This window comes from Monodon monoceros, unplaced genomic scaffold (genome assembly GCF_005190385.1).
Source record: "Monodon monoceros isolate NGI ecotype Baffin Bay Population unplaced genomic scaffold, NGI_Narwhal_1 Super_Scaffold_12, whole genome shotgun sequence".
In the NCBI taxonomy this organism is placed as follows: Eukaryota; Metazoa; Chordata; class Mammalia; order Artiodactyla; family Monodontidae; genus Monodon; species Monodon monoceros.
Genome location: NW_021703768.1, coordinates 116,633,199 through 116,777,071, shown reverse-complemented (window position 1 = coordinate 116,777,071; position 143,873 = coordinate 116,633,199). Strand labels below are relative to the sequence as shown.

The window sequence follows — 143,873 nt, the reverse complement described above, 5'->3', positions numbered from 1 at the left end:
CCAAACCGAGTTCCCACCAAGCGTGCTTAATGCAGCGGCGGTGACATTTCTGCCGTCAGAGGCAAAAACAGGAACTCGGCCATTTTGTTGAAGGGCGCCCAGAGTGCGGGGCGGGAGACGAAGGAGGGGGAGTTTCAACTCCTGCACCCACCGCCCTAACCACCCACTCCTGCCTCTGCCTGGTGCTCCAGCCAAAAGGTCACAAAACTAGGGTCACCAGCCAGACAAGGAAGCTGCTGCAGAACTCTCACCCTCTTGTACAGGTGGGGAAACTGAGGCCATAACGCTGACACTAGCCAGATCTGGAGATGGTAAAAGGAGGAATGGAGAGAAGCCCCGAGGAGGGTGCCTTAAGGAATGCTCAGGTGGGAGCGCCAGTCTGAGGAGCCAGAGAGCTGAACCCAGCGGGCCGCAATGACCAGTCTCAAAAGAGCCTACACACCTGGCCCCCCAACACTGGCGCGCCCTCAGGAGGGCGCTCGCGGCATCTCTAATCGTCCAAGCAGTGAGAGGGTTAAGCTTCCTCGCGGTACTTGCCGCAGTAAGTGGAAAGGAAAGAAGTGTCAACTCTGTTCTCACCACAGCGGGGCTGTCGGATGGCACCTCCCCCCCGCCCCGCGCACCCCGCCCCGCCGGCTCCCCCGCCCTCCCCTCGGAGCGCGCGCGCACACACACCTCCCACCGCTTTGCCCAAATTATTTTCGATCCCGGGAGACTCCGGATGCCAGACGCGCTCCGCAGCGGCGGCGGCGGCGGCCGCGCCTGATTCATTGCGCCAAAGCTGCAGATGCGACCTCCCGCCTGCGCCCTGTGCCCCGGCCCGCGCCGGGCTGCGTGCGCGCCTGGAGAGATGGGGGGGAGCGGCAATTTGTAGGCGCTCCCCCCTCAAGAGGCGGGCCCCGGTCCCCCGGGGCCGGGTCCCCAGTCCCCAGCTCCCCGGGCTGCGCTAATTAGCTTCTTCCGGGGGCGCCACGCGGCGTGAGGGGCGGCAATTTCCCGGCTGGGCTGCGGGGGAAGCACTCCCACCGCCTGGGAAGGTGAAATGGGAAACTCGATTCAAAGAGAGCTTTCCCCCCCCCCCCCCCGCCCGCTCCCGCCTAGCGCGGTAGAAAACGGGTTTGAAATTCCTCCTCTCTCTTTTTTTTTTTTTTATTTATAGTGCACCGTCTCCATGGAAACCGCGGAGGAGGTCACGGTAGCTGGGCCCCCGCGCGTCACCCCGCGCCTCGCCGGCTGCAGGCGCCAGGATTGCTGCCTCCCAGGCGCCGCGGCCCGCGTGGACTCTACTCCGAGTTCCCCGCCCCCGCTCCACTCCGCCCGCGGCTCAAGCCATATGACTCTGCCGGGTCCCAACCGGGAAGGGTGAACCTGGGCACCAGTGCGCTAGGCTATACCTCTGTCCCCGGGCTCTGGCACGCGGGAATGCTCCAAGACACACGTGCCCAGCTCCAAGACGGGAACACGTGCGGCGAGACGCCGCCAAAGGGCTCCCTGCACTAGTGAATGCCCCGCAGGATCGACCTATATAGGCGCACAACTCCAGAGCTCTCTGCTAAAGCAAGACCACCTATAGTTAAGAACCCTGAAGTCCGCCTGGGTTATCTTACTAGCTATGTGACTTCGGGCAAGTCACAACCTCTCTGCGTCTCGGCTTGCTCATCAGCAAAATGTAATTGTCGTGTGGCTTGAGACAAAGTACGTGAAACGTTTAACACTATGTTTGGCACGTGGTTCTGAAAAATGGTAGCTGTCATTGGGGTTATTTTTTTACGGACTGGGAAAGCCAAGGCCCAAAAGGCATTGCTCAGGGGCGCGGTCAGCCTGAAGGCTGAGAGTTGTACCTTGAGAGCTTCCCAGCACCTCAGCCTAGACTCTGGCAGGAGGTTGAGGGGACACGTGCCGGCTTTGCTGGGCCTGGGCCTGCCTGGGGCGCGACGGGCGGGACCTCCTGAGCTAGCCACATCCGCACCCGGAACCCTGGAAACGGGACTCCCCGCGGTGTGCGCCCCACCCCCCTCCTGCCCCAGCACCATTAGCAACGGGCCTGCCTGCCCTCCCTCCCAGGGCTGAGGCCGCACCTGCCCCACCGGATGGCCGCCCCGGGGCCAGGCCGTGCCCCCCACCGCGCACACTTCCTCCCGGACCTCTAGCGCCCCATCGAGCGCGCAGGGGGAGGGGACCCGGCCGCCCCGGCCCCGCCAGCTTCCCACAGCCTGAGCAGCCCGGAGCCGGGGAGGCAGGAAGTCTCAGAGCCGGGGCGTGGAGGCGGAGTAGGGGCAGGAAGTTGGGGGTGACTCTCCCAGAGACCCCAGACAGGGCCCCGGCGTGGGAGCGGGGTGGGCGGGCGCGTAGGGATTAAGGGCTCCCCACACACACACCCCTTTTAGCCTTAGGCCACGTGACCCGGCCGGAGCGCCCTGCTGGGTGAGGGCGAAGGCCGCTACCTCTGCCGACCCCCAGCAGCGCGCACTAGGAGGGAGGGGCAGCCTTTGTCTACTTTGCCGCAGAGGCAGCCCCCCACAACCCCTCCCCCACGCGCCCCGCCGGGCCCTGCACAGCCCGGGTTTTCCATCCGGCCCGGCTCGGCTCGGCAGCTGTCAGGGGACCGAGCTGACCTTCGCGAGCAGGGAGTTTCAATTAGCCGCAGATCAGATAAGCGGGCGGGCCAGCCTCTCCGGGCACCGCGGGGGCGCAGCCCCGCCCCCGCCACGCCGCGCCAAACGCGCTCCAGATGGGAACAAAGATGAGGACGCAGCTCCACCTGCCTCCCCGGGGAGGGGGGAACTGGAGGCCCCGCCGGGAGGAGCTTGCCACCGGAGGAAGGGGTTGCGCACCCTCCCCTGCCCGTCTAGGATCTCATTCCGGGGCAGTGGTCTAGTCAAAACGAGCTTTGCAACTCGCCTTGCCTCCTGCACAGCGGAGAGGTGCCTGCCACGCTGACCTCATCTCCAGGCGGGCATCGTGCCCTCCCTCCCCTGGAGGGAGTCTTTTGCCATCGCTGATCTCATCCAGAGCACTCCCTGGGAGGCTGAGAGAAGGAGACAGAGCCCAACAGAGAAAGGAAACTGAGGTAGAGACGGACTGGACTGCTTGATTCAGGTCACACCTACCACAACATTCTTTCAGATGTTTATCGAGTGCCTACTAAGTACCAGGCGCTGTTTAGACTATGGGGACATCAGCCTCATAGAGCTTACATTCTAGTTCAGGGAGACAGACCATAATCAACTAAACAAATAGGTGAACAAGATCATTTCAGAGAGTCTGAAGAGCCATGAAGATATTAAAATAGGTCATGTGAGCCCGATTTCAGGGAGGGGACCATGTTAGCTATGGTAGTCAGGGAGGGCCTCTCTGAGGAGGTAACATCTGAACTGAAGCCTGAAAGACCAGGAGGAACCAGTCAAGCAAAGGAGAGGGTGTGGAGCATGCCACTGTGGACATGACCTTAGGCCCAAAGAGGAAGCAGATAGAACAGGGCTTTGCAGACCAGGTGAGGGGTCAGGGTTTATGAAAAGTACAATGGGAGCCTTTGGTAGGTTCTAAACTGGGAGTGACATGGTCTGACTTAAATTTTTAAAGATCCCTCTGGCTATTATATAGATCAGAGGAAGGCAAAGGTACAAGACAAAGACCAGGGAGGAGGGGAGAGGATGGGGGTGGAGGGGGGGCTTTCTGCAGTAGTCATATATTTGGGCTGATGAAGTGGATGTGGAGGTGAGGTGAAGCAACAGAAGCTTGGTGAGAGAGGCAGGACTTGAACCTAGGTCAGCCTTTGGGAGCATGGAGGGGCTGCTTAGAGGTGAAGAGTAAAGTTGTGGAGCAGGAATGCCAGGGTTCAAATGCTGGTACAGATATTTTCCAGCTGAGTGACCTTGGACAGGCATCTCTATCAATATTGTCAAGCATTGTAAAAGGAAAAGGAGATTGCCATTGTAAGGTTTGAATATGACATCTGAAAAGTGTTAATCACAGAGCCTGGTAAAGAGTAGGTGCTCAATAAATTTGGGCTATTATTGTGGGCACTGTGGTTACTACCCCATCCCCCCGCCCCCACCCCCATCACCACCACCTGCCTCTTTGTATCAGGACTATCCCCTGGCCTTCCTAGCCCACCTCTGGCCTTGTTTTCATTTGCTGAGGGTAGAAACTCTTCCTCTTCTCCCCCCTGCCCCACACCTTTGTCTGGAGGGGAGTTGGGTGGGGATCATAGGGAAGGGACTAACCCAGTCCTTGTTCACTAAACTGACTGCTGGGATCACTCCTCATCCAGGACCCCAGCTCACCATCCTGGGGTAACCCTCTGAGCCCCTCAGTGGTCTCCATAGGGGCCTGCCCTCCCTGCCTGCCAGAGGAGTTGAGAGCATTCAGTTATCATTCATTCAATCGGTTGAGTGACCCTCCAGGCTAGGCTGAGGTGGGGACAGAGAAAAGCACACCCAGGCCCTGCCCACAGGCAGATACTTGGAAGAGTCCATTGTGGTTAGTTAGGGAATGTTGTGCTGTAGGAGCTTAGAGCAGGGCCAGAGAGGGTGGAGGGGCCCCTTTGGGGCAGCAGTTACTACAGTCACAACCCCCATCTATGGAGCCTTTACCCAGGGCCAGTCACCATGCCCTGGTACATACATGTCATTGAGTCCTTACAACCACTCAATGAGGTCCATACTATTACAATCCTTAATTTATGAGCAAATAAACAGAAACTTCCAGAGGTGAAGTGCCTTGCCCAAGATCACATGGCAATTAAGTGGTGGAACTGAGAATAAAACCCAGGTCTGGCTGAGGCCAGAACAGGAGAATTTAAACATTCTACTGTCTGGTCTCATATTCTATTAAATGCAAGGATGTCTCTGAAAGGCCTTCAGCCAAATCCCTGTGGTGATGGATCTTGCCCTTACATCACTCAACTTCCCTATGCCTGAGTCTTTATCTAAACTCTCAGGAGCCCAGCCTGGTGCCAGGTATACAATAGATACTCAAGTACTGCTTGAATGTAGCTTCCTCTTGACAAAGTAGTGTTGGTGCCTACCCTCATCTCCACACTTCTCCTTGGGTTCTCAGGCCCCTATATCCCATTTCAGAGCCTGTCAGTGCTGATGACTAGAAAAAGAAAAGTTCTAGTTTGCATAATATTTGCATCTGCTTTGCATGCTGTTCACATAACATCAAAATACACAAAGGTCTGGTCCTGGTACCCTATTCCTCCTCTTGGCATTCCCCCCCAACCCCCTGCAACCTGCTGACCCAGAACAGGGGGTGAGGGTTTTGGGTAGTACTCATTTAGGGTCCACCTAACCTTATCTATTTCCAACATTATAGGAACAGAGATGGGAAGATTCCTGTCTACCCTCACCCCCTACCCTCCCCTCCATCCCTTCCTGGGGGAATTCTGGGTCAGGGCAGGGGCTGGTCTTCAAAGGTTGGGTAGAGAAAATGATAAGACATGTGACTGAAGGCACTGTGGGCAGGGACCACTTCAGGGTGTCAGGTACAGCAAGGGGAGAGGAGAAGGGGGAGGCAGACGAGGGCTGAATAATGTCAGGCCTAAAATGCCAGGCTGGGTAGCCAGCACCTTGACAGGCAGGAGAGGACATGAAAGGTGGATGCACACTGGAGGAGGAGGTTGCCACCCTGGCTTATAGCTCACATCTTAGCCCTGCCCTGGGGTATGCAAAGTGCCAGGCCTGTGTGAAGGCCCCCAGTGCAGCATCAATTCCATGCACCCACCTCCCTGCACAGTATGTTAGGTTCTGCCTCTGTGATAGACTGAATGTTTGTGTCCCCCCAAAATTCATATGTTGAAATCCTAATCCCCAATATGATAGTATAAGGAGGTGGGGGCTTTGGGAGGTGATTAAGTCCTGAGGGTGGAGCCTTCATCAATGGGATTTGGGCCTTTATGAAAGGGAGCCTAGAGAGATCCCTTGCCCTGTCCACCATGTGATGACACAGTGAGAAGATGGTGTCTATGAACTAGGAAGCAGGTCTTCACTGGACACTGAATTTGCCAGTGCCTCGATCTTGGACTTCCCAGTCTCCAGAACTATGAGAAATAGATGTTTGTTGTTTAAGCCACCCAGTCTATGGGATTTTTGTTACAGCAGCCCAAATGGAGTCAGCCCCCATACCCAGGAGAGGCTGCATAGGGTGCTCTCAGCTGAGCTCCCAGAGGAAGCTTCCACCTGGTGTGGCCTCTCCCAACCCCTGGCCTCTTCTTGTGTGTGCCCCTGTCACTGGCCTATGCTCTGCTGAGACCTTCACGTTCATCCCCACATCCCTTACACTTCTGTTGTCACACAGTCCTGGGCATAATTCCAGCTACTGTAACTTACAGTCACACAATCTCCTTGAGCCTCAGTTTCCTCATCTCAAATGGAGATAATACCAACTTTCAAAGCTTCTTGTAAGAATTAAGTTGGGTGAAGTCCCTAACAGAATACCTGAATTTCATTTATTTAATCATTCTCTATTTGAGTGCCTTCCATGTGCCAGGCATTGTTTTAGATACTGGGGTTTCAGCAGTAAATCACAGAGATGAGGTCCCCAGTTCTCAGGGGTTTCCATTCTAGAGAGGGAGAATGAATATAAACCACAAATATGTATTTCACATTGTGACAAATGCTGTGAAAGTATAAATAGGATAATGTAATAGGGTGACATAACAGCACCGCTGGAGGTAGCAGTGGGTGGGTGGTTTTCGATAAGGTGGTCAAGGACTTTATCTCTGAGGTATCATTTGAGCTGAGACCTGAATAACGAGGAGTCAGTCATGCTAAAAGGCAGAGGAAGGGTGTTCCAAGGAGCAGAAACAGCAAGTGCAAAGGCCCTGAGGCAGGAAGAGCTTGCCCTGTGGGGAGGCTGGTGTGGTGAGAGCAACGGGAGCAGGTAGGGCAGAGGTGTGGGTACTGGGGGCCCTCGAGGACCTTGGAAGGAGTCTGGCTTGAATTCCAAGGGCCTTAGAGAATCACTGGAGGTTTTCAGCAGGCATGTGCTAGGAAGTGATTTACACAGTAATTGCTCAATAAAGGCTGGCTGTTGCCATTATGAATAATAATAATAATATAAAGCCCAGAGAGGAATAGCAATATGCCCAAGGTCACAGAGTCCCCATCCCACAGCCCCTTCCTCCTTTGATTGGCCTTCCCCCTCCCCTAAGGAGCCCTGTGGATCAGCCCCAAGCCTGGTGGGAAAGAGGTGAGGGCAGCCTCCCTCCCCTCATTCCCGCTCCTTCCCTCCGGCCATTTCCCGTGCTCCCGGCGCCTGCGCCCCAATTAGCCAGCGAGGCTGACGGCCTCGGCTCCGAATGACAGACACCTCCTGTCACCCCCTGACGGGCGAGGAGATTAACTCTGAGCGGCACCGGCTCTAAGGGACGACGACGACAGGGAGGGGAGAGGAAGGGGGAGGGGATGACAAGCCTCCCCCCACCAAGAGTCCCCAGTGCCTTGGAAGGAAGGGGGGCTAGAGGGGGCCCCTGATCGCAGAGAAGAGCGCTAGGAGGCTGGGGAGGACAACCCCACTCTGCTGATTGGCTGCTCCAGCTGGGGCCACTGCCCCAACCGCCAGCCTCAGCTGCTCTGAGGGCAGGGACCTTACCATGCCTGTGGGGCTTCACAACTGAACCCTCAGTTCTGGGCACAGAGTGGGTGCCCAGTAAACATTTATGGACTGACTGTACATTTTTTTCACGCAGACTCATTCAATCCTCACAACATCCCCATTTTAAAGAACAGGAAACTAAGGCTCAGAGGTGGAGGGACTGGATCACACAGGTGGCCTAAAATTTGAACTGAGGCTGCCTGATGCCAAAGCTAGTGTCTAACCACTGGAGAATATCACTTCTCTCCCTAGGAGAAGACAGCTCTTGCCACTTAGGAATTTACAATCCGCTATGGGGCAATGAGACACAAGCCCTGGAAAAGGGAATTAACACAGCAGTTCTGGGCATAGATGCTGAGTGCCAGGCTGGGGGTCAGAAGTTCCAGGTAACATTCCCAGGGGAGTGGAGCCAGGAGACATGGGTACAGAATGGAAGTGAATCTCCTAGAGGAGAAAAGGTGAGCTGGACCTCTTAACACAGGTATGACTAGTCAGAAAAGGACAAGAGGAAGGTATTCCAGGCAGAGCATTGCACAGGCAAAGGCCTGAAGGCAGAACTGGGCAAGGCATGCATTAACTGGTCAGGACTTCAGGTTGCAAGTGACAGAAACCCAACACACACTGGCTTAAGCAAAATTAGAACCTATTGGTTCATTCTGAGGCTCTTGATCCTTCAAGAGCAAGGATCAGTTTCCCTTTCTGAGCTTCATTCATGGATAGCTGTCCCCAAGTGGTAGCAGCCTCAAATTCCCACAACATATTAGACAACTGCCACCCCATAATTCCAACCAAAGCCCTGGGGTTCAACCTGATTGGCCAGGCTCATCCCTGAACTAATCACTGTGGTCAGGGAAGAGGAGTCTGCTGATTGGCCAGGTCCTCCAGCACCAGGGGTGGGTGGAGTCCCTCTAGAGCCCTAAGGGTGGTGGGGGGAGGATAAAGGTGGTCCCTGGAGTGGGGAGACACCTGGGGCCAGTCAGCACCAGGGCTCCCCATTTCCAGGGCTAGATTCTGGGTCCTGGATGACTCCTCCATGGGCAGCCTGAGGACCTCCACTCTCCCCAGTTCCGAGAGTTCCTACCTGTATAGATGACATCTACCAGCCCAGCTCTGGCCAGGTGAGAGGGGGCTCCAGGAAGCCTCTTGATGTAGGACTGGAGGAGCCTGAGGGTTCCCCCTGCCCAAGCTTGCTCCGATGGCTTGGATGTCTCCATGGGCCTGCCTGATCTCTCCACTCATCCTTCACACTTAGTCCAGCTGTTTCCCCTAGAGTTTGTTTCATTATCAGGGTCTTCAGTTGCCTTTTACAAAGTCACCAGCTCTGACTGCCAAGAAGAGCAGCCTTGCAACAGGAAAGGCTATGGCCAAGTTCCAGGAAGGACTTCTAGGGAGAGAGTGTTCCACCCTGTAGCAAGGGATGGGCATGACTGTCAGAGTTAGGAAGGAAGAGAACAGGCAACAGCTGGGCCAGCCCCCCAGGTTAGAGTGATAGCTGTAATAGCTCATCCTAGAGCTAATGACTCTGGAGGTAATGAGCTCCTTTCACCAGGAGGAGTGGGGGAGGCACTGTACTTTTGGCAGTCATGCTCAGTGTTTGGAGCATGGACTTGGAAGTCATTCTGACAGAGATTTGAATTCTGGGTCAGCTGAGTGACTTTGGGCTTGCGCTCTCCAGTCTTGGTTTTCTCATCTGTAAAATGGGGATAACGCAAGGCCTACCCTCAAGAGGTAGCTAAGTTCAAATGAGATATTGCGTCCAGGTGCTGCCACCACTCCTCGCACAGAGACTCTTCCATAAAGGGGCAGCTGTTACTACTAATATTCTAGCTCTGTCCAAGACTGGCCCTTAGCCTAGAGCCACCGGCAACTCTTTCTGGACCTCAGTTTCTCCATTTGTACTTCCAGCCCTCTCACTCCTTGGGTGGGTGACTTGGATGATCTCACTGAGGAGAGGACCCCTCCCACATCAGTCAATCCCTGTGTGTTAGGGTGGGGGGGTGGAGGAGGGAAGGCGGCAGGCAATGCCCAACCAACGATTTCACCAGGCTGGGCAGGCAGCGCCAGGCAGGCGGGAGCTGGTCAGGTTTTTAATTGAACGCGATGCAAATGAAATGTAAATACCATGCAAATAAGCTCTTGCCAGGAGGCGCTGGGCTGGGAGCGGAGGGAGCAGGGAGGGGACTGCTGAGCAGGGGCCCTCCCCTGTCCCCCTTTCTCTCTCTCTCTGTGGCTACCCACGCCCCTGCCCACCCCCTGGTGCCGCCCACCCAACCAGGCCATTACATTCTGGGAACAGTGGGCACTGCATTCCCCCAAGAGCCCCCTTCCAGATCTACTTCCCTAACCCTGTGGCTCCTGGTGGTGGTGAAAGGGTGCTCAAGGAGGAGCCAGGGAACCTGTGGATGGGGCTAGGCTGACACAGACACTCACAGTCACACAGAAAGATCCATGAAGACATAGATGGGACACACAGATATAGACATGCAGGAACCCACCTTTCCCTCCCAAGCTCCCCGCAACACTGAGACCCACACAGACAACCAATCACACATAAATATACACAATTGCACATTCAGTCACAAATACACACAGTGACACAAACAGCCCCGGTCATAGGGGCACACGTGCGTGCGTGCACACGCACACACACACACACACACACACACACACAGTAGCCTGCCTTGCCATGAATACTGCAGACTGAAGTCCCTGTGCTGGCCTGAGGTCAGGGCTGGGAGTGGGGGGACAGGCACCCTGTGTGGTCAGAGCCTGGTGGTCTGAATGAGACCAGATGGGCTGTACGGAGTGAGGGAATCCTTCCCGGTGGCCTGGGCCCTTTGCCCACCCCCTATCCCAAAACACATCACCATACCCCAGGACTCATAACCACTAGACAACCCCAGGTGTTGGTCTATCCCCAAGTCCTGAGGACCTGAGCCCCATCCTGGGATTTGGAATCCTCCTGTGATTCCATAGCCCCCCTCCCCTTGAGGCAGCCAGCCATTTGGGGGAGGTTGGCCCAGGTGACAGGGCCTGATCTGCTAGGGCAGAAATCCATCCCCACCTTGCCAAGGGGTAGGGGATGAAGCACAGAGGACTGGGGGAAAGGCTGAGCCGTCTGTACAAACCTCCATTCCACCCAGGATCCACATCTGGAGGTGGTTCCAGCCCCCCCCTCTGAAGTGACTCACGCCCCACATTTAACTCTCATTAGCGCCTCTGAGCCCAGCTGGGAGGGACAACCGCCAGCTTCCCCCAGCAGACAGGGAGATCCGGGTGGGCCGCCCTCGCAGCCTCAGTTTCCCCCCAGGGCTCTGGCCCAGCGACAGGGGCTGCGTGGGAGAGCAGTGGCTCATAGTCCCCTTAGTCTGAGCTGGGCCTATCCTCCACCCCACGGAATGGGGGATTGGGTGTGGCCTCTTCCAGGAACCCCAGCCCCAGTCCCCTGCCCAAGCCCCACCCCAACCAGGGCCCGAGGGTCCGGAAGGAGCAGGAAGGAGGGGAGGGGGCAGATGGCTCTGGATCTGAGGCCACAGAAGTTGCGATGATCCTGCCGCCAATCCGGCCCAGGCGCTCCAAAAAACAAAAACAAAAACAAAAAACAAAAAAAACAAAGCTCCCCCTCCGCCAGTTCCTTACACAGGGCGGGGGTGGATGAATGGGGCCAGAGAAGCCGAGGGACGCGGCCAAGGACCCATGGCCCTTTAGGGCCTCCTTCCTTCCTTCCTCCGCTTCACAGGCTGGACCTTGCTCTTTAACACTGCTGCGTTACTCCGTCAAGGTGCACTGAGCGCCGTGGGCGCGGGCCTCCGGGAAGCCATGCCTAAGACCCCCACCCCGCCCCGGGAGGGGCCGTTCCGCGTGCCTCCACCACACTCCCTCCCTCTCTTCCCCTCTCCGTGGGAAGGAGGCAGCTGGGGCGGGGGTGGCCGCTGGAGCGTCTTGCCCGTGTGATCGTGCCGAGCCGGGAATTCGGGGCCATGTGGGAAAGACATTAGTGCCGGCCGCCCTGCCAGCCAGGAATGCGCCCCCCGCTCCGCAGCCGCCGCCTGCCTGGCCCAGAAATGGTGACTCACCCGCTCCGTGTTCGTGTTCCCACCCCCTCATCGCGCACCCTCCACAGCCCTCCACAGCCCACCGCAGGCCTGGCCGCGGGCTTTCCAGCCTCCCTGCCTTTGCTCCAACTGGTCCCGCTACCTGCCTAGCGTGTGGCTCCAGCCTCTACCAATCTCATAATACTGAACCAGATCGCACCTCCTGGGGAAACCTAAGACCCCCTCCCCAGGCCTGTCTATTCTCTAGAGTCTTGCTCTGGTTAAACACTTTTTTGAGACTTAGCCCCTCAGGCTGTCTCCCTCGCTCCAGAATGACTCACCTCTGGGCCCCCACACCCATCACAGAGCCTGAAGCACACAGCAGGTGCAGAAAAAAGAAGGGAGTCAATGTAACCTGTTAAGTTTGGGAAGCAGAGCACTGAGAGGGGAGTGGTATTCCTCCAGCTTCCCCTCTGTGACCTTGGAATAGTAAACAGTACCACCTACCTCATAGGATATGTGACCCTGGATCCCTTATTCCTCTTGTCTGAGCCTTGCTTTCCTCCATCTAATACAATAAGGATAATAATACCCATCCTGCTTGCTAGCAGGGGTGGCCTGTGCGGAAGCTTTTGTCTGTAATGTCCTCAGCTCAGGATCTGCTGCTGGGAGGGACCCAATCACGATGATGGTAGTGACGACATTACTAGTAATCACAGTTATTTAATGAACACCTACTATGTGCCAGCCCTAGGCTAGGTACTTTCTAGAAATTATCTCACATCACCCCTGCCTCAGTCCTGTGAGGGTAGGTCCTGTTATTCTTCTTTTACAAATAAGGAAACATTGAGGTTTGGTGAGGGGAAGGCACTGACTCAGGAATCCCACACCCAGGGCTCTGGTTCCAGCACCCTCAGAGCTCTTGAGAGCCCATGCAGGAGCAACCCCTCGGTCCGACTCTTCCGAACACCAAACTGGGCTCCAGTAGGTAATCCCTTGCAGCACCCACCCCCGTTGGAACCCGATAACCAGCCTCCCACCTCCCCCAGGTCCACCTCTCATAACTTTTTTTTTTTTTTGCGGTACGCGGGCCTCTCACTGTTGTGGCCTCTCCCGTTGCGGAGCACAGGCTCCGGACGCGCAGGCTTAGCGGCCATGGCTCACGGGCCCAGCCGCTCGGCGGCATATGGGATCTTCCAGGACCGGGGCACGAACCCGTGTCCCCTGCGTCAGCAGGCAGACTCTCAACCACTGCACCACCAGGGAAGCCCTCTCATAATTTTTAATAAGAAGTAATAGCACCAAGCAGCAGGCATCAGCTTCATTTCTTTTTAATTAATTTTTTTTTTAAGTTTTTTTTTGGCTGCGTTGGGTCTTCGTTGCTGCACACGGGCTTTCTCTAGTTGCAGCAAGCAGTCACTTCTCTTGTTGCAGAGCACAGGCTCTAGGTGCACTGGCTTCAGTAGTTGTGGTGCATGGGCTCAGTAGTTGTGGCACACGGGCTCTAGAGCATAGGCTTAGTAGTTGTGGCTCTTGGCCTTAGTTGCTCCACAGCATGTGGGATCTTCCCGGACCAGGGCTCAAACCCGTGTCCCCTGCATTGGCAGGCGGATTCTTAACCACGGCGCCACCAGGGAAGTCCCATCAGCTTCATTTTTAATTATCTAATTTACATTTAATTTTCCCCACCAACGTGATGCAGTTTATGATGTTTTACCTAAGAGCATCTATTTATGGGCTAAAAAATATGTTCACAAAACTAATGGGCAACGCTTCCCTTTTGGAGGCCCCTAGTTCAGAGTCAGGGACCCCAGCTAGGGCCTTAGGTCCTATGACCCAGCAACCAACATAGTTCTTGACACTGGAATAATTAATAAACGGATGTCCCAGAAGCCTTTCAGAGCGTGCCCCTTCCCTTCCAGCCTCCAGAAAAAATGATTATTGAGTGCTTACTCTGCCAGGCACTTTATGGGAATCTTGCACCAACCATTGCAGGCTGGTGCTATTAGACACCTGTTCTACAGATGGACAAACCCAGGAAGATGAAGTATCCTACCCCAGGTCACACAGGAAGAGCCAGCATTGCAAACTTAGGGTCTATGACTTGAAGCCTACTCTCTGCACTGCAGGATCGGGTGGCCCACTCAGAAAATCCATGCCCTGGTCCTACAGACACCAGCTCCAACCTTTGAGACCTTAGGTCCATGGTGAAGTGTGCCCTGTGGTTCTCAGGATGTCAATGGAATTGGGTGACAGGATGAGTGGGGAGGAGTGGGACTCAATGACATAGGTCTCACAGCAGTGGACCCCCAGGGATCCCTGAGATCTGGGGATGGTTTTCCAGGCCTCTCGGTGCCCAATGGCTGTGACTTCCACAGAGGGTCCTGGAAATAGCAGGGGCACCCATGTTTCTTTTCCCCTTTGCTCTATATGAAACTGGGCCTCCTCTAAAGCATAGTGGATGAGCAAAAATTTTGGTTTCCAGGAGAGAAGAGAGAGTATGAAACCCAAAATGAAGCCTGAGTCCAAGGCTGGTGGAAAAAAGACATAGGCCCAGGGCAAAAGGGCAGGGTGGATACTCACTTTTTAAAAATTAATTTATTTTATTTATTTATTTATTTATTTAGGCTGTGTTGGGTCTTCGTCGCCGCGCGCAGGCTTTCTCTGGTTGCGGCAAGTGGGGGCTACCCTTAATTGTGGTGCTCGGGCTTCTCATTGTGGTGGCTTCTCTTGTTGCGGAGCGGGCTTCAGTAGTTGTGGCTTGAGGGTTCTAGAGCACATGCTCAGTAGTTGTGGCACACAGGCTTAGTTGCTCTGCAGCATGTGGGCTCTTCCCAGACCAGGGCTCAAACCCATGGTCCCTTGCATTGGCAGGCAGATTCTTAACCACTGCACCACAAGGGAAGTCCCATGGATACTCACTTTGACTTCAGCTCGTTGTGGGCAGTGTGGACCCTCGACTTGGCTCAGCCAGGACTGCAGACAGGCAGCGTGGACGCTCACTCCATCCTTGGACTGGCCTAAGTGGGTGAGCAGGGGGGACAGTGAGCCCATGTCTTGGCCAGGCCTTGGGCAAACGGGTAGCATGGACCCTCACCTGAACTTCAGCCACACCTTGGGTGGGGAGTAAGGACCTTCACCTCAAGCCTTAGCCAGACCCTGGGTGGAGAGCAGTGTGGACTCCTCCTCAGTCCCAGTCATGCTCACAGAACCAGGAATTCCTCTGAGATTTGAGGGAGCTAACCGCTCCCCTACTATTACAGGTGCAGACCTATTTTTCAACAAATGCCTGGGGTCCCAGAAGCTCCACTTACCACTGCAGGACAAGAGGGGGCCACCCTGGGACCCAAAGCCCTGATTAGCACCCTTGAGCCACACTTACCTTCCAGCCTCAGTGTGCTTATCCAGAAAATGGACCCAGCGTAAGATCACACAGCAAGTTGGGAAGTGGAACCCAGATTTGAGTCTCACACAGAGGTGGGACTTTAGGAACCTCCAAGGATCATAGTGAGTTAAGCTGCACCTTGGTGCCTGGTCCAGGCTGGGTGTGTGTGTGTGTGTGTGTGTGTGTGTGTTGCTGGTGGGGGAGTGCGGCGGACAGGGTGTCAGGGGAGCTGCCGCTGCCGCCTCCCTGGTATTTTTAGCCTCGAGAATGAGCTGAGCTCAGGGCTCTGAGCAACCATCGGCAGTGAGGGAAACGGGAAGGTCCTGGCCACCCCTCCCTACCACCGCCAGAGTGGAGCTGGGTTTGGGTAGGGGGGCCAGCCTGGGAAAGGGCACAGACCCCAGGGACTGGGAGCAGTCAGGTCCTGAAACCCTGCACCCCAGACCACCCCCATCTGGGTCATTTTTCCAATGCCCCCTTCCTGTGGGGTGCATCAGCACTCAGCCAAGCTGGCAGAGATAGGCACCCCCATCTCACCCCCTGCTACCCTCGGCTTCCCCTGCTAGGAGCTCTGGGCAAGCTCTTGCCTGTGCGGCCAGGTCAGAACTGTGAGGTTCCCATGACAACGGATGACAGCAGCAGAGGCTGCTGGCCACAGGGTCAGGGGTGAGGGGGCTGTGGGTGTCAGAGCAGGAGAAGGGAGGAAGCCCAGCACAGAGGTGGGGGAGGGGGCTGGAGTGAAGGACCCCCAAATTACAGCTCCTTCTTGAGGTCTGAACCCCTAGGGAAGGCCTAGAACTTTGGCTGACTGGTGCTGGAAGGGACTCCTTTGCAGTCTAGATTGGGAAGGCTTGACAGGAAGGGCTGGCTATACCTTTGGTCATGTGATCACAAAGCCAGCTACCAGGTTACAGCTTGGATGGAAATCCTAGTCTCTTGCCTCTTAGTCCAGGACTCTGCTGCCTCTAGGCTAAGGTCTTAGGGGATAAGAGGTGGGACCCAGATGTCCCCTTATCCCCATCTCCAGGAGGTGAACAGGTCCTGAAGCTCTCCAGCCTGGCCATTCTGTAACTTGGGTTCCCCATCCTGTAATGAGTGGTCAAGGCCCCAGAACTGATAGGTCACTTCTGGCCAAGGCTAGCCACCTCCTTCCTAATAAAGGGTATGTTTTGTTTCCCTTGGAAGGGGACATCGAAGGGAGCATGATCATGGTCTCCTGCTGACTCCCCAGCTCAGCCCCAGGGGCCCAGAGTGGAGTTAGGAATTTGCCCCACAAACCCCAGTTGACTGAAGGCTTCACTCCAGACTTAAGTCCCTCCAAAGGCTGCCCAGGTTCCAGAACCATCATTGGCTCCCACTGTGCCCAAGACAAAATACATTCACTCATCCTGGAGCTTGAGGTTGACACCACAGTCTCCTGGGCTCCCTCCAGTATGGTGTCCTCACTGCTCCAATCTCTAAGTCTCTTAGGTAAGCAGCACGGTCCTTCGAGGCTCTGCTCTACTCACACCTCCTCCAAGAAGGCTTCTTGGCTCTTCCCATCCACATAGATCTCTTGTTCACCAAGGGGTACGAGGTTTGAGAGTTGACAAGGACGTTGCACACAGGACTTCTCATTCCACGCTCATAGTACCTCTGAGAAGAAAAGCCCAGAGAGGAAAGCTTCTAGTAGAAGGTCATGCAGCCTGTGAGTGTCAACCTGGCACCCAGCTGCAAGTCCCCTTTTCTCTTGGGGCCCCCTCTTGGCAGTCACCAGTCTGTGACCCTGCAGTTGGGATCCTCGAGCTCAGATCCAAGTTTCTTTCTCCAGCTCCTTATATAAAGAGGGCCACCCCATGCCCTCCACCTCCAATTCATCCATTTATCCAACATTACTGAGTACCTAACATGTGCCAGTAGACAACCCCCTCCCCCTTGGAGCTCACTTTCTAGCTGGGGAGACCAGCAAGTGAATGGAGAGTTCACCCCGTCTGATGCCAGCAGGGCTGTGATGGGTGCACCGGGGGCAGTGCAGAGAAGAGAGTTCTCCAGCCAGACTTAACAGAGTCAAGGTAGACTCCAACCACAGCTCAGCCTCCCTTAGGTCCTGCCTGCCTAGGGAACTTTACTCCCATATCTAACCTCAGTCCCACTAACTGCAACCCCTAAAGAACAACTGGCTGAGAAAGGCCAAAACCCAGGTCCCTGACCCCAGTGCTTTATCAATCAGCAATCCAACTGTTTCTGCCAGGGATCCTCTCCCTCCGCTGTCTCCACAGACCCACCGAGATGGTTAGAGGGGCTGGCTGGACAGCAGGAGCATCCGGCCTCAAGCTCATAAATCCACTGCACCCCTCTTCCAGCCCCCATCGCCCCAGCTCTGCTTTGGGGGACTAGCAGGCCAGTGGGGTCTGTGGGGCTGGCAGGTGGTAGGTAGACAGGCAAGGGTCAGAGCCTATCCCTCCCTGGGTGGCTGAGCCACACTGGGAACAGGGGAGGGAAAGAGGCCCCAGGATTGCTGCTTGGTCCTCAGGCTCCCCGAAGGCCACCCGGAAGGGAAGAGAAAATGAGAAAGGAACTCAGCCTTGGCTTCCAAAATCCTCCCACTCATCCGAGCCATGGGGGCTGCAGGAGGCAGGGCAGGCTCCTGACACAGGACCCAATGCCCCTCCTGGGGGTGGGGGTTAGAGCACCGGGCACCCTCGTGATGAGGCCGGCTGCAGGGCGATTAATCTTGTGAGGCCTGTGCGTCAGCCCCCCGCTCCTCAGCCGCCCATGGTCAACCCCGCCCGCGCTGCCCTGGGAGTTAATCTCCGCCGCTCGGGGGACTTCTCAGCCGCTGTCACGGCTGCATTAATTCTGAAGCAGAGGGAGGCAGGCAAGGACTGGGGGGCAGTGCATAGACTCCTTGGGAAGGTTCTGTGGTCAGCAGCTGGTGAGGAGGGGCTCCAAATGATGGGGCCTGGGTCCCCTTCAAGGCCCAGGCCTAGTTGAGAGGTGGGGGGCGTCTATATTATCCCCCCTCAGACCATCAGAGCCCTTGCACCCCCCAGCCTCTAGCCCTCAGCCACCAGCTGCACCCCAAATGCAGTTTGCAGTTTTGACAGCAGATGTCTCTCCTATTATGATTTATCAAAATGCTTAAGGTAAATAATGCACACATATTTATAGGAAAGGAGGGGGGCGGTAGAAGGTAGGAGGGACTGAAGGGGTCAGGGGGGTTTGAAGCACCCTTGCCCCTGTCCCCAGCCCTCCCCACTCAGGCCCAAGGCTTGACCCCAGCCAGGCCCTGGGGAAAGTGGGCTGGGGTGACATCAAACCTACCCAGCTGCCCACCCAAGCCTGGCCCCCAGGTCAGGGAGTGGGTGGACCTGCCTTGCTGGGCCCCCGCCAGGCCTGGGAGGCGGCCACCTGGGGGAAGTGGCTGAGCCAGCCTCACACCTCGGACTTGTTTCCATGGCTTCGCTGCTGTCTTGACTCCTGAGGGCTCTGTCGCCTTATCAACGGCAGCGGGCACTGCCCTTGCCCTCACCCTCGCAGCCACTCCCCCCGGACCCCAGCAGCTGCCTGTGGATCCCCCTGGGGCAGAGCCAACTCAGCCACAGGCGGTGCCCCTTCCTGGGCCGGCCTCAGAGCTGGGTGAGCAGCTGGGAGGGTGGTGGGTGGGAAGATGCCAGTGAGGTGCCAGGGAGGTGGAGGGGTGGAGGCCTTTGTAGATTCAGGCTGCACCCACTTTGGGCCCCCCAAATACCCAAATCCTGTCATTTTAGGGGAGGGGGCAGTGATCCTGGGCTACCTTCTCATCCCCCACCCTCACTCCACACTATGCTCTTTGTTTCCAAACCTTCTTGGGCTTAAGAACATTTGGTTAAAGAACTTTCCTGGGTTTTCTGATTTGAAAAGCAATATGTATTTACTGCAAAAATAAAAGTAAAGAAAAACAATAGTCAAAAAGTGCAGAAAAGTTTAAGTAAGTAATGCTTGACCCTAATCCTGCATCCGGGCGGGATCACAGGCAGCATGTAGGGTGGGGGGTTTGGTTTCTTCCAGCCAAAGCCTGAAGCATGACCAGGTGTTTAAGGGCCAGCTTCTGAAACCAGAGGAACTTGGCTTTGTGACCTTATGTAAGTTTCTCTACCTCTACCTCTCTGAACCTCAACTTTCTGATCTAGAAAATGGGATAACTGATCATCGCCCTCCTCACGGGGTTGTGGTGAGGATTAAGTGAGCTAGTAAGCGCAATGGACTAGCCCCATGCCTGGCATACAGGTAACAAGCTCTACCTCTTGTGAGGCGGTGATATCATCAACACCTCTAACCAAGGGCAGAGACGCAGAAAATGCAGCTTCCAGGGGGCTGGGGAAAGGGGGCTCTTTCTGGTAAGTTTACCCTTACCTGTGGACAGCACTCCAATTAGAGTTGGAAACACACGAGAGGAAAAAAATTGCCCAGAAGGAGATAATGTGTTTATTCAGCCCACAGAGGTTTTCTGGTGCCAGTGCTGTCCTCACTGAGCTGCAGACCGCAGCCCTGAAGTCGGGCGATGTCAGCCAGGGTGATCAGCAGTGATGGAGGTGGCACGGGGACACTAGACCTGTCCTGCAGGGGTTAAGAAAGCTCCTGAGGAGGTAGCACCTGAAAGGGGAGGAAGGCATCAGTCAAGAGGGAGAAGGCTGCAGGAAACAGACCTGCATCTGGACGGCGGCTGGGGTAGCTGGCCACCAGAGCCCCCAGCCCAAGCTCCACCCCCAGCCCAGGGCTGAAGCCCTGGAGGACCTGGCTCTCCTCCCCTGGGCCCACCCCACCTTCACGCCCTGCTGCCTGGAATCTGAGGCAGCCCTTGTTCTCTGGCAGGAGGGGAATTTAATGCCGCTGAGGGATGGCAGGTCGACAGGCGAAGAGAGATGAAAGTGTCCACTCTGGCAGCCGGGTCGGTGGCCTCGGGGGACCCTCCCATACCCCCTCTATCTTCCCCAGCCATTCTCCACTCAGTGTGGCAGGAACAGCCCTCAAGGGGCCCTCAGGAGAGATGTGGACCTCTCGGGACAGGACTCCCTGCGGGGCTGTGTGAGCTTGGGGGGCAGCTGGGCCTCTCTGTGCTAATTACCTGCCTGCAGGGCGCCTAGGCCGAGGTCTGTATTGTTAACATGCTGGTGGCTGCCTGTCCTTCCCCCACCTTGGCTGTCGTCAGCAGCGCCTGTCAGCACAGGGTCGCGGGTGGGCAGTGGGGAGCCAGGGCTGGGTGCACAGTGACCTCCATCCATCCATCTCCAGTACCTGGGAGGGAGTGGGAGCTGGCGCTGCAATCAGGTCAGGCCTAAGCGGCCTTGGATGCAGCAGAGCCATGTGGCCATCACCACCTCCTGCTTTGTGACAGCACAGAGCTGGGCTGAGTCTGGGAATAGAGGCTGGGGCCCCAAGCCAGAATCTGCCCCCTGGGCCAGCAGCCCCATGTCCTTATTGGAGGTGCCGTGGGTTTTGGCACTGTGAGGTGACTTTGTTGCTCTGCAAAGCACCATGCCAAGTGCCCCACCCTACGGTCCCTGGTTATGTTGCCCTTTTTTCCTGGGAACAGAGGCAAGGGCATTTGGCCAAGGTCATCCACAAGGGCACACACACACACACACACACACACACACACACACAAACACACATGCAGAACGTGGCTTTGACACATGGTGACCAAGAAGAGGGGAGGACTAATGTGTCTAGACTCAGACTCCCAGGCTCTGCCCTCTTTCCTGTCCATGGAGGCAACTGGTCCTCCCAAAGCAGCCTGGTGCAGGGGTCTGACAGCCAGGAGCCCGAGTTCTAATCAGTTCCCCTTACCATCTTGCTCTGTGACTTGGGCATGTCCCCTACTCTCTCTGGGCTTCAGTTTCTCATCTGTAAAATAGATAATAATCCCTAAACTGATGACTTCCTGGAATCAAAGAAGCAAATTTATTTAACAAATTGAAACCATGCCAGACTGAAGACAGCCTCCAACTAGCCTTGGGCCAAGGAGAAGTACCCAAACAGAGAGCCTAGTTCCTGGCCCACAATCACCCAGTACACTACAGGAGCTGTCCTTCTTCCTTCTTCCTGCACAACACGATGACAGTAATCTCATAGCATAGGGCCAGAGGCCCAGTCTGGTGTGCTGAGTCAGGTTCAGGGCATGAAACAGGGGCCCCAGTTCGAGTGGGGGATAAGGGCAGCAAGGGACTAGGTCAGGCCAAACCCTGCTGCTTTCGGGGGGAGGGGGCGCCTGGCAGGCGCTGGGCAGGCCGGGGTGGGGAGAGGCCTTTGGCGGCCACAGAGAACAAAGAAGCTGGGGTTGCCAGGATATTCTGCGGAGCTGAAGCCGGCGGTGGTGGGGCTGAGAGAGGGGCCGTGGTGGCCGTGGGAACCGTGCCTGCTGCCCCCATGCCAGCTCCCCCACCCAGACTGGGCCTCAGGGCCAGGCTGGGGGTAAGAGGGGCTGCCAGGGCCCTCATTCTGTCCCCAGAGTTGCATGGCTGTCAGGGCAGAGACCCAGGAAATGCTGTAGACAAAGACCACGGTGCATAATGTCAGCATCACTGAGGGGATCACAGGTGCACATTGACACACAATGTCATAAGCACACACCCAGGCAGTGTCACAAGGTCACAGCATGATCACAAGCCGGCATCACACACTCACATAGAACCCCTGATATCAGTCCCAGGGCCACACCCACGATGGTCACACAGACACAACATCATAAACCACAGAGGACCACCAGTGTCTTGTCACGGGGTCATGCATGCCATACAGCACCAGTGTTACACATCCAGTGTCACACATTCAGCTGTACAACCTGGTATCATACTGGGTCTGTTACAGGATTGAACAATGTCACAGGATTATACATGCAATGTCACAGAACACCCCAAAGTGTGGGGCTGCTGACATCACATACTAACCCATGGCCGCACGAGGTCTCACATCAGTCTACCACACACTGTCACCGACCCATTTTCAAAATGTCCGTCAGTGTCACGCATAGACACGCTGCCGCACAAGGCCTCACGTGGCTGTCAGGGCCTTGAAGCATCTCCCCCCCGCCCCCTACACAGAGGCACACGAAGCTACATGGAGGCCGGGCTTGTCTCCAGCTCCACAGCCCCAGGTGCACTCACTCCCAGCCTCTCCAGCCGCCCAAGCCGGGTGATGGGGAGCTTGAGGCGAAGACGCCCCGGCCACCAACTGTAGCGCAGGGGCTGTGCTACAGCTCCCCAGGGAGGGGAACTGGACATTCAGCTCCACGGGGGAGCCCGCCTCCAAGTACTTCTCTGTCAGACGGGAGAGCAGCAGGGGTGAGCCCGACACAGAAAGACACAGAGGTGAGAGATACAGGGAGATAGTGAGGTACACAGAGACTGAGATACATGGAAAGGTGACGAAACACAGAAGAGAGAGTCGGCGAGGACCAGCAGCGACGGTCAAGACAGAGCGCCAGATAGAAACAGGCAGAGACAGGGAATTCCCTGGCGCTCCAGTGGTTAGGACTCAGCGCTTTCACTGCTGAGGCCTGGGATTGATCCCTGGTCAGGGAACTAAGATCCCCACAAGCTGCGCAGTGCAGCCAAAAATAAATTAATTAATTAAAAAGAAGAAGAAAGAAACAGTAAGAGACAGACATGCCAGAGCAGGGCCCGGCCCAGGGCTAGGGCAGCAGCTAGGCCACTCTGTGGAGAGATGGGGTGGCTGGGGCTTCAGGGAGGATGCACACCCTGGGCGGAAGGTGGGAGACATCTTGGTGAGACTTTGGTGAATAATAGTTTTAAAATAGCAGCGCCAGCTGCCATTGACCGAGTGCTTCCAGTGAACCAGGCCCTTCCGTAGAGTGATCTCATTTCATCATCAGGCAACTTTATAGGGGAGAGAATATCACTGTCCCCATTTCCCAGATGAGGTAACTGAGGTCTCATCATGTGTTCAACCTCAGTTATCACCACCCCTACCTGGGCCTCCTCCAGACAGAGGGGCTGGCCTACCCTTTCCACAAAGCACAGCACAAGAGGCCAAAGCTGGAAGAGGTGAGGGGCCTCAAGCTCAGGGCTTCTCTGTGTTGGGGGGGTGAGCCCAGGAGCCATGGCCGGGCTGTGGGTTGGCACACCAAAGGGTACAGGCTGACTTGAGTCACAGCATCCCCCCCTCGGGGCTGGCACCGGAGCCGTCCACCCCACACCTGTAGGCATGCCAATGAGGGCTGGCCCAGGCCATCTGCGGCCTGTGTGCTGCCAGCAGCCAGGTGGGGGCAGGCAGGGGCCTCCTGCCCAGGTGCCCCCTGCTGGCCAGGCTTCCCACCCCAACTCCTCCAAGGAGGACCCTCCCTGCCCCTAAGAGGTTCTGGAGTTTGCCTTGTGCTGGCGGGGGTGAGGGTGCCCCAGGCTGCAACACCTCCCCCTACTCCCCGCTGGACACCCCCCCCGCCCCCCGCTTTGGCAGAGCTGCCCAGAGAGATCACAGGCAGCCACATGAAAGGGAATTTTTCCCAGGCAGAGATGAAGTTGAAAGCTGCCTCCCACCACCCCCGCCTGCCCCTGCTGTGCCAGGCCGGGCTGCTGAGCTCCTGGTGCTCAAAGGGAGCTTGTGACACCTGGGAAGGGGTTGCGGGTCAGAACCCTCACCCAACATGGCTGCTTTCTTTCCTCCCAGGAACAATGGCAGAGACATTTCCCCCACCTGACCGCCCACTCAGCTTTAGAAGTTGCCCCTTCGTCATCGTGAAAGCCCTCACCCACCTGAAGCCAGGCCCCGACATGGTCACGAAGTCCTTCCTCAAGTCTAGCTTCATCTCAGCCAGGCTCAGAGAAGCTGGGTGGGGAGAACGCCTCCTGCTCAAGTGGATGAGAGGCCGCATCCTGCATACATCCAGCCTCTGTGATGTCCAGGGCTGGGGCGTGCAGCTACCACCCCTTCCTGTTCAGGTTGCCCTGGCCTAGACCACGCGGCTGTGTGGTGACTTCCCCAGACATGTTGTCTTGGAGGTCCCAGACGACCTTGTGCCAACAATCTTTCGGCGGGGGTGGGGTGTGTGTGTGGATGCCAAGAGCCAAAGCCAGGGACACGTCCAGGCCTGAAGGGAGGGTACGTGGGGATGACTGTGTGTGTGTGTGTGTGCCAGGCATAGCCAGGTCCCCATGAACTTGGGCTAAAACTGATCCCTGGGGATTCACCTTACTAGATCCCTGCAAGGAAGAACAAATAAGAACCTGAACAGGCAGCTCGGTGCCCACCCCCAGCCAGTACTGCTGGCTACTTTGCACTGATCGCACCTGATGCATTGAGGTGAACAGAGAAGGTGGCCCCAGGTAAGTGAAGGTCCCTGGAGGTCCAGATCCTGAGGTAGGGGGTACAATCAGGCAGGTGAGGTGCTCCAGTACCGGGCACTTCCAGATGAAGAGCATTTCCATCCCGTCAGCCAGGGCTGCCCCCCTTCTGGATCCAGACGGCCTCACTTCCCAAGAGATCCCCACTCTAAATGTCCCTGGGCCATCCTTCCTCCTTCCTAAGGTAGTCCCAGACAACCCCTGCCCAGCAACAGCCCCCAAGCCAGGCCCCAAAACCAGAGAGCAAGAAGCCAGTGGTGCTTCGTGACACAAACATGCATTCGTTTTATTCACAAAACAGCCTGGTTTCCTAAAACAATACAAACAGCATGTTCATCAGCAGGAAGCTGGCCATGGGCAAGGGGGCCCCTGGGCACCACCCCCACCGGCAGGGGGCCACGCAGAGAAGCCCTTTCTTCTGTTGCCATCCGTGAGGCCAGAAAAAAAGGGCTCATTTTCTCTAAGGGAAGTAGCCAGGATCAGAAATATCGAGACATGAGCTTCCCAGATCTCAATGGATAAACGAACAGAACTTTTGTTTTTGCAAAATCATCACTGTTAGGGTTGGGGGGGGGGGGTCCCATTCTGGGGACCGTGGGTACAGCGAGGCTGGCCTGGGCCCGGGGGGGTGGGTGGGCTGCTCCCTCCCGCTCTGTGAGCTCCTTGCGGCAGCTCCGCGCGCGTGGATGGATACAGAGGGCCTTCGACACGGCGCCATCAACATTCTCTTTATAAACGTGAGTGGATTCTCCAGGCAAACTATGCACTATTTCATGGTCGGAAAGAATCAAAGGAAGTTTAAATGAGGGTGGAGTTAAACTGTGCTAAATTACAGTAGTGCTTATTAGTAACTAGATTTCAAAAGGTTACAGAAAATTTACATTCTCTACACAAAAACTGCATCTCCTGCACAGACAACATCGACATCGACACAGGAAGGAAACTGATTGTCCATTCTTTGCCCAGGAAGTCTCGGTACTTTACAGATTCGTCTTTACCTCTTTTTGCTGTTGTTGTTGTTCTTCCGAAAAAGCAGTTAATTTTTTTTCTTTTCTTTTTCTTTTTATACTAGGGACATGGAGATGTTAAAACGACAACAAAAAATATATATATAAAAACAGGAATGAAATTTGTGAGAGAATATTTTTGGTTCTAAAGACGGGTGCATCCGTTTGTCTTCGCCCGAATCCCTTGCCGGAGACCACACGAGCAGTGACATTGCACGGAGAGGGCAGCTTTGGGTTCCCGCCGCCGTCACTGAAACCACCGGAAGGCGGCTCCCGTCGGAAGCATCACCTTCTGGCGGGGGCGGGAGACAAAAACAAGGAGAGAGTTCAGTCAGGGTCCGGCTGGGCCTGGTGCAAAGACGTTCCCCTGTGGATGGCCTCATGGCGGAGGAATGGGCATGGAGTAAAAGCAGCCACCCCTTGGAGTTCCTGCCATCCTGGCCAGGCCAGAGAAGCCTGACCCGCTGGACCACCGGAGAGCCTGGAGCACCGTGAGGCCTCCTGAGCCACTGTGCCCAGGAACCCTCCTTCCAGACAGCAAGCCCCCTTTCCCTGGTCCAAAGGCTACAAGCGGCAGGTGGCCATGATGCATCTGGGAGCTGTGTTCACGTTTCTGTCGAATGAGTGTGTATGCGTGTGCACTGGACGCATACAAGGATGTGTGCCTTGAGCTATGCTACAGTGTGTAGTGTGTTTGGAGCTGTGCTGAGAAGGAAGGATGCTTGCTGTGTTTATTAAAAGGCTGCATCTATAATAAGACTGTGTACAGGGCAGGGTGTGTGTGTGTGTGTGTGTGTGTGTGTGTGTGTGTGTGTGTATCTGTCTGTCTCTACATGAGAGGAGAGCGGGTGCTTTTGTGTGCCTACAGGTGTGTTTTCTGGGCAGGAGAACAGATATGAGGTTTGGGGCTAGGGTGAGTTGGGGGGGATAGCCATGGCTGGGATGCCATTATTGTTTTCCAACCATTCTGGACATTTGCGTCAAACCCACTCGTGGAGGGGCGGGGACAGGGCAGGGACAGCAGGCTGAAAAGATGCTTTTGTACCCAGGCCTGGCACCACAGCTAGGCTCTCACGGCTGGGGGCATGGGGACAGGCCCTGCCATGAGGGTGGAGAGAAAGCAGCATGGGAACCCTTCTGCTTTCTCAAAGCCAATCCCATAGTGGACAGGCTTTACCCACATCCCAGGCTCAAGCGACCCTGTAACCCCAAGCCCATAGGAACCCTGGCCATCAACTATGCAGCCAGACTGAACTTGGGGCCTCCGGGCACCCCAAATAGGTCAGCTAGGTACCTAGCGCTAGGGTCTTCCAGGCCTCAGAGCGCAGCAGTCAGCACTGGAGCTGCTCTATCCTTGGGTGGCCTCGGGGGAAAGGCTGGGCTCTCTGAAGGGGCAAATGAAGGACTTATCCCTCAAAGCCAGAGGGTCTACAGGACAGAACCCCTCACATGGAGCAGGGGAGAGTCCCAGAATCTTAGGTCACAGACTGGAAGCTTTACGACACGTCTGAAAGTCAGAGACTTAAGACCTGTGTGGGAATCTCAATACCTGACCCAGAACTCCAGGAGGGGTTCAGAATCCCGGGGCCTGGCGGGATTCTGCTAGGTCCCTGACTGGAATTACATGCTTGCCTAGGTTGCAGACTACAACCTAAGGGCATCTCGGGATGTGGCTCTGACTCTTGGGGCAGTGAACTGCCGTCTCGGAGCCTGGCCTAGGACCCCAGAGCCCAAGGACAGGCCGGGCATCCCCCAGACACTTGCCCAGGCAGGAAAGGTGGGGATGGGGGGCGGGGGTGGGTTTGGACTGCCAGACAGACCCAAGAGCCCACACACCTCCCTCTAAGGCGCCGTTACCTCCAGAGCAGCGGAAGGCTTCTTTTTGAGTTCCTCACATTTTCTGAATTTGCAAATCTGATGGCCAGTCTTTCGGTTCCTACAACTGCTGCACTGCTCACAGTTGATGCGCCGCCGGCAGGGCGCACACATGCCGCAGCGTTTCCGCTTCTTCTTGCCCGAGCTGATGGCGGAGGCCAGCTCTCCCTGCATGGGGTACTCGGCCAGGCCGGCCATGTGCAGCGCGCTCTCAGCCAGGAACACGCCCGCCGGGGTCATGATGAAGAGGCCCGGGTTGATGGGAAAGGCGCCCAGGTAGGGGAAGTCGGACTGGCCATTGAGGGCTTCGGCGCCCGCCACGGCCTCCATGTCGGGCAGGCCAGCGCCCGCCTCGCTCATCAGCGGTAGGTGCTCCTGCACCACGCGCTTCAGCATCTCCGTGGACTGCGCGAACTGCTGCAGCGTCAGCTGTCCCTCGGCTGCCAGCTCCGTGGCCCGCTCTGCCTTGCTCAGCAGGCTGGCCACAGCACCACTTTTGTGCTTTGAGGTAGGGTTGCTTTTGTCCACAGCCATGGCCGCCGCCAGGTCGTGCCCATTGGCCAACAGGGAGGCAGCGGCTGTGGCCGCGGCAGCCTTTTCGGCAGACTCCCCGCCCATCATGCTGCCACCGCCACTGCCACCGCTGCCCCCAAAGGAAGAGTAGTGGGAGAGAGGGCGGGAGCGGCGCAGGCTCTTGTTGAGGGGTTCACTGATGATGCCGCTCTTGTTCCGGCGCTCAGGGGGTGGTGCGTCATCCGCCACCGAGGCTGGCGCCGCCGCCGCCGCCGCACTCTTGTCTGCCACTCCCGCCTTTGGGCCGCTGCCACTGCTGCCATTGGCGTTGCTGCCGCTGCTGCTACCGCCGCTGTCCTGGGGGCCGCTGCCGAGGCTCGACATGGTGGGGCCGAGGCCCAGACCCCGCTGGTGGGGGAACCTGCCAACTGCGGGGAGTCCACAGATGAGCACCGGAGTCCTGCTGCCCACGACAGAGATGCCTGGTGGGCTCTGCTGCTCAGCGCAGGCACATGGTCAGGCGTCCACGTGCAAGTGTCTTCACTCTGTCGGCACAAGAGGACACAGGGTCAGGGCCTCCTCCACCACCAGCTGTATCGCCACTGTAACCACCACAGCCGGGCTAGGCGCTCATTAAGTTCCAGCCACAGTTAGGAATTTCTAATTTGTACTACCTCAGTTAAGACTCACGAGAAACCCACAAGTAGTGGCTAGTGATATCCTGTTTCATAGGTGAGGAAGACAAGGTTTGGGAGAAGAACTGACTAGCCCACGGATACACAGCCACCAAGTAGCACGGTGGAGGCTCAGCTGGGTCTCCCTCTGCCCTGCCAGGGTCTGGGAAGACCCGATGGAGGCAGGCAGTCCTTCCTGTCCTGGGGGTAGGAGGGAGCGGGAGAACTTTATTAACCTCAGAGGTTACCCTCTGCTTCCTCATCTTTCACTGACCCAACTATGGAGAAGAGGGGTGGGCACAGTCTCTGAACAGCTTGGAGATGTAGACCAAAAGGTATGGGAAGCTGCCCATGGATGCTCATTAGAGATTCCTAATACACATTAATTATCTCAAGGCCCTGGCAAGTTCTGCAGGTAAAGAAAACTGACTTTGTTTAACAGAGTTTGCCAAATAGAGAGCAGAACCCTTATTTCAAGGAGCATGTATCCTCCTGCTAGAGGGCAGGCAGCAGTGTACCAGAGGACAAGCCTTCTCCCGCAAGGGCAGGGGGGTGGAGGGTGGGGGGCTTGTGCACACATCAACACACGCTTCCCCCCCTCTCTCTAACCTCAGGACCCTTGTCTCTACTCAGGCCTCACTGCTATGTGCCAGCCTGGCTCCCAGATGGGTCTGGATGGAGGTCCCAGTGAGAGCAGAGAGGACTGTGGGCCCGAGGGGCCTCTGGCTGCTGCCAAGCTGGGACAGAGAGTAGGTGTGACCCTCTAGGGAATGGAGCCTGTTCTTCAGCCACGTCCACGTGTCTGAGGTGCCCCTTCCCAGGACAGAGCCTGTTCTGCTCAGGCCCCAAGACTAAGGCATGTGAGCAGCCAGGCTCCTTGGCCAGGAGCTCTAGAAGGAACTGTTCCAGATGGAGCCGAGTGGTAGTTTCCTCATCAGCCCTGGCTCTCTAGCGTCTGCCTGCCACGGCCCAGCAACCCCCAGGAGAGGGGTGGGAGGACAGGGCCCAGCCCCGAGCAGCTGGCTACTCAAGGGGGAGGCGCACATCTGGCTGGGCCTGTCCGGCCCTGGGCTTAGGGGCGGCACACACTGCATCTTTGTCCCCAGGCAACCCCACCATCCCCCAGTCACAGGACTCAGCCTGGCCCGGGAGGTCATCTAGTCCAACCCTGTACACTTACAGAAGGGGAAATCGAGGCCCCGAGCAGGCAGGGCCCCTGGTCCAGGACTGCTAAGAGTGGCCACGAGGAGGAGTGAGTGCAGGCGAGGGAAAAGCTCTGTCTCCAGGGTGAGGTGAACAGCAGACCTCAGCAGCCAGCCGGCCACTCCCTGCCTCTCCCCAGCAGGCACGGGCCCACCTAAGCTCCTTCCTAGTGAAGGCGGGTGGGTGGTGAGGAAGAGCTGGGCCAGCTGGCAGGACAAACCCAGGAGGGTCAGGCAGGGTGTCCAGACTGGGCTGGGGGTGTCACAGAGGTCAGATCGTAGTAAGAGGAAGGGGGTCACACATGCCCCAGGATTGCTGTGCTCCCTTCTACCTCCTAAGGCCCAAGCCCAGGTTGGCTGTTGGGCCCCTGTCCTCAGAGATCAGTACTCCTCCAGGCATCAGTGACCCTGGCTAGGTGTTGGGGACAAGGGCCAGTGAGATCAGGGCCAGAGACTGTCATGCCAAGTCACCTAGCCCTTGCCCATCGAGCTCAGCTGCTCTGCCCTGGACCATAGCCCCAGGAGCCCCAGACACAGGCTGAGGGGAGAAAACAGAAGAAGGCTGATGCCCGTGGGCTGGAGATGTGGGGAGGGAAGCAGTCTGCGCCCTAGCCCCTCTGTGTGTCCCCCGCCTCTGCGGCCTGCTGGCTGGTGGCAGAAATCGATAGCTGCATTAACGCTGCTCTTGCTCTACTCCCTCCCTCCTCCCAGCTCCAGGATCTGGCTTTGCGTATGGGGCGGGCAGGTCAATTAGAAGTCAGCTCCCTCTGACACAGACTGCTTTCAGGGCTGGCACTCTGGCTAAGTCTCTCTGCTTCTGTGTCCATCCCGAGTCTCTCTTGGTGGGGACCTAATCTCATGTTCTGTTCATCTCTGGCCTCCTCTTTGAATCTCTCTAATCTTTCATTTTTCTGTCCCTCCTCAGGGACAATTCCCCCCAGCCCCCCCCCCCCCCCCCCCCCCACCCAGGTCCTGGGACATGCTGACTTCGGGCCCAGAGGATGTGATATGTCATTGAACAGGTGCTGCAGGCAGAACACTGGTTTGTCAGCCTCAGAAAGTGAAGGTGGAGGGTACACGAGGGGGCTGGCACACAGGGCAACTCAAACCCCAGAGTGGACAGATACCAACGTCTAGTCCCCAAAGCCTGGTCCCCAACCAAGCCTGTTCCAGATCTGTCCCTGTACCCGGCTCATCTCCTTCAGACCCTGGGAAAAGCTGATGCCCTGGTCCCAGTGGACCACTGACCACAGGGCTCACGTGCCCTACTCATGGAAGGGGAGGACATAAGAGAAGACCTTCTCCCAGGCCCCGGCCTCTACTGCAGGGCACACAGCAGCCCCCTCCCAGGCCGGGAAGGGCCTGGCAGTGCCCAGGCGGCAGGGGAGGAGCTGGGGCTGCGTTGAAGCGGAGCGGGAATGAGCGGGAGGGAAAGCTGGCGGGCAGGCGGGCGGCGGCGGGCGCATCCATCATCGGCCCTGCCAGGAACGCATCCAGCCCCCAAAAAGAAATACTGCGCCTGAGGAGGGACAACAAAGGGCTCCGTTTCATCAGTAATGCGGAGCCAGCGCCCCGCCGCCCCGCCAGCCGCGGTCAGCCCACAAAGGACCCCTTTGTCCATGCAGGAGCCGGGCCGGCCGGGAGCTGGGACCAGGGGCTGACGGGCGGGGACAGAGCCCAGGGGGCGGGGGTGAGGGGGGGAACCCAGGCATAGAGCGCTGGGGGGCAGAGGGGGACATGGGGCCAGAAGAATAGAGACAGGTGGTGGGGACAGAGGATCATGAGACAAGAGAACTCGAGGGGTGGGTCAGACAAAGGGACTGAGAGAGGACGGGGCAAAGGGTCAAGGTTAGAGGACAGAGCATCATAGGGAACACAGACTGAGGCAACTGGGCTTAGAGACGCAGGGTGCCTGGCCCAGCTCAGAGACTAGAGGATGTAAGAGACATGGAAACAGAGCCCTGAGGAGACAGTCCCAGATGCAAGGACCTGGGGACCAAGAGAAGGCAGGTGGACATGCCTACAGGAGAGGCAGGCAGAGGCAGAGGTCAGGGGAGGCCAGATGAGACCCAGCTTGTCTTGAGCCCCAGCCCACTCTGGCCCAAAACCTGGGAGGAGAAAGGAAGGAGGGCTGGGGGCCAGTGGGTTCCTGGTCTCAAGGCCAGGCTGTGGGCCCCACCTCCTATGGGCTGGAGCTCACTTGGCTGAGCTGGGAAGTGAGGGACAGTCAAAGCTGGGCCCCCTCTCCTGACAGTGGAGCCACCTCTGCCTCTACCCCCAGGCCCTGGCCAGCCCCAAAAGACACGGGACACCGTCCCTCCCTAACCAGCTCTCACCAAGCGACTCTCAGGCTCCCTTAACTAACCGACCCTATCCGTTAGCATTTATTGAGCACCTACTGTGTCCCAGACCCCGTACTCTCATGCTTTACATGTCTTCTCTCTCTCCTTGACTCCTCCCCAGTACTCAGGGAAAAAGGAACTATTAACCAATTTCAGAGATGAGGAAACTGAGGCTCAGGGAGGTTCAAGCTGTCAGGCCAAGGTCAAACAGCCAGTACCCAGTAGGGCTACAACTTGAACCCAAAGCCCAAGTGTTAGTCACCCTGCTCTGTGACTGCCTTTGTTCTGCCAGGGAAAGGTGACCCAGCTACCCCGAGGCTGCCCCCACCCCCCCAGGGTTGTTACCATGCCCGTCGCCTTTACATGGTCGGATGGATAAGCTGTTACAGACCCCAGGGGAGTGTCCCCACCTGGGGGGCTTGGAGATACTCAAGCAGGAACCCGGAAGGCTGGGCCAGTGACATCATAATGCAAGCTGGCAATGAGGTCACCAGAGGTGGTGGCAGAGCTCTCACTCCACCCTCAGTGCCAGGGGAGCCAGGATTCATCCCCAGCAGGGCTCTGTCCTGAGCCCTTCAGGCCACACAGCAATGGGGGAGGGGGGCAGGACAGGCGGGCACTATGGGGTGGGATGGTGCTGTCTGCACGGAGACATGTACACAGGTGGCCACAGTGAGATGTTCTAGATGTTCAGTTGCACACAGCCTGCACTACCTACCCGATAGCGGCCCCATGCCCTGTGGTCCTGGGGAGACAGTGCAGGATACAGACCGGCACTGCTCTGGAGGGGTACACAGGAGCTGGGCTGGTGGTCACATGAACTGATGTGAAAAGAGAGAGCAGGAAGGGGACTGAGTGGGGCAAGGGGACCTTTCTGGAGGAAGGGGCTGCTTAGCCTGTGAGTTAAGGATAAGGAGAGGTTACCAAAGTAGACACGAACCTGAAAGGGTTCCTAAGAAATGGGGAAGTGGGTGCGAGGTGTGGCTATGAGGTTGGCAGGGTCCCAACGGGGTGGGGCTTGAGGTCAAGGACAGGATTTTTTTTTTTCTTTCTTTTGCGGTACGCGGGCCTCTCACTGTTGTGGCCTCTCCCGTTGCGGAGCACAGGCTCCGGACATGCAGGCTCAGCGTCCATGGCTCACGGGCCCAGCTGCCCCACGGCATGTGGGATCTTCCAGGACCGGGGCACGAACCCGTGTCCCCTGCATCGGCAGGCGGACTCTCAACCACTGTGCCATCAGGGAAGCCCAAGGGCAGGATTTTTTTTAACAGATTTGCTGAGGTACAGTTTTTACTTACTATAAAATGCACCCATTTCTAAGTGTACAATTCAATGATTTTTAGTAAATTTACAGAGTTGTGCAACTATCACCAATACCAAGGGCAGAGTCTGCACAAGGCACCATCCCTCCCCTACTCCTCTGCTGGCTGGAATAGCCTCCCAGCCGTCCTGCCTGCTGAAGGAAGGCTTCCTGGAAGAGGTGGCATTTCATCAGGGCCTTCAGGACCCCAGGCACTGGCCCAGCAGAGCCTTCCATCATCTAGGTAGGCCCGGGTTGCAGACTCACACACCCTGGCTCATCGCACCCTTCCCCACACTTCCATGCCCACTCCTGACATCCCTGCTACAACCCCTTCACGCCCCTCCAGCCACCTTGATGGGCTGGTGTCCTTGGTCTCCAACGGAGGCAAGATGGACAGACTGACTGATGGTGGGCAGGCCAGTGGTGGCAGGGAGGGCAGACCACAGGCTACGGTGGTTGAACTGAGCTGAGCAACTGGGTGTGTGTGTGTGGGGTTTCCATCTCTGATTTCCATGATTCAGCCTGGGGAGTTTCCAGAGGGAAAAAAAAGCCCTACTCAGGCCCAGGGAGACACACATGGGGACACTGGTCTTGGAGGCCAGGAGAAATGCAGGCCCCGCTGGAGAGCACAGGGCACGTATCCAGCTATGGATGGACACACACATACAAGGACACATTGACCACTGTTAGCACCCAGCAGATGGCCTGGGGTGGGACACGCCCTCAATACCACTAGGCCCTCCCTAAGACTAACACCCCAAGACCAACTGCCAAGGACAGAATGGGGGTGAGGGCTGCAATCCTATTTCCCTGACTCCATACCCCCTGGCCTTTTATGCCCCTATTCTCAAGGCAGGCTCAACCCCCTTGCCTGAGAACTGAAACATGCTGCTGAGAAAACCCAGGAGTATAGGGGGCTCTGTTTGCCCTTACAGAGCTCCCAAAAGGAGCTGGAGGAGGGGATCAACCCATTTCATGGACAAAAAAACACTGAGGTCCCGGGCAGGAGGTATTCCCTGATGTGGGGCTCTGGGGAACGAGACAAGGGTCCTGGGACACCACTGATAAAGACAAGGCCCGCCTCAACAGGTACCTCCTTTGGGCCAGGTTCCTTCTCTGGAAGAGTCAAAGGACCTGGAGGGCCCTCCTTGCTGTGTGACCGTGGCATATGGCCTCTGAGCCAGTTTCCCCATCTGTAACATGGCATCATGAGGATAAGAGCTTATGTGTATGGAGACCTTCCTATGTGCCAGACAATGGACATGGCTTGTCTCATCGAATCCTCATACCCACCTGCTGAAGGAAGTACTATGATTGCCCCATTTAGAACAGGCAGTTTGATAAGCAATTATGATCTGGAGAAAATGATGGCCTCCCTGTTTGGGAGCTCCTGGATCTTAGACTAAGGTTTCCTAAAGTGGAGATGTCTGAGCTGACACCAGCCTGGGATCAGGGCCCACACACTTACTTAGGACCTCCCTCCCAGTGGGCCTCACCACAGGACAAGCCAGGGAAAGCCAGCTCAGAGACATGTGGGCCAAGGAATTGGTGGGGACAGGGCACATATCCATAGGACTGGCCAGGGGACTGAGTCTGCAGGCCCAGGTTTGTGGCTCCATCCTGTCCCTTCCTGTTGACTTTGACACGCTGCCCCACACTGAGCCTCAGTTTCCATCTGTAAAATGGAGAAGAATGGTTCTTGCTCCTCACCCCAAACTGCAGGAGCCATGAGCCCAGAAGGGCCCATGTGGAAGGAGGTGGAGAGATACAGAAAAGTCTCCAGAGAGTGAACACCCCCCTGCCCCCATCCCAGAGGCCAGAACTGGCTCTTGATGTGATTTTCAGATGGGGAAACTGAGGCCTGGAGAGAAGGGTTTTGAGCAGGCCAGAGGGTTGGGACCAAGCCGCAGATGGTGTGAGGGTTACTGGGGTGAGCATTCAGACCCCTCCCTCTCCGATCTTCCCAGAGTGCCCTAATAATGAGCACTCACCCTCTGCCAGGTATTGTGCTAAGCATTTCACATGCATTTTCTCACTGAATTCTCTCTGTAACTTGCTAACTAGTATTAGCCCCATTTACAGATGAGGCTCACCTGCCTAAGGTCACAACAAGGTCAATAAACGGCAGAGCCAGGATTTGAAACCAAGACTCCAGGCCTGGCTCTCCAACACCGGCCAAGGGCTCTGAGGCACGTTTGGCTGGAGGGTGAGGTCCAGTTCAGCTCTCAGCCTAGGGGAACCCTCTAGGTTTCTCAAGGGTCCTGGGGGGGTGGTTCTCAGGCTCCAGGCAAAACACGTCGGGATGCTGTTGCAGAGAAGTCTGCAGCTGTACCCTAGGGCCCAGGAAGACAGGGGAAGGGGCTGCGGGTGGGCCGGACGGGCCAGGCTGGGCCAGAGCTCCGGGCATTCCGGCGGCCTCCGCAGGAAGCAGAATGGGACGGAAACCGGCTCCTGCTCCTCCCCCAGAATCCTGCGGGCAGCCCAGCCGGCCTGCACAGAGGCCCTCTTTGTGCCGGCCCCAACCCGCCACCCGCGGCTGGCCCAGGGTTTTGAGTTTCCTGGGGGGTGGGGGCCCCCACCACTGCTAAACCTCCAGCTACCTCCCCCTCTCAGGGGCGGTCACAGCAGTCTGCAGCTGGAGGAGGAAGTGAGTGACGGCCAGGGCTACCCCAGAGACCCCGGGGGGCCTTTAGTCTGTCCACATCTCATTCCCCCAACACTTACACACCCTAATTGGGGGCTGGAGATGGGCAGAGGGACCCAGAGACAGAGCCTGGGAGACTCCCCTGAGCCCGCTCTCCCAGCCAGTGCCACCAAGCCCACCCTGACCCACCCAGAACCCTCCCATTCCACTCCATCTCAGTGCTCTTGTGCCCAAGATGGTGGACATCCATGGAGGCCGGCCAGGTGGGTAGGGTGGCCCATCTGTCAACCACCATTTCCTACTTTCCAGGGGCTCCCTGGACACAAAGGGTGCATCAGAGGGGAAGCCTCAAGCTCACTTCAGCATCTCAGGGGACAAAAGCTCCTTGGGTGTTGTAACTGCTCAAGGAACACCGGGCCCCAAGGAGCACACTTGGATTGGAGTGTGTATGGTGAAAGCAGCCCTAGGGACAAGTATATCTGTGTGTGTCCAACTGGGAGGTGTGTCAGAAACCTGTGCACGCTACATGCACAAGAGTGTGTGCGTGTGTGTACAGTCTCAGCTGTCACTCTGTGGGTTTCAGCACTGATGTACACATCGGGCTTAGATACCAGCGGAGGTGGAGGTCTTTGTGTGACTCCCCTGTGTGTACGAGTGGAATGTGGCTATCTGCATCTGTGGATGTACGCGTATGACCGAGTGTGCTTATGTCCAAGTAGAGTGGTTTACGTGGTGGCTGGATGTTTGTGGGTTCTTCTGGCCTGTGAGCGTGTTCGCGTGCGTGCAGGCGTGCATGTGCTCACTGTGAGTTGTCTCAGGGCCTCTGAAGGGTTCTGGGATGTGAGTCTGGGGCCCACCTGGCGTGGCGATGGTGCAGACAGGAACTGACGCCAGGTGCTGGGGCCCCTGTGGAAACAGGAAGTTGCCCACAGGTACGCCTGGGCTGTGGTGGAGGCTGGGCTCTGCCCAGGTTCAGTTTGTCCCCCTGAAAAACCAACCCAGGGTTCCACTGGCCAAGAACCTGTCCCAGCCCCGAGGGAGGCACCTGCCTTGTCTGCCGTTCAAGACCTGACAGCTCTGCCCAGCATCTGCCTGGCCTGAGCGTGGAAAAAACTGGAAAACAAAAGCCCCCAGACCGCAGGCCCTCCCTGCAGAGGCATGGGGGAGGCAGGCAAGAGGCAGGAGGATGAGGAGGAGGGAGGGAGGTGGCGCTGCAGCCCCGGAACACAAAAATAATGAGGCGAGAGGGGCCATGGGGCCGAGCCGGCTGGTTCCGGAGTCGCTATCTGACCTTGACAGATGCCACAGCTGGGCGCCTGGAGAGGAGCCGCCGCCACAGTGCTGCCGAACAGCCCCCCCAACCCGCCACCTCCCCCAGGCTGGGCCGACGGAGGTTCAGGCAGGCCCCAGCCACAGGCAGCCGCCCCACCAGGTGGGAGCAGGGAGACCTCAGGGTGCAACCCAGTCAGGCAGGGGGGTGGAGTGGGGGTATGGAGGCAAGAGAGTGGGGGCGGGGCCGCTGCAGGGCACGGGAGGCTGCAACTGGGGTCTCCTGGGGGCACCCCGGCCCTCAGGTGCGGCTATGTGTGTGAGAGACACACAGAGCATGCTACTGTGCTTGTATAGCTACGAGGCTGAGGGTGTGTGTGCAAGAGAAGCCAAGTGTGAGTGTGGGTGTGACGGAGACGAAGCTCGTACTTGGGTGCACGTGTCCTTGGGGTCACTGATCACTCCCCTGTGCCCTTCCAGAGCCACAGCTGTGCTGGTGGGAGCGAGCCACGCTGGGGCCAGGGGTGGCAGGGTGTGAAGAAAGCCACAGGCGCCCCGCACCAGCAAGTTCTGTCACTTGCAGATGGAGGAGAGGTGGCCCTGTGGCCTGCCCGGGCCTCCCCTTTCTCACACCATGGTGGTGCTCCCGGGCACAGTGATGGGCTCGGGCTTGGACACCACCACTCTGGGGACACCAGTGAGGGGCTTTGGGTATGAGCTGCTAGAGGGGATACTGGGCTGGAGGCGGATTAGCAATTCTGAGCACTGGCTGCATAATTAAAAAATCATTACGGCAGGCGGGCGGGCAGAGCCGAGTGTGAGCTCGCGCTCAGAGAGGGTGGGGACACTGCCATGGCGCTCCCCCTCCCACCGCTTCCCTGAGGAAAAATCCCACCTGCTAATATAATTATGGAAAAACACAAGCACAGAAATTCAGTTTCAGCAAACGACGTGCGTTGAGTGCCCAGGGCCTACCTGGCCCTCAGCACAGTGAGTAGGTTGGTCACCAGTGCCCAAGGCTCCTGGCAGGCCCTTCCAGGTCCATAATCCAGACCCCCACCTCCACCCCGTCAGCAGCCCCCAAGAGGGCGGGCGGGGGACATGTAAAGCCCAGCTCCTCAAATTACAAATTCAAGAGAAAACTGGCCTGTCCTGATAGTGGACAGATGGGGAAACTGAGGCTAAGGAATCTGTATAAGCTTATTGTATTTGTGGCAACGCTGAGAAGAAGAGTCGGGTCCCGCTTCACCAATGCAACAGCTCAGGAACTCAACCCCATTCCCATCCCCATCCCTTCCCCGGTATCCCTCCAGCTTCCCTATCTCATCAGTCATCCCCCAGCCCCTTCCACTCCCGCTGGGACGCACAGATCTCTCCGGAGACTGAACGGGACTGTTCAAGCCAGGTGACCCAGCACCTCCCAGCGCCTACCCATGCCGGGACCCCAGGACGGGGGCGCGGGGAGCCCCAGCCTCCTAGTTCAGGGACAGGGTGCCCTGGGCTCGTCTGGGTTAAGCTAGGCCAGCAGGGCTGGCTCCCGCCACGGGAAAGGCAGCCAGGTCTGGGGCACAGGCCCCAGGATGGCAGGAACAGCAGCCATAACCTCCGGCCTGGAGCGGGCGGCGTGGGGAGGGGAGCCGGCCCTAATTAGTCGGCCAGGGACCCGGGCGGGCGCCGGGGCGGCAGACGCAGAAGCAGAAGCTGGAGCCGCGCAGGCACGTCCGCGGCCGGGAGGCGGCGGGGAGCCGGGAGGCCGCGGCGCCCTGGGACGCAGTGGGACAGGCGGCCTGGGAAGGCCCGGGCGGAGGAGATTCCGCACCGAACAGGCCTGGCTTCCCTCATTCCTCAGTGCCACCAGGCGCAGCAATTAGAGGCTTTCAAAGTTTGTTCTTAATTGGTTTCATTTTTGCCTCATAAATGATTCATGGCCCTGGAGGTCTGGGAGGCAGAGAGAGTGGCAGGGGAAATTTGGGGAGGCTTTCGCTGGGAGCCAGGCCCCCTACCTGAGGCTGGAGAGGGGGCTGCAGCCTTAGCCCAGTTGATGATAGGGCCTGGGGAAGCCTTGGGCAGGTGGGATCCTCCAGCAAAAATAAAAACCCAGGCCCTCTCCTTGGGGCACTGACTAATTAGGAACTGCAACTTCATTGTAGATCAGAGCTCTGCATCCAGGCCCAGAGCCACCGCAGCTGCTGGGGCCCTGGGAGGGTGAATAATAATGTAATGATAACAAAATAACAGTGTCAATAGTCATAATAAAGATGGCGAACACTTAAGAAGGAGTTCTCACAAAGTTTTGGACATGAAGCTAAGAACATCTCTTTTAACCACCCATCCTACACCCGCCAAGCACTACCAGGAAGAGGTACCAGGATCCCCATTTTACAGATAAAGAAACTGAGGCTTGGAGAGATTAAGGTCTCTCCTCTGACCCTCTGATGCCAGAACTCCTCACTCCCCAAGGTCTCAGGAGCCTGGGCCTCAAGGCTGGACACTGGGAACACTGCCTGCCAGGTGAGTTAGGAGCTGCAGGTCCCAAGGAAGCCTGCAGAAGATCCCACACCCATCTGGGCCAGGTTAGCTCTGCCCCTCACAAGGCTGAGCAATGTCCTCACAGGGCGTCAATTGGCCCAGCTGTCAAATAGGAAAGCAGGAGCCCTATGACCCCCACCCAGTGCTAACTCTGTGCTGGGCATGCGATCAGAGAGATGTCATGGATCCCACCCTCAGGAAGCTCACAGTCTATGGACACACAGAGAAGGGTTTAATAAGAGTCTGTGCAGAGAACTCCGAGCGCTTAGCCAGTCGCCTGCTGGGAGCTTCTTGGAGGTAAGGTGGGCAGAGGAAGTTTCTCCCCTTTAAGCCCATACCCAGCCCACACAAGGATGCTCAGGGAATGGGTGTGGTCCATTTAAACCCTAGGCTAGAGGTCAGACCTTGAAGAAACCCAGAACTACAGACTACATCAGAGGGCTGTGGGATGCAAAATGCCCAGCTCAGCCTGCCCACGACAGTCACTTTTATTCTGAACAACTATGAGAGGTGAGGCCTACACAATTAACTGCAGGGCCCACTTGGTCCCTGGGGACATCCTGGAGGTAAGGAAATGCACTAAACAAATGCAAGAGTAGATGCTGTATGGACTCCCCCTAGAGGCCCCTGAGCTCTGGGCCGCTAGCTGCTGGCTCTTGGGTGCTTCACAAATATCACCTCCTCGTGTGTCCTCCAGCTCCAGTCCCAACCACATGCACCAGATTCCCCTCCAAAATCTTGGCCTTCTCAGGCTCTGGCACCTGCACAGTTCCATTGGCTCCCTGCTCTCCCACCCATCCGGCCTCACCAGGCAGTGAAATAGTCTGGTGCCAAAGTCAGATGCTTCAAGTGGTTATACCTCCCCGTGCCTCACCACAGCCCTCTGCGTGGCATATATGATCACACCTGTTTCCCAGATGAAGAAAATGAGGCTCTGAGCAGCTAAGGCACTTACTCAAGGCCACACAGCTTAGGGGAACCCAGACCCAAACATCTTGAAAGCCCATGTGCCTCACCTTGCTGGCCTCCTACAGGTCATATCCCTGACCTGTCCCAGGCCTGGCCACCTCCTGCCCCAGCCCCAGCCTATCCTCAGTCTAGACAAAGACTGTTAACAGAGTCCACACTCCTCCGGACACTAGAACCTGGTCAGGCTGTTGTGGTCCAGGGCCCTGCAGGGGGTCCAGGAGGCAGTAGGGTTCCCTACATAACCCAGGGAGCCCTAGGGTATGGGGCCTCCTGCCTCAGCCCAGCTGGGTCATCCTAAGGATTGGGTGGGGTGGTGGGAGAAGTCCCCATATGCACATACAGGGTACCACAAATGTCTGAGGAAGGGGAAGGAGGCGGCACAATGATGCCAGGGAGGAAGGGGTTGGCCATGTTCTCTGGCCCTCTCTTTGGGGTACAGTCAACTTTAAGGCTCCTATCACACACATTTGGGAGGGGGCTGCCTGTGGAAGTGTTCATCCCTTGGGAAGAAGCCTAACTTTTATACACCCACTACATCCTGCTGGAGAATATAGCTGAATGCCTTGTCACACCCTCTGAGCCTCAGTTGCTTCATCTGTACAATGGGCCCAATAATGTCCCTTGAGCTCTATGGAAAAGACTTTGGGAATAGGTTTAGAGGTTTCCCTTGAGAAAAGGGATTCGGAAGAACTGGACAAAACACTCAGCAGTCTATGTTGGCTGGGGGCACTTGAGACACTGTGGCCAGTGTATAGTAGAAGCTTGACAATGGCCTGGTGAACACACAAACAAGTGGCTGAGTTCAGAGTTCAGAGTTCAGCTTAGCAGGTCCAGGTGACACACCCTTCCCAGGTGTCCCCTCTGGGCCAGGACACTGGTCTGCCCAGCCAGGTCACCGGGATCTCCCTCCCCAGCCTGCCCAGGAAGCTGCACGTCCCAGGCGGGTCAGCACTGACGTCAGTAGGACCAGCTGGGCGTGGAGCCTGCCACCTCTGGAACCACCAATTAATTAACTTTTTCAAATTAATTTCCCAAGGAAAATTCCATAATTACATCTGTCTCCATCAGCCTGAGCTGGGCAGGCAAGAAGACCCCGCAATGAGATAGAACATGACCATACTAGGGGGTGACCATGCTAGCCCCAGGAAGAGGTCAGAGAGGCACTGGGGGTTGGGTTTCATCCTGGCAGGGTGATTGTCTGGCCTCCTTATGGATGCTGAATGAGGGGAGGGGGCCGAGAAGCCAGAGCCCCCCAGCCAGGAGGTGGAGGGCTCAGGGACACCCATGCCTTCCCAGCTCATCCTGCTGCCCCCACCCCCCACCCTGTGCCCCCAAACCACAGTGGGTCTTGGCAGGGCCCAGTAGCAGCACCGGCACCACAAGGCTGAGGAGGCCGCGACTGCAGCGTTCTAATTTCCCAAAGGGGTTGAGATTAATTAGCTCACACACAGGCGCAGAGAGGAGAGGAGAGTGGGAACAGGGGCGGGTAGCGTCAGGCGAGGAGCTGGCTGGCGCTCCCCCCACCCGCCCAACAGGCAGTCAGGTGGCCTTGACAGCCTGGGTGCTCTGAAGGTCAGTGGCCAAGCCGGCTGAGCCAGCAGACTGGCACTGTCTCCTTCCCAGAAGCCCTGAGACCAAGACGGGGCGGTGGTGGTGCAGCAACCAAGAGGACAGCTGGTGGGTGTGGTAGGTCACCATGGATCGAGTCTGTGCCAGGTGCTCTGTCCACACCATCTTGTTTTATTCTCCCAGCAGCCAAAAGAGGTAGGCCCCATGGCCTTCCCATTTCACAGATAAGAACACTGAGGCTCAGAGCTGAGTTAAAGTAAAGTCACCCAAGTTGTTAATGGTGAGACTAAAATCCAAGTTGGCCCATCTCTAGAGCCCACCTTGCTCCCCCTGGATCCCGTGCTGACATGAGGTCTGCAGGAGCCCTGAGCCTAAGGGACCTGGTGACCAGTTGCGGGTGCAGGGCCTGTGAGTGCGTCTGTCTGACTGTGACTTACCTCCACCTCAGAGAATGTGCAGGGCAGACTCTCAAGTCATTTTACAGATGCAGAAACTGAGACCAGAAAGGGGAAGTAACTTGCCAAACAGCACAGGGCCCCAAACCCAGACTTTCTGCCCCTGTTTAAGGCCAGCAACAACTTCCAGAAATATAAACCCGACTCAGTGACCTTTAGTGAGCCCTGACCCAGGGCCACGCCGTGCCTGGTGCTCTCTTCAGCTAACCAGCACACTGACCGGGGTGGTGGGGGCGTCACTGTGGCCCCTGCGTACAGAAGAGGAAGATAGCTCCAGCTCAAGGGCACTTTCTTAACTACTCCCTGCAGGGCTCCCCAGAGAGAGGAAAAGAGTCCCCAGGAAGGTGGGGGGTGGGGATGGGAGAGATGTGTGACGCTGACCAGGCCCCTAAGCAGCTCTCACAAGACTAGCAACTGACCTTCCCAGAACTTGTCTGCAAGGAGATCCCTGCAACCCTAAGGAGCATCAATCTGCCCCCTGGGGAATGCCCTGACTCCTACCCCACTCCCAGTGAATCATGTCTGCAGAAGACAAGGGCAACAGGGCTCACCCTCCCCAGGCTTAAGGGGTCAGCAGTCCCAAGGTTCTTGGGTCCGAGATAACAGAGGGTCCTAGGAGAGTCATGGGGCTGGGCATAGGTGGTGAAGGGGATGGCCCAACTACGAACATTACTCATCATGTGGATTATGGGAGATGGGTAGGGAGTCCCCCAGAGGCACAGGTTCAGGCCATGAAAGGGTCCAAGTGGGGGGTTTGGAGTCAGGGTTCCTCTCCCACTCTGCAGCCTCCAGCTAGGTGACCTCAGACAAGTGGCTTGATCTTGCTGAGCCCATTCCCTGATCTGTGAAATGCCCACCATGACAGCCCCACCCCCACCAGGGTCCTAGAGAGGATATATGTGAGGTTCTCAGTGCGGGGCCAGCATGCACAGGCGCTCAATAAGTGAGAGCTGTGTTGTTACTTTTACTGTCAGCATCAGCCAACACGAGAATGAGTGTCAAGGACAGCTCAAGCCAGGAGTGCTGGGTAATCCAGGTTGCAGCCCCAGTTCTGCCACTGTTTGCCTTTGAGCCAATCCCTCATGCCTCAGTTTCCCCGGCCTGAAACAGAACATTCCCTGCCCTGTCCTCGTACCTGCAGGAACACGGGGAGGTGAGCACACGGTAGGGTTCTGAAGGCTACAAAGAGGGCAGCACTCAGCTGTCCTTTTCTGGCCACAGGAATAACCTACCACTACTTCCTGCCAACCTTTCCTCCTACCTCCCTGGCCCCCCAGACCTGCCTGCTCTATATCAGCACTTCTTCAAACTCCCACAGTCCCAACAGCCCTTCCACAGGTGTATACTAAGCCCCTCACCACCTTGCAAAGGCCACGTTTGCCACCTCGAAGTCCCTGCTTGAGTCTAACTTGTGGCCTTGCTACCTGTTGGGGGTTAGGGGATAGAAAAAGTCTTGGAACCATGGCTGGCTCTCTGTTTCCACCCATACTGTGAAGCCCCCAGGAATGTCCACCCAAGGACCCCGGGTTCCTCTGCCCCGGGTCCAATCTATTCCCAACCCTCCCCCTCTCTGTGGCCCCAAGCCCAGCCTCTCCACTCCCACACCCCAGCATTGTCATCTAAGAACAGTCCTAGAGAAGGGTAAATCCAAGACATTCTAATCAAGGAGTCCTTGTTGTGGGGTACTACTCCCAGAAAAATGCCAGCTTTGGTGGAGCAGACAGGTAGAGGGGAGGGCTGGACTCACCTGGAGATCCAACTGTTACGTGGTGAGAACCACAGCCCACCACCTACTTCAGCTCTTGCAGTTTTAAGACACAGAGATAAGGGTCATACCCATTTTACAGGTGGCAAAAGTGAGGTCAGAGAGGTTGACACACTGGGCCATGATTTACACAGCAGGCAGTAATCAAGCTCCAAGTAACCAAGCCAGATGTGGAGCCCAGGCCTGTCCAACTCCAGAGTCAATGGCTCAGGAGACATCCAGTCCTCCTGGCTGGCCACTGCTGTTTGTTTTCTTCAGGATGCCTAGGCCCCTCTCTTCTCCCCGATCACTGTCCAGGCCTTCATGGGGGAGACCTATGTGGCCAGGAGACGGGAGCCAACATGGGCCCGAGTTCACCTGCCCCTTGACCTCTGCTAGGCTGTCTCAATCCTGTGGGCCCAGAATGATCTGCAGTCTGAGTGTTAGGTGACTGTGTCCAAAGCTCAATGACCATGAAGCCACCCCCATCAGACTCAATTCTCTCATCTGAAAAATGATATACTTTTCAGCGTATGAAAAATGGGTATACCCCCAGTTCTGCTCACTCCAGGGAAGGCAGGCACCGGCCCCAACAGGCAGCAGAAACATAGAGGCTCCCTGAGGGCATCCCTCTAACGCAGCAGCCCAGCCCTTCCTTGTACTCAGGCCAGCTCTGTATCCATTTTGCAGGCCAGGGACTAAGAACCAGGGGCTAACTCCGAATTCTAAGTCTCAGGGTGCTGGCTGCAGGGCAGGAGGGGATGACGAGGGGCTTGGGAACCAAGAGGACAGAGGAAAACAGGTGCCAGGGTAAGCAAGGAGTGTGAGCTGACAGACTCCTGAGGCACAGCCCCCTAGATCAAGGGAGTCTCATTCCTCCCCAGTATCTGGCACCCCCAATCTCCCAAGGACCCAGCTCCCTGAGTGGGGGGAGCAGCCGGCCACTTGGCGCTCCCAGGAAAATCGATTCTCCATGGCTTTCCTTCTCCAGCCTTTCCTCTTCCTAGCTCCTCTGCATCCCTCCCCCATCGACCCCCAACAGGCTCTGCCTGGACCAGAGATCCCCATACTGGAGGGCAAGTGGGTTTAACACTTCCACACCTGAGACTTGGGCCTCCTCCCCCAGAGAGCCAGCCTGAGGGGTGGGAAAACGCCTCCCTTCCCGTGCCCACCTTGTAGAATTCAGCTGACTCTACATGGCCGAGGGCTGGGCCTCTTTTGTGTGAGCCTATACAGGGGCCTTTGAGTGAATGGAGCCTCAACTACACTGAGAGCGCACATGTGCGTGCCAGGCTTGGTGCGGTCAGCGCCCCTGGCCCAACTCTCCGCACCATCTGGGTGAGCTGTGGCCGGAGGACGATGGCCTGAGGCCGTGACAGGATGGAGCAGACATACAACTGCCTTATTGGAGCCGTGTCCCAGGGGCCCAGCACGCCCACGTGTGACTCTGTTTACCCATTCACCTCTGCGTGTGCCAGTGTGCGTGTGCGCCAGAGGCTGGGGCCATGAGTGTGACAGAGAGCGTGCTTCTGGAGTGTGCACAGTGAATGTGACTGGGCCGTGCCCGTGGGGGTCAGCCGTGTGTGCTGGGTCGTGTGGAACGACGTGTGCTGAGTGACCGTCTGTCCCAAGCGCGTGCCCCCGGGGGTGCCGCGTGGGGCGTGCATGAGTACGCGCTGCCTGCCAGGCCGCAGGGCCTCGTGGGGCTGCTGGGGACCGGGTGACTCACGTCTCCTGAGCTCATCCTGCCGCCAGCCCGCCTAGCTCACCCTGCTCTGCTGGGCTCATGGCCGCCAGCGCAAGGGAGGGGGTTGGGGGAGGCTCGGGCAGACGCGGCAGGGAGGCCAGCTTGATAAATAACCTGCTGCTTCCCCAGGCCTCTGAGAAGGGGAGGCTGCATCATGGGGAGAAGGGGAGAAGCGGGGGGGAGGCAGCCCTGGCCCCCACAGCCCAGGCTACGGCTCCGGTTCCTGTTTCATCGAAACCTGAGCTGGGAAAAGCCTATCGGGTCATCTTGCTGTCCTGCCGGCCGCCAGGCCCAGGCAAGCTGCCCCTCAGGGGACAAGCCCGCAGCCTGGCCGCCCAGCCGGTGGGTGGGTGGGTGGGGGGAGGATATTTCTGTCCAGACTAAATGCAGCTCTAGGCCTCTGTCTGCCCCCCCACCAACAGCTGCTCCCAGGGGCCCCCTGGCTCTGCAGGACTGACTAAATATAGCCCCCCACCCTAGCAACCCCCAATGTTCACCTCTTCCCATTGACCCCACCCTCACGAGGGTAGGGAGAAAGCCAGGGAGCCCACTGTGTGACCCTGGGCCAGTGTATGCCCCTCTCTGGGCTCTCAGCTAGGAAACATCAAGTATTACTCAGCTCTAGGCCCTGACCTGCCTAAAAGGAACTATCGGAGAGAAGACAAAGGTGACTAAATTGGGGTCTTTGTCCAGGGAGGTAGGGGCTGAGGTCCCCTCCTTCAAAATGACTCCAGCCTGCTTCAGCAAAAGAACACCTGGGGGAGCCCTCCCCAGCACCCCAAGTACCTTTAGGCTTATAAACATGGCCCCCTTCACCCTGCCTATTCCTTGCCCAGGCTGGGCAATACCAGGCTCCTCCGACCTGCCTCAGCCGGACCCTGGCCAGGAAACAAGTCGTGCCAGGCTTGGGGTGGGGGGAGACGCAGGAGCATGACAGCTGCTATTTCCTGCAGGCCACAGTTGGGCACAACCCGGATTCCTGCCTGGCTCCACACTCCACCAGACAGCCTCTCCCAGGCTCCGGCCCTCAACAGGGCACCCCTTCCCCAGTGAGAGCACTATCAGCCAGGGTCCCGGTCCCGCTCCTCCCACTCCACTGATACAGGCAGGAAGAAGGTGCCGGATGCACCTTCTGGCCTGGGCTGGGGAGAATGGTGGTCTGTCCAGGGTTCAACAGGCGGGGGAAGCAGCCCCAGCTTCCCTCCTCCTGCCTGCCTGCCCACCCGGCTGCTTCCCCCAGCCCCACACGCACCAAATTCCCCACATGCCTGTCTGTCTCTGACAGCTCGCGCAAATACTTGGCTGCGCGGGCACCCGCTGTTCTGAGCCCGCTGCGCCTCCTCCCCTGCCTTCCCCCGGGGGCTCTGCAGACGCAGCCAGGGATGGGAGGGGGGCCAGAGCCAAGAAGCTCGGTGGGCAGTAGGGGGAGTGAAGGCGGGAGGAACCAGTCTCAGTTCCGAAGCACCAGCCCTGGCCCCCAGGCCTGGGGGAACTGAGGGACTTGGGAGGCCACCATGAGCCAGCCCTGGTTGGGCGGCAGCTGCTGACGCCCCCGCTGCCCCCCGGAACCTCCCAGGAGGACCTTCCGGAGGCCTCCCACTCGCCTCAGCCGATGAAACAGCATCTGCCGCTCGCGGTGGCGGCTCAGGACAGGGCGAGGGCACCGTGAGGCCCCTGCGGAAGGCTCTGAAATCTGGACCATGGCCCGGCCCCTCCCGGCAGCCCGGCCCGCCGCCACAGGCCCAGCCCCAGAGCGTGCGGAGCTGTGTTCCAGCCCTCCTGCAGTGTGAGGGGCACACCTGCCCAGCTGCCAGGCCTGGGACGTCTCCATCCGACTGGCTGGGGGCCTTGTTTGCCCCAACTATCCTCCTTCCTGCTTGCCTCACCTCCCTCCCAGGGGACCAGTGGAGGAAACACTTCCTGAGAACAGCTGGGATTTTCCGCTGGACATTGCGCCTCGCTGGCCAGCCCCTTATCTGCCCCCACCAGCACCACCCTCATTCCTTCTCCCAGAGTCACCCCTTTAGCCAAATCATACTCCCACCCCGCAACCAAGGACACCCCTCCTCTCCCCACTACTTGCCTCAGGATCCCCAGTACCCAGCACATATCCAGGCACAGAGCAGACAATGAATGAATGACCTCATGGAATGACACGCTCCATTTTGCAGATGGGTATATCGAGGCCAGGAGAGAGCCCAGTGAGCTAGGTCTCCCATCCAGGGTTCTTCCTGAAGGAGACTCTGTCTGCAGGGCCCTTCTCTATCATTTCCCACCCGCCACACTTTCTGCCCCAGGAACCCATTCAGCCTCCCAGGCTACTGGAGGCATCAGGGCGACTCCAAGCAGAACTTCTCAGTGCTCTGGGTCCAAACGCCCAGCTGGCTATTCAGTACTACTCGCCCAACTCTCCCACAGCGTAAGGGTGGTCTTAAAAAGAATCCCAACTGTACTGTCCTTGTGACGCTAGACTGTGGGGTAAAGCCTCCTCTCCCCATTGCACAGATGGGGCTGCTGAGGCCCCCAGGGGAGGGGGGAGCTGCAGGCGGCCGTGAATCAGAGGGGGAGCTGGGAAGCCGCCCGGCCCTGCCGGCTGTCGCTGGAAGCAACAGCCTGCATTTCCTCCTCACACTGGTGCCTCGGGGAAGCGTGGGCAGCGGGCAGGCAGGCACTGCCGTGAGGACCCCTCCTGTGCCTGCAGGCCAGCCGCATCCCCTTGCTGCCTGACTGGGCCCACACAGCCCACTCCCCGAGCCGGCTTCATCTACAAAGAGGGGTAGACCAGAGGCAGAACTGGGTTTCTGTCTAAGGTATGTACTCATGTCACTTGAGGGCACCACAGGGAAGCCCCTCCCCTCAGATCCTCAATGTTCCTAGCATCAAACAAGATTGAAACATGACCATTCACGCATCCTTCCAGCAGTAAAGCCCATGGCTCTGTGATTCTAGAATCCCAACACGACAAGAATCCTGACAAGAATCCCTCAGCTCCAAGCATTCTATGATTCTAGACTCCTGTGACTTAAAATTCTAGGCCACCAAGAATGGACGCTGCCTGGAAGAAAGGGGGCCAAGCCCACTCCTACCTGCTGCTATGTGCCCAGCTAACCAATTTCCTATCTAGCTTTGGGGGAGGCGGGTCAGGCAGGAGAGGGGCTGGGCTCTTCCATCAGGGTCAACAGGACCCGGACGCGAGGCTGTGGGGCGGGCGTGGGGGGTTATAAGCCTGGGGATACAGCTGGTCTAGTCCTGGAGGACAGGCCACCACCTCGTGGCACACACAGCCACTGACGCTGCAGCTGTCAGGAAGCCCAGCCCGCGCCAGAGCAAAAGTGGGTGGATAGGAGTTTGTGAGCCTGCACCCTTACCCTGTAGCTCAGAGGGAGGACGGGCGTCAGGTCAGGGCTGGTCTCCCTGCTTCTCAGGTTCCAAGCCAAGCTCCACGCTTCATCTTCCTGTCTTCACCACCCACTGCTTCCTCCTTCCCACCACAGTCCCCTCACCTCTCAGGCTCCCAGACCAGCTGGCAGCCAGCCAGGGCAAGGTTCCCAAGCCCATTTGATAGATGGAATAACTGAGGTCCAGGGAGAAGACATGACCTGCCCCAAGGGCTCAGCCTCAGCAGCCTACTGGTCTCTGGCTGCACCTCTCAGCCCTGCCCCCCAAGCTCACTTTCCAGAATCCTCTACAGGGCCAGTGGGTCTCCACAGCCAATCTGTGGATCTCTCTGATCACCAGCATAAGCACATCCCCCATTCTGGTGTCCCTTGAGAACACTCAATTCCACCAGCCAATCACCTGGTCATTCATCAATTCATTCTTTCATTCACCCAACTAGCCAATCAGCCCATGTTCCCACCAGATGCCAGGCCCCTTGCCAGGAGTCTGGGGGCCTCGAGAAGGAAAGAGAGCACGGCCTGTATTCAGTAGGCATTTACGGAGTGCCTGCTGTGACCAGGCAGTGTGGACCACCACACAGAGACCAACCCTGGCTGTCCTCTTGGTGTTTATAGCCAGTCAAAGGCTCAGCCAGGACCCAATCCCACTCGTCAGTGGCAAGTCCTGAGGCAAGTCACAAACTCTCCAGCCTCAGTTTCCTCATTTGTATATGGGAATGCTAACAGCACCCAAATCACTGGCCTACTGTGAGCATTAAAGGAAGTGAAGGCTAGAAAGCTGCTCGCACAGTGCCTGCCCACAGGAAGGGCTTAGGATGGGTTAGCCACTGTCATCACCATTGTTACGACCTATTATGATCATTACAGTAATAATTGGGGGACAGCAGTTGATTAGAGCAGCAGCTAAAGCTCTTCAAACACTTAGCTGGTGCCAGGCACTGGGGGTACAGGAAGCAATCACTGCCGCATCCCATTGCAAGGCTGGCAAGGAGCGGGCTCAGTAAATCCCATAAGCATGTGATGAATGAGGGACTCAATGACAAGAGGCATGGCCCTGCCTCCAAGGAAGGTACACACTCCATCATGTGTTCATGTGTGCTGCACATGCATGTGCAAGAACTTAGTTATGCATATGAATGCGTCTACGTGGGAAACCTGGGAGGTCCAGCAGGTTATGTGGGAAGCGGGGTAGCAGTGAGCAGAACGCAGTTGCTGACGCCGGCTCAGGCCCCCCACCCTACCCTACCCAACCCCTGCCAGTGATCATAGCAGAGCCGAGGGGATCATGGCAAAAGCAAGGACCAGGCCCGGTAGGGAGAGGCCCGGAAAGATGCTTTGCATAGTTCTGACCACCAGATTACAGGCCTAGGCTAGGCCCCTAGGTGGAGGTGTGGAGGCTGCCAGGTGCTGTCCCACACGAATCAGGCCCCAGCGCCCGCACTCCATGCCTGTCCTGGCACGGCACATGAGGGTTCCTGCTGGCAGACGGGGCAAGTCCGAGGAGGTCAACGGAGGTCATGGGGAAGAGAGGGAACAGTGGGCCCAAGGGCCATGTGGGGTCTGCTGGACAGGGGAGGGTGGGTACAGGGCTCCCCCGGGGCCACTGGGCAGGCCTGGCTCTGCCCTGCTGGGGCCAGCAGCTGGAGGGAAGTAAATATAGCGCGGGGCGTCCCAGCCACATTCCTGGGAGGCCAGTACGGCCCGCCTGCCCGCTGCTCTAGGCAGAGCGCAGCAGCCAGGGCCCAGAACTGCCACTGCCCTCTTCCCAAACAAACAGAAAAATAAATAAAACCAGCTCTCATGGCCAGCACAGCTGGGGGGAGGGGGCAGGAAGGGGTGGACCCAGGAGGGGGGGCAGACAGGCGCACCAGTTGCTGCGGTTTCTGTTCTGCTGGGAAGGAGGAGGCCAACAAAAGAGGAAAATGGAGGGAAAGGGCAGGGAGATAGTCAGAGACGGGAGAGGAGGGGAGAGAATGCGCAGGAGAGATGGAGGGTGTGACAGGCAGAGGTGCCAGGGAGGCAGGTCAGGAGGGACAGGGATGATGTCAGGGCTGGTTGGGGGAAGGCAGAGGCAGCCTTGGGGTCAGTAATTCAGCAATTCAGCGACACGGATGTCCCTGGGTGGGGGGCAGCAGGCAGACAAAGGGGGCCTGTGCGCTGGGGCAGGGGGCCGGCTCCAAAGGCCATGAAATATTAAAGACCCTAGGCCAATGAGTGACAGAGGTCATAGAAATAAGGAGACTAGCAGGGAGATACAGGGACCCTGAAGCAGACCCCCTCCCAAACCCGTGTCTGTCGCCCTCCATCACCTCCTGAGCAGAGCAAGTCTCCCCCAACTCTCCTCCTGCTGTGGCTGCTTTCTGTCTTTCCATCCAGACGGAGGACAGGCAGAGGGTGGGAGGGGCCGTAGGGATTAGTGATGGCAGGGGACCTTTGCGGTTCCCTCTTCCCTCTGGCTGATCTGCACGCAGCCGGCCTTCCAGAGCTGCCAGCCACCCTAGCAAGAGGGCCAGGAGGCCTGTCAGCACAGCCGCTGCCACAGGCGCCTCCTGGGGAAGGGGGTAGACATCCAGCTTCCCCTTTACAGAAAAAAAATCAGCCAAGCCACCACTTTCCACAGAGACAAGCAGGAGGGAAGGCCATGCCTCACAGCTCAGCTGAGCCAGCGAGTAAATGGGCAAGCAAGCCAGCAGGTAGCCCTCCTACCCACCCAGGTCCTATTATCAGCCTCATGACCTTGGCCAGTCCCCTTGTCCCTGAGCCTGTGTCTTCACCAGCCCCACCCCACCCAGGCTTGGTGTGAGGAAAGAAATAAGAGGACAAGTAATACTTTGAAAACCTGCAGGGGCAGCTGGGGCCAAGCAACTGCATGCAGATAATCCTGTGAGGTCAGACCCATTATCGGTCCCATTTTACAGATGGGGAAGAGAAATCCAGAGAGGCAAAGTGATGTACCCAAGGTCATACACCTGGTAAGTAGCAGAATGGAGGCAGAAATGCTAACCATGAGCCACGTGTTCTGTCTTCCTTTTCACTGGGGGATATGAAGTCCTCATCACCATAAAAGCCAACTTTTATTGAATGCTGACTGTGGGTTAGCCACTGGTGCTGGGCACTGCACAGCCATCCCTGTGTTAATCTGAAAAAAGCCTTGTGAGGCAGGCACTCTTATTATCCCATTTCAGGGATAAGGAAACTGAGGATCATAGAAAGAACACATACGGACCAAAGGTCATATATCCAGCTAGGCAGTGACATGGCCAGGATTTGGAGCCAGGTCTGACTCCTGAGTCAGTGGTCAAATACACTTGCCCAGGCAAGGTCAAGGCAGGAGGTTAGGAGGACCCAGTAGAGGGGAGCTCAGTGATCCTATTGGTGCCTGGAACAGCCAACAGGAAAAGGTCAAAAACAAGGTCACAACTGCTATGCCAGGGGTCGTCAGCAACTGCTCTGGGAACAGGAGATGGGCAGAGCCTGTGGGGACCCACAGTGAGGGCACTGCCTAGGGGCCTGGCCAGAGTGATCTGCCTGGTCTACCCAGAGCTCATGTACCAGATTACACAAGCCCCTTCCCCTAGCATGGGGATACTGAGGCTGGTCCAAAAAGCCCTGTCCTGTTGGCCCCCAGGGCTGCAACAAGCACCCCAGGGCCAGTGTGCCAGGAACTAATCACCCCCACCTCCAGAGCCCTCAGTGCTGGCAGAAGAGGGGGCAACATCCCCTCCCTCCCTCCCTGGCCCTGTGAGCCCAGAGGGAGGCCAGCATCAGAGGCAGGAAATGAAGAAGAATTTGCGATCTAATTGAGCTGGCGGGGGATTAGGCGGCAGAATGCAATTACAGGGGCTGGAGCAGGGCCAGGGGCACTGACACCCCGAGATGTGGCCTGGCCCAGGTGACTGGGCCTAGCCAGTCTCTGGCCAGAGACACCCTATGGGGGGTGGGTGGGCAGGGAGGGGGAGACAGGTGGGCAAAGATTGGGGCCAGACCGCTCTTCAGCACACACAGGACTACAGGGTTCCAGTTCCATGAAACACCCAGAAACAAGAAGTTTTCCTGAGAATTCTCCCCCAGGGAACAGTCCCGCGGACTCTCCCATGGGGAGCAGGAAGATAGGAACACACGCTCTCACAGGCTCCACTCATGCATGTACACACACGTGTTCATGCTCCCAGGAAAGCCCTGCAGATCCATGTTCACTTGCAGGGGGACAGACTCCCAACCTGCAGACACACAGCAATGGTCCTTTGCTGCCAATGGCTCCACCAAAGGGGGGAAAAACACAAAACAAAACAGAAAAATAAACCCATGACCTTAAAATCCTTTTATTCCCATAATCACAGGCTGCCATCGCCGTGGATACGTGCTGTCACCCCGGCCCCAGCCTGTCTCCCTCCATGGCTTCCAAAACTCCCAGCAGGCAGGCAGATGGGGAGGCTGCCCAGTTACTGCCAGGGAGGGCAGGGGAGGGGAAAGACTGGGTGGGAGAGGTTCAACATTACATACACTCACACACTCAGGGCCTCAATAAGGGAGGGAGAGACAGAAAGAGAAAGGAACATAGACACCAGCCACCAAAGACAGACATAGACCATTGTCAGCACAGCTCAGATATGCCACTCCCAGAGTCACACACACTTTCTCAATTCAGATACACCACTCAGGGGGTGAGACACTCTGATATTTACAAGCATATATAAAACACACAGATATACACAAATTATGAACACACCCTCTCCAAAATTCTAAGCACACAGAACTCAGAATATACACATTCCTAGATTTACAGGGACAAATCCAACTTTCAGATATAGGCTCTCAGGTTCACAAACACACAGGTATATGCGATGCATACACAAACAACTACTAGATCCATAGACACATGTCCTGATTCACAAATATACACATGCTCAGACTCCTACACCCCAAGATAGACAGACACACATTCAACACACAGAGTCACAGATAAACACATCTTGAGTCATTAGCACACACACCACCCAGATTCCCACATCTCATACCAACAGACTAGACCCACACAGCCTCATCCAGCAGCTGACACTGCCTTTGACTTTAGGGGGCAGGTGGAATGGTTGGAGATTCCTGAGTCTTTGAGGGGGCAGTCCTTTCTTATTGCCCGCAGCCTGGGAGGTGGGCTCAGAGTTGGGGGGAATAAAGGGGGAAGTAAGAGAAAGCAAAAAAAACTTGAGTGGGATATTCTTGTTGGGCAGTAGTGCGTGAGTAACTGGGGAGGCTTTTTGTGGTCTGGTGAGTTCCAGCTATGAGCGAGAGTTTAACTATTAATACACTTAATCAAGGGCACTTCACACACACGCACACCCATACAACCACACACACAGGCTACGATGGGACCAGGTGGTGGGGGGTAAGAGAGGTAGAGCCCCAGGAAAAAAATGGGAAAGCCCCATTCAGGGCCCCAGGGGGTAGGGAAAGAGGGTGGAGTTTCTACCCTGGGCCTGCCTCCAGAGCAGGGGCAGAGTCAGTGATTCATTTCTGCACTCCCAGAAGGGTGGGGCTTGACACACAGTAGGTGCTCAATAAATACACACTAGACCAATGAATGAATAAGTAAATTATATATAAAGAGTGGGCAATAATAATAACAACAGTAATAAGTGAGCCCCACCCCATCCTTGGTCAATTAAGGCATGCTTCAGAACACCGTGCTTGGGGAGCTAGTTCTGACTTCATGGTCACCCGACCAGAGGCTCTAAGAAAGTAGGCCTGGGTCTGGCTCATCAGTATCCCACCATTCCTCCACCCTATCAGGCATCCTGGAAAGTCAGCTGACCTCAGCCCAGCCTACACCCCTCCCTCCCAGAGAGACCCCCATCTCCATTCCACTCTCCCATGAATAACTAGATGAGGTCCTAAAGAAGGTGGGGTATTTAATTCCCAGAGACTTGATCCTTTATCCAGATGCAACCCTGCCCCCCACACTCCCATAAGCCTCAGCTTCACATCTGCCAAATGGGTAGAAGGTAGGCAAGAAGCTGGAAAGAGGCAGCAAGAGTTGGGGGCCGCAGTAGGAACCCATAGAACACAGGTTTGAGCTGGCCTGGGCCCTGGATGCAGAATCCTCCCCTCCCCTTCCCTTCCCCCACCCAGCCCAGCCCTGCCGGGTGGACATTCCAGGCCTCACGTGATAAAGACGAGGCCGCTGGCCCACGGGTAAGTCAACAGGCTCTGTCGGGGGAGAGATAGGAGGCCCTGGCCAGGGTCACCTGCTGAGCCGGGAAAACAGCCGGGCCCAAATACACACATAAATAAGGCGCCAACGGACAGCCAGTCAGCCAAGGGTCTGTCTTCTGCAGAGGAACCTCTGCCCCCACCTTGGAAAGGGAGGTGGCATGGGAGAGGGAGGTGCAAGGCTAGCTCTTGCTTCCCTGGGAGAGCCCCCAGGTCCTGCCAGGATTGGAGGTGGGCATGTGGGAGCGGTGGGCTTCTACCGAGACCCCCAGGGCTGACTGAAAACTCAGAGGCCAACCTCCCTCAGCTGTTCCCACCCCTTCCCAGGGCAAAAATCACCCCCTCTCCCTCCTCCCCAAGGAGAGAGGACAATTTCCGTTCTGGGAAGGGGGTGACAGCTGCAGAGCGGGCCACTACCCGCTCACCCCGCCCCAAGCTCTTGCTTGAGTCTCATCCAGAGAAACTGCTAAATCAACACTACGCAGTAGTAGGTAGCGCTGGCCTCAGTCTCCCCGCATCGCTCTCAAAAAGGGGTTTGGGAGGAGGCTTCGGGTTCCTGGGTTTCCTATGACGGTTGGCACCTAGGGTACGAGGGTCTTTCGGGAGGGGGATCTGGGCAAGCTTAGGCCAGCACGCCCCCTAAAAACATCTAATTTAAATGCTCTCAGTTACATGGACAGCCATCCCCCGGCCCCCCCGCCTCCCGCCCCCGCGGGCCGGGGCAGCTGAGGTGGCGCCGGGCGTTCAAATAGCGCTCCAAACAAGTCCGCAGCGACCGCGCACGCAGCCCCCGCCAGGCGGCCCCAGCGGAAAACTTGAAAGGGACTCTGTTTGCCGGCCGCCCTGGGGCGGCTCCGGCGGGGGCGAGGGCCGAACCAACGTACACGCCCCCTCCTCAGCGCTTCCTGCGCAAACGCGGAGAGGCGGGGGGGCCGGGCCCACCACAAAACCTAGGACTCCGAACAGCGCCCGCGGCGCAGGCTAAGGCGGAGGTCAAGAGGCTGGCTCGCCAGAACCCCCCCTTCAGCCCCTTCTATCCGAAGACGCGACTCTCAGACCACCCAGGGTCCAGGGGGCAAAGTAGGGCGCGGCTGCCAACCCTTCAGACCCCCGTCGCAGGAGACAAGAGGAGGGAGCAAGTCTTCCCGGATGAGTGCCTACAGAACCCCCCAAATCTGCAAGGTTCCTCCTTGCAGCCCGTGTCACCAGCCCAACTCCGCGTACCCCTTCCGATTCCTGAAGGGGGGGGAGACCAAAAAGCGATCTTGCTCCCTCATTGGGTGCTTCAGCTCTTCTGACAGGTCCCGGAGGCGGCCCCCCATTTAAAAACTGGGGTCACTCACTTTCTGTTGATCCTACAAATAAACAAAGCCGGGCGCACCCCGCGCTCCCCGCCGGAAAGCAGCCCATTACGGGCGAGGACAACTTCCCCCAGCAAGAAAATTAACACATTCTTCTCGCGGCGGTTCGGCCCCCCGCTCTGGGGAAGAAGAGAGGAGGGGGCTCGGGGCCAAACTTCACGGGTAAATTTGGGGCCAGAGCAACGAAGCAGGCGCCTGGGACACCCGCCTCCCACAGCTCCTTAGCTAGAGGAACACCCCCATTCTCCCTCCCTGGCTTTGCATGCTGCTTGGCCACGCGGGGCTCAGGAGACAGCCTGAAAGACTCCCTAAGGCTAGGGAGGAAGGGAGAAAGAGGCCGCGGAGAGCAGTGGTGGTCGGGGGTGATACTTTGACGGAAAAAAAAAAAAAAGGTCAAACTTGGTCAGCCCGCCAGGCACCCCGCGGGCAGCGGGGGCGAGGAGCCTCAAGGGAAATGTAGAAGTGGCCACCGCCCCCTCCAAGTGGAGGGGGAGACTCAGCCACGCGTCGTCCTGGGCGTTAGAGCAGTAATGCCCCCAAAACACAGGGCTGCGAATGGGGTCTGTTGGGGGGAGTGCGCGCCGGAGATCTCCAATCAGCCGCCCCCGCAGGCGGAGCGCCCGCCCAACACCGAGAGGTGAGGACACGGGCTCCCGCCGCCCCTGTGCCCTCAAGCGCGAGTACTTGGGGAGGGGACCGTATCCCTCAGGGAGAGCCCCGACCCCAATCCATGGCGCCCAAGCCGCCGTCCCCGACCCTAAAACCCCTCTTTTTGTCTGAACTCAGTGATCTGCGACCGAGCTGACTGCGGCTTGGGGAGGCTTGAGTATAGAAGAGGCCATCGAGCGATCACCGCAGCTAGGGATCCCAGCCTCCGGGGCTCCGAGGCTCAGACTACGGGCGCCCCCCGCCACACCCAAACACGGACCCCTCTTTTCCCGTCCCTGGCTCTCCGCACCTGAACTTCGGGGGAGCCCGCGCCGCCAAACTTTCAGCAGACTTGCAGCGAACTCCGGCCCCGGCCGCGCACCGGGCCCCGGGGGAGGAGAGGGAGGTAGGCGGGGAAGGGGAGGGGGCCGGCCTCCGGGGGGGGGTCGGGGGAGGGCCGTGGCCCGACACCTACCGGCTCTCAGAGTCGTCCAAGCCGCCACTGCCGCCGCCGCCGCGAGGCCGAGGGGGAGGGGAGGGGCGGGGAGCTGCGCTCCGCTCTGGGCACCGCCGCCGCGGTGCGCTCCGCTCCAACCGCGCCGCCCGCCGTGCCCGGGTCCGGAGCCGGAGTCACGCCGCCGCGGCTGGTCGGAGGCGGGGAGGGGGGGGAGCCTGCAGCACCTGCCCCTCCTCCCCCTCCCCGCGGCCCAAATTAAAAAACAACAAAAAGCAACTAATCACCCCCAAGCGTAGCGCTGAGCGGCTGGCGGAGGGCGCAGCGTGAGGCGCCCGGACTCAGCAGGCAGCGCGCATGGCTGGGCGCTGGGCTGGGCAGGGCAGGGACGCGGGGCCCGGCTTCGGGGAACAAGGTTCGGCCGCTCTTCTCTCTCGGCTCGGGCGCCTGCTCTCGCCGCCGCCACCGCCTCTGCTGCCGCCTCTACATCCCCGCTCAGGCTCCGCCGCCTCTGCCACCGCCGCCGCCGCGCGCCCGCCCGGGCAGGAGCTCTGAACGCTGCCCGGGGGCTGCCGGCAAAACCCGGACCGGACTAAACGCTCCCTCCTCCTTCCCCCCCCCCCCCCCAACCTCGGCTCCCCTCCCTCCTCCCTCCGCCTCCCTCCCGACGCAGCTCTGGCCACTTGGACGCCGCAGGCTCTGAGGCCGGAGCCGCAGCCACTGCGCCTCAAGCTCCCCGCGCTCTGACGAGGTCGGCCCAGGCTGAGCTCCCCAGCGCGCCCCGTCTTCACCTCTTTTTCTGCAACTTTACAAAAAATAAGAGGACCTCTCCCGTTCTGTGAGGAGTGCATGGGCTTGGAGACGCACCTTATGGGGAAATCCGCCATCTCTCTGCCCCCTCTCTCCAGCCGGCCGCGAAGCTACAAAGACCAGTAGGAAGGGTTTGGCCGCGCCCCTCAGCTCAGGTGCGCGTAGGGCCGAGAACTCATAGCCGAGCACTCTTGGAGCTAGACTCGTGTTCAAAGATTGCACCCTTCTCAGAGTGCATTCCCGTACCCGGTGGGCTCTAGTTACCCGGGAGAAAGGGGGTGGAGGTTCCTGTCCCCATTACACAGATGAGGAAACTGATCCGAGAAAGGACATTTTGTTACCTACGCTGGCCCCAAAGGAAACCCTGAGTCCTGGAGCTAAAGCGACTACATTGTGGTGCCCTGAGACCGTGGCCTGTGAACTCTGAGCCCGAAACAGTGCCTAGCACAGAGAAACGCTCAATAGACACTGGTTGAAAGAGAGAACAAAAGCCCAGCGGGTACAGATTTGGGCCCGCATATCCTCGCCGTCATTCAGTGCCCCCTCCATCTGCCCAGCTCGGGCTAATCCTAAAGCTGCAGATGTCGTCTTCTCACCACTTCAGGGACCCACAGAGCGAGCCCCAGGCTCACTCGTATAATCCCAAAGTGGAAAGTTTCTTCAATTCTGTGGAATTCATGGGGGTGGATTTGTGCTGCCTCCACGAGACAGAGAAAACACAGCCCCCAGACCAGAGACCCTAACAGGAAAGGGGCAGGACGGTTTGCGAAGTCTGCCTAGGGTTAAACATTACAGCCTGAGAACGATTGGGACCCAGATAACAGGGAGTTAACTGCGGCGACCTGGTGCCTCCAGCCACTGGAGCAGTCTCAGTGGAAGAAGCAAAACTAGCTCCCACCTCGCTGTTTCCTCCTCTGTGCCACCTGCCTCGGTGTTGGAGGGCCTGGGGCCTGGGTCTCATGGGAGCAGCCGCTGGTGCCCACCCTCCAAGCCTTCTAAATTTGGCTTTGGGACTTTGACCCTGCCAGGGGATAGGGGTGTGAGGGAGGTGTCAGAGGGCAGAGTTCATCTGGAATGTGTTGTCTCTCTACCTGTCCTGACCTCCCAGGCCACAGGGAATGACCCTCTCTTGGACACCCCCTCCCTTCCACAAAAGCTGAGAAGTGTCCTCCTTTAACTGTGTGTCAACGAATGGCTCCCTAGCCTGTCCAGCAAGCTTCCTCAAAGCCACACCAAACGTACCATGTGAGTAAAGCAAGGTACTTGCTCTGAGAACACGGTTTTAAGACAAACGAACACCTCCAGATTATCACCCCTAAACTGCTTAAATTAAAGATAGACATTCTGGGCCCCACCCTGACTGTCAGGTACAGTATGGTGTTAGGCACTGACCATACAAGGCAAAAAGAAGCAGGGTCCCAGGCCTAGATGCTCAAGGATCTGCAAACACTTAGCCCACCACTGTCTACCTTTTCTGGGGAAGCTGAGGCCCAAACTGTGAGGTGGGACCTGTTGCCCAGGAGTCAGCAGCAGGCCTCAGAGGATTAGGACCCAAGAAATGAAACTCAGTCCTCAGGGCTTCTGAAGCCTAGGGTGAGTGCAGAATCAGGCCCTGCATACCTGAAAAAAGCTTCATGCTGAAATCCATGGGGGGTGGGGCTGATAGTAGCTCCACCTTAGGGAATTACTATTAATTACCCACTTTTTTCCCCAAGACCTCTGTCCCCTCCCCATCTCAGGAGGGCAAAGCCCAGGGGGCTGCAGGCTGCAATGGAGATGAGTCAGGTGATACCAATGGTGACTTTCTCAGGGAACGGGTGTTGGCATATGCCTGGCCTAGTTTAGAGAGTGGATCTTGGAGTCTTCCCCTTTTCCTGGAAATTAAGAAGTGGAGGGAGACCCAGATCCTCACTTATCCACCTCGGGTAGGAACCAGAGAGGAGAGTGGCAGAACTGTCCACGTGGAAAATGCAACATGAACAGGAAATACCACGTGCAAACCATCCACATAGAACTCTCTACCATAACAAGTAAGACAAGGGGGAGACACCCAGGAAGGATTGGGCGGGAGGTCTCTGGCCTTGGGAGAGACTATCCCCACCCCAGGCCCCTTCCACAAGAAGAAGTAAAGGGATCCTGGTTCACAATCCCTCCAAAAAGGAGTATTGGAGTTTCATACTGCTATTCAATCAATCAGCTTAGAGTCAGGAAGCAAATTCCATAAGTCTCCAGTACCTGTCGGGGAGAGAAGGGCCCTGCACCCACCTGCCCTGTCTTCCGGGTAGGAATGTGTCAGTCCAGTACCCTGGATCCTGCTCTCCTGGTCCTGGTTATAATATCCATAGCTGGCATTTACAAAGCCCTTACCCTGAGCAGGGCATTAAGCTAAATAGTTAAGGTAACTTATCTCATTTAATCTTTACATCAGCCCCAGTAGTAGTATTGTCCCCATTTTTCAGATGAGGAAACTGACATGAGACTGGCACCAAAGTTGTTTTCCTAACCTCAGAGATTTGCTATCCTAGTGAGGCTTCTCACACACAGATCTGCCTGGGGTTCACCTGTTCCTCATCCTGTAGTGACTAATCAGAGCCCATAGGGCTCAGCTCAAGCCCCTTCCCCAACTTGGCCTGGCTTCCCTAACTGGTCTGTTCTTCCCTGCAATCCCTGAGCCCTGCTGACCAACATCACTCAACACTGGTGGTTCCCTCAGACACCCCAAAACTTCCCTTCAAGTATCTGTGGCTTTGCATGCACTGTTCCCTCTGCCCAGAAGTGCCTTAATCACGCTCACCTCCTGAAGTCCTCACTGAAGCCCAAGAGCATGTATCACTCCACTGGGAACCTTCTTTGACTTCTACTCCCCACCTCAGTTTGGCTTATATCTACAGAGCCAGCACTAACCTTTGTGCAAATTAGAAAAAGCTACCACTTTTTGGCAGATATAGGTACCCCCATGTGGCAGCAGGTCATAAACTGTCTTCCAGTCTTCCTAGACCCCTTGGCCAGGTGTCTTTTTTGCAGTGCATGCACTGAACAGTTGTACTCTGCGGCCTGGCTTTGGGGGCCCTCATCTGTCCCCTCCTATGGCCACAGTGACCACACTGCACAGAAATAGCTTTTATTTGCTCATTGTCTCCCTGTCCCCTCACTACTACCACCCACGAAAATTTGTTGAGGGTAAGGGAGAGTCTCCTACCTGCTTTGGGCTTGAAGCCTGGCACTAAGTACGTACCAGTAGTAAGGATTGTAGCCAAGTTTTCTGAGCACTTACTATGTGTCTGGCACCACACTAATTGCTTTCTGTGAATATGCTTATTTAATCCTGGTATTCAAGACAACTGCTTAATGTTACAAAGTAGCAAAACCAAGATTTAAACCCATGCCTTGTGTGGGGGATCTACCTTTTCCATGACTACCATCTATCAGCTAATGTCAGTCATTGATTAAACATCCAGTGACTGGGAATGGCTGCATGGAGAGGAGTGTGGAAGTTAGTCTCCAATAAAGATGGCCAACCCAGAGCTTGGCCTATGCCTCTCCTGAGGCCCCAGTTCCCGCATCTGTATCACAGAAAATGAGAGCCAGGGCATTTGGAGCCCTGCCTCAGGGCAGGGTGCAGGATAATGCTCAGTGGGGTCACACTGGACTGTGACCTTGGCCAAAATTCCAGAGCAGGGCTGGGGGTGCAAACATGGGCAGGAGAAGAGGGAAGCTTGACTGCCTAGACATGGGCCCACGCCTCTGGGGTCTAAGCCCTCACATACTGACCACTGGCCCTTCGGCCCCACCCCTGCCCCCATGACCTCCGAAGGGACAAGAGAACCGTGAAACTAGAAGGAAATTTCAGAAAAGCTAGATCTGTTTCTTAGGAGGCCAAGGTCCAGCCATCCCTAAGAAGTCAGTTTGGTGGCCCAGCCTGGCCCTGAGCTGTGTAAACAGTGGGGAAGGGAGGTGGGCAGAAGGGGGACTCCAGTCCCAGAATAAAATGACTCTGGGGTGAGGCTGGGAGGGAGCAGAGACCAGGCCAACACATACACTCACACTTTGTATTTCCGCTTGCACCCCAGCACACAGCTACACATGTGCCAGACAACCAGAAGTAGCCCCATGCTCTGCCAGGCCCAGGGAACTCAGCCCTTATGTGGTAAGGGAAGGGGAGTGGGGACAGTTGGGGGCGTCTGTCATGCCCCTGACAGTAACTCTTTTTTTCTTAAGATCTTCCTTCTTTCCTCCCTCTCCCTCCCTCCCTCCCTCCCTCTCTCCCTGGTTGTGTTGGGTCTTCATTGCTGCACTCAGGCTTTGGGCTTTCTGTTGCAGGGAGCGGGGGCTACTCTTCCGTTGTGGCACGCGGGCTTCTCATTGCAGTGGCTTCTCTTGTTGCAGAGCGCGGGCTCTAGGCACGCAGGCTCAGTAGTTGTGATGCACGGACTTAGTTGTTCCGTGGCACGTGGGATCTTCCAGGACCAGGTATCAAGCCCACGTCCCCTGCGTTGGCAGGCGGATTCTTAACCACTGCGCCACCAGGAAGTCCCCTGACAGTAACTCTTGACTTCACTAGGCACAATCATGGTTCAACTGTCTCTCCAACAGGAAGAGGGACTGTGTGCTCCCAGAGGCCAAAGCTGTGGCTCCATGGCCTCAGGGTCAAGAAGAGGGAGGGGCCGCAAGGTAACAGAAAGGGGCCTTGGGGGAGGGGAGGACACAGCGTCCCAAACCTGGAGGACACAGACCAGGCCCAAAGAGGGGGGGCCGGTGGTGGTGTGCCCTGGGCATCCAGAAGCCTGGCCAGAAAGTGCTCTACCCAAGACATGCAGGCTAGGGTGGGGTGATATGGAGAAAAGTTGCTGGAGGTGGAGAGGTGGGGCTAGGCCTCCCCTCACAGATGTGACTCCAGAAGGCAAAGCAGGGTCTTAAAGGTCCCTCACACTGAGACTTTGGAAAACAGGACCCAGCCTCCCTCCTCAGACCACACCCTACCTACCAACCCCTACTTTGCCTTCCTCTTCCAGAGAATGGGGTACTCAGGCAGTTGCCTGGGGGTAGGCCCAGGATGAACTGCTCTTTGAACTGGCGGGACTGGTTCTGTGTCTAGCCACCTGGGCAGTCACGGGTTGCTTGCCTTGCTGGGCCTGTGAGGAGGGAGGCCTCAGGAAGGGGCCCCTCGTAAATCGTTAACTCCCAGAGCAGCCTCTGCTGCTGGGTCCCCTCAGCCCCACCCCCAGTTGTGACTCTGACACTTAAGAGAGCCCACCAGCCCCCCGGAGGCCAGAGTCAGAGGTTAGAGGTCAGAGTCAGAGGTCGCAGCACCTGGACAAATCCCTCCCCCGACTATCTGGAGGTAGGTGGGTGGGGGGGAGATGGGGACGGTGTCTTTGGGGAAGGCCCTTCTCTCTTAAGTTCAGAGCTTCTCACCCTAGTTTGCCCTCCAGCCTTCCTACTGTAGCCCTGACCTTTGCCTCTTAGGAGAGAGTCAGGAGCTCTTGGTGGGCCTCCTGGGGCAGCCCCTGGGCAAGTCCCAACCCCACCAGACCCTTATCCTCAGAGAGATAACTATGCCAGTCCCACCCACTTCACCCTCAAGGGGTATCACCAGGACTAGATAATGAATGGGTTGAGGAAAAGAATTAAGATACGTTCAGAATTGGGATAGGACCCTCAGCATTGTTCCAACCCTGCTTCCTGGTGCTGGGGTCCCCCAAGGGAAATAATCAAGGCTGCCTTTCTGAAGATATTGTGCTAAACCCTTTACCTCCTTGGTAATCTGTTTAGCAATCACATTCTCATTTTGCAAATAAGGAAACTGAGGCTCTGAGAGGAGAGGTGACTTACCTAGGCTGTGGCAGCTGTACAGGAGCAGGGCCAGGATTTGAACCCGTTGTGTGCTCTCAAGCTGAACCCTTGAAGGGTTCTCTGTCTCCTTCTTAAATTCCTAAACTACAGATGAGGAGACACCCTAAAGCCAGAATGGGCGGAACAATCCCCCCAGTGTAACACTGGTTGTAGCGGGGCTGATATGAGGCAGGTAGGGGAGGGTATGTGGGCAGGAGACTGCCAATGCCCCCAACCTCTCTGTAAGCCCCTCCTCCAGGGCAGCTCCCCCTCAGGTCACGTAGCCCCAGGTGCTACCACAGAGGAGGCTTGGCTGCTGCTCCCCCCACACCTCAGGAAGAACTCTCCTGACCCAGACAGGCTAAGGAGGGAGGACTGATGGTGCTACCACCCTTTTCGCTAGGGAGGCATCTCAGAAGCTGAGGAGACAAAGAACAAAAAAAAAAAAAAAAAAAAAAAAAATCAACTTTTAATCGAGATTGCAGATTCAGAAAAGATTCATAAATGAAATGATTCCCCGAGGAAATATAAAAAGTTACTTACGGCACAGCTAAATTGAGCATGCTTCAATCAGGGGCTGTTGAGAAATCATTAAGATATACAAGACGCTTTTTTAGATATATGTGGGCTCCGTCAGGAGAGATGGCCATTGCTCCAGTTAGAGAGAGATCTGGCCCTGAGCTGGCTTGGCCTGCTGGGTCACCTCCTTGGACTCATGGCTGGGGAAGGAGGGCAAAGTGGGGAGAAACCCTACCTGCCAGGCCTCAAGGGCCACTGCCCAGAGGTTGTTACTGCCCCTAGGGGCCCAGAGACTCTCTGGCAAGGGAGAGTGGAGCAGAAGGGATTATGGTTAGAACTTTTTATTGATTGAAGTAGCTTTTTCCCACTTTCTAACAGCAAAATGGGACGTGGCAGAGCTAGAGCTACTTCCCTCAAAAAACTAAAGAGGGGACCCCCCCACCCCCATATCCCCTCACCCCTTGCCCTATTGCTTGGGTCAGCCTGAGGAAGTGATCACTGCTTAGACAGAGAAGGACCAGAATGTGCTCTCAGATCTATGTCTGAGGGCTTTGCCTTGGGGGAGGGGCAGGCCAGGGAACACTGGGGGAGTGGACCACCCTGGGGAATTTTCAAGGATGATCACTAGCTTTTGAGAAGACATTCTCCCTTCTCCATTGTAGCCATAATCCATTTCTTCACTGGAAGGCTTATTTGAGGTCTAACCCTCCTCTCTTGCAGCCTGTGGGGGTCTTTCTGCCTCTTCCTTTCCCAATGCCTAGGACTTTCAGGATTGAGGCTAGGACATCAGTGGAGGGTCTCTGCTGAATACTTATCACCTTCCCCCTTCTGTGCACTCCTGGGGACCAAAACTCCTGGGCTTTAGACAAGATCAAGGCCTTACTCATCTCCATGCTCTGTCAAGTACCTGGTCCTCAGTTGGTGTCAAATATTTACTGAAGAGGAGGGAGGGCATCAGGATGCAGCTGGGGCAATCTGTCCCGTGGGGGTGGGTGTGGAGGAGAAAGGAAACAGGCAAGAGCCTGCTCAGGGGACTGTAGTGGCAGTGCCTGGACCCCCTTTCTTAGGCCCATCTACCTGGGTAGCCCCCTCCTCCATTAAATCATCAAGGGTGGCAAGAAACCCGAGCCGGATGGTCGTGGCCACATTGCCTTGTGGGTGACCCGAACCCGATCCTGGCCAGGCCGAGGCGCTATTTTAAACTCCAGCTCCAAGCTGCTGCCTCATACCGCTTGGCCCATCTCTGGTTACGAAGCCACTGCCCACCTCCAGGCCACTTCCTCCTCCCCACCCTAGGACCCCCTAGGCTGGTGCTGGGTTCAGTGTGTCTTGGGGAAACCCTGCTCTCTGTAGGCCCTGGTCTGTCAACTGGCACCAGTGCTCTTCTCCATCCCCTAGCTGAGCCCAGTTAGGCACCCTCATCCCTCTACCCACACAAGGACCTGTTGACCTTTATTTTGACTGAAAATTCCCCCATGGGGTTCTCTTCCCCAGGAATAAGGGCACACCCTGGCCAGAGAACCACACAGCCCAGGAGAGGGCAGATGCTACAGGAAGAAAGGAAGTAGGTTAGACATAAGTAGGGACTTCCCAGCAGTGACACTATGCTCTAGAAAACTTTCCCTTACCTCAGTGCCTGCCTGCCTGCTTGAGCAGGAAGAGGGAGATGACTCCAGAGGGAGCTCCCTCCCCAGTCCTCAGGCTCAAGGGCTTCTGGGTTGGGGGGGACTCAGGTAGCACTTAGCCACCCACAGTGTCTTCTTTCCTCCCCTTCCTCAAGGGGAGAGCTCGGCATTCAGGTGGCCCAGCTGTCAGCTGGCTGGGTCCGCCGGACTTGTGTCCACAATCCTGCTCCAGGCAGTAGCCCCCACTGGCTCTCAGTCCTGCCAGACCTACTCCCAACCCAACACTGGCCTAGAGGGAGGCAGCAGAGACATTGCCAGGGCACCAAGGGAAGGCAGGAGGCTGATCATCCATGTTGGCTCCCCTCATCTCAAGCTGGCTGGGCAGAAGGTCGCACAGGCAGCCTGAGTACCCCCATGAACGCCCCCGCTCCCCCGCCCCCATGCTATGTAGTCTCAGCAGTAAGGTGTTGGCACCAAGCCTGGTGCAGCTGAGCAGTGACGCCAAATGCTCTGCCATCTCAGGCAAGCATGGTTCCCTCCAACCTAGCAGGGGCCATGGGGAGGGGGGAGAGTGTCTCCCACCCTCCTGGGCCTGAGACAGCTGGGGACAGAGCCTTTTTGGAAACCTCCCTTTCCACTACTGAAGAGGATATATGGCATCCCCATGGGGTCCTAGCCACCCCTTCCAACCCAGGGGGCTGGTCCTGAGGTTAGACCAGTGATTCTCAACTAGAGCTGATTTTGCCTCCCAGGGGGCATTGGGCAATATCTGGAGATGTTTTTGGTTGTCACAACTGCTGCTAAGCATCTTACAATGCACAGAACAAAGAATTAAATGGCCCAAAATGTCAATAGTGCTGAGGTTGAGAAACCCTTGGAAGAAGTCCCTGACTAATCTGGGAGCCTGGTAGGAGATAGGAGGTATTCTCCACACAACACTCACAGGGGCCGAGGCTCATCATTTCCCACCCCCAACAGGCAGAGAAGGTCCTCCTGCCATTCTGGCTTCAAAGGCCCCTTATAGCCTGAGGAATGTGGTAAGCCGCCTGCCTGCCCACCCACCCACCAGCCTCTGGGCTTGTTAGAAAAAGTGCCCATGGGGGGATGGGGACGGCAACACTTCACCTGCCCATGATGGGAATTCAGACATATCCTACCTACCCAGCGAGCCCTACAGAGCCCTCCCCTCAAGAGGATCTGTGGAAAAGTATAGGGGTTGCCCTGCCCCACCAGACCCATCCCCAGAGGGTTGGCCCAGCATGGGGCTGGCTGGAAGCTCTGGCCTCCTCCTCATCTCTCTGCCTCCTCCCATTTCTATTTAGGAGGCAGCCATGGTGGCTCGGCTCTTGTCTCTGGTTTCCTAGGGAGCTCTGCTGAAGCAGCCCAGCCTCCATGGGTCCATCTGTCAGGGAGGCTGTTCCGCCCCATCGATTGCTGTTCCCAGGGGGCTGTGCTGCTCGAGGGACCCAATGTGGTGGCCAGATAGGAGGGAACTACACCGATAAGGGGGGGTGGGGGCAGCTTGGCAGCAGGCAGAGCTGAGGGGAGCTGACACTTTAGGGAGAAGAAACAAAGCTAGACAGGCATGAGAAATGCAGAGGGCCAGGGGCACCAAGGCAGGAGGCTGGCTGGAATGACCTCTGAAGCCAGCTGGCACTCTCAGGACTCAGTTTTGCTCCTGGACACACCAAATTCCCACTTGCAAAGACAATAATAATAATTGCTAATACATGTTGAGCAGGAACAGTATGTCCGGCACTGGACTGGGGGCTTTGCACACCTCTGCTTTCATCTGAGGCTCACACTCATCCAAAGCAGGTGCTGTTATATTCCTCCACACGGGAGGAAGAGAACCAGAGAGGTTACAGCAGGCACACAGAGGAGCTGGGACTAGAATTGGAGGCGGGTCAGCCTGGGCAGCAGCTATGCCCCAGTCCCAGACAATGCCAGGCCTAGGGGGAGGAGGCGTGTCTCGCCAGGCAAGAGGCCCTGCCCGCCCTCCCCATGGAGGCGCCTCCTCCCCTGGGCTCTGTGACATCTGCCCCGCTTCCCGGCCCCAGACAGCTGCCTGAAGCCACGTCAGCACTTCCACCGGGGAGCCTGGAAACTGGCTCTGGCCCCTGGGCAAAGGGGGACCAGGAAGGCTGAGTCCCCGACACGGTGGCCTTGAGAGGCTGTGATCCACTCAGCCCAGCAGGTGGTGGGTCAGCATGACCTTGGGTTGGGCTTTTCTGAGCCTCAGTTTCCCCTGTTCAGATGGGGGGGTGCTTTGGGAAGGGTTCAGAGGAGAATGCAGCTGCATCTTGGGTGGACAGGAGCAAACATTCCCTTGCAGCCAGAGTTCTGGGGGCACCCCAGGGAGCCTGCGACCCCCACTGTCCACTCGGGGCCAGGTGGTCATTTGGCGAGGCTCATATGGGTGAGAGGGAGGGTGGGGAGGTGTCTATGCCCGGCTCAGGCCCGAGCACTGGCTGGCTGGGGCCAGAGATAACCGGCGCCTCCCGGAAAATCATTAGCATCTGTTTGGGCCACGGCAAAGCTGGCCCGCAGGCGCCTCCGCCCGCCGGAAACAGCCCCCCACGCCCCCACCCGAGCGCACAGGCGCACCGACCATGCCCCCACCCTCCCCGGGGCCAGCTCAAACTAGTGGAGCGACAAGCATCCACCCACCCAGGGAGGAAGGTCTGGGTGCAGGGCCGCAGGCCGGGCAGGCGGGGATCTGGCCTCTCCGTCGGGCGTCCTGGCGTGGGCGGTCCGGTCCGCGCTCTGGGCAATCCAGGCCGGCTCTTAGTGGCGCCCGCGCTGGCGGCAGCCCAGGGAGTGTGTGGAAATGACACCGCCAGGGCGGCGGAGATCCCCCCTCCTGACATTGGCTGGAAAGTGGAGCAGCTCGTCAGGGACAATCAATGGCGATCGATCGCTGCACGGCGCGGGCGGGCGGCGCGGGGGAGGGGCAGTGGTGCTGGCATACGCGGCTGAGGTCAGACAACACACAGACCCGAAAAGGGGCACAGAGGCACATGGGGTGACATGGACACACAATCTGTACAGGGATGGGCCACTATGGGCCACTGCCCCCACCAAGGAAGCACACTCACCTCAAGGAGTTACAGCACACTACAACAGTCTCTGACACAAGTTAGGACAGGAGGGTCAAGGGGTCAAACAAATGGTTCCCCCGGACACACACAATAGGGTCACAGACACATAACAATACAGCCAGTCACGCTGTCACACAACCAGTTCACACCACCACAACCGATGACCCTACACTAGACACCCACATCACCAAAATACAAAGTCATACATTCTACTAGCTGGTCTCAACTACAGGACAGAAGGGAGTTACATACTCTGGCTGCACAACAAAGCAAAAAAGTCACACAGCCAAATTATACACCATCACCATCACCTCAAAAAACATTGTCAAATTGGGTCTTAAACTATGGAACAACACAGTGGAGCCCCATATTGGCAACACAAAACAGGACAGAGAGCCCAAGTATACAACAGGACCCCACACTGCCACAAGTTGCACTTCAGCAAGTAAGACAGAGATGCAGCTGTATCACATCCGCCAACGAGAAAATAACATGGCACAATAAACATTGTGGCACAGGCAAACCAGCATTAACTCTCAGGGTTCTGATGGAACCAAATGAGTTACTGCAGGTTAGACACTTAGCACAGGGCCAAGCACATGGTAAGCACTCAAAACACAGAGGGTAGTGGGATCATTTTTAATGTCTGTATACTAGTTAAGTCATATCAATATGATTGTAACTACTTAATAGCATCACTCTCTCCAGATAGGTCCATTCCTGTCCAGGAACCTGATTCATCCCAACAACAAAATTAGTTCAGCCATTACACACACCTGGGAAACACAATTCAAGTGTCACAAACCACTCACACTGCTGCACTCACTCACACAGTGGCCATACATATCAATTCCCCTAGTACACTGCCACACTGGCCACACACACTTTGGGACTTCCGTGGGGAAACCACCCCCAATCTCTCATCAGGTGCAACTCAACTAGTACATAGCTACTGGCCCCATTTCTTGCCACTCTCACAAGGCTGTAGAACACAAAGCACCGCCCACCCAGCAGTGATCTGCTCTCTCAGTTAAAACAAGGTCCAGAACCTCCCACGCAAGCTCCTTAAGGACCATCCCTAATCAGTCTCTCTCTCCATTCCGCCATTTTTTGTACAGAAACCGAGGCATCAGTTCCAGAGCGCTCCCTTTTCCAAATCTAAAGCAGGAAAGAGGGCTGGCCCCTGATCTCAGAAATCCACCCCACCCCTCACCACCACCATTTCCCAGTGGTACATGTGTGTAGGAACAAGGCCAAGATCCCTCATTCCTTCAACACACCCTTACAGGCCACTCCTGTGCTTCCAGTTGTAGGGCCAGCTGGGCTGTAGCCCTTATTTCCTCCAGTTAAGGCCTGGGACCTCCCAGGGGCTTCCAGGAATCCCTTGCAGCCAGGGAGCTCCCCCTAAAGGTGCCACCCGGAAAGGCTTCAAACATTCCCTAGTTTTGCCTGGCTGTGTAACACTGCCTAATTCCCCAGCCTCTCTGTGCCTGGATCCCAAATCCTGCCTGTTGATCCAAGATTCCAACGGCTGCCCCCCTTCGAGACCTCATGCACGCACACACAGGCACTCTTTAAGAGAGCGTAGAACCACTAGGTGGCCTGTGCTCTAGAATGGGGGAAAGCAAGGATTCTGGGCTGTGGGCTAGTGCTACAATCACCCATGTCTCATCCCTTACTCTCACCCTTCAGGTAGGGCGGGGAAACAGCTGGGGGAGGTCTGGCCTCCTTCCACAACATCCCCACTCCCAGATGGCTGGAGGCAGCTCTTCCGAGCATCCCCTTCCAGGCTTTTATTCACCAGAAAGGGTATCTGAGCTCCCCTTTTGTCCCCCAAGAGAAACAGAGGAACACAAACCCTGTGCAGGGGCACACAGGCTGGCCAGGCATGTCCACCATCTAAATGCCTACCCATTCTGTTTTTAGGCACATTCTTTTTTTTTGCGGTACACGGGCCTCTCACTGTTGCGGCCTCTCCCGTTGCGGAGCACCGGCTCCGGAGGCCCAGGCTCAGCGGCCATGGCTCACGGGCCCAGCCGCGGGGATCTTCCCGGACTGGGGCACGAACCCACATCCCCTGCATCGGCAGGCAGACTCTCAACCACTGTGCCACCAGGGAAGCCCTAGGCACATTCTTGCAGGCCTTGCCAAGTGGGTATGAAAGGCATAGGCCCCAAAGGGGCCCAGACAGCCTGCCCCAAGTCCCTGGGTGTCCCAGGAGCTGGTCCTGCTCAAAATCATCTGGCTTGTATATGAGTCCAGCAAAAATGTCCAACTACCCACGCCTACTACCCTGAATCCATAAGCACCCACAGCCGCAACCCTTTAATTTGATAAGGCCATTTTCCACCAAGCATTGCCTATGGGCCAGGCTGGGCCAAGTGCCCATTTTCCAGATGAGAAAACCAAGCAAAGGAGAGAGAAATTAGTTGCTCAAGAATATACAACTGAAAAGTCATGGGCCTGTGATTCAAATACAGATTCGACTTCTGTTCCTCAAAGGCTACACAGTTTAGGCTCACACCCATATGCATAAACACTAAGGAATGTCCATGCTCACAATTCTCTCACACGTTCCTACACACATGGGCAGCCCCCTCCCGCACATACTCACACATACAAGCAGGCCTACACTCTCCCACGCCTGGGGCCTGTCAGCCACATTCTCCATGGCTCCCTCCCTCCAACAGGGACAGGGACAGGCAGGGAGTCCACATTCCCAGGTTTCCGCCCTGACCCTGCCCCCCCACCCTTCCCACTCAAATCACACATTCCTCCTGCTACAGCCAGATAACCAGCCCCAGGGGGAGGCCTGGGAGAAAGCAAGGCATTCTGGGGGCCAGACTGCTGGGCCTACTCTGGGCTGCCTAAGCCAGCTCTACTGCCTGGATCTGGCATGGTAGGAAGCCAGAAGCTTTCCCTGCAGATAGCCCCCACCCTTCTAGCCACGCTAGACCCAAGGCTTCCCTCCATATTCCAGGAACTTCCTTATGCTCAGAGATTCACACTCCAGGAAGGGCCCCCAAGGGTCTCGCAACTCACCCTTTGGATGCAAAATCCCTTATACAGTTAGTAACTAGAGCAGGACCTAGGGAGCCCCCAGGACTCCTCTCTCTCCCACTCTCAAAGCGTCTCTCAGCAGGTGAAAGCGCAGGTTCCATGCACCAACAGCCCCCAGGCAGTTTTCCCCATCCGGGGGTAGTGGCAGTTAATTCTCACAGCTCTGCCTGGGGTGCAGCCACTTGGAGGGCTCAGCAAATCTGGAGATATTTGCATACCCAGATGGCCGAGCCTGGAATTTCAAAGAATTCCCCAAGAAGAGGCAGCTGGCTTCCCGGTAGTGGCCCTGGAGGCTCACAGCTGTTGGGCTGGAAGACTGGGGAGTCTAGGGCCCCAACACACAAGATAAGATTGAAAAGGACAAGGGAAGAACATCTCCCAGGCCCTATCACCAGCCCCCAGCTCTGTTCCTCCTGTCCCCAGCCCTCCACCCCTCAGGTATGAAAAGTCATGTCCTGGTTGCCCAGAGTAGGTAGGCAGGCAAAGGAGACAGGGCTAGTTGGCTAGAGTCAGAGAGACTGCCTGCCTTTGGGGAAAGGTAACAGTGGGCACCAGACAGAGAAGTGGCAGAAATATGAAATCCCCTTGTTCACATGAAGCAACAGATAGGCCTTTGTCCCCATGCAACCTGCAGTTAGGTGGGCAAAGGCCCTGGCCTGGTCCCTACGAACCTGTCCACACACAGGCATATGGCTACTATACCAATGGTGAGGGGAATGAGGAGCTGGTGGCTTGACACTTCTGGCAGGCCTTGGGCTAGAATACTAATCTGTTCCCTCAGTGTGATTAAGGCTATGATGGAGCATAATGAGTTAGACACTGGGCCATCCAGTTCTGGATAAACAGTAAACAAAGCCAAACCCAAACAGGCCTCCCCACCCCAACCAAAGCTCCTCCCAGGTTCTGTCCAAGCCGATTTACTGACCACCCACCTCATGGTTGTTACAGCTATAGGTCACCACTGCCCTCTGCTGGCAACTCAGGCACTAGCATCCACTCAGATACCAGCTCGCTCCCTACCCAAGCAAATGCACTTCAGTCACCTCCTCCATCTGTGGGCATAGAAACTTAAGCCTACCCAACTGTCACTTAAGTCAGAAGGCGGCAGGAGGCAGGATTAGCAGGGAGGAACCCAGGGACACAGTGTGTCAGAGGAGAAATCACAAAGGAATTCTGCCCCTCTTCCCAAAATTTACGTCCAAAACTTCAAGTGTCCTTTCTCTCCAGCTTAGAGGTTAAAACCCCACACTCATGGGAACAGTGCCTGCCCCATAACCTGTTGCAATGCAGCAGAACCTCCCCTTTACCCCTTGTCTTATGCCTTCTCTTTGTCCCCTCCAAAGGAGGGCCAGGCTTAGATGATCTGGAACCATCCTTTGAAAAAGCTCAACTTCTCTGGCAGGTCTGAGAAAGCCTTTGTTCCCCTGGTTCCTTCTGTTACACTGCAGCAGGTGACTGGAAGTCCTGGGCGCCTCTGAAACAAGGCCAGCTCCCCTCAACTTTTACTGCAACACCCTGCAAGCAGCCACACCTTTCAAAGATGGCAGAGATATGGAATGGAGGTGGGGGGAGACTGCCCAGAAAGACCTAACCAGTATTGCCCCTTAATTAGCTGGGGGAAGCTCCAGAAGCCCATCAGGTAGGTAGCCTAGATTTGCCAACTACCTCAAGCATGGAACATCTCTCACCCCTGAGCTGGCTCTGGAGCCCAAACAAATGTCAGGTTGTACTTGTGTACTGTTTCTAGAAACCTCCAAGTCAGAAGGCCTAAATAGCAGTTTTAGAGCTTTCAAAGCTACTCACTTCCTATGGAAAACTTCAAAGGTGAGAAAGCTGGCCAAACCCTTCCTACTCACTCTCGTTCTCTAGAGACCCTACAATTTAGGGTAGGGGAGTACCCTTTAAGAGTCAAGATTTTTAAGTACTTAGGAAGAAATTCAAACAGGAGAACAAGTGGCTCAGGGCAAGGAGCGAGGTTCCTGGGAAAATGGCTGCTGTCGCCCCTCGTATCCTTAGGAGAAGTCTGAAAAGGAACATGGCACACTGACTGAGGCTGGTGCTGCTCTTCTCTGGACATCAGTCACCAGAGGCCTGGGCACTCAGTAACTTCTTGGCCTTTCCAAAGGTGATCAACCATTTGCTTTCAGTGTATATACACTGTAGGGTTATCAGGAACCCCAGCCCTGGAAAAGGCCATTCTATTAATAACAACTCACACAGGAGATTAAAAGCAAACAAAACCCCCACTCAATTGAAAACTATTCAGTGCTATCCTGGTGCTAAGACATTCATATAGTTCTTCATCCGATAAGAGGCAGGCTGCAGCTCCACAAAAAATTCAAAGATGAAAAGTAATCAATTGTCACAAAAATGTCTGACTCTGCCTCTTCTTCAATCAGCCCAGGAGCAGGCACTGAGAAAGGGCAAAGCTGGCTGGTGACTGTGTCACACATTGAGCCACTGAGACCAAAGGCCTTAAAGGCTTTACAGTCAGTGCCAAGCTTTGAGCTTTGCCACTTATATTGACTAGGGTAAAATATGGCAACAATGGGGGAATGTATGTGTTTCGGGATCACCCTGAGAAAGTGATCCCATGGCCGGTTTTCATTATTTCTAAGCCCATCCCAGGAATTGTATTCAGGCACCTCTGAATATCCCTGGAAATATTCAGAGGTGCCTGAATACCAACCACTTATACCAGCTGGGGCTAAGGTTAGGAAAAGGCTTTTAAGGAAGCCTTTTGTTTGGTACAGAGAACTCAGAGCCACTTTTCATCTAAGCACATGCACAACAAAGGAATGATGAAACAGGAAACAGGCTCCAGGAGTGTCCCAAAGGAAGTCTATTTTCTCTTCCTGGATGGATATGAATGTATATTCTGATAGTTTGCTACCTTCATAGTTATTCTCATATTAAAAGTCTATTTTCTCCACCCTCTCCAGGCTGCTGGCCCCGGCCAGGATCCTGAATGGCTTTTTAGCACGCTCTAAGTTCTACATTTGGGAGCTACCAGATGACAAACCTGACTGGCTGAAAGCCGGACTGGCCTTGGGTACCTCCATCTTCTTGTGGATCTATCTCATCAAACATAATGAAGATGTTTTAGAATATAAAAGAAGAAATGGGTTGGAATAAACTTTTGATATACTAATACAGTATGTCCCATATAGTGATTATAACAGTTCCTCTGGATTTACCAATCTATTGAGTTATAAACATAAGAGAAAAAGTTTTACGTGATATTACGTTGAGTCAGCATTTGTGCTTTGCTTAAACGGGAAAAAAAAAATCTGCTTTCTCTACCATCACAATCACCAGAATAACCCATCATGTGAAATAAAGACTGTTTCACAAAGGGAATGAAATGGAGATGGGCTCCTAACATGAATGACAATTTTCTGCAGGGGTAATAAAGATGTTATTCCTGAGTAGGAAGGAAGGAAAGATGTGTTCATAATTCAGAAGATCTAGGAACTGAAGAAAGTTCTTCTATTAAAACCTAGCCACTGGTTGTTAATGGGTATGGTACAGCAGACTAAGACAAAAGCCACAGTTTCACTCTAATTGCAGACAAGGGGCGGTTTACAGGCATTCCAACTGTAGTTTAGAAATAATTCATTTCTCCTGACAACCTACCTAGGGCTCCAAATTACTTGTTGAGGCAAAGAGGAATGACTAGAAAAGTGGAATACTGTAGCTGTTGGAAGTAGAAAAGGAATGCCTCAATTTCTAGGTCAGTGCAGAGAACATGGGCCCCCCTCTCTGACCACCACATCCTTCTCTCTAAAGACCTCCCTGCTGCTCCCACCCCAAGAGTCCTCTTTCCAAATCTTTATATTACAAACTAGCAGGACAACGCTACCTTTGACCACTGGCCAGTAACAGAGCATGCAGGTATCCAAAATCATGTAGCTTTACCAAAAGAGACTGTTCCAACTATAACTTGATCAAGCACTCCATGTTGTTAAGAAGCAAAGCAGGGGCTTCCCTGGTGGCGCAGTGGTTAAGAATCTGCCTGCCAATGCAGGGGACACGGGTTCGAGCCCTGGTCTGGGAAGATTCCACATGCCATGGAGCATCTAAGCCCGTGCGCCACAACTACTGAGCCTGCACTCTAGAGCCCGCAAGCCACAACTACTGAAGCCCACGGGCGCCTAGAGCCCATGCTCTGCAACGAGAGAAGCTACTGTAATGAGAAGCCTGCGCACCTCAACAAAGAGTAGCCCCTGCTCACCACAACTAGAGAAAGCCCGTGCGCAGCAACGAAGACCCAACACAGCCAAAAATAAATAAATAAAATTAATACATTAAGAAAAAAAAAAGAAGCAAAGCAATTAACATATACACACTACTATATATAAAATAGATAACCAACAAGGACCTACTATATAGCACGGGGAACTATACTCAATATTTCGTAATAACCTATAAGGGAAAAGAATCTATCTATCTATATATACACACACACACACACATATATACATATATATATATACATATGAAACTGAATCACTCTGCTGTACACCTGAAACTAATACAACACTGTAAACCAACTATACTTCAATTAAAAACAAAAAAGAAGCAATGGGAACCCATACACTGACATTCCTTTATAACCACTGCCCACCAAGATAATCAAATCTACTGCAAACAAGCTTTCACATGTGATAAAACTACAGACACTTCTGTAAAAAGCAATGTGATCCCAGATGAGGCTCATCCTGAGTTACACACTTTTTTTGTGAGTGGGGAAGGTGGTCTCCTCACTGAGCCTTCATTCTGGCCAAGGCATATGTAAGCAGACTGGACCAAATATGTTCCAAACTCAAATGAGCAAGACCAAACTGCATTCAAAAGCCAAATGTTTCATGAACACCAGGATGACTTTTACTTAAAAGTACTCTTGTGAAAATATCTACATTATGACCTAATAAATGGTAATAAGCTGGCTGCTGTTTAAGATGACAAAGAATGGGGCTTTCAGGATCTGTGCAACTAACCCATGGTCAACAGTCAAAAACTGAATTCCCACTTACCCATGATACTGAGAACGAGGGTAATTTTAGGTTAGAGCTCAATTCTAACTCCTTTACCCACAACTATTAATAGTCAAACTTCTTTGCAAGGTCAAGGATGCTAGAAATGCTAATAATAAGTAGCCAGCAGCTAAAATGAAGCACTTTAAAGGTTTCAGGTATCACACCTTAGTTCTGAGATGGAATAGTGACACTGAGAGATAAGACAAGTTAAACAAGTTTAAAACCAAAAGCAGTGGACATTTATTCCTCAATTTTTGTGCAAGAGTGTAAAGATGCATTTGAAAGAACCTGACGGCTAGAGAGCATCAGCCATTGCTTTCAGGCTGGCCTGGTTTACAGTTAGATTAGGAGAAGTAGGGGGAAAAAAAGTAACTTGCCTAGTTCACAGGAACGATGTTTCTGGCAAACACAGCTGTTTACAAGTTTCAAACTACATTTTACTAGCGTCAAGGGAAGACCAAAAAGCCACATACAGTACAATTTAAAATTGGATGAACATCCTGCAATGTTAGTGCAAAGTAATTATGTAGACTCTCCAATACAAGATTGTGCTCATGTTTCCCAGGTTTGGTCAATGTTGTTTTTACAATCACAATCACAGAAGCTGAACTTACCAAATAGCAATGCCTTTGTTTTATGTCCTATGTACCAAAGGAATGTCACAAGGTTTCAGTGAAATGCAGCTTAGTTTCAATAATAAAGCAAATTTCTTATTTAGTTTAACAGTCATGTTCCTGGAATACTGCACATATAAATTTCATGAAAATTCTTTTAAGCTTATGCGTTTATCTTGTTCAGTAAAATTACTTTCAAGATATCCTTTTTACTATGTAAAATGAATTGTTTCATGATTTTGAAATGCAACCAGTATAAATGAAAACATTTTAGGGGTGGGAAAAAATCCACCACTAATCTCAGCTAGACAAAATTCTTAAAATCAAAAAGCCTATTCACACAAAATTATATGTAATGACTGTAGTAATCAGTTTATTACACAGATTAATCATTCTTGAACGTACAGGCTCCAGAGGAGCAATTGGGTCTTTAAATATACACAAGTATTTCCATCGAATGAATTTTCACCCTTACATCCAGATAGACCTAAGCAGTTAAAAACATAAGAAAAATAAGAGCTATTAGCTATGTATTAACTGAGAAACCACATACAAACCAAAGAATATGGAAGAGAGAAAGAGGGGCTGAAGGACGAAGGTTGAAGGGTGGGGAGATGTAAAAGAGTTGGAAACAAAGCCCATCACACTTTACTTACTAATAGCTCCAATCCATTTAAATGTTGACCAGTTAAACTTAGACCTTAAAATACAGGATGTAGGTAGAGTTTAATCTGATTGGTCATAACTTTCACCTAAGACGTTAAGTCCTTCGGAATAAAACGAATACAGAAACAGCTTCATGTTCTTCGCCTTGCTTTTCATAACTGTTTTGAGTTTAATGGGATTTCACTTAAAAAACAATCTCCTACAGGTCAGTGGAGCTTTTCTTCCCCATCCAAGCACACACCATACCCACCACCCCTCACTCTGCCGTTATCCAAATTTAAGTCAATAAGGAAAGCTTTTAGTCTCACACCTAGGTTATGCCTGGAGAACTGGCTTGTCACACACACACTTCTCTGCTAGGAGGCAATGTTGGTACAGAAGTACAGTATTTCTAGTTTGTTGTTCCAAGTATGTACAACACGCAGCACTGCTGTATCAGGTAAACATGTGCACAGGGGAAGATGAGGCGTGGGCTCATAGAAAGCAGTCAAATGGAAATCAAAAGGACTTTCTCTTTCAGAGTTCCCCTATCTTTATTTGTAGAGGTTATCCAATAATTTCTTTAATTACATCGCATACTTCTGAGTCCATTCCCGAGCTATTCTGTTGTACCTGTACACACAAAGAGAAGCTTAGCTTAACACAGGTGAGGAGTCAGTTAGAAAGCAAAAGAGTTCATTCATTATCGAATGCAGTAACTTGAAGGGAATAACTTATAGTATATTCAAGCTAAGCCATCTTCCTACTCCAAATTTCTAATAAGCATTTATTCAATGATAGTGGGAAATATCCTATAAATGCTACTAATACAGGATTCTAATTAAATTTTAGCACTTGCTGGCATACCCTCAGTCTATACTTGATCGACGTATTTCTAACAGACAATCTTCAACCCTTGTTTGACTTATTTGGAGTTCTTGGAACAATATAATTCTATATTATATGGTTCTTGAAATCATATAATAATGATTAAATTGACATAACACTTTCCCCTGCATCAATAAAACAACCAGTTCTGGCAGGACTTATTTTAACAATTTGGTTGCTAAAATGAATGGGTTTATTGCTCCAGAAGAACATTCTAGTAGTAAAATAAGCAGGGCAAAAGGATCTTTAATTCTTAGATCAAAAAAGTTCTGCTGACCATTACCGCCACAATGACTTGGGAAAAATGCCCATAATTCTAAATATGGGACAAAATGGTTCTCTAATCAAAAAATGTATTTATGGGCTTCCCTGGTGGCGCAGTGGTTGAGAGTCCGCCTGCCGATGCAGGGGACACAGGTTCGTGCCCTGGTCCGGGAAGATCCCACATGCCACGGAGCGGCTGGGCCCGTGAGCCATGGCTGCTGAGCCTGCGCGTCTGGAGCCTGTGCTCCGCAACGGGAGAGGCCACAACAGTGAGAGGCCCGCGTACCGAAAAAAAAAAAAAAAAAGTATTTCTAAGTAAATTCACAAATAGAAAAATGCATGATCTAATTTTATTCTGAATGCAGCCAAGAATACATAGTTATAGATACTATTCAGACCTAAATACAGAAAAAAACTAAACTAAGAACCAATTGCTGTTAGAATTCCCCATTCTCAATGCAGCTCCATTTTAAAATATCCTATTTATATGCCTCTCTAACCAATAATTCAATTAATTGTTTAATCTTTTATATTTTAACTTTAGAAAATTATCCACTACCTCCCAACTATTTCCTTCACACTCTAATTGAATAATACACAAAACAAACAAACAAAAATTTCAATACTCTCAGTTATTATCTCTTGTGATATCCTGACCACTCTTCAATAATTCACAATACAATTCTAAAATATGTAAATTCTACAAGTTTTGTTTTAAAGGAAACTTGGGGCTAATAACATTTATTAATAATCAATGTCTTGTAACATTTATTCACTTTCTTTTTTACACTATTCCAAATGGTAGAAAATCAATTCTCTTTCCCATTAATTTATAAATACCTACCTAAGACAAATGGGCTCTTGATGCAAAATCTTTACACGTCAAAAGCCAAGCAGAAGACCTAAAGCTGTTGGAAAATATACTATAGAAAAGTTTTTCTAGGCAGTAGGAGTCATGAAACAATCAGATATAAAATCATTTACTTATAATGATACTCGATGCAAATACTCCTCTTTCCTGTCCCCAGGTGAGTATATTAGGACTTCATTTTAAGTATCTGACAGATACTCAGCCCTTAGACAAAAACATCTCCACCCTACCACAGATACTCTGCTGTCTGGAGACCATACTTACTTTTCTCTATCTGTTTTGTAGATCCGAGCAATCTCAGGCACTAAAGGATCATCTGGATTGGGATCACACAACAGAGAACAGATGGACAAAAGTACTAGAATGAAAAAAACATACAAATTAGTAGAGGAACAAAAGCAAAAAGGTTCAAAGAAACATGAGATGCCAACACAAGAGAAAATTCTAAGACCCTATTTATATTGTAGTGCCTAACAGCTTTGTAAGCTCTACCTAAGTTTACAGTAACAGTAATCAACAAAGATTCTAAGATATCTCTATGCTTGAACCCCTGAGGAAGCTGGCCCAGGCTGGTGAAGTGTCTTGCCTCATGTCCCTGGTTAGTGAGTAAAATTAGAGTGGAATTAGAATCCAGGTCTTCCAAATCCTAGACCAATAACACTTTTCCCAGCTTATGAAGTTCAATTTTTAGAAGCCCATGTTCAGGGATAAATGGCTTTCAAAATTCCAAAGACAACCACACTACTGAATGCTCTTAGTAAAAAATGACAACTATGAAATCCAACAATCACTGCTTTCTCCATGGCAGGTACTATATATTCAGATGCAATGGATTTGTTTCATTTTTAATTGAAAACGATTTAGTCTAAGAACATAAAGGCCAGTACTTGCTCCCAAATGGGGCTGGCCACACTTATTATAGAGGATACAACATATCTCAAACTAAAGTCTCAAATTATTTTCAGTAATGATTTAGAATCTCATCTAAGCCATTTCCTCAGTGACAACCTGGAATGTAGCAGACAGATCTCAACAGTACAATTTCCTCTGTTCAAATTCATTAACTTATGTATTCCTTATTGAAAGCAAAGAGGAGGCTAAGGCCACTAATTACATTAAATCCAGTGGTCTCTGACATACTGAAATAAATTCCAATCCTTCTATTCTGATGTTACCAGAACTCAGCTACCTTATTTCTCTCTAATGTTCTGTAGCAAGAGACAATGATTCAGAGCCCACATTACTCCCCAAACATCAAATTCATCAGGAAAAGGAATATTCCTTTTCCTATCAAATCTATTCTACGGAGATGAGGGGCTTCTGAGAGATGAGAAAGTTTACACGCCCTTTATCATTCAGTTGTTAACAAAAAAAGCTATTTCCTTGCCTTAAGAGTATATGGAAAACAAAAAACATCAGGCAAGCTGTTTTCTGACTCTTCATTCTTGTTGCCCACAAATGGCAGATGGCATTCCCAAAATATCTTCTCTTCCCATTGTCAGGTGTATCACCTGATGCCCTCTTCAAGTACAGAACATTCTAACAGCAATTAGGAAAGATTTCATGTATTTCCTGGAAATGACAACAAGGAGTTATAGATCTTTGAATGTTCATGAAATTACTGACTATAGAAGAAGAAACTTATCTGGCCTATCAAGCTGGCAAGAATACAACTGATTCTTCACCTAAAATTAGACATACGACCATTAGTATTTGTTAAGTTCCCTTTATTTACTCTTCCAAGTATTTCAATAAGGCAACTTTAAAAAGACAAATTTTTTAAAAAATTGAAGTATAGTTGATTTACAATGTTGTGTTAGTTTCAGGTATACAGCAAAGTGATTCAGTTATACATATACATATACATATATACTCTTTTTCAGATTCTTGTTGTGCATTATAGGTTATTACAAGATACTGAATATAGTTTCCTGTGCTATACAGTAGGTCCTTGTTTATCTATTTTATATATAGTAGTGTGTAACTATTAGTTCCAAACTCCTAATTTATCCCTCCCCGCTCCATTTCCCCTTTGTCAACCATAAATTTGTCTTCTATGTCTGTGAGTCTGTTGCTGTTTTGTAAATAAGTTCATTTGTATAGTTTTAAAAAGATAAGTTTTAAGTAAATAACTTTTCTCTCTTTCTTTCCAGGAAAGGAAGGTAGGATGCGGGTTATCTGGACCTGGTAAAACAGTTCTTAGTACACTACTTAGATCCTTGAATTTGTAGAAAATTGATTTGGCTTATAATATACTATACCTTCTTTCTCTATAAAGAGAATAACTTCTATTTCTACAGCTTGTAGAGACTCTTCACTGAAGTAACTAAATTTTCACCAACATATATATATTCCTCATCAGTACATACCCCTTTTCATTAGTGCCATAACCCACAGTAACTTCCAATTCTAAAAACATATAATCAAGTGGCTTTATGATGCACTTAATCTGCTTCCTTTAAGTTTTCTGTATATTTAGGTCCCTTACCTATATACTCAAAGCGGAGGGCATTTCGGGTCAAGATTACTGCCCTCAAAAACAGACTATGGGGACTTCCCTGGTGGTACAGTGGTTAAGAACCTGCCTGCCAATGCAGGGGACAAGGGTTTGAGCCCTGGTCTGGGAAGATCCCACATGCCGTGGAGCAACTAAGCCCGTGCACCACAACTACTGAGCCCGCGTGCCACAACTACTGAAGCCCGCGTGCCTAGAGCTCATGCTCAGAAACAAGAGAAGCCACCTCAATGAGAAGCCCACACACTGCAATGAAGAGTAGCCCCCACTCGCCGCAACTAGAGAAATGCCCGTGTGCAGCACCGAAGACCCAACGCAGCCAAAAATTAATTAACTAATTAAAAAAAAGAAAAAACGGACTATGTTAAAGGGATAATTATATCACATACAGGATTCAGGCCTTCTTTAAAACACTAAACCTAGGTATGTTGATATAACCAAATTCAACAAAATGGCACTGCAGGTATTTTAAAAGATAGCTATCTAGACAGAACATATCAAGTCAAATAAACTAACAGCCCTTATGATTTAGAACAACTGAAAAAATCAACACCAGGCACAGAAGGGAAAGGGAAAAAAAAAAGCTATGGTAACAATTTCAGGTATCTAGACCCCCTCGCCCCCCCAGACACACAGACACACACACAGACACACACAGACACACACAGACACACACACACAGACACACACACAGACACACACACAGACACACACACACACACAGAGTCCCACCTCTCTTGGCCCCATTTATATCTAGATTTCTATCTCTACAGCTACTTGGTAAAAGAAGAGCAACCAGGCCAGGAAATCACAAGAACAATAGGCATATGAACACTTTCACAAGCAGCCCTTGAATTACAAGGAGGCCTTCAAAAAGAAAAGGGGTCACTTATCTGGAAAACTATTTTAGTCACAATTTTGAAAAATATGGTCCTCTGATTTTTTGTTTGTATTTTTGCCTGGGACCCCAGAAATCTTCATTTAATGCCCCAGAGTTTTTGTTTCCTTCAAAAAATTAACTTTTAAGAATATGCAAGTCTTACCGTAATTACAACATGACAAATATCCAATAATTTTTTAAATTAATTATTTATTTTTGGCTGCACTAGGTCTTTGCTGCTGCGTGTGAGCTTTCTCTAGTTGCAGCGAGCGGGGGCCATGCTTCGTTGCAGTGTGTGGGCTTCTCACTGTGGTGGCTTCTCTTGTTGTGGAGCACGGGCTCTAGGCTGCGGGCTCAGTGGTTGTGGCATACAGGCTTAGCTGCTCCGCAGTATGTGGGATCTTCCCAGACCAGGGCTCGAACCGATGTCCCCTGCATTGGCAGGCAGTTTCTTAACCACCGTGCCACCAGGGAAGTTCCTATCCAGTACTTTTTTTTTTTTCTTTTTTTGGGCTGCGTTGGGTCTTCGTTGCTGCATGTAGGCCTTCTCTAGTTGCGGCGAGTGGGGGGCTACTCTTTTTTTTTGGGGGGGGCTACTCTTCATTGTGGCAGGCTTCTCATTGAAGTGGCTTCTCTTGTGGTGGAGCACAGGTTCTAGGCGCATGGGCTTCAGTAGTTGCGGTGCATGGGCTCTAGAGTGCAGACTCAGTAGTTGTGGCGCACGGGCTTAGTTGCTCTGCGGCAAGTGGGATCTTCCCGGACCAGGTTTCGAAACCGTGTCCCCTACACTGGCAGGCAGATTCTTAACCATTGCACCACCAGGGAAGTCCCCTCCAAAACTTTTTACAATAGTGCCTTTATCCCAGTTATTTAGGTGCTTACAAGGTACGAGTCAACTATGGATTTTTTGCTTTTTAAAAAAAAAAAATTTATTTAGGCTGCATTGGGTCTTCATTGCAGTGTGCAGGCCTTCTCTAGTTGCGGTGAGCGGGGGCTACTCTTCATTGCAGTGTGCGGGCTTTTCATTGAGGTGGCTTCTCCTGTTGCGTAGCACAGGTTCTATGCACTTGGGCTTCAGTAGTTGAGGCACACGGGCTCAGTAGTTGTGGCCCCCAGGTTTAGTTGCTCCGCGGCATGTGGGATCTTCCCGGACCAGGGGTCAAACCTGTGTCCCTTGCATTGGCAGGCAGATTCTTAATCACTGTGCCACCAAGGAAGTCCCCTCCAATACTTTTTACAATAGTGCCTTTATCCCAGTTATTTGGGTGCTTACAAGGAACCAGTTAACTATGCATTTTTGCTTTTTTAATCTTCATAATAACAGTGAAATAGTTTTTATCATCCCTATTCTACCAATGAAAACTCTGTGGAATGCAGAAGCCAATCTGTCTCAAGTCTAATCCAATAAGAGGTGGAGCTGAGATCCTAATAAAGGCAGTTGCATCCAGAATCTATGTTCTTTAACATGAAACTATGTTGCCTCTTGTCTAAATGTATGCATTAAAGAAATGATAAAATTTAAGTAGACAGAAAAGAAAAATATTTTTATGTACCAAATTTCATCCCCAAATACCCAAACTATTTCTTTCTAGCTATTTAATATACTTTCTATACAACGCAAGTTACAGTGTGTAACACTTTATCTCTTTTCTGCTTTTTTCAAACATTGTATTTTCCTAATTCCCACAATATTTTTAAGGATCAATACTCTTTTGAATGCATCTTCCAGAACCAATATATTTTCTCCTCTACCGTTGAGTCTATATGTAATTTCTATTTTTCAGAAATAACACTGTTGCAAATGTACTTGCACAGAGAACTTTTTTTAACCGTTGGGCTTATTTTTTTAGTACAAATGAATGAACCTAGAATTACTGGGTCAAAGGGTATTAAATGATTAAATCTCTTATTTCTTAATACATACTGGCAGACTGGACTATACAAATCTATACTTCTATCTGTAGCATATATAAGCACTCATTTCAATGTAGTTCACCAACATTTATTTTTCTTTTGTAAATATCTTTGTTAATTAAAAAGGTGAAAAATGGGAACTTATTTTAATTTTTATTTCCTCTGTTCCTTTCTGTCCATTGGGATCTAGGTTTTTCCTTACTGATTTATATATGTTCTTCATAGCTGTTAAACATATTGGCCCATTATCATACTTGTAGCCTATTTCTAGTATCTGTACTTTGACAACATTTAATCCACTTGTGATTTCATTTGGGTATGATGTTGAGGGGTTGAACAATCTCACATCAACAAATAAGATAATATTCAGTTCAGGAATATAAAAAAATCCCCAACCTCCTCATATAACTAGGTCTTATTTTGAAGAACTATTAGAGGGGGACTTCCCTGATGGCGCAGTGGTTAAGACTGCGCACCCAACGCAGGGGGCCCGGGTTCGCTCCCTGGTCTAGGAACTAGATCCCACATGCATGCCACCAGTAAGAGTTCGAATACCACAACTAAGGACCCTGTGACTTCCCTGGTGGTGCAGTGGTTAAGAATCCGCCTGCCAATGCAGAGGACACGGGTTCGATCTCTGGTCCGGCAAGATCCCACATGCTGTGGAGCAACTAAGCTCGTGTGCCACAACTACTGAGCCTGCACTCTAGAGCACGCAAGCCACAACTACTGAGCCTGTGTGCCACAACTACTGAAGCCCGCGCACCTAAAGCCTGTGATCCACAACAAGAGAAGCCACCACAATGAGAGGCCCGTGCACCGCAACGAAGAGTAGCCCCTGCTCGCCACAACTAGAGAAAGCCCGCATGCAGCAACAAAGACCCAACGCAGCCAAATAAGTAAGTACATAAGTAAGAAAGTAAAGAAAGAAAGAAACAACTACTGGATCTTCCATCACTAAGTTGGTAACTAACTTTCTCTACACATTTTCACCCCCCCCCCACACACACAATGTACCAAAGATTAAGATGCTCAAATAAAAATTTATATTAAATTCATTATCTTAGAGGGTGATTCTGTTCCTGACAGAAACCTAAAGATAAGAGCTGGTAAAACCTTAAAGAATGTGAATATGAATTCACCTATACTTTGCTCTTCAAGAAACTACTGTCTATGCTTATAGTATACAAGCATTCCTCTACAATGGCTGTTTTTTTATTATTCTGGAACAATATCTATCCTTTCCATTCATGGATCTCAAGGTTGGAAGAGACATTGTCTGTCTTCTACTTTTACTATGCTCTAAAAAAACATTCATACCAAGTAGTCATATTCCAACCTATGCTTGAATAGCAAGAGCAATGGACAGAGAGCAGTCACGACACCAAGGAATACCTATGCTTGAAAATCCAGCTCTCTCCAGTGGGTCTAAAGGTCTTTTTAAGAATAAGGGGCGGGGGGGGGGGGCTTCCCTGGTAGCGCAGTGGTTGGGAGTCTGCCTGCCAATGCACGGGATGCGGGTTCACGCCCTGGTCTGGGAAGATCCCACATGCCGCGGAGCAACTGGGCCCGTGAGCCACAACTACTGAGCCCGCACGTCTGAAGCCTGTGCTCCACAACAAGAGAGGCCGTGATAGTGAGAGGCCCGCGCACCACGATGAAGAGTGGCCCCCGCTCGCCACAACTAGAGAAAGCCCTCGCACAGAAACAAAGACGCAACACAGCCATAAATAAATAAATAAATTACTTAAAAAGAAAAAAAAGAATAAGGGGGATTGCTACCTCCTCTTAAAAAAGGAATCCGAGCAATCTTTCCAAGAATAAGTAATCTTAAAAAGACAAAAAACACAGTAGGATTTTTATATTGATATCAAATACTCATTCTATTACCTTTTGAAATAGTTAGTGCTGGAGACCACTGTGACCGTAGAATATCAAGACAAATGCTGCCATTACTGTTAATATTTGGATGATAAATTCTTGTTGTAAATGCAACCTATCAAAAAAGGAAAATTTTTTGTAAACTGTTTCAACAGTATTGTCGAAAGTAGATACAAAACAATTGTCATATCCCAATTACCTTAGGTGGTTTGAAGGGGTAATCTGTTGGGAAATGAATTGTCAAGAAAAATACTCCACCCTGATAGGGACTGTCATTCTGTTGATAACAAGAAAAGTTGGATTAAAATGAGTAAATTACATAAACTATTTATTCTGAAATTAATCTGAATACTTACTGGCCCCATTATTGTAGCTTGCCAATGGAACACTGAAAAAGAACAACAAAAAATCACCATGAAGCAATATCCACAGTATGCCTACACCATAATAACATATCATTCCCCATGTAATCTCAGTTCATTTATTAGCAATATGATGAGTCCTGAGCAGGATGAGGAATCTAAATTAAGTTGGAGTCTGAACAGAGAAAACAAAAATGACTAGCATGGTATAGAACACTGATAAGGTGCTCAACAAAGAAGTATTTGGGCTAAAACATCTTGAAAATTCATGTCAGGGAGACAAAATTCTTGACAAGGTCCAAAATTTCACTTTTAAACAGGCATTTCCTTACCTCAAAGGGTGAAAAAGAACCACAAGATTCAATTCTTTCATGTGTTATATCATTTCCCCAACACAAATATATATAATATACTCCTTTTATAATACTGGCATAGAGCAGAACAGTAAACTTAAAGTAGACAATACTCAAATTAGGAAATGCTGGCTTTTTTCCAGTGAGAAAAAAATTTCCAGGAGTTCTCACCTGTAGGTGTTTAGAATTGCTGGTACCTCAGTAAATAAAGAAAACATCAGCTGAAAGCCCCAAGCTTGATTACAAACTCGGGATAATCCCAATAAATTATATACTTGTTTAATAAGGAAATTTTCTCTTCAAACTGCAAAAAATGGTGCTTGTTCCATTTCCAAGGTAATGCCACTAAGGACAACACCAAGATCAAAAAGCCAGTTTTCACTTCTAAGCAAGCTACTTAGCATTTAACATTCACACTAGGATTTGAGCAAACTAAGGGAAGCTATCACTGGGATTATACATGAGCAAACCAAACCACCTAACCCTCGACACAAAGAGGAAATGTGAAGACTAAAAAACCGCACGAAAATCCACTGGGATATCAGGCCAAATCCTTAAATTCCTTCTGACCACCTGCATGAGAACTGACCCTATAGTTGGTCTGCCCCTCACTGGGGCCTGAATCTACAAAGAGCAGCCTGTTTATTAGGAATTAAAAATAAAGGATAGGTACTGCTGAGGCTCTCCTTTTTACGTTACCCATCATTAGTACTGAGAAAAATTCCTCATAACTTCTGCCAACCAATTTTTTATGGATTAAGCAGCTAAGGAGAAAGTCACTTTGAGTCACTAAGATTAGTCCCAGTATCTTTAACAAAGGTCCTATTAAAAGAGCCCTAAGGTCCTATTTAAAGAAACAAGTCTCATTCTGTTTTTAATCATAAATATACTTACAATTCGAGTAAACAAAACACACTGATAATTGGAGTAAACAATCCCAATGACAAAGCTGAAAACACTATTAAAAATGACCAAGCTACAGGTCAAGGGAATTGTTTTAAAGCAATCTTATTCTTCCATTTAATCCTTCTATATTTTTAAAATTTGTGGCTGTAAATGGGAAGATATATTTATACCTGCACTCTTGTTAAAGGTTGTAAGAATCAGATAAGGAATAAAAAGAGAGAACTAAAGCACTTAGATGATAAAATATACAAATATCGAGACATGCTAAAAAATTTAGTTAAAATTTTTTAAAACTATCGAAGTCCTAACTTTTTCTTCTGAGTCTTTTCAAGATCAATCTTTCTCTTGCTAAAAATACTGCCAGACTTAAGAAGGTATTGGAAAAATTTAAACCTGAACAAATTCTTGGCTGAAGGTAAAATATTTATTTTTGGTGATTTCCTATTCTTCCTCTACAGAAAACAAAGACCATTTTATGCTTTATGATTAAAATCGACTAAAAATTAGACAACATAGAAACCCAAAAGGCTTGGAGCAGAAATTCTGACAAGACAAGCTGGCAACTAGAACATTTACAATTACATAAAGGATACCCTTCCTAGAAGAAGATGTGAAAAGATCAATATTTTCAAGTAATAATGCAATCTCTTTCATATCTGGCACTCTGGAAAATTGAAAATATTCTAGTATATTTAAGCAAGAATCTTATATTACTGAGAACTCTTATAAGCAACATCAACAGGCTATTTCATATGTAATTCATATCCATTTAGTTAGTAAATCATGTTTGTTTAATATTCCCCAATAGAACTAAACTTATATAAACCATTAGTTCTAAATAAAAACCCATTAACGCTCAAATGCTAACCTTTATTAACTTATTTGTTTTCGTCTTTATAAATAAAGGGTCAAATACTGTCACCAGAAAAACGAGCAAAAGCACATACACAGGGCTGTCTTTAAGAGTGAGAGGGGAGAGGAATAAGGAAATTGCTAATGTAGCAACTGAGATCAACAATATTTATGTCTCTTGTTAAAATGATCTAGAATCTACAATACCAACAAAAGGCAGAGAAGAACAAAATAAAAACACATTAATTTGGGGCTTCCCTGGTGGCGCAGTGGATGGGAGTCCGCCTGCCGATGCGGGGTACACGGGTTCCCAACCTGGTCCGGGAAGATCCCATGAGCCGCGGAGCGGCTGGGCCCGGCTGGGCCCGTGAGCCATGGCTGCTGGGCCTGCGCGTCCAGAGCCTGTGCTCCGCAGCGGGAGGGGCCATGGCAGTGGGAGGCCCGCGTACCGCAAAAAAACAAAACAAAAAAACAAAAAACAACAACAAAAAAACACATTAATTTAATTAACAAAAGCATTTCAAGGCCTACCATTTAAATCTGAATTGAGTATTCTGCCACACTGGTTAAATATAAGAATACCTACTGGAATCAATGACTTACGTCTCCCTCTGGAGCACATTTGTTTCCATGTCTTGGCTATTGTAAACAGTGCTATGAACACTGGGGTGCATATTATCTTTTCCAAGTAGTTCTCTCCAGATAAATGCCCAGGAGTGGGATTGCTGGATCATATGGTAACTCTACTTTTAGTTTTTTAAGGAACCTCCATACTGTTCTCCATAATGGCTGCACCAATTACATTCCCACCAACAGTGTAGGAGGGTTCCCTTTTCTCTACACCTCCAGCGTTTACTGTTTGTAGATTTTTTGACAATGGCCATCCTGACTAGTGTGAGGTGATACTTCATTGTAGTTCTGATCTGCTTTTCTCTAATAACTAGCAATACTGAGCATCTTTTCATGTGTCTATTGGCCACCTGTATGTCTTCTTTGGAGAAATGTCTATTTAAGGTCTTCTGCCCATTATTTGATTGGGTTGTTTGTTCTTTATCAAAAAGCTTTTATTAAGCTGTATGAGCTGTTTGTATATTTTGAAATTAATTCCTTGTTGGTTGCATTGTTTGCAAATATTTTCTCCTATTCCACAGGTTGTCTTTTTTTGTTTACAGTTTCCTTTGCTGTGCAAAAGCTTTTAAGTTTAATTATGTCCTATTTGTTTATTTTTGTTTTTATTTCCATTACTCTAGGAGACGGAGCCAAAAAAATACTGCTGCAATTTATGTCAAAAAGTACTCTCCTTGTGTTTTCCTCTAGGAGTTTTAGAGTATCTGGTCTTACACTTAGGTGTTTATTTTGAGTTTATTTTTGTATATGGTGTGAGAAAATGTTCTGATTTCATTCTTTTACATGTAGCTGTCCAGTTTTCCCAGTACCACTTACTGAAGAGACTATCTTTTTCTCCATTGAATATTCTTGATTCTTTTGTTGTAGATTAATTGACCTTAAGTGCGTAGGTTTATTTCTGGGCTTTCTATCCTGTTCTACTGATATACATGCTTGTTTTTTGTTTTCCTGTTCCACTGATCTATATGCTTGTTTTCTGCTTTCCTGTTCCACTGATCTATATTCTTGTTTTCCGCACCATACCCTTTGATTACTGTAGCTTTGTAGTACATTCTGAAGTCAGGAAGCATGATTCCTCTAGCTCCAGTCTTCTTTCTCAAGATTGTTTTGGCTATTCGAGGTCTTCTGTGTTTCCATGCAAATTTTTAAATTTTTTGTTCTAGTTCTATGAAAAATGCCATTGGTAATTTGATAGGGATAGCACTGAATCTGTAGATTGCCTTGGGCAGTATGGTCATTTTAACAATATCTGTCTACGTCGTCTTCAATTTCTTTCACCAGCAACTTATAGTTTTCAGAGTATAGGTCTTTTCAGCATAATGTTTTTAATGCTCATCCATGTTGTAGTATATATCATTTCATTCTTGTTAATCGTCAAATAATATTCCATTGTATGGATACACCAAATTTTATTTACCCCTTCATCAGCTGGTGGGCATTTGGGTTGTTTTCACTTTTTGGCTATTTTAAATAAAGCTTCTATGAACAATCATGTATGAGTTTTTGTACAGATATATGTTTCATTTCTCTTGGACACATACCTAGGAATGAACTCACTGGGTTATATCATAACTCGATGTTTAACTTTTTGAGGAACTAACAGGCTGTCTTCCAAGCTGGCTATACCATTTTGCATTCTACCAGCAATGTATGAAGGTTCAAATTTCTCCACATCCTCATCAACATTTGTTATTATTTGACTTTTTGATTCTAGCCATCCTAGTGGGTGTAAAGTGACATCTCATTATGGTTCTGACATGCATTTCCCTGATGATTAATGATGCTGAACATCTTTCCATGTGTTTATTGGCCATTTGTATATCTTATTTGGAGAAACAGCTATTCAGATCCTCTGTTTATTTTAAAATTGGGTTATCTATCTTTATATTGCTGAGATATAGACTTTTAAAAAATATTTTGGATAAATATGCCTTATTAGATATATATGACCTACAAAATTTTTCTCCCATTCTGTGTGTCTTTTCACTTTCTTAATAGTATCATTTGTTGCACCTAAGTTTTAAATTTTGATGAAGTCTAATTTAACTTTTTCTCTTATTGCTTATGCTTTGGGGGAGTTTAACTCTCCAGGGTAACCATTTTTTCAATCTGACAAAGGAATGTAATAGTACTAACTATGGTAGAAGCAAAGGCAAATTACTTTAGCACACTACAGAACTTCAAAAATGAAATCTAATCCCTAGACTTCAAACGCTTTTAATTAAAAATCAGCCACTCTCAACTTTGAGGAATTTACCTGAAATAAAAACACTCTTTCAATTGAATGACCACACTGATGCAGATGGATTATATGATAACCGTGAAATGACAAAAGTAGAATCAGAAAACCTGAGAATGAGTCCACTTCCGGAAACTCCACAAGCCTCTCACCAGATTCTTCTCTAAAATAGTTTACAATTTCTATCCCAATGACCTAAAAGAATTGTGAGGCGTAAATGAGATAATGTGTGTTTAAGTACTTGTCCTGTCCTGTTTGGTATCAAATACTATAGTTACTCATACTGGACAGGTCTAAACATAACATAAATGGGATTTTTCATCACAAGTACTTAGTCTTATAATTTATAACATCTGTTTTATCTATAAAGCAGTCCTTGTACAAGGGCTTTGCTTTGGTTCTTAAGGATTTAGGAGACCAAAACAGCAATCTAAGAAAAACAAGGAAAAAATTAATTTACACACAAACTAATATAACCTCATTTATTTTTTGTCTTAATCTATATACTTCTCTTACACAAATGTTTCCAAGTATACTCCAAGTATATTCCATTTTTTCCCTATTTGCTAAATGTTGCATTTTTTGTGTGTGAATTAGTTTTGTGTTACAAGGCACAGCCTCTTCAAATATCCTCCATTTTAAAAAGGATAAAAGATGGTATAAGGGGAAAAAGCTGTGTTGAGACAAAGTGGAACAAAAACAAAATTATTATCCAACATGTACGATAAGTACAATAGATTATTTCAGACAGGATTAAGGAGATAAACTGGACATTAAAAATAAATTGTAGCTGTCTTCACGAGTATGAGTCAATAGAAAGACAGACACAGACCCACATACATACATACACATATACATATACACACACATACCCCCCCCATCATCTTTAGTATTATCTTACTGAAAGAACAGTAGCTTGCTGTAAGTAAAAGCTCGAATATTTTAACTCAAGTAAATACCCAGAAGGGACAAAGGACAGATAAGAAGGAGCCAGGACAACTACACAGACAATGTCTGGCAGAAGAGGTTCAAAATGTAATAAACAGTACAGAAGATGATGGGATACACATAAAACTGCACCTTTCATGGGCAAGTAAAGGTAAATACTGCCTCTTCTCTACTGCATAATTATCTCTTCACAAAAAATAACCTTAAGAGATGTATATTTATCAGTCCCAGAGTTCCCCAGAGGCAGATTTTTATGCTGTTTTATGTTTCACTCTATCATTCCTTTCACATACTTACTATCATCTCCAACGGGACCTGCTGAACACTGTGCTGGGGGGTCCCGCGCCAGGTCGTTCAATTCCTTAAGAAGGAGAGAAAAAAGAAATGTATTCAACATAAATATAACTTTTATCCATTAATAACATTGTCACTGTTACCAACATTCTCTGTCCCACCAGTAAAGCTCTTTTAGGAGCACTCCTTCAAAGTCAGAGAAGGGTAGATTAATGAAATCTTTGGGATTTCATTATTTGGGATTCTTGAATGCAAATATATGTTTATACAAGTAATCATTTTTGCTTTGTTCGGAGTTTAGTAGGTATTAAATATAAGGAAGGTAAACATGTATCGTACTAAAGAACCACAAAAACTGTTTTTAAGTAAAAACTTATTAGTTTTCAAAAAAGATCAACGGCTTTTTTTTAAAAAAGATTTAATTTTATTTTTTTGGCTGCAGTGGGTCTTCGTTGCTGTGCGTGGGCTTTCTCTGGTTGCAGCGAGTGGGGGCTACTCTTCATTGCAGTGCCTGGACTTCTCACTGTGGTGGCTTCTCTTGCGGCGGAGCATGGGCTCTAGGCATGCAGGCTTCAATAGTTGTGGCACGCAGTCTCTGGAGCGCAGGCTCAGTACTTGTGGCACACGGGCTTAGTTGCTCCACGGCATGTGGGATCTTCCCGGACCAGGGATGGAACCCGTATCCCCTGCACTGGCAGGCAGAGTCTTACCCACTGCGCCACCAGAGGAAGTCCCCATAGGCTGGTTTTTGTACCTCAAAGCCATTAGGTTATACTTGAGACAAACTCTTTAAGTCATCTTTAAGTCATAAATGTTCCAAATTACACGGAACCATCTGACAAGATACTGGTATTTTTTCAGCTCATATCTACTACCAAGGTTTCAAATGTAGTAGAAAAAACTTAAAAAAGGGTATATTACAGGGCTTCCCTGGTGGCGCAGTGGTTGAGAGTCCGCCTGCTGATGCAGCGGACACGGGTTCATGCCCCGGTCCAGGAAGATCCCACATGCCGCGCAGCGGCTAGGCCCGTGAGCCATGGCCGCTGAGCCCGCGCATCCGGAGCCTGTGCTCCGCAATGGGAGAGGCCACAACAGTGAGAGGCCCGCGTACTACAAAAAACAAACAAACAAAAAGGATATATTACAAAGCTGGCTGAACATAACCCATCATAAAGATTTGTAATCAGAGATGGAACTACTTGTAGTAATGCTCCACAACCAGATGCCAGCTTCTTAGCTACTTTAACGTAAGAACCCACAAAGCTGAGATTTGTTACTGGGTGGGGATGCCTGAAAAACCACAAAGCAGGAAATCATACTATATTCCCTTTCCCCTTGACTTGGTATTTGAGATAAAAACAAGCTCTGAGGGAGGACTAGTTTTAATTATATGTTAAAACCAGAACAGTAAAAACAGTAAAATCTATTAAAAGTAAAATAAAAACTATCTCAAATCTTATTAATGAGTTACATAAGTAAACTTTTTAACTTGCAACACATAGATATTTCTGTAAGTCCCTTCTTCTGAGTTAACTTATTCAACCAGCCATTTGGTTACATCAATTATCCTGTTTTATCCTATCTGTAAGCTCGGAGGACAAAGCATAAAGTATAGAAATAAAGTTCTGTTTTGTTTTTTAAAGGGCTGGGGTTGAGATAAAGATTTAACAATATTTACTTTCTTTCATATCTCAATTTGGTGATTTTGTATTCCTCTACAACAGAGATTCCTTGCCCATCTCAAGGAGGAAAACAAACAAAAAACAACCTACTGTACAGTTCCTATTCCCAAATGTTTGTAATAAAGGTCACTATAACTAAGAATGCTTGCTTGATTTGAAACAAAAAGTTAATCTACTTCTGACTAACATTTATCTAAGTGAATATAAGATTCATCAGATGGTGATCACTTTGTAATGTACAGAAATATCAAATCACTATGTTGTGCACCAGAAACTAACATAGTGTTGTGGGTCAACTATACTTCAAAAACAAACAAACTCATAGAAAAAGAGATCAGATTTGTTTATCAGAGGTATGGGGAGGTGGTGAATTAGTCAAAAGGTACAAATTTCCAGTTATAAGATAAATAAGTACTAGGTATGTAAATGTACATCATGATAAATTAACACTGCTGTATTTTTAAAAATATTTTATTTATATTTTTGGCTGCATCGGGTCTTAGTTGCAGCGCTCGGGCTCTTCGTTGTGGAGCGTGGGCTTCTCTCTAGTTGTGGCACGTGGGTTCCAGAACACGTGGGCTCAATAGTTGCGGCACACAGGCTTAGCTGTCCCTCGGCATGTGGGATCTTAGTTCCCCAACCAGGGATTGAACCAGCATCCCCTGCACTGGAAGACAGGTTCTTTACCACTGGACCACCAGGGAAGTCCCAACACTGCTGTATGTTATACATGAAAGTTGTTAAGAGAATAAATCGTAGGAGTTCTCATTACAAGGAAAAAAATTTTTTTCTTTACCTTTTATTTTGTATCTGTGAGATGATGGCCATTCACTAAACTTACCATGGTAATCATTTCATGATATATGTAAGTCAAATCATTATGCTGAACATCTTAAACTTAAATAGTATGTCAATAAAACTGAAAGGAAAAAAATTTGAGCCATTAAAAAAAATCCATCAGTCCACTTCATGAGCCAGTATGATATAATTAATTCAAAAAACCTTAACCCAAACTTAAGCTAATACACAATTAACATACTCATTCAACACTTCCTTGGTTCAAGGCACTCATATGGATGAATCTCAAAGGCATAATGTTAAGTGAAATCAGTCAGACATAAAAAGACTATATTCTGTATGATTCCACTGATATGCATTTTAAAAAAGGTAAATTTATAGTGACAGAAAGCAGACCAATAGTTTCAGGGGCTAGAGAGAGCTGGAGGGGATTGAACTGCAAAGGGACATGAGGAAAATTTGGGGGGTTATGGAAATATTCTATATCATGATTTTCATAGGGACCACAACACTGTGTATATATTTATTAAAACTCAAATTGTATACTTAAAATTGTTGAATTTTATTGCATATAATATATATCAAAGTTGTTTGCTAAAAAAGCATATATCCATTCATCTTTGTATATGCATAAAATATCTCTGAAGAATACATAAGAAACTAGTTCACAGTATTTGCCTTCAGAAGGAAAGTCTGTTTTGGGGGTGAGAATAGGAACTATATGTATTCCTTTTATACCTTTTAACAAGTGTATTTATTGCCTATTTGAAAAATAAATTACCAGGGGCTTCCCTGGTGGTGGCGCAGTGGTTAAGAATCCACCTTCCAATGCAGGGGACACGGGTTTGAGCCCTGGTCCGAGAAGATCCCACATGCTGCGGAGCAACTAAGCCTGTGTGCCACAACTACTGAAGACTGCGCGCCTGGAGTCTGTGCTCCGCCACAAGAGAAGGCACCGCAATGAGAAGCCCTCACACCGCAACAAAGAGTAGCCCCCGCTCGCCGCAACCAGAGAAAGCCCGCGCACAGCAACGGAAGAACCAATGCAGCCAAAAAATTAAATTAATTAAATAAATCTATATTAAAAAAAATAACTTACCAGTTCTGACTATAAATTTCGATTAAAATAAAATAGCTATTAAAAGCTGTGACCATCTCATTTCAAAATAGTGAAAAGCCAGTTGGACTGAATAGACACAGAAGCTACAAAATTTGATGTGCCTGCATTAAGATGAAAACTGAAGGGAGTTCCCTGGTGGCCTAGTGATTAGGATTCCAGGCTTTCACTGCCATGGCCCAAGGAACTGAGATCCTGCAAGCCGAGTGGCGTGGCCAAAAACAAAACAAAGATGAATCTTGAAATTAAATAAAGGCACTGATCTAGACAGATCATTTGGGCAGAAAAAAATACCCTAACACATCAGGCTATTTTTTAAACAGTTGGCTTTATCATATGCCTTTATACCTATACATTAATTTCCTTGACTTCTTATTCCAAAAGAAATAGTATTCAGATTTCTTGTATATCATATAGCAAATTACGCATTACTGGGATTGAGAGTAGGGCTAAGACAAAACCCAAAACCAAGGAATTTTCCTGTTTATTGAAAAACTTTTCTATAGAAAGAGCAATAGAGAAATAAAGTATATATAATTAAATTTAGAAAAAAGAGGGAGGAGGGAACTTTGACAGGATCCTCAATTTCTAGAAAGATTTTATAATCTTCCTTTGAAATCTAAAAAAAATTAAAATAAAGGTCCTGTTTTGGGAAAAAACTGGATATTACTAAATAGTTCTCAATTAAAATTTTTTTCTTTGACGGTATACACTCCCCTTGTTTATACGTATACAGCCGAATTGTTATTTTTAAAGATTAAGGGTTATAAACAATTTTGATTCTCTGCAACTTTCCCAAGTATTTATCTTAGTTCAAACAGCCCCAAAACCTTACACAAATTAATTTAATTATTTTCAAGTAAGGTTTAATTCACTACAAACTTTTTTTTTTTTCGGCTGTGCACCACGGCTTGCGGGATCTTAGTTCCCTGACCAGGGATAAAACAAAACCATGTGCCCTGCTGTGGAAGTGTGGAGTCTTAACCACTAGACCACTAGGGAAGTTCCCAAGCTTTTATATTTTATTTATTATTTTTTTAACTTTTTAAAAAACACCTTTATTGGAGTATAATTGCTTTACAATGGTGTGTTAGTTTCTGCTTTATAACAAAGTGAATCAGCTATACATATACATATATCCCCATATCTCTTCCCTCTTGCATCTCCCTCCCTCCCACCCTCCCTTTCCCACCCCTCTAGGTGGTCACAAAGCACCGAGCTTATCTCTGTGTGCTATGGGGCTGCTTCCCACTAGCTATCTATTTTACGTTTGGTAGTGTATATATGTCCATGCCACTGTCTCACTTTGTCCCAGCTTACCCTTCCCCCTCCCCGTATCCTCAAGTCCATTCTCTAGCCAAACTTTTAAATACATTTCCTAATACTACCTTTTTTGGCTCAGGAATATGAAATCCAATGAAGAGATACACAGGAATGATTATAATGCCTTACATGACTCCTTAAGAATACCTACTTTCCAAAGGATTACCCCTTCTTTAAAAGGGACCACTATTAAAGAAAACAGAACGCTAAAGTCTCTGAGCCTCAGATATTTCTGTATCATAGCACTGTAGCAAAAAGGAAACTTCCTGGGACTTCCCTGGTGCCCCAGTGGTTAAGACTCCACGCTTCCACTGCAGGGAATGCAGGGTGCGGGTTGAGGGGGAAGAAGAAAGAAAGAAAGAAAGGAAACTTCCTAGCTCTGTGGGGAGGGGGTCCTGCAAGGGATATGTAGAGTTTCCTTTCACTGTATCCTTAAATACTCAAATAGGTCATTAGTTGGTAAAAATTAATGCTACTATTAGCTATTTTTAAAAAACCTCTTTCCCCAGTCTTAACAATTACGAAGCAAAATACAGATTGCATGGAATACAGATTTGTTTCACCATTTTGGTTTTTACCCTATGGCATGTGGTGAGAGAAACAAGATGGGAAAATGAGAGGTTATAGTTACTTTCACAGAAAATTGGCTTCAAAGTCAATTTTTTTGACTTTTTTTTTTGACTTTGGGAAGCCCCAAAGTCAATTTTTAATAGTTCTAAATTTTGTTGTACAAATCAAGGATCTTTGGTGGTGTTAATCAGGATATGAGAAGATTTAAGCAGAAATTATGATTCAACACCAGAAGAGATCATCTAGACCAATCCCCAATTTTATTTTTTAAAAAAGATACAGGGCTTCCCTGGTGGCGCAGTGGTTGAGAGTCTGGCTGCCGATGCAAGGGGCACAGGTTCGTGCCCCGGTCCGGGAAGATCCCACATGCTGCGGAGCGGCTGGGCCCATGAGCCATGGCCGCTGAGCCTGCGCGTCCAGAGCTTGTGCTCCGCGACGGGAGAGGCCACAACAGTGAGAGGCCCACGAACCACAAAAAAAAAAAAAAAAAAAAGATACAAAGTATCCAACCCAAGTAAAACATGTAATTAGTAATTAGAGTAAGGACATGGTGTTCTACTATACATGTTCTACCATATCATGTCTTTTTAGTCTGAATCTAAAAAATACTAGAAATGTACAAGTTAGAATGCCTGAGAAACTATGTTGCCCAGGAAATCAAGCTGAACCTCCTTTTAAGATGAATGAACTGCAAAGAAAGAACAGCTAGATAAGTAGTAGTTCTCAAAAATGAGGTCCTGGCACAGCAGCACCATTATCACAAGAAAACTTATTAGAAATGCAAATTCTCAGGCTCCAACCAGACCTACTGAATCAGAAACTCTGCAGTGTAGCCTAACAATGTGCATTTTAACAAGTCCCCCAGAAAATTATGATGTACACTAAATCCTGACTGCCTTTATGTTTGACAAATTAAGCATCAGAGACAGAAGACAATGCTAGAAAACTCACTACCAGCAAAACTGAAAGTGAAGGGAAGGTGAAGGGCAACAATGATAGCACAAAATGAAGAAATCAAGAAAGGGGTGAGACACGTGCCACAACTACTGAAGCCTGCGCGCCTAGAGCCTGTGCTCTGCAACAAGAGAAGCCCGTGCACCTCAACGAAGAGCAGCCCCCACACACTGCAACTAGAGAAAGCCGGCGCACAGCAACGAAGACCCAACACAGCCAAAAATTTAAAAATTAATTAATTAATTAAAAAAAAAAAAGGGGTGAGACTTAGAAAGATAAGGTATGTTCCACGTTTTCAAGACACACTGAAGGGAAGCAGTCTGTCATCACCATAGTACTGCATTCTCCCTGCTGAACTCCTATCTTACCAGGGTTGCAACAGAAATGTTAACTTATGTGTCCAGCATAATACTTGAAGCTAGTATTTAAAAATTAACTGCTAGAGTATTTAAAATTACAAACTTTTAAAACTTAGGAAATACTAGTAACTCAGTTATCCTAGATGAGTTTGAAAGAAAATTATTAACTTCTGAAAATATCAAATTATAGAATCTGGTACTCTAATATTTTCTATTTCCCTCTTAATAATGTTGCCTTCTATTTTAAAGACAGACAAACTGATGGAAACATGTATCAATACCAATCTTTCCCTGAACTCAGTATAAGCAGAAGTGGTAATCTTATTTGAGGTTAAAGTCTGTACTCTTTTTAAAAAATTCAAGTCAACTAAAAGTATAGAAAATACCCAGCACAAACCTATGACCCAGCTTTGCCCAATCTAAACATTGTTGTATCAACTCTGGATCTTTAAGAAGTCCCCTTTGTTTTCCTCTCCAAAGTAATGATTACGCTGAATTTAGTGTTTATCATTCTCTTGCATACTTTTATACTTTTCTATGTGCCCATAAACAACGTAGCTTTGTTATCACATTTTTAAACTTTTATTTAAAAAGTGTTACATGGCATGTATTCTTCTATACTTTGCTTTTCCCTCAACATAGTAAGGTATTTTTCCATGAGGATCTAGTTTATAGTTTATTCCTTTTTACTGCTGTTCATTTTGCTAGTGGGTGTCTAAACCAATAATGTTTCCTTTCTTTAGGTGATGGACATTTGTTTCCTATTTTTCACTATTACAATGTTTTGGTAAATATTTATACACACATTCTTGTATTCACATGAGTTTTTCAAGCTAAACACTTCTTTGACTTAAATAACAAGTACCCCTCCCCCTTTTTAACCATGCACCGATGCCTTTTATTATGTATGGGTTTTTAAAAATTATTTCCTCAATCCATACACACAGGCAAAAATAAGTGTACTCTTCAACACACTGGAACTTGCAAACCTGATCATTGCCTAGAGAAGGGAAAATTATCCCTAGAACATGCTTAACCAGGAGGCCAATTCATCTGCCAACATCCAAGAGCACAGAAATGAACGTGATAGACACTATCTTCCATCTGAATCTTCATTCACCGCCATTTGACAACCCTTCTATACATATTGGAAACTAACCATTTCATGTGTAATTATGTTAATGCAAATAAGTTTCCATAAGGATTATAATGGTTATTCTACAACCTGTTTGTGTTCTTGCTGATATCAGCAGGGGCAACAGGCAGAATTCAGTTTTTCCAAGTCTTCATATCCTTTGATGGGACTTCACTGGTGGTCCAGAGGCTAAGACTCCACACTCCCAATGCAGGGGTGGGGGGTGGGGGGCCTGGGTTCTATTCCCAGCCAGGGAAATAGATCCCACGTGCCACATAAGAGTTCACATGCCACAACTAAAGATCCCACGTGCTGCAACTAAGATCCAGTGCAGCCAAATAAATAAATAAATATTAAACAAAACAACAACAAAACTTGTGTTTGTGTTTAAAATATATATATCTCCTTTGACGTTTTCTCATTATTCTGCTCTTAGGTAACTTTAAGCAAGTCATTCAACTTCTCCAGATCAGAACTTTCACATCTATAAAACAAGGAAGTTAAACTTAAAATAGCATGGTTTGGTTATAGATTTAGGGGTCAAATAAGTTTGGGAAATGTTATAATCCACATACTTATAAGAATATTCAAGGTTCTAAAGAAGTCCTGCATAAAGAAAACACTATTGTTTGGACACAGAAGCAGGCTTTGCTTCCTTCCTTGGCCCATTCTTCCAATGCCCCGTTCCCTGCCCAAGATTTTATTCTCACAAAATGCCTAATGCCCATGGGAAAGTCCGACATAAGTCTGAAGGAATCACGAACACTTTTTATCCCAAAGAAATATTATTGTTGTAGAATAAAAGAATTTTAAGCATGACATAGAGAAATCTACACAACATGGCTAATACTTTCCTAAAGTTATCTACACCTTGTCTCTCACATCTGGACTATAAATTACTTCAGTGTGGTTTTTTTTGTGTGTGGTAAAATACACAAACATAAAATTTACCATCTTACCCATTTTAAAGCATATAGTTCAGTGGTATTAAATACATTCATAATGTTCTGTTCAAAATGTTTTAAGAGAATGCTTATAGCAAGAAAAAGCTCATTATGAGTAGCTTTTCAGATATGGTTAATACAACATAAATGCCCTTTCTAAGGCGATTACATGATTCTATTAATTTCTGGAGACGGGTTTCTTCTGTTGTTTTTTTAAGTTACTTTTGTCAAGTTCCAGGAAATCCTTACAAGTGCTATTTGTGTGACAATGTCCATAGCTTCGTAGTGATCAAATAGATAGCTGATGTGTCTCTGGCTTAAAACATTTTTTCTAGATAAAAAGGGGGAAAAGCACTTTTCTCGCAAAGGACATATCTTTTAAAAGGGAAATGATATGCTACATAAAGATATTAGCAATATTTGTCATTTATATAATCCTATCTGTTGTACTACAAAATTTTCAAATACTGAAAGCTTATACTACTCATATCACAACCTAGAAAGGAAAGCTAAGCAAGGTAACCTTATTGTACTTATATATATAAAGTCAACAAGATCTAAAATTCTATGTAACAAAGGAGATCCTGATTACCCTAAGGTAAAACAAGGAATTAAAAGAATTACAAAATTTTAAAGAAAATTCTTTCTTTAGACTCATTATTGACTTTAATTATGCAACCAGGGCTTGAATAAAGGGGCAGGGGTAGGGGAGGAGGGGAGGAAAGGAGGCAGGAGTCAGGAAGTCAGAGTATAATAAGGGCTATCACTATTCTGTAAGTGGGAAAACTCAACTATAGGAAAGAAGCTGTGAGTTCAGACTTATATGGTATTTCTTTCTTTCTTTTGGCCGGGCCCACTTGCGGGATCTTAGTTCCCCGACCAGGGATTGAACCCCAGCCTGGCAGTGAAAGCACTGCATCCTAACCACTGTACCGCCAGCAAATTCCCTGATATTTCTATAAATTACAGCTGAGTTATAAGGGATTCATATTTGTTTTAGCACATTTAAAGTTTCACAAAGCAGAAACCAATATGAAATTCTGACAATGGATATAATTAACCCAATTATGAACCTGAAGTTAAAAATTGTCAAGGGAGGAGTCAAGATGGCAGTGTGGGAAGATGTGGAGTTAGCGTCTCCCCACAACTAGGGCATCTACTGGCCGCTGGTGGGGGACTCTGACCCCCAAGGAGATGGGAGGAACCCTGAAGTGAACCGGTAGGACTCGGGGGACCCAGCGGTAAGGAGAAGTGGAGGTCAGACAAGATCAGCGCCCCTGAGGCCAGGGAGATCAGGAGAGGCAGGAGGGAGGGACTCTCTGGGAAGAGCAGGAGAGGAGCAGAGGGCGATCACCTGGCCCACTCAGGCAGGGGAGGCTGCTGAGCTCCCAAGCTGCTTCCTTCCCTATCTAAAGCCCCACCTAGGCCACGCGGGTTCTGGGGGCATAGGAAGGAGGCCGGGGAGATCAGGAGTGACAGGCTGGAGGGGCCATCCAGGAGGAGCGGGAGAGGAACGGAGGGCAACTTGGGCCAGGGGAGCCTGCTGAGCTCCCAGGCCGATCCCCTGCCCTCCAGGCCACATGGGTCCTTGGGGACATAGGAGGGAGGCTGGGGAGATCAGGGGAGGCAGGTGAGAGGGGCCCTCTCAGACCCCAGACTGGAGGAGCAGAAGAGGAGAGGAGGGCGTTTGCCCTGTCCTCTTGAGCCAAGGAAGCCTGCTAGTGCCCAGGTGAGGTCCCCTGCCCTCTGAGACCAGGCTGGGGGGCAGGCCTGGGCCCCTTCTGTTCCTTGAGCCTAAGCCTCATCCCCCACAGCCCCCAGCACCTTTTCCAGCCCTGTGGGTCCTGAACATTGCCCCCCCCCCCCCCACCGCCCAAACCTCGCCCTTGCTTAGGCCCCACTCTCCACAGCTAAGGCCACCCCCCCCGGCCGCCATTTTTCCCTTTTCTTCCTCCTCTTTCTTACTATTGTGGTACTGACGTACCTTCTGGTTGTTGATTCATCTATATTTTTATTTTCACATTCTTTCTAACATATCTGTTAGCTTCCCAGTCTAATTTTATTTTTTACTTTGTTATTTTTCTCTCTCTTTTTTAAAGTTATTTTTGGCTACATTGGGTCTTTGTTGCTGCATGCGGCTTTCTCTAGCTACGGGAGCGGGGGCTGCTCTTCATTGTGGTGCACGGGCTTCTCATTGTCGTGGCTTCTCTTGTTGCAGAGCACGGGCTCTAGGCCCACGGGCTTCAGTAGTTGTGGCTCATGGGCTCTAGAGCGCAGGCTCAGTAGATGTGGGGCACGGGCTTTGTTGCTCCACGGCATGTGGGATCTTCCCGGATCAGGGCTCAAACCCATGTCCCCTGCATTGGCAGGCGGATTCTTAACCACTGCACCACTAGGGAAGCCTCTCTCTCTCTCTCTCTCTTTTTTGCCACCCCACCTGGCTTGTGGGATCTTGATTCGCAAGCCTGGGTTCGGGGGGAAGCTCCTGCGGTGGGAGCTCCAAGTCCGAACCACTGGACTAACAGAGAACCTCAGACCTCAGGGAATATTCACTGGAGTGAGGTCTCACAGAGTTCCTCATCTCAGCACCAAGACCCAGCCCTACCCAATAACCTACAAACTCCAGTGCTGGAAGCCTCAGGTCAAACAACCAGTAAAACAGGAACACAATTCCACTCATTCAAAAAAAAAAAAGAGAGACGGCAAAAAAAATATGTCACAGATGAAGGAGCAAGGCAAAAACCTACAAGACCAAATAAATGAAAAGGAAATAGGAAATCTACCTGAAAAAGAATTCAGAGTAATGACAGTAAAGATGATCCAGAATCTCAGAAATAGAATGGAAGCACAGATTGAGAAAATACAAGAAATGTTTAACAAAGATCTAGAAGAACTAAAGAACAAACAAACAGAGAGGAACAACACAGTAACAAATAAAAAGTACACTAGAAGGAATCAATAACAGAATAACCGAGGCAGAAGAACGAATAAGTGAGCTGGAGGACAAAATGGTGGAAATAACTTCCGAGGAGCAAAATTAAAAAAAAAGAATGAGAAGAATTGAAGACAATCTCAGAGACCTCTGGGACAACACTAAACACACCAACATTCGAGTTATAGGGGTCCCAGAAGAAGAGAAAAAGAAAGGGTCTGAGAAAATATTTGAAGAGATTATAGTGGAAAACTTCCCTAACATGGGAAAGGAAAGAGTCACCCAAGTCCAGGAAGCACTGAGAGTCCCATACAGGAACACCACACCAAGACACATATTAATCAAACTAACAAAAATTAAATTCAAAGAAAAAATATTAAAAGCAGCAAGGGAAAAACAAAAAAATAACATACAAAGGAATCCCCATAAGGTTATCGGCTGATTTTTCAGTGGAAACTCTGCAGGCCAGAAGGGAGTGGCAGGATATACTTAAAGTGATGAAAGAGAAAAATCTACAACCAAGATTACTCTACCCAGCAAGGATCTCATGCAGATTTGATGGAGAAGTCAAAAGCTTTTCAGACAAACAAAAGCTAAGAGAATTCAGCACCACCAAACCAGCTTTACAACAAATGCTAAAGAAACTTCTCTAAGTGGGAAACACAAGAGAAGAAAAAGACCCACAAAAACAAACCCAAAACAATTAGAAAATGGTAATAGGAACATACATATCAACAATCACCTTGAATGTAAATGGATTAAATGCCCCAACCAAAAGACACAGACTGGCTGAAAGGATACAAAAACAAGACCCATATATATGCTGTCTACAGAGACCCACTTCAGACCTAGGGACACATACAGACTGAAAGTGAAGGGATGGAAAAAGATATTCCATGCAAATGGAAATCAAAAGAAAGCTGGAGTAGCAATACTCATATCAGATAAAATAGACTTTAAAATAAAGACTGCTACAAGAGATAGGGAGGGACACTACATAATGATCAAAGGATCAATCCAAGAAGATATAACAATTATAAATGTTTATGCACCCAACATAGGAGCACCGCAATACATAAGGCAAATGCTAACAACCATGAAAGGAGAAATTGACAGTAACACAATAATAGTAGGGGACTCTAACACCCCACTTACACCAATGGACAGATCATCCAAACAGAAAATAAATAAGGAAACACAAGCTTTAAATGACACAATAAACCACATAGATCTAATAGATATTTACAGAACATTCCACCCCAAAGTGGCAGAATACACTTTCTTCTCAAGTGCACATACAACATTCCCCAAGATAGATCACATTTTGGGTCACAAATCAAGCCTCAGAAACTTTAAGAAAATTGAAATCGTATCAAGCATCTTTTCTGACCACAACGCTACGAGACTGTAAATCAATTACAGGAAAAAAACTGTAAAAAACACAAATACATGGAGGCTAAACAGTGTGCTAAAAAATAACCAAGAGATTACTGAAGAAATCAAAGAAAAAAAATACATAAAAACAAATGACAATGAATACATGATGACCCAAAATCTATGGGACACAGCAAAAGCAGTTTAAGAGAGAAGTTTATAGCAATTCAATCTCACCTCAAGAAACAAGAAAAATCTCAAATAAACAATCTAACCCTACACTTAAAACAACTAGAGAAAGAAGAACAAAGAAAACCCAAAGTCAGTAGAAGGAAAGAAATCAAGATAAGAGCAGAAATAAATGAAATAGAAACGAAGAAAACAATAGCAAAGATCAATAAAACTAAAAGCTGGTTCTTTGAGAAGATAAACAAAATTGATAAACCCTTAGCCAGATTCATCAAGAAAAAAAGGGAGAGGACGCAAATCAATAAAATTAAAAATGAAAAAGGAGAAATCACAACTGACACTGCAGAAATACAAAGGATTATAAGAGACTACTACAAACAACTATATGCCAATAAAATGGACAACCATGAAGAAATGGACAAATTCTTGGAAAGGTACAATTTTCCAAGACTGAACCAGGAAGAATTAGAAAATATAAACAGACCTATCACAAGTAATGAAATTGAAACCGTAATTAAAAATCTTCCAACAAACAAAAGTCCAGGACCAGATGGCTTCCCAGGCGAATTCTATCAAACATTTAGAGAAGAGCTTAACACCTATTCTTCTCAAACCCTTCCAAAAAACTGCAGAGGGAGAAACACTCCCAAATTCATTCTATGAAGCCACCATCACACTGATACCAAAACCAGACAAAGACAGTACAGAAAAAGAAAATTATAGACCAATATCACTGATGAATATAGATGCAAAAATCCTCAACAAAATACTAGCCAACAGAATCCAACAGCACATTAAAAGGATCACACACCATGATCAAGCGGGATTTATCCCAGGGATGCAAGGATTCTTCAATATATGCAAATCAATCAATGTGATACCCCACATTAACAAATTAAGGAATAAAAACCATATGATCATCTCAACAGATGCAGAAAAAGCTTGACAAAATTCAAAACCCATTTATGATAAAAACTCTCCAGAAAATGGGCATAGTGGGAACCTACCTTAACATAATAAAGGCCATATATGACAAACCCACAGCAAGCATCATACTCAATGGCGAAAAACTGAAAGCATTTCCACTAGGATCAGAAACAAGACAAGGATGTCCACTCTCGCCACTCCTATTCAACACAGTTTTGGAAGTTCTAGCCACAGCAATCAGAGAAGAAAAAGAAATAAAAGGGATACAAATTGGAAAAGAAGAAGTAAAACTGTCACTATTTGCTGATGACATGATACTATACACAGAAAATCCTAAAGAGGCCACCAGAAAACTACTAGAACTAATCAATGAATTTGGTAAGGTTGCAGGATACAAAATTAATGCACAGAAATCTCTGGCATTCCTATACACCAACAACAAAAAATCAGAAAGAGAAACTAAGGAAACACTCCCATTTACCACTGCAACAAAAAGAATAAAATACCTAGGAATAAACCTGCCTCAAGAGTCAAAAGACTTGTACTGTGCTTCCCTGGTGGCACAGTGGTTGAGAGTTCGCCTGCCGATGCAGGGGACGCAGGTTCGTGCCCTGGTCCGGGAGGATCCCACGCACTGCGGAGCGGCTAGGCCCATGAGCCATGGCCACTGAGCCTGTGTGTCCAGAGCCTGTGCTCCGCAATGAGAGAGGCCACAACAGTGAGAGGCCCGCGTACTGAAATTTAAAAAAAAAAAAAAAGAAAACAAAAAGACTTGTACTCAGAAAACTATAAAACACTGATGAAAAAAATGAAAGATGACATAACAGATGGAGAAATATACCACGTTCTTGGATTGGAAGAATCAGTATTGTGAAAATGACTGTACTACCTAAAGCAATCTACGGATTCAGTGCAATCCCTAGCAAACTTCCAATGGCATTCTTCACAGAATTAGAACAACAAAATCTTACAATTCGTATGGAAACACAAAAGACCCCGAACAGCCAAAGCAATCCTGAGAAAGAAAAACAGAGTTGGAGGAATCAGGCTCCCCAACTTCAAACTATACCACAAAGCTACAGTCATCAGCTACAGTGTGGTACTGGCACAAAAACAGAAATATAGATCAATGGTGCAGGATAGAATGCCCAAAGATAAACCCACACACATGTGGGCACCTAATTTACGACAAAGGAGGCAAGAACATACAGTGGAGAAATGACAGCCTCTTCAATAAGTGGTGTTGGGAAAACCAGACAGCTACATGTAAAAGAATGAAATTAGAACACTACCTAACACCATACACAAAAATAAACTCCAAATGGAGTAAACACTTAAATGTAAGGCCAGAAACTATAAAACCTTTAGAGGAAAACATAGGAAAAACACTCTTTGACATAAACCACAGCAAGATCTTTCTTGACCCACCTCCTGGAGTAACAGCAATAAAAACAAAAATAAACAAATGGGACTTAATTAAACTTAAAAGCTTTTGCACAGCAAAGGAAACCATAAATAAGACAAAAAGACAACCCTCAGAATGGGAGAAAATATTTGCAAATGAAACAACAGACAAAGGATTAATCTCCAAAATATACAAACAGCTCATGGAACTCAATATCAAAAAAACAAACAACCCAGTTAAAAAATGGGCATTAGACCTAAATAGACATTTCACCATAGAAGACATACAGATGGCCAAGAGGCACATGAAAAGATGCTCAACATCACTAATTGTTAGAGAAATGCAAAAGGTACAATGAGGTATCACCTCATGCTGGTCAGAATGGCCATTATCAAAAAAGCTAGAAACAATAAATGCTGGAAAGGGTGTGGTGAAATGGGAACCCTCCTACACTGTTGGTGGGAATATAAATTGATACAATCACTATGGGAAACAGTATGGAGGTTCCTTAAAAAACTAAAAATAGAACTATCATATGACCCAGCAATCCCACTGCTGGGTATACACCCTGAGAAAACCATAATTCAAAAAGAGTCATGTACCACAATGTTCACTGCAGCTCTATTTACAACAGCCAGGACATGGAAGCAACCTAAGTATCCATCGACAGATGAATGGATAAAGAAGATGTGGCACATATATACAATGGAATATTACTCGTCATAAAGAGAAATGAAATTGAGTTATTTGTAGTGAGGTGAATGGACCTAGAGTCTGTCATACACAGTGAAGTAAGTCAGAAAGAGAAAAACAAATACCGTATGCTAATGCATATATATGGAATTAAAAAAAAAATGGTACTGATGAACCTAGTTGCAGGGCAGGAATAAAGAGGTAGGCATAGAGAATGAACTTGATGACATGGGGTGGGAGGGCAAAGCTGGGGAGAAGTGAAAGTAGCATCGACATATATACATTACCTAATATAAAATAGTTGGCTGGTGGGAAGCAGCGGCATGGCACAGGGAGATCAGCTCGGTGCTTTGAGATGACCTAGAGGGGTGGGATAGGGAGGATGGGAGGGAGGCTCAAGAGGGAGGGGATATGGGGACGTGTGTATCCATATGGCTGATTCGCTTTGTTGTGCAACAGAAAATAACACAGTATTGTGAAGCAATTATACTCCAATAAAGATCTATTAAAAAAATGTCTTAAAAAGGCTGGACCCCAGTTCACTGTTATCTATTTTCACAATAGCACAGTTATGATTTTTTTTTTTTTTTTTTTACGGTACGCGGGCCTCTCACTGTTGTGGCCTCTCCCGTTGTGGAGCACAGGCTCCGGACACGCAGGCTCAGCAGCCATGGCTCACGGGCCCAGCCGCTCCACGGCATGTGGGATCTTCCCGGACCAGGGCACGAACCCGTGTCCCCTGCAACGGCAGGCGGACTCTCAACCACTGCGCCACCAGGGAAGCCCCCACAGTTATGATTTTAAAACACATCAACACTAAACACTTCCAATTAAAAAGATTACTGCTAACACACCATTGTAAAGCAATTATACTCCAATAAAGATGTTTAAAAAAAAAAAGATTACTGTTCACACACTGCTTTTTTAGGATGAAAAATAATCGTTTTTATTCCCCAGGGACTTCCTTCTTTCTCCAAGCAGCTTATTGTTTATTAACTATACTATACAAATATAGTATCATATATGGTATGGTATAGTAATATCTTGCGATCAATATTTTATCCACAACTACCAAACTTCTGTGTACCCTTGCATCTATCCCTTGAATGCTTAATTCTTTTTTTTTTTGCGGTACGCGGGCCTCTCACTGTTGTGGCCTCTCTCATTGCGGAGCACAGGCTCCGGACGCGCAGGCTCAGCGGCCATGGCTCACTGGCCCAGCCGCTCAGCGGCATGCGGGATCCTCCCGGACCGGGGCACGAACCCACATCCCCTGCATCGGCAGGCGGACTCTCAACCACTGCGCCACCAAGGAAGCCCCTTGAATGCTTAATTCTAAATCCCTTCAGTTAGAGACAAGGTATATCATATTCTTTACTGCATTTCCTAGATTGGAACACAAGAGACACTCAAATGTCTAAATGGGTGGATGAATGAATGCCTAGCATGCCTAGCACAGTACATATCAAGCAGAATTGGTGCTCAAACACTTGCAAATGAGATGATAAACAAAAGCACATAAACAACTTGCAAGGGGAAGTCCAGTCCAATCCAGCCTAATCACCTATAGTGTCAGGAAAGAGAAAGTCTATAGTGACAAACAGTATATTAAGATTTAATTACTGAACATGAATGGAATAGGTGTTTTTGAGTGAGACTGGATAACACCAGAGAACAAGGAGTTCGTTTTTTTGAGCACTTCAGCAGCAACCACTTAGGTGGAAATGTTCTGTTATAATTAAAGACAATATTCTTTGTTCATTATTGAAGGTCAAGAACCTTTCCTAGACCTCATTTTACCTACATGAACTACCATTTACTCATTTCAAAACTTTTTTCTTAATCAATTAGCTTTTAATTTTAATTTTTAAAAGTTAAATTTTTTCTTTTTGCAGTATGCGGGCCCCTCACCGCCGTGGCCTCCCCCGCCGCGGAGCACAGGCTCCGGACGCGCAGGCCCAGCAGCCATGGCTCACGGGCCCAGGCGCTCCGCGGCACGTGGGATCCCCCCGGACCGGGGCAGGAACCCACGCCCCCCGCATCGGCAGGCGGACCCCCAACCACTGCGCCACCAAGGAAGCCCTAAAAGTTAAATTTTTAATTTAACTAGTCCAAGACTCTAGGAACAGTTTGCCTGCACGCCCCACCCCAACTCCATGCACCTTTAGTCTTCATGTAAATGTTGTGCTTAGAGACAGGTCTCCTAGAAGCCCTTCTCCCCTATTTCCATCCCATTTCCTGTTAAATACTACGATGGAAAAGTGCAAGTTGCCTTAGCAACTCAGGATGGTTTATAGTATATGTGTGATTATTTAATGTCTCTCAACCCAATGACAAATAGGGACCTGACCTCCAGCACAGTCCCTGGTCCAGGGTGAGTGCCCAGTAAATATCTGTTGAAGAACAGATTGTTACAATTACACACAGTAATTTTATGTACGTAGAGAAAGATAATACCATCTTTCATTGATTGTAAGATTTTTTTTCAATATACTTGAAATCAAACTGCATACTACAATCAATGGTACGTCAGCTTAACTGGCAATACCTTTTCTTTCTCAGTAGTACGTCTTTCAACTAATAGCGTCTTAGATTCAATGAAGTAAGGCACTTGGAAAGGCAGTAATATACTGATACTGCATCCACAGGATCATATACCTAACAAGGAACAAGTTTAAAATTTTAGCAGTCAAGGCCAAAGCAGAAGATGGTTGAGTAAATGACAGAGTTAAGATAGGAAAATCACAACTCTTCCAGAAGACTACTTCTGTAGAAAGTAAGGGGACAAAAATATTAGCGTGGTACACATGGTACCAAAAGCAAAACAGGCAAATAGCTGTTTCTTGCTTCTGGAACTGATGATCACTGGTAGCTAAGTTGTCGGGACAGGTTAGACGCCACACAGGGTCTCTGTCAGGATCTGAAATTACCTCTCCTTTTAGCTACTGAAGCAGCGGTCCGTGCTCTTCAATACTCTGTTTCCAAAACAAGTGTGGCACATAGCCAGGTAGATGGGAAGAGTCTACGTTCTAATAGATGGTGGAGCATCTAGGCCAAAAGATTCCAGCGCTCACTAAACTCCGAAGAAAATACTGGAATGCTAAGAAAAGAGCTCCCTTCCTGGCATTTGAATAACCAGGATCTACACCAGCCAATTCCACCTCAGTTAACAGCTACATACCAAACTAGAAATCTAAAGAACTCTTCTATAGCATTAATCACCATGTACCATAGTCCCAAGCTTGAGAAAATGGGGATATAAACAAACGGTGATATCATTATCTTGGTGTGCTTCTAGGCTACTTAAAGTGGCAGGACAATGAAGACCTTAAAAAGGTAAAAAAGACATCCCTTTTCTCATTATACCCTGTAAAACTATGTGCTCCCACCCTCCCAAATAACTCACATGCACTATTTTTAGTAAGTAGCATATGGTTAAGTTCTGGTACTCTGATGTTTTGAAATATATAAAAACTATTCACCTAGAACTGTAAATCCTTGAAATTTAAAAATAACACTTCTCACGGACTTTACTCTTCACTCTTCCAAAGCATAGTCAGTTTCTGTTTCACAAGTTCTCCAACACTAACCTAAGGAGCTCAAGATGATGAATCTACCCACAGTTAAATCAGTCTTCCTATAGACTGACAACCTCTGTAAGACAGGTGTCCAATCGTCAAGCAAGCTGTTAAATTTTATTATGCTAGAAGACTTGCTACATACTTGCAAAACTGTCTCATGTGATGATCAAAGCATAGAAAACACACTTCAAGTTTAAAAAAAAAAACCCCCCCACAGAACCAATATTTAATCCTGGGATTACATCTTAGAACAACTATTGAAACACCAACAGATTTTTGCATCTCCCTGCAACAGTCCAACCTCCAAAACAAGACACTAAACAGTATTAACAAAAGTGTGAATAGGTACATCTGAAGAAATGTCTTTTCAAAGTTACATTTTATGTAAGCCTAGAGACAGGAGCTCTCTGTCCACACTAAAATCACTTGAGATGCCATTTAATCAAGTATCTTCCACAGTAATAGAAACGTTTACTACTGTCTTGGGGGAATATATTACAGCACCATGACAATAAGACAAATGAACAGTTTCTGTCTTGCTATGATGAAGTTTACAGCCTAAAAGGATTTCCATTTTGCCTGCAGCAAAGGTTGCAGCCAAACAGAAATTTGCCTGCAGCCAAACAGAAATTTCAAGTACGTAGTTAGGCTGGAGAAAGGTTTGGTACTGTTACCTGTTTCAAAAACATATTATATTCCTGATATTAAGAACAAAGCATAGTTCTCGTAAGCAGTTTCTGATATGGCAGACCTGACCAATGAACCTACAGGGAATGTTTAACCCATATAATCATTACAGTGGTGCTACTTGAGGATTCTGAGAGCACTTTTAAGATTAACAAAGAAGAGATGGCAGGAAGAAGCTGCTCTTTGGTATGGTAATAGGAAAAGTATGAAAACATTATGAATCAAGTAAAAAAAAAACTCCCCAGCCTAGTCGGTCTCATGTGTGTTAGTTATCAAGATCATGAGTTATGTGAGTGTCTTGGTAAGAACAAGGCTGGTAATATAAAATTACTCCTTCCCATGACTCAATTTTATCCAACACTTTCCAGAATAGACAGGCAACCAAGAAGGCAGCCACCTCCGTGGTCTTTAGACTTTTAAAGTCTTATATTATAGGAAAAACTTAAAGAATACCAGGTAAAAACTCAAAAGAGCCTAGTGATTACATTTTAATGCTACAAGAAAGAAATAGTTTAAGCCCAGGACATATATGGCTTTTTAGAACTCTTACATCCTATCTTTTTAATTCCTTTTCCTTAGTCTCCAGCACTAAGCTAAACAAAGCAACTTGTGGGTGGTGGGGAGATGGTGGAAACGGGGAGATGTTGGCCAAAGAGTACGAACTTCCAGTTATTAGATAAATAAGTTCTGGGGATCTAATGTACAACATGGTAATATAATAATACTGTATTATATACTTGAAACTTGCTAAGAGAGATCTTAAAATGTTGCCACCACAAAAAAAGAAATAATAATGGGACATAGGGACTTCCCTGGTGGTCCAGTGGTAAAGAATCCGCCTTACAATGCAGGGGATGCGGGTTCGATCCCTGGTCAAGGAACTAAGATCCCACATGCCGCGGGGCAACTAAGCTGGCTTGCCACAACTACTGAGCTCATGAGCCTCAACTAGCGAGCCTGCATGCTGCAAATTACAGAGCACACACGCTCTGGACCCTGTGTGCCACTAGAGAGAGAAAACAACCCCACATGCCATAACTAGAGAGAAGCCCACACACCACAATGAAAGATCCTGCGTGCCTCAGTGAAGATCCCACATGCCGCAACTAAGACCTGGTGCAGCCAAAAAATAAGTAAAAAATAAAATAATTATGGGACATGATGGAGGTGCTACCTAACACTATGGTGGTAATCATTCTGCAATGTGTAAGTATCAAATCCACACTGTGTAACAAACTTACACAATGTTATGTGTCAATTATATCTCAATAAATTTGGGGGGAAAAAAGAAAAAAATAAAGCAGCTTATGAAGTTTATTTTGACAGGAAAAGGCAAGGACCCAAGTAAATGGTTACACTTCTCCTCAAAACAATCACATTTTTAGATTTCACATCCAACAAGCCTTTCCCTTACCCTCTACTCTTCCCTTCTTCCCTCCTCCTGTTGACTGGCCAAACGAATCTTCATAAAAAATTTCTTTGAATTAACATTTGGAAAAAATGTTAACTTAATATTACCCAACCATTTAGAACTGTTTTTAATGAACCCAAAGAAGCAAAATTCTACCACAGAATTAAATTTTTAACAGGTGACCTTATCCAAGAAGTATGTTAGTACTAAGACAAAACTTACTACAACTTCCCCTGCAGTAAGTAATCTCCAAAGATGGGTGCCAACAATTTCTCCCCTCCCTGTAAGAACATACCACTCCTCTTATCAAGAAGTGGTCTACTTCCCTTCCCCTTGAATCCCAGCTGCCCTGGATCTTGCTTGACCAAAAAAAAATTAAATAAATATGACACCATGTCAGTTACAAGTCTACTGTTTAAGAGGCTTGACAGCTTTTCTTCCTGCTCTTTCATAGCTCTAAGCCACCACATAGGAGGTCCAGGTTATCTTGCTGGAAAGGCCATTTAGGGGGCAGTGGAGCACATTCCAGCCAATAGTCAGCAACAAGGCCCCAGACACGTGAGAGAGGTCTTCTTGGATCTTCTAACCCTGATGCCAGCTGAACACAGCCACAGGGATAACCCTGGCTGATAACACATGAAACAAAACCACCAAGTCAATCCAGAATCCTGAGAAATAATAAATCACGTTGTTTTAAGTTTTGGAGTCATTTGTTATACAGCAAAGCTAAGTGATAAATACCCCTATGTAGTCTCTAAAGATAACAGGCTCAATAATAGATCCTTCCAACAATTATCACCATACCAGTTTCTCAGCAAAACAATACCAAATTTCTAATTCTGCTAAATACTAAAATAAACAAACACACACACACACACACAACCTCCCCCCCAACCTACCCTGCTACTGGAAGCTACTGGCCCAAGAGAAATATTTTTAATATTTCAAAATACTGTTAAGGGGTAAAGTCATGATAAAAGTAGTTTATTTCAAGTGATCCATATCCCTTCAGATTTGGCATCCCAGTATCTTGCCCAAGGTCCTTTATAAAACCAAATAATGTTTAATCTTAGCAGGTATAAATATTTACCTAAAACCTCAATAATAAGGTAAATAATCAGCTACCCATCTTAGCTAAATTTAAAGAGAGCAGCCATTTTTAAACGTTACATATTGATCTAGGAGAAAATCACAAACTATTTAAAAAATATGTAGGGACTTCTCTGGTGGCGCAGTGGTTAAGAATCCGCCTGCCAATGCAGGGGACATGGGTTCAAGCCCTGGTCCAGAAAGATCTCACACGCCGTGGAGCAATGAAGCCCATGCGCCACAACTACTGAGTCTGTGCTCTAGAGCCCGCGAGCCACAACTACTGAGCTCACGTGCCACAACTACTGAAGCCCACACGCCTAGAGCCCGTGCTCCGCAACGAGAGGACACCGCAATGAGAAGCCCACGCACCACAACGAAGAGTAGCCCCCACTCACCACAACTAGAGGAAGCCCACGCACAGCTACAAAGACCCAACACAGCCAATAATAAATAAATAAAATAAAATTTAAAAAATAATAAAAATAAAAAATATGTAAATGTCCAATACTTTTATCAGCTACATAAAGATGGTAAGATCCACAGGGTTTTGTATTTTATGACTTTTCAAGTGCTTGCTCTTTCAGATTTACAATTCCTAGAAACATAAATTTTGGTGTAATACAATAGCATGTGTTCCAGAAGAACCACTGAAAGTGCCTCAGACTTCCTTATCTCAGGGTTTCTCAATCTGGGAAATGACTGACATTTGGGGCAGGATAATTCTTTGCTGTGGGGAGCTGTCCTTTGCATCGTAGGATGTTCAGTAGCTCCCTGGCCTCTATCTATTAGATGCCAGTAGCAGCCAGTAGCCTCCCAGCTGTGACAATTAACAGTGTTTACAATGTCAAACATCACCTGGTGGGCAAAACCACCCCCGATGAGAACCACTGCATTATCTCTCAGTAATACATTCTGAATTATTTACAGATAAAATGATATGACATTTGGGATTGGGTTTAAAATAATCCAGTAAGTGTGGAAGAGGTAATCAAGAATAAACACAAAATGATGGGTGATGGGTCACATGGTGATATGTTATAGAATACTCAATGTTTGGATATGTTTGAAAATTTCACTGAAGTTTATTAGACATCTGTTTTGTGTACTTTTATATAGTGTATTATATTTATAACAATGAAAAATTTTTAAGAAAAAAAGTTAATTAAAAACTCGCATATCCTATAGTTGGGTGTCTAAAAACTTTGCCATACAATTTGGCATTACCTTACAAAAATAAAAAGCATCAGACTCTATAACCAAACAATTCTACTGACTATTAAGAGAAACTCTCACCTATGTGCACCAAGAAATTTGTATGGGGATATTGATGCTTTTGTATCTGTAGTAGCAAAAACTTGGAAACAAATGTCTATTATAGGTGGAATAAATTTTAAAATATATTGTTGGCATATTTGTATTCATTGAAAATGCATGTTATTTAAAATGTATACAACATAAGTTCTCAGGACTGAGGGACACTAAGCACAGTCAATGGCATGGATGATGTATGGAAATCAGGAAGGTTAAGCAAATGTTTACATACACACTTTGTTCCAAACGGTCCTGAGAACACTGGAAGCTTTGCCTATACCTTCCAGGCAGATTAAAAGATTCTTCTCGAGAAAAATTGACCAGCACAAGATAAAGATCTATACAATTCACGGACACCAGTGGTTCATCTGGAGAAACAGCCCTGCCAGTAAACCATAAATTAAGTCCCAGAGTTGCCAAACCTCACCCCCACATGCTCAGACCCTTTAATCAGTGTTTTACTCTAAAATAAGGATAAACAACTGACAATGAAGGATACTGGCCATCTTCAACATGATTCATCTTCAACATGAAAGATAAAGACCAAAATAATGTGAAGAAAAAAAAGAAGCAGGAGAAAACAAAGACCATGAAAGAAGAAGAGAAAGTCAAAACAAAAGAAAAACTATCATGGATATCCTTAAAGCTAAGAGATGCTACTACTTCCATGAAACAAGAGCAGAATCCTTAAAACAAGCAAGCAAACATTCTGAGAATGAGAAAGTCTTTCAAAAAGTGGATAAAAGATAGAAAAGAAAATATAGCAAGACTAGTCCAGACACTCCCCAAATTTATCTACAGATCCCACGAAATCTCCATCAAAATTCCAAATGCCTTTTTCTTAAAAAAAGAAACAACAAGCACAACCTAAAATTCATATGGGAATGCAAGGGATCCAAAAAACCAAAACAATCCTGGGAAAGAACAAAGTTGGAGGATTCACACTTTCTGATTTCAAAACTTAACACAAAGCGACAGTATTCAAGACAGTACGGTACTGGCGTAAGAACAGACATAGGTCAATGGAACAGAATTGGGAGTCTAGAAATAAACCCATACATCTATGGCCAATTGGTTTTTGACACAGCTGCCAAAACAATTCAATGTGGGAAAGAACAGTCTTTTCAACAAATGGTGCTAGGACAACAGGATACTCACATGAAAAAGATGGACTTAGACTCCTATCTCAAACTATATACAAAAATTAACTTAAAAATGGATTAAAGGCCACTATCTCATTCCATCAGGATGGTTACTATTAAAAAAAACAACCAACCAACCAACAAAACAAAAACAGAAAATAGTAAATGTTGGTGAGGATGTGGAGAAGTTGGAACCCTTATGCATCACGGTGGTGGGGGAGGGGGAACGTAAAATGGTGTAGCCACTGTGGAAAACAATATGGTAGTTGCTCAAAAACTAAAAATAAAACTACTGGGGACTTCCCTGGTCGTGCAGCAGTTAAGAATCCGCCTGCCAATGTAGGCGACATGAGTTCAATCCCTGGTCCGGGAAGATCCCACATGCTGCAGAGCACTAAGCCCGTGCGCCACAGCTACTAAGCCTCGGCTCTAGAGCCCGCGAGCCACAACCACTGAAGTCCATGCGCCACAACTACTGAGGCTGCGCTCTAGAGCCCGCGAGCCACCACCACTGAAGCCCGCGCGCTCTAGGGCCCACGTACCACAACTACTGAGCCCGCGTGCTGAAACTACTGAAGCCCACACACCTAGAGCTGGTGCTCTGCAACAAGAGAAGCCACCGCAATGAGAAGCCCGCGCACCGCAATGAAGAGTAGCCCCCACTCATTGCAACTAGAGAGAAGAAGCCCACAGGCAGCAACAAAGACCCAACGCAGCCAATAAATAAATTAATTAATTATATATAAATAAATAAATATAATTACCATATGATCCAGCAATTCCAGTTCTAGGTATATACCCAAAATAACTGAAAGCAGGGTCTTGAAAAGATAAACCCATGCTGACTACAGAATTATTCAGAATAGCTAAAACGTGTAAACAACCCAAGTGTCCAACAGCAGATGAATGGATAGGCAAATACGGTATATACATACAAGGGAATAGTAAATAGCCTTCAAAAAGGAAGGAAACTCTGACAACATAGATGAACCCTGAGGACACTGTGCTAAGTGAAATAAATCAGTCACAAAAAGAGAAATACTGTATGATTCCACTTCTATGAGGAACCCAGTCAAAACCATAGAGAGATAAAGTACAATGGTGGGTGCTTAAAGGCTAGGGAGAAATCAGGAGTCACTGTTTAATGGGTACAGACTTTCAGTTTTGAAAAACAAAGAGTTCTGGAGATGGAGTAGTAACGGTTGTACAACAATACAAATATACTTAATACCAATGAACTGTATATTTAAAAATGGTGAAAATGGTAAATCTTATATGTATTTTACAACAATTAAAAAATTGGGGCTTCCCTGGTGGCGCAGTGGTTGAGAGTCTGCCTGCCAATGCAGGGGACATGGGTTCGTGCCCCAATCCGGGAGGATCCCACATGCCGCAGAGCGGCTGGGCCCGTGGGCCATGGCCGCTGTGCCTGCGCATCCGGAGCCTGTGCTCCGCAGCGGGGGAGGCCACAGCAGTGAGAGGACCGCGTACCGCAAAAAAAAATAAAATAAAATAAAATTGGAAAAAACAGATCAAATACCTAAATGTAAGAGTTAAAACTATAAAATTCTTAGAAGGAAACAAAAAAATTAAAAATAAATTTACCATATGATCCAGCAATTCCACTCTGAGGTATATATCCAAGAGGAATGAAAACATACATTAACACAAAAATTTTAAAATAAATGTTCATAGCAGTATCATTCTTAATAGTTAAAAAATGAAAACAGGGCTTCCTTGGTGGTGCAGTGGCTGAGAGTCCGCCTGCTGATGCAGGGGACACAGGTTCGTGCCCCGGTCTGGGAAGATCCCACATGCCGCGGAGTGGCTGGGCCCGTGAGCCATGGCCGCTGAGCCTGTGTGTCCAGAGCCTGTGCTCCGCAACGGGAGAGGCCACAACAGTGAGAGGCCCACGTACCGGAAAAAAAAAAAAGAAAACCCAAATGCCCATCAACTGATGAATGGAAAAAGGAAGTGTGGTAAATTCATACAATGGAATATTATTCAGCCATAAAAAGAAATTAACTACTGATACATACAACTTGGCTAAACCTTGAAAACTCTATGCCTAAACAAAAGAAGCCAGACACAAAAGGTCACATATTGTATGATTCTACTTACATGAAAGGTCCAGAATAAGCAAATCCATACAGATAGACTCAGGGACTTCCCTGGTGGTCCAGTGGTTAAGAATCGGTCTTGCAATGCAGGGGACGCCAGTTCAATTCCTGGTCAGGGAACTAAGATCCCACATGCCGAGGGGCAACTAAGCCTGTGCACCGCAACTACTGAGCCTGTGCATCACAACTAGAGAGCCCACGTTCCACAACTACAGAGCCGACACGCTCTGGAGCTGGCACGCCACAACTAGAGAGCCCATGTGCCACAACTACAAAGCCTGCGCCCTCTGGAGTCTGCGTGCTGCAACTAGAGAGCCCATGTGCCACAACTAATGAGCCTGCATGCCACTACTAGAGAGAAGCCCGCACGCTGCAACAAAGAGCCCGTGGGCCGCAATGAAAGATCCCGCGTGCTGCAACTAAGACCCAATGCAGCCAATAAATAAATATTTTTTAAAAAAAGACTCAAAAAGACCAACTGAATGTTGAGTAAAATAAGTGAAAACTGACCTACACCACCAAACATCATGAAATTTCACAACACTGGGGACAAAGAAAATCTATAAGCTTCCAGAAAGGAAGGTGGTCACATATATAGGATCAGAAATCAGAATAGTTTGGGACTTAACAGCAATACTGGAAGCCAGAAGACAATGAAAGTACCGACTATAAAAGTAAAAGGAGGGCTTCCCTGGTGGTGCAGTGGTTGAGAATCTGCCTGCCAGTGCGGGGGACATGGGTTCAAGCCCTGGTCTGGGAGGATTCCACATGCCGCGGAGCAACTAGGCCCGTGAGCCACAACTACTGAGCCTGTGCGTCTGGAGCTTATGCTCCGCAACAAGAGAGGCCGCGACAGTGAGAGGCCCGCGCACTGCGATGAAGAGTGGCCCCTGCTCGCCGCAACTAGAGAAAGCCCACACACAGAAACGAAGACCCAGCACAGCCAAAAATAAATAAATAAATAAATAAATAAAATTTTAAAAAAGTAAAAGGAGTGCCACACTGGTGGTCCTACCTCACACTCCCAGATTAGATCAAGTCATGTTCATGATCTAATGCCAATACATTGTTACCTTCAAGTTGTTCTTCAAAGTCTGAACAATCTTCTTATAACCTTGTATTAATGGTGCATGTGACCTCATACAATTTAATTTTCATATCAAGTTATAGGTTCAACAATAGAGGAACTGAAATAAGACTTAGATATACTGAAAAAAAATATTGCATAAGCATGTTTTGGGATTGTCACTGTAAGTTAAACAAATTTTTACTCATTAGAGATTTGCCCTGTAGTGATAAAAATAAATGGCATAACTATTTCTCTTTGAAGGAATTCAAATTTCTGTTTTAAACCAATTTAATCAGTGTTTTAAACATGTGGGCAATGATTTCAAGTCAACCTTGAAATGGATATAAATATCATGGCAATTCACAATTTTAAAAAGAGCTCACAAGCATGTATGATATACTCCTGGTAAGCTCAATTACTTCAAAGTGGATTTTATTACTTCTAGTCAACAAAAGTGAAACACAATGCTTAAAGTATAAATAACCTTTCAATGGACAGGAATCTAGCCTACTACTTAACTCAGTGATGATATAGTATTGCCTTGATGCAATAGGTAAAGTAGGGGAGGTTTCACAAGTAATTCCCCATTACTTACAACAATGTACCTTTATCAAAACATGAATATTTCTAAATATATGCAAAGATCCCAAGCTCATAAATTACCAAAAGAAGCCATGGCTCCTGACTAAACTTTAACACTGAAGCTAAATTAGGTAGGTCTGAATCTTAAACTGGATAGTAAGTACCTAGGTGTTGGTCACATCAGTATCTAAAACTTTCTGTAGACATAAAAATACTTCATAATAAAAGATTAAGTTTCGGGACTTTAAATTATGGTTCTTTCCAATTATTTCTAAGAATGGAGACTAGTTTATACAGGTTACTAGTATAATTATCAAAATTGTCTCATAATAATAACACTAAACTAAAATTATGGTTTTAGTTTTTTCCAAAAATGGGCTATAGAAAATGCCATATTCCCTAACTGGGAAAAGTGCATGTGGTCACAATCACTAGATTGATTTTTCCATATGTGTTTTAAGTAACAATTAGCATTATTATTTTAAACAGTTTTTAATCTAAATATTTATGTCAAACAAGTCCTATATTTTAATTTGTTTTTTAAAATACTGAGGCTATCCACAGGGGAATGGGCATGACCCAGTGCAGGATGTCCAAGATAGGACAGAGTTAAGAAGGGCACCCCTAGGAGAGACGGGGACAAAGAATCGTATCTATGCAGGTGGGCCACAGCAATGGGAAGTTGATTATACACAGGGGAATTGATCAAATGAGTAAATACATTAACGGAAGCCAGGTTTTTCACTGTAAGAAAAGGAATACCAATATTGAAAGGAAAAAATACGGGGTGAACCCTATGGTACTGGACTGGAATTAGAGGCACCGGTGTGAACTCATGGTTTTTGATATATACAGAGAAAAGTAAATCTATACATACACATATTCCCCTAGCTACATCCACTGATTACACTGAGAAAGCCTGGAAACAGTGAGATTCCAAAAGCAATGAGCATACCTAGCATCCAGATCTTGGTTTCTAAATACCATTCACCACTAAAAAGACCAAGGGATCCTTGGAAAAATAGATGATAACAGAGCTAGAGCAGGGAAAGTAGAAGAAAATGCAGGAAACATCTTTTTGTGCCAGAACTTAAAGAAGTGCTCAAATGATGGGGAAAAAAGCAAATTGGGGACAATTTGAGGATTAAAGTAAATAATAATAAATTATTAAAACCCACATGAATAAAATAGGAAATCATGAGTCCATACAAATATAAACTTTAAAATGAGTAAGTTAAAATTTTTGAGTAACAGTGTGGCACCCAGACTCCAGGTTGGCTCCCAACGATCCTGAACTCCTAGTATTCACACCCTTGTGCAGTCTTCCCTGCCACACTGTACCAGGGGTAATCTGTGAGGCCAACAGAACATGGCAGAAGTGATGGTATGCCTGTCCATTCTGAGATTAGGTTATAAAAGATACTACAGGCTTTCACTTGGATGCTCTATCTCTCTTAGATCACTCTGAGGGAACCCAGCTGCTATGTCTTAAGCACACTCAGGCAGCTCTGAGTCGGAGAAACCCACGTGGGGAGGAAATGAGTCTGTAAGTCCAGCAACCCACAAGGAACTGAGATCCGCCAACAACCACGGAGTGAGCTTGGAAGGAGATCCTCTAGTCTTCAGAGTACTGCAACCCTCGGCAACAGCTTGGCTGCAACCTCAAAAAAGACCCTGAGGGCTTCCCTGGTGTCGCAGTGGTTGGGAGTCCGCCTGCCGGTGCAGGGGACGCGGGTTCGTGCCCCAGTCCGGGAGGATCCCGCATGCCGTGGAGCTGCTGGGCCCGTGGGCCATGGCCGCTGGGCCTGTGCGTCCGGAGCCTGTGCTCCGAGACGGGAGAGGTCACAACAGTGAGAGGCCCGCGCGTACCGCAAAAAAAAAAAAGACGACCCTGAGCCAGAACCACCCAGCTTTTAGCCATTCTTAGATTCCCAATCTTCAGAATCTATGTGATAATAAATGTTTATTGTTCTAAGCAGCTACGTTTTAGGGTATTTCCTTATGCAGCAATAGATAAAGAGTAAAAAAAGAGGAAGTACATATATTCAAAGCATCTCCATACAAATTATTTACTCATTATAAAAGGAAAAAGAGTAACTTTACAGTATGAAACCTGGTAGATATCACCTTAATCAAGTGATGGAAGTGAAAATTCTCAGTAATGGGTCAAACTGAAATTGTATACCACCTGACAGGATGGAATGAAAAGAATCCAACCAAAATCATGTACCACTTGATAGGATGTAGAGACAGACATAGCATTGCTTCTGTGACATTCCTGCCAAAGATGCATGACCTAAATCTAATCACAAGGAAATATCAGAAAAACACAAACTGAGAGACATTCTGCAAAAAAACTGGACTCTAATCTTTAAAAGTGTCAAGGTCATAAAGCAACTATACTTTAATTTAAAAAAAGTGTTGAGGTCATGAAGCAAAGGAAAGACTAAGGAATTAAAGAAAACTAGAGATAGATAACTAAATACAACAAGTAACTACAGACTGGATTCTTTCCTATAAAGGACATTATTGGAACAACGGGCAAAACTTAAATGGAGTCTGACGATTAGATAGCAGTAGTATCTCAATGGAAATTTCCTAATTTTGATGGTTATACTGCGATTATGTAGCAGAATGTCCATTTTGTAAGAAATACACATTAAAGTATTTGGGGTTGATGAGTCATCATGTTGGCACCTTACTCTGAAATGGTTAAAGAAAAAGATGTTCCAGGTATTGTATTTGCAACTTCCCTGGTAGGTTTGAGATTGTTTCAAAATTTTAGAAAGATAAAAACAAAATCAGAAAAGCCCAACCGTAATTACAGCAGTCACTTTATTAGAATTTGGGGATTAGATGGTATACAGCATTGAATGGTCCCTAAAACGGTATGTGGCACATCTTAATTCCTTGGACCTATAAATGTTACCTTATTTGGAAAAAGGGTCTTTGCAAACATAATTAAATTAAGGATCTTGAGATAAGATCATCTTGGATTACATGGGTGGGCCCTAAGTGTAAGATCAAGTGTCCTTATAAGAGATAAAAGAGAAGACCACACACAGAGAAGGTAGTGTGAAGATGAAGGCAGAGACTGAAGTGATGCGGCCACAAACCAAGGAATGCTTACAGTCACCAGAAGCTGGAAGAGGCAAGGAAGGGTCCTCCCACAGAGCTTCCAGAGGGAGTGTGGCCCTGAAGGTATGCTGATTTTGGACATTTGGCCTCCAAAACTGTGAGAGAATAGATTTCTGTTGTTTTAAGCCACTCAGTTTTTTGTAATTTATTACAGCAGCCCTATGAAACTAATACAGATGGTATAAATGAGGACATTTAATCTAAAGAAAATCACTCACTCCCATTAGCATACTATTATTTTAAGAAACCTATTTCTAAACTGTTATCACTGCAGCTTCTGTAAAATTCAGCTTTGATTTCAAATGTTTTATCTGCCATACGCCCTTAAGAAGTTGGCAAAGGAGTGCTATCACTTATATAGGCACTGATGTTCTACAAGTGGTGCGGGGACATGCTCAAAGGACAGCAGCAGATACTTCTATTACAAGATTATGTTAAGAGAACTGTTTTCACGTCTAGGCTTACAAAAGTATCACATTTATTGGAAACGTATTAAGATAACAATAGTTAGAACTTTGTTGAAGAAAAAATTTGGAACTCAGTCCCTTTTTTCATTTAGAAATATTAGAAAACATCACTTTACAACATCAGGGTATATTTTTTTCCCTTTTCTTTTTTGGTTTGGGTACCAATGAAGGTGAAATGCTAAACAGACACTTAACACTGACACCTAAGATTTCAAGATTCTACCAATTTCATGGGTCAACATTACTGGGCAGTTAAGCCAGTGGTAATTAATATTAAAAACTATCTTTTGGGTTTCCCTGGTGGCACAGTGGTTAAGAATCCGCTTGCCAATGCAGGGGACACAGGTTCAAGCCCTGGTCCAGGAAGATCCCACATGCCGCGGAGCAACTAAGCCCGCGAGCCACAACTACTGAGCCTGCGTGCCACAACTACTGAAGCCCATGCGCCTAGAGCCCGTGCTCCGCAACGAGAAGCCACTGCAATGGGAAGCCCGCGCACCACAACGAAGAGTAGTCTCTGCTCACTGCAACTAGAGAAAGCCCGCGTGCAGCAATGAAGACCCAACGCAGCCAAAAGTAAATAAATTAAATAAATAAGTTTAAAAAAAACACAAAAAACAAAAAACTATCTTTTACATGGTGCATATTTTCTTTCTACTCATCCCCCACAGGCTTGCAGGGTATGTGACACTATCCTCATTCTATAGGCAAGGAAGCTGAGGCCAAAAAAAAAATCAGTGAAGTAACTTGCCTAAGGCCACAGGGTTAGAACATGACTCAGTAGGCATGCTGCTCCAAAATCCTACTATTTTTTTCCACTATACCACTTGCTGTTGACTTTCATTAAATGTTGCTGGCAAAAACTGAATGCCTACTATGCATCAGGTACTGGGAATATAATAAGTAAGACAGGGACTTTGCCCAGAAAAGCTCAGTCTAGAGGGGGTAATAATCAATCATGTCTACATACTAAGAAACAGTTCTACAGCAGAACCCTACTGCCTGCATTACTGGGGCACGTTTCACAGAGAAGCGGTCTGTTGGATCTCCAAGGATGAAGAAAGAATTCAGGAGGAGAGAGTGGGTTGAGAAGGCATAAGGAAAAGCACAAAGACTAAAGGAAAATAATTCTGAGAAAGATCAATTAGAACTGTTTCAATTACACTAATATTTCTCATGAGACACTAATATGTATTATAGGAATAAAAATGGCAATCTTTTTGTCCTAAATTTTATCTACTTTTAATATGTCTTTAAGAAATACTACATATTTCCACGAATTTAAAGCAATAATTTGCCTCAAGAAACTTGCACACCACAAAGCAAATTATATCTGTGTTCCGATGCATAAACAGCATTTAACCATGGGTATTACCTGACTTCAGTGAACTATCCTGTTTATTATCATAATTCAATATATATTTGAGAAGTTATTTAATCAAAGCTTATTGAATACTAAATATTTCTACATTCCCCATGGACTTACAGCTAGAATATGGAAGGGTTTTTTTTGTTTGTTTTGTTTTGTTTTGCGGTACGCGGGCCTCTCACTGTTGTGGCCTCTCCCGTTGCAGAGCACAGGCTCCAGACGCGCAGGCTCAGTGGTCACGGCTCACAGGCCCAGCTGCTCCGTGGCATGTGGGATCCTCCCGGACTGGGGCATGAACCCGTGTCCCCTGTACTGGCAGGTGGACTCTCAACCACTGCGCCACCAGGGAAGCCCCATGGAAGTTTTAAATGAAAAGCAGAGTCCTTTGATTCTTAAGCCCGAAAAACCAGATTATTTAAAAATAAACATGAGCAAAGCATATACTTTTTATTTTTTAATTAGGTGATCTGTCTGCCCATGAGACAATTAATAATGTTGGTAGTGGCCTAATTGCATGAATATTGCAAAACATGCAGTTTTAATTCTTTCTTTTGTTGTAGTGCACCTGCCTGAAACAAATTTTCACATTATACTATAATGAAAACAATACAGAGTAACACATCGTTTTTTTCTTTTGGCCATGCCACACGGCTTGTGGGATCAAACCCAGGCCCTCAGCAGTAAAGCGTGGAGTCCTAACCACTGGACCGCCAGGGAATTCCCAAGAGTAACACATTTAGTGCAGCACCTGATGAGGATCCCTTTCATTTTCTTAAAATACTATTCTTTAGGTGTTTGTTACTTTATAGCAAAATGACAATGAATAATGTTTCATCTTAATATATTTTGTTTTTAAGTTAATTTACCTATTTTTGTGCTTGTATATTATATATTGATTATGTTACCTAATTGACAGCCATTTGTGCTGTCAATTTTAATCCAAGTGTGCATTATTTCATGAAGTTTTGTTTGTATCCATAAATAATATTAGTTTGAAAAGTGTTCTAATAACGTTAGGAAATACTAACGTTATTAGAACACTGGATATGAGAAAGGAGGAGAAAGTTTATCAAAAGTTAAGGGAAATGAGTAATAATGTGAGTATAATCACATTAAGTGTTACAAAACTGAGGTATCCATTGAATTTGACAATTAAGTAATCATCAGTGACCTTACTGAACAGTCCCAGAACAGTGAACAGACACTATTCTGTCAAGAATTTTGGCACTGAAATGCCAGAGATGGAAGGGATAAAGAGGAGGAAGGAAAGGAATCAGCTCTAGGGGAGAGGAGAGTTTAAAAGTTTTTTTGTTTTTTTTTTTAGGGTGAGGAAAGTCTTAGACAAGTTTGGATGCTTAGGAGAGTCAGAGAAGAGATTAGAACTAGGAGAGCAGGGACAATTACTAGAGAGCAAGGACCTGGCAAAAAGAATAGGATGAAAAGTAAAAGTTAGCTTGCAATGGGTAAAGTATAGATTCTTCAGAGACAAAAGGGAAGAAGAGCAATGACTAAGGTATACTTGGAGCAATGGCTGGCTCCATAGTCAAGATCGAATGCATTTGAATCCTGGCTTTTCCTATCATAGCCATATAATCACAGGCAAGTTTGTTTACTTCTCCAAATCTCCATTTTTTCTTCTAACCTGGGGAGAACAGAATTTTCATAGGGTTGTTCAGAAGATTCAGTCATTCTGATACAGAGTGAGTACTCTAAAGATGGTAGCTGTGGTGTTTGGTTTTTCTTTTTCTTTTTAAAGGCCTCAAAGGAAATTTGAAAGAATTCACACAAATTTCTATTTCCTCTACAGAATAGGTAATTGGGTCACCTACTGAGATTAAAACAGAATGTTTAAGGAGACGGGACAGTGATTCTTGGTCTTTTGGAGAGATTAAAAAACCCATTTGACTATGATGAAAGATATATGGAGGACAGAACATCAAAAATTTGCATAGTTTCTTATTTTTCTGCTTTTTGGAATTGAAACCCACCCCCTCCCCCAAAAAAATCTACATAGTTTTAAGGGAATTCATAGACACCTCTCCAACAATAACAAGAGATGTTGAGGAAAAAATATTCTGGTTCCAGGGCATAGTTTAAATATCCAATTGTTCAAACAAAAGAAAAAGATTGCATCCTCTGGATTTACATACCTAACGACTACCTACGAGTATAGGGCCTGCCAGAAAAGACACTGGGCACAGTCAAAAAACCCAGGTTCTTTATCCAGCCCTACTAAGTCACATGGCCTTTTCAGACAGTAGCTCTGAGAGGTGATGCAGTGCTAAAATTTTCTGATTCTATTACTTGAAATCTCACTTGACTGTGCAGACAAAAGAACAAATGGTACTTTATTTCCTATGTCATAGTTTAACATGATTTTGAAGGTTAGTCTGGGAACCTAACCACCAAAATTTTATTTCTACAGAAAAAACAAGTGTGCTCCTTCATTTCTGGGATGAGGCTGCAGAGGTTGCTGGCAGCATCAGGCATGAGTCAGGTATTCCTATCCTGGGAACTGCCTAGGATATTTTAGCAGCCCTCTCTCTATGGACTAAAATATCCAGAATTGGTCTTTGTCAAAACTTCCTCCTTGTCAGTCAGCAGTACAGTAATACACACTTGGGAGACTTAAAAAAAAAACCCTAGATTTATTAAGTTAATGACGGCTGTTTAAATTACATTTAAATAGCAACCCAGAAGAGCCAAATAAAGTTTCTCAATTCAATGAACCTTTGCGAAACAAAGAATCCTTTTCTAAAGGAAAAAATAAAAATCTTCCCTGAGATTTCAAGAAGCTTATCTTTTGTAGTAAGAAGGTATGTCTGGGGCTTCCCTGGTGGCGCAGTGGTTGAGAATCCGCCTGCCAATGCAGGGGACACGGGTTCGAGCCCTGGTCCGGGAAGATCCCACATGCCGTGGAGCAACTAAGCTCGTGCACCACAACTACTGAGCCTGTGCTCTAGAGCTCGCAAGCCACAACTACTGAGCCCGTGTACCACAACTATTGAAGCCCGCACGCCTAGAGCCCGTGCTCTGCAACGAGAGAAGCCACCACAATGAGAAGCCCATGCACCACAACAAAGAGTAGCCCCCACTCGCCGCAACTAGAGAAAAGCCTGTGCGCAGCAACGAAGACCCAACACAGCCAAATAAATAAATAAATAAATAAAAAGAATGTCTGCTTTCTAAGATAAAACTAATTCAAACAGTCATCTTCTGTCAACCATTTATTATACTGAAGTTCCAAATACTCAAGACTATTTGCTAATTTGTTTCATCATTTTGACTGGAATTCACTGGATCCTTACCTCTGATAAGATTAATGCAATGTATGATATCACACTTCTAGTACAGTATTTTAAAATAATCTTAAAATTAGTACTGTTACAATGTTACAACTCCTTTCCCATATCCTTAAAAATCACCCTTTGGTTAACTGGCAATCTTAGACATTTTGAAAGTATGTAGTCTACAGAAAGATGATTCATAACATGAAACAGGATCACAATGAAGTTAAGAGTTAAGATGTAAACTTCTACCATGGGATCAATGCATCTACTAAATTGGCTTTTCCTATGACTATAACCATATAAAACTTCACCAAAGAAGTTAATTAGAAGTTTACAAAAAACTACTGATACTTAATTGTACCCATTTACATAAAACAATACTTTGACACTTTTAAAAAGACAAAGTATGGTTTAAATGATTTAATCCTTACACTCCTGGTTACTTGCTGAACCTCAATTTTCGGTTATTTTTAATTCATATACTAAACTGGTGCCTACCAATCTACAAAAAAGTGTGGTGGTGTCTTTTGGTTTTGTTGTTTTTAATTTGAATTGGCTGCCAAAAATCTGGATTTGTGGCTTCCCTTAAAAAAAAAAAATCTGGCAACTTTGGGCACAGATCCTGGCAATAGCAACATTTGGAGGGGGCTGAATAGCAGCTGCCCTCTTCTAATAACACATGCAATTTCTAGCTCCCTCCAATTCTCTTTGCTCACTTTGGTCACCTGCCTAGCCATCAGAGTTTGAAATCTTTATTTTACTGGAAAATTGACTGACTGGGCTTTTCAGGGGCCTTAAGACCTTTAATCATAGAAATACAGTAAATCAAGTGATAGCCCTGGCATTAAAGCTATGTATTCCAAATGTTAACTATAACTAGCACGACACCATTAAAATGTACAAGGCACTATCATTGTTAAGAGCTTTTTAGTATCTTAATTTTGGTCTGTCTTCAATTCTTCAAAGAATCATGATATTCAGCCTTTTACCCTTCCTCAAAATAAAGAAATTAACCTTGTATTTCAATATCATGGCACGCTAAGAGCAACAAAAAGCTTCCTGCATCTGTATAACAAAGGTAAAGAAGAAAAACAGGAAGCAAGTAAAAAAAGGTCTCTGATCAGTCAGACCACACAGTTCACAGAACACATGAAGCCCTCTTCACTCAGAGCCTACTGGATCTTATTTTAGACATAATTTTAATAAGCTCAGTGATCTGGTTTCCCAGCCCACAACAGATGAGACGCAGCCAACTGGAAAAGGGCTGGGGGTGGTGCTGCTAGAGGCAGACACTCAAAGCATCAAAATCAAAGCTGAAGACTGATAATGTCAGCAGAAAACCTCAAAATGTAGCAGGCTGGGGCCATTTGGTGTAGATACAAACAATCCCAAAGGGTCCCAATCCCTGCACACAACTACAATGGATGTTCAATATGAAACCTCTTTGGTAAACTCTGTTAAAGCATAGATCAGTTGACCTTAAAGTATATATCAAAATAAAGTCCACCAAAAGCTTTTTCCAAAAAAGTCATGGCATTTAAAGGACTGTCAGATTCACAGAACACTATTTCCCTCTGTCAATGAAACACAAGATACTGAATTCCTAAAGATGCCACATGTCAAAAGCATTTGTTCTTAATAAAATTTTATTAGAACCCAGATGCAGTAGTTCATGATATCTGAAGTTGAGAGGTATTTAAGCAGAACTATTTTCTCAGAGAATAGTAACTGGGAAGGTTCAAGACCAAGATCAGTTATGTAAGCCAAGTATGTCTTTGGGGGATTCCATCGCAGATACATTACTAGGTCTGAGGGTGAGATAGGACTGGTCTTATCCAAGTCTGCATTCAATTTAAAATTGGTGTCATACAAAAAGTTAGGGGAAAAAAATCTCCATTTTGTTTTCACAATCTTATTGACTATGACTAGTATGTACACCAAAAATAAATTTTATTTTTCTAATCCCTGGCAGTCTCAGAAGTTGAGCCATACTTTGAGGATGGCTCTAGGTTATAAACCAGGTGAAAAAAGGTTAATACAGAGTTTTAAAAGTTCAAATTATCATTGTGTACACTTGATTTTCCTTATTAAAATTTTAATAAGGGCATCTTTTAGAGAAAATCTAGAGAACATGTAGTATTCAAAAGAAATCATATTATTGGAGGCAAGGATATTAGAAGATTAAAATGCATGTTTTGAGTGCTATTTCCTTTTCTGAAAAAACCTCCATAACATACATATCAGAGTAGAGATTAAAGGCTACATTTCTTGATCTGTAAGTGATCGCACATTATACTCACTCTTCTTCAGGTTTTAAAAATAAGGCCACAATCTTCCACACGTATAATCTCAAATTGATAACTTCTCAATTAGTCTTTAAAATCTCATAACTCCTTAAAGCCTTAAAAATGCATATGTATTATTTACTTGGAAGACCTGTCCTCAGTGTGCTCCTGCTCCTTAAATGGTTAAGAGATCTTTGCTTAAAGTTCAAGCTTCTTTTAACAAATAACCTGCTTCATTTTAGTAGATTTACTCTGTCTAAAGTCTGCCCTTTTTCATTTGATAGAAATCAAAGTCAAAAGAAGTTGGTGAGCATCTAACCTAATTTACAGTAACCATTGGGATTAATTCCACATTAAAGGTCTTTGATCAAGAATGAAACGAAGACAAGCTGCTGAGCTGAGGTGTTTAAACTGACCAAACCTGCATTTTCACTGAGTTTAAGGCAAGGTGAAAATTGGTTCTCTTCCCCTTGCATCTCTATCCCATCCTTTAGGATGGATAATCCCAGGATCTACTTCTTACTGGCTAGAGGTTTAATACAGCCTCTCCAAGTAGCCAAGTGAAACACCAAACAAAAATCACCAGTGCCGCTTCCCCACTTCTGAGAAGAAGGAAAAAAAGATAGTGAGAGGTAATAGGAGGTTACAATATTAGAGGGAAGGGAAAAAACCCTAAACTTTAAGCTAAGCCCATACTCCAGAGCAATATTAGAAAAACCTCTGTAGAGGCAACTACAAATAAATAACCCTTCATCCTAAAGGGCAAAGAAATCCTTCCTAATGGAAAAAGGTAGCAAAATACCTCCTACATTAAAAGGATCTCCCTGAACATATCACCTAATTTAAGCGTTAAAATCCGTTTTGCGAAGAGAATGTAAAATGAAACTTTATGAAATTCTCTCCAGTGGTTTTCAATTTTCAGGTTTCTACCTCTACCCTTGACAATTTAACAGCTTTTCTATTAAATCCATTCCTGCAAACTGAAGTGTCAGTTTCTGACTACATTTGGCAACCTCAAGGAATAAAACGCTTCTCCCTCTACTTCTCTCCTGCCTCATAAAAGTCATGTTTATTTCCTCCTGAACTTCCTACTCTTAACAGTTTCTGGACGAGTTAAGTGGACCGAAGCGTGCGGCCACTAAGAGGCAAGTGAACTCCAGAAATATTTGTGGATCGGACAAAAAGGCTTCCTCAGTCTGCCTGAGATACGGGCCCCAAGCTCAAGCGGTTCTGTGGAGGGAGCCTAGGCAAGTGGGGGTGGGGGTTTTATGGGCAGAGATGGGGCATAGAGCCCTTTCGACCTCCGTCGATGGGGCCGCCCAACGCCCCAGTCCCAGCACCCCCTCCCGGCACGGCTGGACAATGGCCCTCTGGCACAGCAGTCCCAGGCCGGGGAGAGGCCCTGGGACTCCATACCACGCGGGGCCTAGAGAGGAGGCCGGGAAGGAACGCTGAGCCGGCGAACATACCTCCGGCCTAAGCGCGGGCAGCGCGCCCGGGCCTCCGTGGGCGCCATCACTGGGAGTGGGGTGTGAAGGCAGCCCGGCCGGGGCATCGCCGGCAGCCGGGTCCAAAGAAGCTGCGAGCCCGGCGGAGGCGACGGCGGGAAGTGCAGGCCGCAGCCTGCTCAGCCGACCCACCCGGCAGCCCGACCCGCCAAAGCCGACCTTTGGCAGCTTACCTTGTGGATTCTCTTCAGAGCCATCGTGGGAGGCAGGTGGAGGCGGCCCCCGGGGCGGGAACAGGGGCAGGGGAGGGACGGGGAAGGGACGAGGGGGCGCGAGGCCGCCTCGGTGATCGCGGGTCGGCCGGAGAAGATGGGGAGTTCCGGAGCGCGGGTCCGGCGGGACGGACTTGGGGCCGTGGCCCACTCGGCTCCTGAGCCTGCCGCAGGGGTCACCGCATCACCCGGCGGCGGCCCCTTTATGCACTGCCGCCCGAGCCGCCGCCGCCGCCACCGCGGTAGCTGCCTCTTCCTTCTAGGCTCAGCGCCGCCTCCTCAGCCGCCGCGGATCCCTCCGCCAGGGAGCAGAAGCCCAGGCCTCGGGCTCGGCCGGTGCCTCTGGGTCGGACGGTCGGAGGTACTGCTTGCTGCAGGTGGACCGAGGGACGCGCGGGCGGGCGGCGCCGCCGGGGTGGGGCAGGCGGAGCGCGGGGTGGGCCCAGGCCGAGGGGCAGGTCGGGAGAGCGGGGATTGGCGGGCCGGGAAGGGAGGGCTGGGCTGCGCCGGCGGCGGAGGGATACGGGCCGCCCCTGTGAGTACCTTACGCGATGTAGCCGTCGCCGCCACGGCCGCCGAGACGATGACGCCGCGAAGCGCAAGGAGGAGATCTCGCGAGACCTGTGGTGCGGGTTGCAGAAGCTCGCTCGGTACGACCGATGAGTCCCTTACTTGTTTGTGGTCCCTCATTCGCGTGACATCTGAGATCAATAAACGTTAAAAGCGAATGTTTTTCAGATCACCCGACCATCCCCAGAGCATAGACGGACCCGGGAGGAGCACTTAGGTCCATTGCAATGTTCCTGAAGGAGGAAGGGACTTGTCCAAGGTCACACAGCTCCACAGCGGCAAAGCTGGGACTTCCCTGAAGTCGAGAGTTTCGTCAGATCCCTCCCTGGAAGCCGCGTGGCAACAGCCTGGGCACCTGCGGGAATGTGGTTGTACAAGCACGCCGCAGGCAGCCCTGAAATGGTGTTTCCGACAAAGGCCTCAGCTGAGAGACAGTTTGAATGTCTCAGCCACTGACATGTCTGCTCTGCTTGGTAAATTGTTACAAATAGGCACTGTAGCTGTTACCTCAGGGAGAAAAACAAAAAAAACAAAAAACTTGCAAAACGTGTGCTCCAGTAATTAAAACCAACCTTGCGTTCAAATCACCATCAAAAGCAAGGTTAGAAAACCTATTCTGGGGTTGTTTTTAGAAGATGGAGGCAAAAAGCTAGTTCACTGAGCAACTGCTCTGTGTCGAACCCTGCACAAGGACTAGTGAAATATAAGGCTCACTGGTTTTATAAGGCCTGGGCTGGGAGGTGCTTTTTACCTGTCTGGAGACACTGGGAACACGGAAGAATAGTAAGGAATATTTTCTTGGGAGGTGATGCCCACATTCTCAAGTCTCCCCCAAGGTTTTCTGATTCTAAATCTGTTCTTTCCTCTGTCTGGAAGGGACCTTGAAGATCATTGATTAAGAGAGGAGAAACTGGAGTCCCTAAGGAAAAGAATCTTGCCAAAAGTCACACAATAGATCAGCAGCAAAACTTGTACTGCCTCATCTACTGAGTAGAGACTGGACCCATAGGGCAGGGCCACCATGGACCCAGTGAGTCAAAGGAGGGAAAAGCTGTGTCCAGTCGCCCAAGATGCACAGGTTTTAGGTTGAAGGTGAAGAGGAAGAGTCCAAAGTCCTAAATCTTTTCTTCCTGAGAACTGTGATGGGAGAGGTACAAAAATGCCCATTGGTCAGATTTTTAAAAATTTTTCTTCAGCAATAACTTTTTTGTATTAAAAAGTAATATATATTTGTTGCAAGAAATACAGATAAGTAAAAGGAAGGAAATAAAAGTCAACCATACTCCCATCATCCAATGATTAACCATTTTTGGCATTTGGCTTATGTCCTTTCAGTGTTTTTCCATTATATATATATACATATTTTTCTTTGAAAATGTAGGGTCATGCCATTATACTATTTGGTAATCTACCTTTTTTAAAAAAATTTATGTACTTAAGGTGTACAGCATGTTGATTTGATATACATAAACATAGTGTTATGATTACTACATCTCTATCTCATTTTTTGTGTGTGTGGTGAAAGCACCTGAAATTTTTGATAATTTACTTTTAAAATAAACAATATATGGTGAATTTTCCTGTGTCAAGACATATGTCTACTATATTTTAATGGCTACATATTCAATCATATAAATGTACCATATTTAATTGTCACATTTTGGGGGATATGTAAGTTGTTTCCAATTGTTACCATTAAAAATATTGCTATAAAAAATATATATATATATATATTGCTATAGGGCTTCCCTGGTGGTGAAGAATCTTCCTGCCAATGCAAGGGACACGGTTTTGAGCCCTGGGCCGGGAAGATCACACATGCCGCAGAGCAACTAAGCCCGTGTGCCACAACTACTGAGCCTCTGCTCCAGATCCCATGAGCCACAACTACTGAGCCCATGTGCCACAACTATGGAAGCCCGCGCGCCTAGAGCCTGTGCTCTGCAACAAAAGAAGCCACTGCAATGAGAAGCCTGCGCACCACAATGAAGAGTAGCCCCCGCTCGCCACAACTAGAGAAAGCCCGGGCGCAGCAACGAAGATCCAATGCAGCCATAAATAAATAAATAAAATTAATAAATTTAAAAAATATATATTGCTATAGTGAAAAAAATATATTGCTATAGTGGATATTCTGTAGTTGATCTTTGTACAACTGTAAGAGGGCTTTTTGGTATAAATTCCTAAGAATGAAATTGCTATATCAAAGACTGGTCAGATTTTTGCATCTATGTTCATGAGGGATAAGGGTTTATAATTTTCTTTTTTTGTAATATCTCTGTCAACTTTTCATACCAACGTTATTCTGGCCTCATAAAATAAATTGGAGGGCTTCCCTGGTGGCGCAGTGGTTGAGAGTCCGCCTGCCGATGCAGGGGACACGGGTTCATGCCCCGGTCTAGGAAGATCCCACATGCCGTGGAGCGGGTAGGCCCGTGAGCCATGGCCGCTGAGCCTGCGCGTCCGGAGCCTGTGCTCCGCAACGGAAGAGGCGACAACAGTGAGAGGCCCGCGTACCGCAAAAAAAAAATAAAATAAACAAAATAAAAATAAATTGGAAAGTGTTCCTCCTCTATGTTCTGCGTGAGTATGTGTAGGATTGTTTTCTTTCTTCATTAAATATTTGATAGAATTCTCCAGTGAAGCCATCTGACCCTGGAGTTTTCTTTGCAGAAAGAGTTTGATAATAAACTTAATTTCTTTCATATGTATGTGTCCATTATGATAAGTTGTGTTTTTCAAGGAATTTGTACATTTCATTTAGGTCATCCAATTTATTAGAATAAAGTTACTCATAATACCTTATTTTTCCTCTACTATATGTAGCATCTATAATGGGATCCCCAGGGACTTCCCTGGTGGTCCAGTGGTTAAGAATCTCCCTTCCAATGTAGGGGATGCAGGTTCCATCCCTGGTTGCAGAAATAAGATCCCACATGCCCTGGGGCCACAATGAGAGAGAAGACCGTGTGCCACAACAAAAGATCCCACATGCCATAATGAAGATCCCGTGTGCTGCAACTAAGACCCGATGCAGCCAAATTAATTAATTAATTAAATTTAAAAATATATATATATAATGGTGTTCCTTTTTTATGCCTGATGTTGGTTATTTGTGTTTTCTCTATTTTTGCTAGGGATTTATCAATATTTAAAAAATATATGCCTATTTTAGTCTTACATTTTTATTCTCTTTAAATGCTGTTTGAGGCATTTAATCTTTTTTTTTTTTTTGGTGGCGCGGCATGTGGGGATCTTAGTTCCCCTGCCAGGGATCGAACCCCTGCCCCCTGCAGTGGAAACATGGAGTCTTAACCACTGGACCATCAAGGAAGTCCCAGGGATTTATCAATTTTATTAATCCTTCCAAAGAACCAACTTTTGACCTTACATTTTCTCTATCATTTGTCCATTTTCTATTTTATTGATTTATATTCATTATTTTTTTCTATTTATTTTGGATATAATTTGTTCTTTTCTAGCTTCTTAAAGTAAGAGCTTAGATCACCAATTTTACACTTTTCCTTTTTTTCCCAATATAAGCACTTTGTAATAAAGCATTTTTATAAAGCACACTGTTTTTGCTGTATCTTACAACTTAGTTATGTTTTGTTTTTCATTTTCCTTCAGTTTAAAATAGTTTCTAATTTCCCCTGTGATACATTCTTTGACCAAGGGTTATTTTCAAATACTTTGGAATGTATAGGTCATCAGGGAGATGCAAGTTAAAATCATAACAAGATACCATTTCACACCCACTGGAATGGCTAAAATCAAAAACATTGACAACGATAAGTGATGACAAGGAAGTATAGCAATTGTCACTCTCATTGCAGGTGAGAGTGTAAAATGATACAACCAGATTGGAGAACTGTTTGGTAATTTGTTATAAAATTAAATGTACATCTACCATATGACCCAGCAATTCTACTCTTAAGTATTTACTCAAGAAAAATGAAAAGATATGTCCACAAATAGACTTGTACACAAATGTTCATAACAGCCTTATTTGTATATAGCCCAAAAGTGGAGACAGCCCAAATGTCCAACAACAGGAGACTGGGATAACAAATTATGACAAGTCATACAATGGAATTCTACAATAACAAAAAAAGGATGAACTACTGACACAGTTAACAACATGGATGAATCTCAAAACGATTATGTTAAGCAAAAGAAGAAAGATGCAAACGAATATGAACTGTACAATTCCATTTATATGAAGTCCAGAAACAGACAAACTGATTTTTTGTGTGAAGTCAAAAAAGTGCTCTTGTTGAGGAGGTGATTTGCCAAGAAAGGGATCGAGGAAATTTTCTGGGGTAATGGAAATGTTCTATATATTGTTTTGGGTGGCAGTTACACACGTACATATATTTAATTGTCAAAACTCATAGAACTGAACATAAAAGAACATTAAAGGTCTGAGCATTTTATTATATGCAAATGTATATATAAAATAAAACAATATTAAAAAATTTAAGAGTATGCAGAATTTTTAGATCTTCTTATATAGTAGATTTCTCCTTGGGGTGATTTTTCCTCCACTTACCCTACATGGATCTTAGAGCCCACAGTTTACCTTCCATTGTCCTACTGAAACTGTGAGCACACTGCACATTCTTGGTTGTCAACCCAATACTACAAGCTTTACAGTATTTAAAGGCTTTCCCTCAGCAAAGGTGTTTCCAGAGCTGACAGCTGTGATTAAATGATAAGGAGGGGCTTCCCTGGTGGCACAGTGGTTAAGAATCCACCTGCCAATGCAGGGGACATGGGTTCAAGCCCTGATCCGGGAAGATCCCACATGCCACGGAGCAACTAAGCCCGTGTGCCACAACTACTGAGCCTGCACTCTAGAGCCCACGAGCCACAACTGCTGAGCCCACGTGCCACAACTACTGAAGCCTGTGCACCTAGAGCCTGTGCTCCGCAACAAGAGAAGTCACCCCAATGAGAAGCCCGCTCACCACAACAAAGAGTAGCTCCCGCTCACCACAACTAGAGAAAGCCCACATGCAGCAACAAAGACCCAACACAGCCAAAAATAAATGTATAAATTTATAAAGAAATAAAATAAATGATAAGGAGTATACTCATTAATATAAATAGATGATTGCTGTGGGCTGAGTAAAGAGTACAGTGCAAATAATTTGGGAACTCCCTATTTTTGGATCTCAGCAACCCTATAGGAGAGTTCATTGTGTCTTATTAGAATAACTGAATAAGAAGTATTAGGTAAACCAGGAATTGATTTTCTAGCTGCATCAGTATAATCCCTTTTTGTGATTTTTTTTTTTTTTGGCTGGGCCCCGCTTGTGGGATCTTAGTTCCCCAACCAGGGATTGAACCCAGGCCATGTCAATGAAAGCACTGAGTTCTAACCACTGGATGGCCAAGGAATTCCCTGTGATATTTTCTAAGGTGTAGATTTAAAACACAAGAATGCCCCCAAACATCCCAGACTCTTTAAGATAGTACCACCATTAGAGGCTATCAGAGGTAAACTATTTCCTAGGAAAATTAGGTTTTGTGAGTTTGAAGTAGCTAATTTTTTCATGGTCAAAAATCAGAACAGTGGCTTACCAAAAGAGTTGTATTCAATTTTACATTATTTTTGAACAGTCTCTCTCTCTTGTTATATATGATTTGGAGTGTGTTCTGCCTACCAGCATTAATTATATTGTTGGGGTCTGGGGCTATATCCATGCCCTACTTCGTAAGAATTGCTAACTGAAGAAATGACACTAACTTTGCCACCTGCCTCCTATAACACTTCTTATGTTTTTTGGCAGACTGGTTTTAGCCTAAAAGTCATCTTTCAGGAAGCTTTCCTGACCAGTCACCCAGACTAGTTTAGGTGCTCTTAGAGTCCTGCCCAGAGGTTGATCACACTTTTAATCGTTGGACAACAGTCTCATTCAATAGATTGTCAGTTTCTGGAGAGCAGAGATGTTGTCTCTTTTGTTACACTTTTAATCCCCAGTGCCTGGCATATCAAAGACAGATGTTGAATGAATTTAGGAGCAGCTCAAGAAAACCTTCAAAACTCACTAGTTGTTGGGTAAGATAGCAGATCCCTTAAAAACCCAACCAAACAAAAACACTCTGTAGTATTCCAAGACTTTATGCACAGAACACAGTCTAAACCCAGTGTAGAGGTTTCAAAATCTAGTAGGAAGGAAAAATACCGTCCCTACTCTCTCCTTGGAGAAGATATCATTGTGCACATGTGGACTTCCTCCTGGTGAAATAGTCTGAAAGGAGGAGATGGTTGTGGGCCCTTGTGCTGCTTCCCTTACTGAGGTCGGGGGTGTTGAGAGGTAGTGTGATCCAGTGACACAGTGGTT

The 143,873-nt window shown here is 48.7% G+C and overlaps 3 protein-coding genes and 1 long non-coding RNA gene across 6 annotated transcripts in view; 1 reads left to right on the top strand and 3 right to left on the bottom strand.

Moving 5' to 3' along the window:
- Positions 1–829, bottom strand: part of PSD2 (pleckstrin and Sec7 domain containing 2) — a 112,267-nt gene extending 111,438 nt beyond the window's left edge. The window contains exon 1 of the mRNA XM_029218775.1: positions 676–829. The gene's annotated coding sequence lies outside the window, so the exon portion shown is untranslated. The remainder of the gene's footprint in view (positions 1–675) is intronic.
- Positions 830–24,596: 23,767 nt separating this feature from the next.
- Positions 24,597–58,830, bottom strand: CXXC5 (CXXC finger protein 5). 3 transcript variants are annotated; one of them, XM_029217351.1, is made up of 3 exons: positions 58,270–58,830; positions 27,203–28,278; positions 24,597–25,637 (listed from the first exon to the last, which is right to left on the bottom strand). In XM_029217351.1, the coding sequence occupies exons 2-3, from the start codon at positions 28,115–28,117 to the stop codon at positions 25,593–25,595; spliced, it is 960 nt and encodes a 319-aa protein (XP_029073184.1). In that variant the 5' UTR covers positions 28,118–28,278; positions 58,270–58,830; the 3' UTR covers positions 24,597–25,592. The 3 variants fall into 3 exon arrangements, with proteins under 3 accessions (XP_029073184.1, XP_029073186.1, XP_029073187.1); XM_029217353.1 differs by lacking the exon at positions 58,270–58,830 and adding an exon at positions 58,105–58,215; XM_029217354.1 differs by lacking the exon at positions 58,270–58,830 and adding an exon at positions 57,010–58,167.
- A 19,620-nt stretch (positions 58,831–78,450) lies between these two features.
- Positions 78,451–137,548, bottom strand: UBE2D2 (ubiquitin conjugating enzyme E2 D2). The gene is made up of 7 exons (XM_029215657.1): positions 136,915–137,548; positions 95,291–95,354; positions 89,063–89,094; positions 88,906–88,983; positions 88,716–88,821; positions 81,781–81,874; positions 78,451–80,126 (listed from the first exon to the last, which is right to left on the bottom strand). The coding sequence occupies exons 1-7, from the start codon at positions 136,936–136,938 to the stop codon at positions 80,081–80,083; spliced, it is 444 nt and encodes a 147-aa protein (XP_029071490.1). The 5' UTR covers positions 136,939–137,548; the 3' UTR covers positions 78,451–80,080.
- Positions 137,474–139,079, top strand: LOC114891524. The gene is made up of 3 exons (XR_003792529.1): positions 137,474–137,603; positions 137,692–137,996; positions 138,400–139,079. It is a non-coding gene; the product is annotated as an uncharacterized LOC114891524 (long non-coding RNA).
- Positions 139,080–143,873: the final 4,794 nt, after the last annotated feature.

What these genes read in the sequence shown, in the direction of transcription:
- UBE2D2 (XM_029215657.1), bottom strand. Translation starts at nt 136,938, where the DNA reads ATGGCTCTGAAGAGAATCCACAAG. An exon ending in AGGTCCCGTTGGAGATGATA is followed by an intron (nt 89,095 to 95,290) that starts GTAAGTATGTGA and finishes GTTCTTTTTCAG; the next exon opens with TGTTCCATTGGCAAGCTACA. An exon ending in AGCACTAACTATTTCAAAAG is followed by an intron (nt 81,875 to 88,715) that starts GTAATAGAATGA and finishes TTTTCATTCTAG; the next exon opens with TACTTTTGTCCATCTGTTCT.
- CXXC5 (XM_029217351.1), bottom strand. Translation starts at nt 28,117, where the DNA reads ATGTCGAGCCTCGGCAGCGGCCCCCAGGACAGCGGCGGTAGCAGCAGC. An exon ending in AGCCTTCCGCTGCTCTGGAG is followed by an intron (nt 25,638 to 27,202) that starts GTAACGGCGCCT and finishes CGCCCCCGCCAG; the next exon opens with AAGGTGATGCTTCCGACGGG.